Source organism: Stomoxys calcitrans, chromosome 5, assembly GCF_963082655.1.
Source record: "Stomoxys calcitrans chromosome 5, idStoCalc2.1, whole genome shotgun sequence".
In the NCBI taxonomy this organism is placed as follows: domain Eukaryota; kingdom Metazoa; phylum Arthropoda; class Insecta; order Diptera; family Muscidae; genus Stomoxys; species Stomoxys calcitrans.
This window is the reverse complement of record NC_081556.1, coordinates 52,747,105-52,891,283: the sequence shown is the minus strand read 5'-3', so window position 1 is coordinate 52,891,283 and position 144,179 is coordinate 52,747,105. Positions and strand designations below refer to the sequence as shown.

General features: G+C 39.7%; 4 protein-coding genes across 6 annotated transcripts in view; 3 read left to right on the top strand and 1 right to left on the bottom strand.

The window, feature by feature from the left end:
* Nucleotides 1-64,215, top strand: part of LOC106091627 (matrix metalloproteinase-2) — a 422,071-nt gene extending 357,856 nt beyond the window's left edge. Inside the window, exons 2-6 of the mRNA XM_059370227.1 lie at nt 20,721-20,861; nt 21,737-21,891; nt 62,394-63,106; nt 63,167-63,308; nt 63,381-64,215. Coding sequence (XP_059226210.1) covers nt 20,737-20,861; nt 21,737-21,891; nt 62,394-63,106; nt 63,167-63,308; nt 63,381-63,910 — 1,665 coding nt within the window. The 5' untranslated portion in view covers nt 20,721-20,736 and the 3' untranslated portion in view covers nt 63,911-64,215. The remainder of the gene's footprint in view (nt 1-20,720; nt 20,862-21,736; nt 21,892-62,393; nt 63,107-63,166; nt 63,309-63,380) is intronic.
* Nucleotides 64,216-81,407: 17,192 nt separating this feature from the next.
* On the top strand, nt 81,408-104,993 carry LOC106091629 (uncharacterized). Its single transcript, XM_013258211.2, has 5 exons — nt 81,408-81,676; nt 81,941-82,430; nt 82,488-82,844; nt 82,904-83,037; nt 104,684-104,993. Exons 1-5 carry the CDS (start codon nt 81,444-81,446, stop codon nt 104,919-104,921), a joined length of 1,452 nt encoding a protein of 483 aa, XP_013113665.1. The 5' UTR covers nt 81,408-81,443; the 3' UTR covers nt 104,922-104,993.
* Nucleotides 104,994-109,933: 4,940 nt separating this feature from the next.
* LOC106091630 (ubiquitin-like modifier-activating enzyme 1) lies at nt 109,934-140,948 on the bottom strand. 2 transcript variants are annotated; one of them, XM_013258212.2, is made up of 7 exons: nt 140,774-140,948; nt 139,491-140,479; nt 115,080-116,134; nt 114,338-115,001; nt 113,957-114,265; nt 110,996-111,363; nt 109,934-110,920 (listed from the first exon to the last, which is right to left on the bottom strand). In XM_013258212.2, the coding sequence occupies exons 2-7, from the start codon at nt 140,193-140,195 to the stop codon at nt 110,506-110,508; spliced, it is 3,516 nt and encodes a 1,171-aa protein (XP_013113666.2). In that variant the 5' UTR covers nt 140,196-140,479; nt 140,774-140,948; the 3' UTR covers nt 109,934-110,505. The 2 variants fall into 2 exon arrangements, with proteins under 2 accessions (XP_013113666.2, XP_013113667.2); XM_013258213.2 differs by lacking the exon at nt 140,774-140,948 and having other exon boundaries at nt 139,491-140,722.
* Nucleotides 122,731-126,004, top strand: LOC106091631 (BOS complex subunit NCLN). Of its 2 annotated transcripts, XM_013258214.2 has the most exons (7): nt 122,731-123,175; nt 123,641-123,719; nt 123,789-123,897; nt 123,967-124,512; nt 124,594-124,662; nt 124,932-125,375; nt 125,438-126,004. In XM_013258214.2, the coding sequence occupies exons 1-7, from the start codon at nt 123,001-123,003 to the stop codon at nt 125,804-125,806; spliced, it is 1,791 nt and encodes a 596-aa protein (XP_013113668.2). In that variant the 5' UTR covers nt 122,731-123,000; the 3' UTR covers nt 125,807-126,004. The 2 variants fall into 2 exon arrangements, with proteins under 2 accessions (XP_013113668.2, XP_013113669.1); XM_013258215.2 differs by lacking the exon at nt 124,594-124,662.
* Nucleotides 140,949-144,179: the final 3,231 nt, after the last annotated feature.

Here is a 144,179-nt window from a genome sequence, read left to right as displayed (position 1 = left end):
ATGAACATTTTCGTCAAGTGTCTTAACAATCATTATTAAGTCCTTGAAGCCAATTTTAGACTTAAACCCATTCCAATTGAGCCCAACTGCTGCCAATGTCCCAATGAAATACGTCTAATCTCTATAATCTTCTGAACTTGCAATCGCCTTACTGACGGGGATTTTATTCATCAAGGCAATTGTTCGAATGTCCCAAACACCAAAAGCACAGTCTTTTGTGGTAGACCACTAATGAATCATTTTGGGGGACCATAAAGCGCAATATCACCGGTATTATCTACCTAGCTGGTGTCCAAGGACCATGGTGTTATTTTTGTCTCCCAATCTGTATGTGTGTGTGTGTGTGACTCGTTCTTTTCCTGCTTTAGATAGACATGGCAATTGCAGCATACTCAGGCAAACGAGGAACATTTCTTCTCTAATATCCTTGATTATTGTGTCAATGAGGCATCAGATAAAATCCCAATTGCCTCCAAAGGACACATTCACACACACACACACACATAGATTTACTTTCTATGGCTGCTTCTGCTACTTTTCCTCTGCGTAATCTAGGCAATGAAATGCAATATTGAGTGTACATAACGTGATTTCGTTGAATTTCCACAAAAAGATTCATTTAGATGCAGAAGCAAGCAAGCTATGGCAAAACTCCTATTTGAATGTGACTGCCAAACGGCCAGCTAGCTAGCTAGCTAGCTACCCTGGTCATGGAAATGCAGCATAACAGGTCGCCGGGACGATTTCGGCACAGTACATACTAAGGACCATCTGCAGCAATGTGTTTGTAATGAGACTACAGTTCATTTAACAACATCCCAGGAACGTGCTCTATTCATTGTCATGTTTTACTTTGTTTGCATTTGAGTCGTGGTGGGCTCAGCTTAACATGTCCCAGTTGTCAACGACGCCAACAGTTAGCCAACCAACCAGTCAGCCAGCTAGAAAGCATCAGGTTCCAGCCTGTACTGCATCCACTTTGTTATTATGATCAGACAAACAATATGCACATCATAGGCTGCCACATTGTAGGCAACGCCATCGCCGTCGCCTTCGCCGTCAACATCATCACCATCATCATCGCCACCATTAATTTTGGGGACGGCAACATTCAACCGTGTTCCTCCATTCCATCCAGTCGTCTCCGGCTTCATCTTCATCAATTTGGCCTTTTGTTGCATTAGCCGGTCATTTGTCGCCAGTGGATGGATGGTGGGCCCTATTTCCCTTCCTCACGGACGGTTATTTACCTTATATTTGCATTGCAGTTGCACATCGTTTGGGCAAACAAACAAACAGGACGAATGAAATGAAATAAACACAGACAAATAAAGCAAGCAAATAAAACAGTCACCACTCAGCTCAAGGAGCTTGACCAGGGAGGCGCAAAGAGGGGTGACCAGGTGGTTTGTTGGGTTGCCTTGCAAAGGTATTTTTAGTTTTGTGGATGGCGTAGGTGTGGCAAATTGTAAATAACAGCACACATTTCAACAGATTTCAAAGTTTTCGAATCCGAAATTAACTGGATATCGGCCGTCCTTCTGCCCACGAGACAACTCCCTCCGTCCCAGAGTGCCACACTTATTTATCATCCTCAGCATGGCCGACAAACCAAGGGCAAACCCGCCTCAACAACTGGTGACACCTGCTGCTGCTGCTGGCTACAACTTTAGTCCTTAAAATTTATAAATTTCAGTAGCACAAGGATTTAATTTAAGTTTCTGCAACTGTTGATGTTGTAGCTTTTGTTCTACTTGTTGGCGTTGCTGCTGTTGTTGTCCTCTTATTTACAATCCCTTGAGATCCGTTAATAATGCACGCCAGGCACGTAGTTGTGCCACAAGTATAAAATAGCATCAGCAATAACATCAACATCAACGAGGACTGCAACATGTGAAGTTATCAATTGCTTTGGCAGCAACAGCAAGCGCGTATCTGTACAGCTACTCATCTCCATCATGTTGGTAACCTATCACCATGATGATGATGGCGATGATGATGATGATTTTGCTGTTGCGAATGGCATTGTAAATGGCAACACGAACAGTGTTAACCATGGCCATGTTGTATATTTCAATTCAATGAATCCTTATTTGCACTTTGCCACAGCAAACATCAACATCAACGTCATCAACTGCAACAGCAATTGCAAAATGCTCCCATAAATATCGAGGATGAAAGAGAGCAACAAATCGACCAGCACTTGCATGTGATCGACAGAATAAGTTGGTGATTTTGAATTCGAAAAAATCTTCTGTGGGAATACTTAAACAGGCTTAAGAGCTCTGCGAGAAGATGCGCGATGGGCTCTCTATCACAACACACGAATTTCAAATAAAAAATTAATTGGTTCAATCTTTCCTTTAAACAAAGCTTTAACAATTTCCAAGTAAAGTGCTTAATTAGAGGCTATTTTGTCCCCTACAATATAAAGCGAAGAAGATTTCAAAGACCCAAACGTCCCACATTTCGACAGATCTATAGCAATATCATGGCTGCCGGTTTTTCGTGCCGGACAAACTCCATGGAGTACTTAATCGGCTAACGTCTACCGCCTCAGTGCACAACACACTGCTACGACAACAACAACAATTCTATAGGGCAACCCCTACCCGAGAACCCCCGCGGCTGTAGTAATGGGACAACTATCTGCCTGTAGGGCTTTATAATCGAGAGACAGTCTTCACGACATACCGATATCAAATACTTTGGAGTAGAACCCCACTGCAGTCCCCAGCTCCATCTTGGAGCCACTGAGATGCCATCATCCTTAACAAGTCTCAGTGCCAGTTGCGCTGAAACCATCCCCAGCTTTTCGTTCGCATCCACAATATACAGAATGGAACTTTGGCCAAAACTATCATCTTTCAGCATGCCAGGTTCTCTTAACCCAAACGCAACCTTAGAAGCTCAGATACGAATGTTAACATTAAAAGGCTATATATTCAGCATCGGTTTCATACCTGATCAGACATTGAACCTTTTCGAACTCTCTGGTAGGTATCCTCCTATACACGGCCTTCCACCATACCAATTGTGCTCACGATCATCATGTTTTAATATAAGGATCTTTGCTTATCCTAGTCTTCCCAATATTGAGAAAGTCGGTAATGGTCAGCCGTCCGTAGTTAAGCAGTATTGAGTCTCCTGTCACTGCTTAATATGAGCATCCTTGCCTATCCTATTCTTACCAATCTTGTTCCTGTAGAACGCCAAGTCTTAACAAAAACTTATCACGGAGACTTGGTCAATGCCAACCCCAAGGAGATTTCCTGCCTCCTTCTCCTTCCTGTGGAGGCCACCGTAGCGCAGAGGTTAGCATGTACGCATATGACGCCGAACGGGTTCGAATCCTGACGAGACCATCATACAATTTTCAGCGGTGGCTATCCCCTCCTAAAGCTTGCGACATTTGTGAGGTACTATGCCATGTAAAAACTTCTCCTCAAAAGAGGTGTCGCACTGCGGCATGCCGTTAGGACTCGGCTATAAAAGTAGGCCCCTTATCATTGAGCTTAAATATGAATCGGACTGCACTCCTTAATGAAATGTTCATGGTCAAATTTGAATTCTTCTCTGCGACCAAACATTGGTTTTGCTTGCCCAAGAATCTCAACATGCGCTCTGTCGCAAATTTACCGCCCATCCATTGATGAAGACCGTCTCCTTTGTGAGCTGGGGGATGTCCATCTTTCTCACTAGGTTGAGCTTTGCACCCTCCCAGGTTGTGTGGATTCTTCCAACGATTTTTTTTACGGTATCAATATACCCTTCTATACTCGCAGCTCATCATTTGTATGGCTGAACCCTACCGCTCGTTAACCAGATCCTTCACTTGCGACCGATTATCTGGTGGAATACTACCGGATGCACTGTTGATATCGATGACTGCATACGTCAACTCGTCTCTGTTGTGCTTCCTTGCCCCTCTGGCGTAAGAGTGCGCCCCCTTGCCTGTGGCCTCCTTTCGGAAGTCACATTCCATAATGAAGACTCAGGGGTCGTGTGCGTTTCCTTCGATCCTGTTCCGAGATGACTCCCTTCGCGGAACAATCTCTGTAGTCCTCATTGAGAGAGGGCTGCCTTGGTCTTGCCAGAGAAAGCCGTGGGCTCTTTTTCAGCGTTTTAGCAGTGTTATGAGAGATCCGATTCTCTCTCCAAATTTCGTATAAGTGCTTGGAATGTCAGTTCTATGCCTCCCAGCATCCTGCACTTGCACCCGATTGCGCTGCCGGTGCATACTCCTCAGTCTCCTCGGCCTTGCTTAGCAAATCCATCTCTCACTACTGCGGAAATCCCGCTGACCTAATCCCTCTATTCGGCTGCGATAACTGTTTCATTGACACTGTCGCTGTGAATCTGAATCGAAGAAACCAGTTATTTTAAAAGCCGGGGACGAACTGCGCATCTCTTTGGTTTATTCGTCTCTCTCTAATCTGATGACTGGTAGTGCATTTGAATCATTCATCTCGACTACAGGTGCCAAAGCACTCACAGCATAGGAGGGGAGGACAACATGTTACGGCCTGATGACCTGTTGGATCCTTAGAGTTCATTTCGAACCTATCTTTCTTTGAGGAGCGAAAATAAACCACGTCCGCTACACTCGAATACTCAAAGATGTCGCCAGAATGCTAAGGGAAAACCATCATGGATTTGAACCCAGACGCTAACCGTCATAAGCGCACATTCTCATCATCTTTGTTTTAACTCCTCAATTTCCGGTCCTTTCAGAAACGAAAAACTAAAATCATATATATTATATTCCCAAGTAAAAAATTTCTGCTTCGTCTTCCTTGTCATTTATCAATGGGCTTCCATTATATTAATAATCGTCCAACAAAATTTGACTGGGACTACATTCCCGAAATCCATTACACTGATTTGTGTGAGGACCTTCTATAACTGTTCCGTACCGAGTTTGGTTCAGATGGGTCATTTTTCTATATAGCTGCAATGGATCCATAAATGGTTCATTTTTCACCGGATTTTTACGAAAAGTAGTGAATATATACATATCCGAGGGTGATGGGTATCCAAAGTTCGATCCTTAAGAACCCAATGTACTTTTACTTCTTTTTTAATATTTTTGGTTTAAGTTGAATAGAGGGTGCGGATATTAATCCGCCCCATCTACTGCGGACATACACCTAAGCCAGTAATCGGCATGTTGTCCGGTCTAGGTTAGGTTAATTTAGGTTAGGTTAAATTAGATTGGGTTTAAGTGGCAATCTGCCATCAGACTCACTTAGACACTTTCATCCATTGTGATACCATGGAAACAGGAGAAAGAAGATGCCTTTTACTTCTTTGCAAATGTTCACATCCGCTAAATCAGACAAGTTCTCAAAGAAATAAGAACCTAGAGTGGAACTTTTTTTGAATGCCTTTTTTACACACCGCAGATGTTCTACAGTGTGATGTTTGCAGTAGTCGTTACATGCTAGCTTCAGTCTGTCAGCATAGTTACCTATGTGTATTCCTTCACAACAAGATAACATAAGTGGCCGACTAGGTCGCGAAGGGATGTTTCAGTGGACTTGTCCTTACTATATGCACGCTGTTGCCGAGACAGGCAATCTCCAGGGGTCCCCTCTCTAAAATATGTTTCTATCAACCTCTCAAGAATCTTCAGCATAAAGGATGACAGCCTAGTCCTACAAAAATCCTTTACCTTCGTGTGGTAAGTTTTCCTGGGCTTAAAATGAAAATGACCTTTTTGACCCTCCATCCTACAGGTATATATGTACGACAGAGTATATCTCCTTACGCCAACGACAGTGTATCGGACACAGCTTGTGATTCCACCGGTGATACAACATTTAGGGGTGGCGACTTAAAGGAGTATCGCGGAAAAGGTGTATCAGCGAGTAGTTCTAGTGTTTCCTCACTTGACATTGTCCATAAATTCTCTGACTTGTGAATATATCCTACTGTAATGGTGTCAAAGACAGGATCTTCATTAGCCTAGAGGGGGTGCCCTTGTGGCTTTCACCCTGTTAATGAGCTTTCTGCAACCCTTCCTTAGACCAACCAATTCTGGGGTCCACCATGATGGTTGCTTGGTTTGTCTTAAGGAAATGCTGACAAAAGCGAGTCATTCAGGGTCTTTGTGATCCTGATGACCATTATATCTTCATCCTCCGCGGTTTCCACGATGATCAGAGTAGCTATGGTCATTCAACACTTCTCAGTCACATATCCTTCCGCTTATATTATCCTATACAAAGGTAGCGTCTAGTACCTCCTGCCTTTCCGGGTAACAAAAGTCAGTTTATTCCCTTTATTACAAATCGCCATATTGCAGCTTATAATATATTCGATGGGCATCAGTTTTTTGGGCATGGGATGCCATCCAAGTGACCGCAGCCTTTTGGCCGTTTCCGACTCTAGACCCGTTACCTTTAGGATAGCCTTTGCAGCGAATCTCTGAGCGTAATAAGGCGAGCCTCTCTCCTTATTGGCGAGAATTTTGGGATCATTCGCACCAAGCCTCTCAATAAACATGCGACAACAAAGCGGTAAACCTCTTCATGTTTAGGTTAAGCCAGCCTCTGTTCTACAATACCCTGGCATATCTCTGTGGCCCCGTATCCGTGATTACTTTAAATCCAGGAATACCTACTCCACGAACCATTCATCCACACATCCATGATTTCTGGATAAAAACCACATCAAATCCTCCTGCCATCAGAAGGACCTTTAGTGCCAACGAAGCGGCGTTACAATGGTGGAGATGTATCTGCAGAAACCGGACCATAGTCAGGATTCAGAATTTCTACCACCGTTGCATTAGAGTCAGACAAGTGTTCAGCAACAACTGCTGAGTCGTCTTCTGAGTCCCCAACCCCACCGCTTATATACACCTTCTGTTTTATATTGTTGAATGACTGGCCGTAATCCGAGGATAGTTCACTGGCTCTATAGAAAAGTGATTAGACCACTACTTACTAACGCCTGAGTAGTTTGGTGGACTGTGTTGAAGAAAAAGTCCAACGTTAGGACCATACAAAAAGTTCAGAGAACATCATGTCTAGGCATAGGCGGAGCGATTAGGACCACGTCCTCTAGAGCAATGGAGACTATTCCAGATATTCGACCCATTGACATACAGATTAAGTGTGAGGCAGCCACTGTGGCTATAAGACTTAAGGCGATGGGAGAGTGGATTGAGTATGAGAGCAGCTCCTACCATCGCGATATAATCGAGGCGACAATAGGAAACCAGGAAGGAAGGGAAGAGGTTTCCGATCGGATACTTGAGATGAACCTTGAGGTCGAGTGCACTGCTATCAGCTGCACAATCTTGGAATGATGGAACCCTAGTATTGTCGTATGGAAGATCATGTTACACGGATGGATCAAAGCTAGAGGACATAGTGGGCCTGGGGGTCTACATTTGGAACATAGGGATTGAGATCTGTTTTAGACTGCTTGACTATTATACGGTCCTGCAGGTGGAGATCCAGGCGATCATGAAATGCCTGAGGTGAAGTGGTACTAACGCGAGAACGTCGAGTGTGATCATCTTTACGGACAGTAAAATGGCCATAAGGGCAATAACAACCAGGAGGGTAGGGTCACGAACTGTCTTGTAGTGTAAGAAGGGGATTAACGCCTTCTCTGAGGATGGCAAAATGCGCATCGTTTGGGTGCCGGGCCATAACGGAGTAAGGGGAAATGAAAGGACAGACGATTTGGTGGCGAAGGCCAGAGGACTGCCGTCAATAAACCTGGTCAACCCGAATCTTTTCGGGTCGACGCAGTCTGAGTTAAGGGAGTGGGCGGCGAATGCGCATGTAGCATTGTGGAACAGCGGAACGGTCGGTAGGACGGCAAAAATCCTATGGGGGGATCCAGATCGTGAGAAGACGAGGCTATTACTGAAAGGAAGCAAGAAGGACGTCAGCATAGCTATTGGTATCATAACGGGACACATAGGACTACGAGCTCACTTATGTAAAATCGGTGCGGCAAGTGATAGCATATGTAGGGCATGCGGGGAAGATGATGAGACGTTGGAGCATTTCCTTTGTTTTTTCCCGGCTTTCGCGTCTAACAGATACCGGTACTTAGATGGAGACACAATACCAGACATGAACCACAGCACAACTGAAAGAGTGCGCAATTCTTATCCGATTGGAGTGAAATTTTGCACGACGTGTTTTGTTATGATATCCAACAACTTTGCCAAGTATGGTTCAAATCGGTCCATAGCCTAAAATATAGCTGCCATATAAACCGAACTTGGGTCTTGACTTCTTGAGCCTCTAGAGTGCGCAATTCTTATCCGATTAGAATGAAATTTTGCATGACGTATTTTATTATGACTTTCAACCACTGTGTCAAATAAGGTTAAAATCGGTTCATAACCTGATATAGCTGCCATATAAACCGATCTGGGATTTTGACCTCTTGAGCCTCTATAGGTCGCAATTATTATCCGATTTGCCTGAATTCTCTCATGACCATCAACATACGTGTTTCTTATGGTCTGAATCGGTCTATAGCCCGATACAGCTCCCATATAAATCGATCTCTCTATTTTACTTTTTTAGCCCCCAAAGGTCGCAATTCTTATTCGAATTGGCTGACATTTTAAACAGGTCTCCAACATATAATTTAATTGTGGTCCAAACCGGACCATATCTTGATATCGCTCTAATAGCAGAGCAAGGCTTTTCTTATATCCTATTTTACCTAAGAAGAGATGCCGGAAAAGAACTCAACAAATGCAATCCATGGTGGAGCGTTTATAAGATTCGGCCCTGCCGAACTTAGCACGCTTTTACTTGTTTGAGCTTCTAAGGACACAATTCTGAACTGATTATCCTGAAGGCTAGCATATGTCGCATGAATTTTGCACAACCTTTTAGCCAAAGCGACCCCTTGGCTCAAATAACGCCTACAAACTGTAGCCCGATTGCAACCGATAGGCGGTCAGATATACATATTGACATATTCATTATTTCAATGCCAAAATTAGAAAATATTCCCAAGCCTTAGTGGAAGGCATTAAAAATTTGCATCATGTGCCATGTTCAAGTCAAGAAATGGTGTACTTTTTTTCTTGCAATTTTCTTCATTCTCCACATTAAAGCTGTAGATAAGATTCAATATGAATTTCCCAAATTACCAATCAACACTTACTTTATTTACATATTTACACTTCAACGCACTCACACCAAACCCACTTAGAGGCAAACAACACTTGGGATGGCAGTTGTAAAAAAAGCTTTCGCCTGAGCATGTGTTAAAGCGAAAACCCTTGACTGATTTTCCTGAAACTCATTCACACTAAATGCATCGCTAGCACACAGCGCTGCAGATGAGTTTTTGATACCCTACACCCCAACTATGCCACAGGGTATTATAATTTAGTACCTTTGTTTACAACACAGAAGAAAGATAGTTGGTCTGAGAATGCCAACACTAGTGAGTAATAGCATAATTAATTGAACAGGGCCTGCTCTGCAGTGCATTTTTTTTAAATACGCGAAATAAAATTCTCCTTCACACATTTGTAAATAAACTTCAATAACTTTCACTAAAGAACGAATTTTAATACTTTTTCTACCTGTACTCCAGAAACTTTGGATGAGGGACACGAATTGGTTTGCTCAAGGAACCATAGTTTAATTTCGGATTTATGTTCTTATATGGTGCGGGTAGTACAGTCGTGTTGTGTGGGGCAAATATGTACTATGGGGATGGGTCTTGACTTGCATGTTAAAGATACCCAATATTAGTTAATTTAAAGCCTTATTTTCTTCAAGTGCGCCGAAACGAAACTCATGCACGTTGAATAAACATTGCACTACTGTGTGAAAAAGACAATAAACGTTATACTTCTTATGCATACCCGCACGAGCATACCGAATGGTTCGCCGCATTTGCCATATCTGCACTTTTCCGTTCTCTAGCATTTTTCTTATCTCTGCCTTCATTTGTGATGGTAGCTAGAAGGCGACTTCTCCGTCCTGGGGCTTTGCAAATGTTATCTTGGCAAAATGACATTGCATTTAAAATGACATTTTCTTCTTGCCACTGCTTCGAACATTTGCATTTTCTCCTTCTTCAGCCTCCAATTTGGGAAATGTAAATTGCATTTAGGGCAATGCATTGATACATGGAGATGTACCTTGAAAGTGAACACAAGGAGAAGTGCACATCCCTAAACGAAAATCTTCTCTTTGCGCCGTTTTGCGCGAACGCCGTTATAAAAACCAGTAGCCCAAAGGCATTGGAACCTAAATTGTTCTTGATTCGAAAGTAAATGGTGCGCTGGCAAATTATGGTTGATATTTATGAACAAGTAAGAGCGTGCTAAGTTCGACCGGGCCGAATCTTATATACCCTCCACCATGGATCGCATTTGTCTAGTTCTATGCGCGGTATCACTTTTTAGGCAAACCAAGAATATTGAATAAGAACTGTTATGCTATTGGAGCTACATCAAGTTATAATCCAATTCGGACCATAAATGAATACTGAACATCGTAGAAATTATTGTGTAATATTTCAGTTCATTCGGGTAAGAATTGCGCCTTGTAAGGGCTCAAGAAGCAAAATCGGGAGATAGGTTTATATGGGAGCTGTATCGGGCTATTGATCGATTCAGACCATATTAGACAACGTATGTTGAAGATCATGAGAGAAGCCTTTGTACAAAATTTCAGCCAAATCGGATGAGAATTGCGCCCTCTAGAGGCTCAAGAAGTCAAGATCCCAGATCAGTTTATATGGCAGCTATATTGAAACATGGAGCGATTTGAACCATACTTGGCGCAACACTACGTGCAAAATTACGGTTAAATCTAACTAGAATTGCGCCCTCTATAGGCTCAATAAATCAAGACCCAAGATCGGTTTATATGGCAGCTATATCAGGTTCTATACCGACTTGCGCCACACTATGCACAGTTATTGGAAGTCATAACAAAACACCTCATGCAAAATTTCAGCCAGATCGGATAAGAATTGCGCGCTCTATTGGCTCAATAAATCAAGACCCAAGATCGGTTTATATGACAGGTATATCAAAAGTTGGACCGATTTGAACCTTACTTCGCTTACTGATACCAAAACACTACGTGCAAAATTTCAGTTAAATCAGACGAGAATTGCGCCCTCTAGAGGCTCAGGAAGTCAAGACCCAAAATCGGTTTATATGGCAGCTATATCAAAACATGGACCGATTGGGCCCATTTATAATCCCAACCGACCTAGCTTTACTCCTTCGAAATTAGCGTGCTTTCGACAGACAGACGGACATGGCTAGATCGACTTAAAATGACATGACGATCAAGAATATATTGGGTTGCCCAAAAAGTAATTGCGGATTTTTCATATTGTCGGCGTTGACAAATTTTTTCACAGCTTGTGACTCTGTAATTGCATTCTTTCTTCTGTCAGTTATCAGCTGTTACTTTTAGCTTGCTTTAGATAAAAATTGTAAAAAAAGTATAGTTGATTAAAGTTCATTCTAAGTTTTATTAAAAATGCATTTACTTTCTTTTAAAAAATCCGCAATTACTTTTTGGGCAAATATACTTTATGGGGTCTCAGACGCATATTTCGTGGTGTTACAAACAGAATGACGAAATTAGTATACCCCCATCCTATGGTGGAGGGTATAAAAATAGAAATTTCGCCTTTACAGTTTTCATTACACCATTTGTTGAAGATACTGAAATGCAAAGAAAGTTGACAGATTCATAGTTACAGATAACACAAGCAAACTATAAACTATGACATTAAACGAAGAACAATTAAGGAATTATTAATAAAATCGGCCATCATTTTAAACAAGAAATTTGGAAAATTCATAGTAGGCTGAATTTGTCAAGACACACCACAAAATTATACGCAATCAGCTAAGATTACGATTTCATTTAAGAATGATAAAACACACCAGTAGTGCAATTAATCCACGACATCTTTTGGTAGGAACTTAGATCTAGATTCTCTGCAACTCGAGTGGATTGCCTTGTCTTTGCATTGGCTGTATACTGTGGTTGTCAGGCTTATAATGCTTTACAGTATTACAGTGTAGTCAGGTGGACGGAGCTTTAAATCCGCCTGTTGTTCAGTTCTGGTGCACTGAATTTAATGCTGCGCTTAATGGCTCTGCTACGAGAACTGCCGTGAGGTTAGGGGTCTTTCTTTTTGAACTAGCAGCAGCTACTACCAAATTGCAAATTTTGCCCATGAACATTCCACTAAGGAACAGGGGCAAACTTCTCATATATCTATGAGTGCAGTCCGATTCAAGTTTAAGCTCAATGATAAGGGCCCTCCTTTTTATCTTTGGAGAGCAGTTTTACATGGCATAGTACCCCACAAATGTTGCCAGCATTAGGAGGGGAAAACCACTGCTGAAAATTTTTTCTGATAGTCTCGCCAGGATTCGAACCCGCTACTACCGCTCTGTGTTATTACACAATGAGCAATATCCGAGGCAGTGTGCACTTCCTATTGTCTGAGCTGCTATATTATAAAAACTAAAACCAGATTCCAAACAGGACAATAACCAGATTTCAAACAGCACGAGCATTAAGCTTTGGGTGCATTCTGAAGAACTGGGACTGTGTATATCGATGAGGTGACCTGATCACTGTAGTGTATATCAAATGTAGATGCTTACAACTAAAGAAATTTTGGAACAGCTAAGGTGTAAGGTATTAAAGTATCTTCTCGCATAGCCAGGCAGCCATTAAATCTCTGAGTAACCGATTTCTGAATTAAAAAACAACTCTTGACTGTCGTAAAGAGATGACGGACAATTTTAATTAGCCGATTCTGGGTGCCAGGCCATAGACATATTCCAAGGAATTGCAGAGCAGAGGGGCTTGCTAAATAATAAATTAAAGTAGTTTCCACTCCAAGAGAACTGGGATCTGTGGGTAGGCCTCAAGGGACATATAATTAAATTCTTCATGAATTAGACTTGAAGAGGTATATCGCTTTGATGTCGACGGCAAGAATTCTTATTCCTCACTGATTGAAAAAAACATACTGAAATCGTTGCATGCGCCCTTTAGCAAGAAACTAAAAAGCCGGGGTAGAAACCGAAAGAAGTTTTGTCGAATAGAGGGCCGCCTCGTCAGCCATTCCAGCCCCTTACAGAGTCCAGTATGACTCGTGGGTCAAAAGACTGTAGTGAGCTCAGTAAAGACTAGAGGTATTCACCCATAATCCTACGTTTTCTCCCCGTCATCGCGTGCACTAGCACAGCAGATGCTCAACCGTCTCTACCTCCTTGTCATCCCCACAGACCCTGTAATGAATTTTCATCTTCCCGAGCCCATCGTCATATCAGAGACCTGACATTGCAGTAACCGGTCAGGACTCCCACCAATAATCCAAGGTCACGCTTCCCCAGCTCGAGAACCATCGACGTCCTCATTCCAGAGAACCTCGACTACATGGCCTAAGCAACTCTGGTGCCTTAAGCGCCGCCAGACTATCCACAAAAATCGTGACAGACTGCGACTCTGACTGAAACTCTGACTGAAATTCACTGTACCCATCCAGAAATCTAAGTGAGTCTCTAATTACACGTACAAGTGTAGAGCTCGGACCGCACCAGACACTCAAAGGTGAGGATCACCCGAAACACAGCCGTGTAAGTCCACCACACTGTACTCGGCCTCGGTTCAGTTATATAAATCGGTTTAATTATAGCCCTTTGAAGGTTGGAGGTTGAAGGGGAAAGTGGGCAACTTAGACACCTTGTATTTCACCCTGTACTAAAGATAAAGACCAACAATACCATTTTTTCTGAAAGCCTACCGCTCCGATCAACAGGTAAAAAGTTGGAAACTTATTTTCAATTTTTTTCGCCGTTTGGCGAAAAGGGGACCACTTTCACTCTTTCCTCCTCGATAGACCTGAGAATTCCATTGATAACCAAGAGCTACCAGAGGGGAAGCTATATCAGGTTATGAACCGATTTGGACCATACTTTTTCGTCCGTCTGTCTGTCAAAAGCACGCAAACTTTCGAAGAAGTAAAGCTAGGCGCTTGAAATTTTGCACAAATACTTCCTCATTTTGACATTTTGAGCCTCTAGACGTAGCAATTCATATCCGATTTGGATGAAATTTTGCATCAGGTGTTTTTAATTTCGGAAAACTTTCCCGAGTATGGTCTAAATCTAATATAGCTGCTATATAAACCAATTTCCCATTTTGAAAAGCTCAATGGCTAGAGTTGACTTTGACTTTGAGATGGCGCAATTATAATTCGATTCGTCTGAAATTTAGCATGATGAAATATAGACTAGTATGGTAAAAATCGGTTCATAACCTGCTATAGCTGCCATCTAAACTGATCTTCAGATTTGACTTCCGCAGTTCAACCCTATATTGCTAAGATTTTTCACGTGAGTTTAGCTTTGACTTCCAACAGCCATACCAAGTTTGATCTTAATCAGTTCCCATATAAACGAATCGTTCGATTTAATCCAACGAGCCTCTACTTTACTTTACTTTCGGCCCGGTCAAACTAAGCACATTTTATACCCTCCACCATGGGATGTTTTACCCTCCAACATAGGATGGGGTAAACTAATTTCGTCATTATGTTCGTAACACCTCGAAATAAGCGTCTAAGACCCCATAAAGTACATATATTCTTGATCGTCATGGCATTTCAAGTCGATCTAGCTTTGTCCGTCCGTCTGTCCGTCTGTCTATCGAAAGCACGCTAACTTTCTAAGGAGTAAAGCTAGGCGCTTGAAATTTTGCACAAAATACTTTTTAATAATGTAGGTCGGTTGGGATTGTAAATGGGCCAAATCGGTCCATGTTTTGATATAGCTGCCATATAAACCGATCTTGGGTCTTGACTTCTTGAGCCTCTAGAGGGCGCAATTCCTATCCGATTTTATTGAAATTTTGCATGTAGTGTTTTAGAAGCACTTCCAACAACTACACTAAGTATGGTTTAAATCGGTCCATAACCTGATATAGCTGCCATATAAACCGATCTTGGGTCTTGTCTTCTAGAGCCTCTAGAGGGCGCAATTCTCTTTCGATTTAACTGAAATTTTGCACGTAGTGTTTTACGCTAAGTATGGTTTTAATCGGTTCATGTTTTGATATAGCTGCCACATAAACCGATCTTGGGTCTTGACTTCTTGAGCCTCTAGAGGACGCAATTCTCATCTGATTTAACTGAAATTTTGCACGTAGTGTTTTGGTGTCACTTCCAACAACTGTGCTTAGTATGATTCAAATCGGTTCATAACCTGGTATAGCTGCCATGTAAACCGATCTATGATCTTGACTTCTTGAGCCAATAGAGCCAAATCGGTCCATATTTTCATATAGCTGCCATATAAGCCGATCTTGGGTCTTGAGCCTCTAGAGGGCGCAGTTCTTGTGCGATTTAACTGAAAATTTGCATGAGGTGTTTTGGTATCACTTCCAACAACTGTGCTTAGTATGATTCAAATCGGTTCATAACCTGGTATAGCTGCCATATAAACCGATCCTTGATCTTGACTTCTTGAACCGATGGAGGGCGCAATTCTCATTCGATTTGCCTGAAATATTGCACGAGGAGTTTTATTATAACTTCCAATAACTGTGCTAAGTGTGGCGCAAATGGGTACATAACCTGATATAGCTGCCATATAAACCGATCTGGTATTTTGACTTTTTGAACCTCTAGAGGGCGCAATTCTCATCCGATTTGGCTGAAATTTTGTACAATGGCTTCTCCCATGACCTTCAACATACGTGTCCAATATGGTTTGAATCGATCGATAGCTTGATAGAGCTCCCATATAAACCTATCTCCCGATTTTGCTTCTTGAACCCCTACAAGTCGCAGTTCTTATCCGAATGAACTGAAATATTACACATTGACTTCTACAATGTTCAGCATTCATTTATGGTCCGAATCGGAGTATAACTTTATATCGCTCCAATAGCAGTTCTTATTCAATATTCTTTGTTTGCCTAAAAAGAGATACCGCGCATAGAACTCGATAAATGCGATCCATGGTGGAGAGTATATATGATTCGGCCCGGCCGAACTTAGCACGCTCTTACTTGTTTATTTTACCTATTCCGCATGCCTTATTTAAATATATGTTCTTAATAATTTGTGTTAAATATATCTGAAAGCTTAACTCCCTGATGCGTAGGTTTAATGTTAAGCCGATTTTGATTTGCTCTCTGCGCATTTCCTACTCACAATGTACAAAACACTCTCAGGGGGGTAAGGTCTGTTACTAATTTAATTCGCCATTTTAGTTTGGAGCTAACCCTATTTGTGCATAATTTCTTCTAATTGGCTGTATTTGTGGTCCTAAGTCTATTAACAAATTGTGAATAGAAATAAAAATCCTATTTTCACTGACCCTTTTCCGACGGCTAATAAGGCTGTTGCAAACACATTCCAGCCTTTCAGGGCTTTGATTAAATTTTTTCAAATGAAACTGAGAGCATTTCGTTATGTTTTCAAGCAAACAAACGCTTTCACATATGCCAATGTATATGTATGTATATTTGTATGTGGCCATGTATGGGTTTGAGGGTGTTCGTTGCTGGACCATTTGTATCCATGCGGCATCTCGCTTCTAAACCCTCGTGTGGTGTGGTCTGACAAAAAGATTTGCTTCACATATTTAAATGGCATATTATTTTCATTTGCTAACCACCTGTTTTCCCTGGTTTGTCAATTTTTGCCACAATTTGTGTTGCACCTGGGCCCACACACACACACACACACATGTGCATTGGAATCGAAAGTCCCTGCTCGGCTATGGTAGTGTCCCTCTTTGACTTCCCTTGACTCCGTTGGGTTTTATTCTTCGTGGCTTTGAGTGAAACAAAGCACTGTGAAATGCTTGAATGTTCTCGAATTTTATGCAAATTAGTAGAACACCCATGTCCAGTGGTCATATCCAGCAGCAAAGGACGATGTGTTTTCCACTTCCGTTTCTTGGTCCATTTTGTGTTTTTTTTTTTTTTTTTTTTTTTTGTTTTGGTTTTTTTTACGTTTTGCTACTTTTCGTTTGTTGCAACTGTTATTGCTTATTTGCTTTTGTGCTTGTTGTTGTTGTTGTTGTTTTGGTTTGAAGCAGTTTAAAGTTTTTGCCATCTTTTTGGTTCTTTGACTTGTTTTTGTTTCTTTGGCTTTTGTGGTTAATTTGCTTTTCATTTACTCTCGGATTCAGGTGCTTAATACACTCATTGTGCCCTCCACAACCTTTACATCCATGGATATGGAGCATTTCTTTTCCTTTATGTGCCAACGTAGCAAGGTGGGAGTAGTATCTGTGGGAGCTTAATTATATTTTTGAAGCTCTCATTTCTTCTATGCTTCTGCGGTAGATTTGCAAGTTGGTCTGCTTATGCATGGCCAGTTTTACATCAATCCCCAGGTGTGGTTTGGCATTGCTCATAAAAACACAGCAGCAAACACATCCGGCTCACAATGTAGGACATGAACAAATCTGGGTGAATAAGTTTTCGTTTTTCTCTTTTCAATGCAAAAACCCTTTTGTGGTATATGAATGCGGAAAGCTTTTTAAATTTAATTTTTAAGTACATTTTATAGTAAGGTGGTTTAGTTAACATTTAAAGCGACACAAAATTTTGGATATTATTGTATGAAATTGCAGAAGAAACGATGAATACCAATTGCAATAGAAAACTAGAGGCTCAAAAATTCAAGATCCAAGATCCGTATATATGGCAGCTATATCAGGTTATGTACCGATTTGCGCCATACTTAGCACAGTTATTGAAAATTATAACAAAGCACCTCATTTCAGCCAAGTCGGATTGAGAGAATTGCGCGCTCTATTGGCTCAAGAAGTCAAATTCCATGATCGGTTTATATGACAGCTATACCAGATTATGAACCGATTTGAATCATACTAAACACAGTTGTTGGAAGTGATACCAAAACACTACGTGCAAAATTTCAGTCAAATCGGACGAGAATTGCGCGCTCTAGAGGCTCAAGAAGTCAAGAACCAAGATCCATATATATGGCACCTATATCAGGTTATGTACTGATTTGCGCCATACTTAGCACAGTTGTTGAAAGTGATACCAAAATACTAAGTGCAAAATTTCAGCCAAATCGGATGATAATTGAGCGCTATATTGGCTCAAGAAGTCAAGATCCAAGATCGGTTTATATGACAGCTATACCAGATTATGAACCGATTTGAATCATACTAAACACAGTTATTGGAAGTCATAACAAAACACCTCATGCAAAATTTCAGCCAAATCGGATGAGAATTGAGCGCTCTATTGGCTCAAGAAGTCAAGATCCATGATCGGTTTATATGGCAGCTATACCAGATTATGAACCGATTTGAATCATAATAAACACAGTTGCTGGAAGTGATACCAAAATACTACGTGCAAAATTTCAGTCAAACCGGACGAGAATTGCGCCCTCTAGAGGCTCAAGAAGTCAAGACCCCAGATCGGTTTAAATGGCAGCTATATCAAAATATGAACCGATTTGAACCATATTTGGGACAATTGTTGGATATCATAACAAAACACGTCGTGCAAAATTTCATTCCAATCCGATAAGAATTGCGCCCTCTAAAGGCTCAAGAAGTCAAGACCCAATATCGGTTTATATGGCAGGTATATCAAAACATGGACCGATTTTGCCCATTTACAATCCCACACGGACCTACACTAATAAAAAGTATTTGTGCAAAATTTCAATTACCAATTACCAGAAAATCGGATAAAAAATGCTCCTTTTATGAGCCCAAGACCCAGTGATCGGTATATATATGTTGTTTGTTTAATTGGCTATGGCAGAACATTTATTCCACCAGCCGAACGTAGAAAAGCGTTCCAAGCGATTCGATCTTCTGCGCTCATTCTAAAATCTGTGAGACCAAGTTTCGAGGTGTCTCCCACCACTTGATCCTTCCATCGGGCTTTTGGTCGTCCCGGTTTGCGTGTACAACCGTGTTTGCATTCAAAAGACTTCTTTGCTGGAGCTTCTTCATCCATTCTGACAACATAAACTAGCAAACGCAGCCGTTGTATTTTAATGCGTGTAACTATGCTATCGTCGTCCTACAGCTCGTGGTTCATACGACGCCTATATTCTCCATTAACCCAAAATGGTTCATATATTTTACGAAAAATCTTTCTCTCAAATACTCCAAGAACTTTCTCATCTGCTTTCACAAGTACCCATGTCTCAGAACCATATAACAGCACGGGTAGTGTCAGTGTCTTGTATAGTGTAATCATCGTCTTTCCAGAGGTGGCCTTGTTTCTTAACTGGTTACTTAATCCAAAGTAGCATCAGTTTGCCAGTATTATTCTTCGCTTCATCGCAACACCGGTGTCTTTCGTTTCGGTTACTGCGGTGCCGAGGTAGATAAAGTTGACTGACTATCTCAAAACTGTGGTTCCCAACTTTCTCCATTTGCTCGGTCGTACAACGCGTTTTGGGAGTTGAAACCATCCATTTCCTCTTATCTCCATTTACTGCCAGACCCATTTCCACTGACACTCTTTCGATTCTTTCAAAGGCTGCAGTTACTACTTCCGGTGATCGACCTATGATATCGATGTCGTCGGCATAGGCGAGTAGCATGTGTTCTCTTGTGATTAGTGTGCCATATCTATTCACATCTGCATCTCGTATAATCTTCTCCAGCAGGATATTAAAGAGATCACACGATAGGCTGTCTCCTTGTCTGAAACCTCGTTTGGTATTAAATGGTTCGGAGATATTCTTTCCTATTATTACTGAGTAACGGCAAGTGTCATCCTGCAGGGATACCAAACTCAGACATGGCTTGAAATACCTTTGAATGTGATGGGGTATCGAAAGCGGCTTTGTAGTCAACAAGAAGATGGAAGGTGTTGATATGTCCTTCTCGGATCTTTTCCAGGATTTTGCACAGTGTGACTATCTGGTCTAGGTCTAAGGCCGCATTGATGTGGTCCAATTACCTCAATGACTTTAGGTTTTAATCTGTCACACAGTACGCTCGAGTCTCTTGTATGCGATGGGGAGGAGACTTATTCCTCTGTAGTTGGCACATTCCGTCTTGCCTCCTTTCTTGTGTACGGGACATAGTATGCTGAGGTTCCAATCATTGGGTTTGCGTTCTTCTAGCCAGATTGAGCAAAAAATCTGATGCATACGCCTTATCAGTGTGTCGCCTTCGGTCTTAAATAGTTCAGCGGGTAAACCGTCGGCTCCTGCTGCCTTGTTGTTCACGCTTTAAAAATATTTAGATATTGTGTTAAAATTTTGTAAAGATTTTTTTTTTGTTTGTCCTTAAGCAGTTTAAATTCGAAGATGGTCTATTTCGGACTTTATCTTGGTATAGCCCCCCTATAGACCAATCTGCCGATTTAAGGTCTAAGGCCCTTAAAAGCCATATGTATTATCCGTTTTTGATGAAATTTGAGAAAGTGAGTTGAGTTGGTACAAATCGGACCATATTTGGATATAGCTGATATGGGTGTAAAAATAATGCACATTTGATTTTGATTTGCATATGATAATGACGAAGGAGCCGAGGAGTTGAGTATTAATGCCTTTTTATTTTTTTTTTTTTTTTTTTAGAAAACTAAACTTCACCTTTGCTACTAATGATTCTTGTATGAGATAATCGAAATGCATGACGTAGAATAAAAAAACAATGCTGTTTATTTAATACTAATCGACTTAACTTATTTTTAATATTTTCTTTGCAGTTTGGTTAACCAAACAATGCCCAATGCTGGTCTGGTACGCATGACCTTACGAAAGGCTTTGAATGTCTGGCAGAACAGTTCAAAGCTGACATTCCGTGAAGTATACAGTCCTGAGGCAGACATACAAGTCTTATTCGCCAAGTAAGTAGCACACATTAATCATATACAAAATCAAATACATGAGTCATATTGATAAACAAAGGACAATTTTCTTCGAGTCAAGTAAAATCCAAGGACTGATAACAGCGTATTTTGATCACGAAATCACAGCGTTTTTTTCCAGTGTTGGATTTTGTTTGAGTAATGTTTTTAAGAATTTCTAAGCATTTAATGACTTCAAAAGTGATTGATGTATGCAACATTTAGTTGCTTTGTTTGAGTGTTTCAGTTTTACAGGCATCTACTTCTTTAACACCATGATGTCATAAAAAAATTTATTAACTAAAATTTAATTTTCCCATTCTTTAATATGCAATAATTTTAGTTTCTTTCCATCTGAACGCCTCCACACAGGAAGAAAAAATCTCTTGATGACCGCGAACATGTTGAATCTGTAAATAGAATTGTGTCCTTGAGGCACATTTGTGAAAATATCCCAAAGTCGTGCTCATATGTATATTGTCAGTCAAAACTTTCTGCATTGGCAAACTTGTGCCACCACCCTCCGCGGTGACGTATGGGTTATAAAAACTTTGTGAGGAATTCCATCACTCATTCGCCACGGTTAAAACGTGACAGACATCAATAGCACATTTGGCACCACACTAAGCCACCGAAAAGCCCCCACATTCCCTCTACAAAATATTCTGATTTATTGCTCTAGATTTAGTCAATAAAATGAAGAGAAAGTTATTTAAACTTTTTTCCTTTTAGCACATTTTAAATGTTTTCACACACTTACACAATTTTAAAATTAATCTTTTGTTAGCGCCCCTGCCCCTCCTCCGCGCACAATCACCACAACCATTCCCGTTGCCGGGCCATTAATAATTTGAAATTTCTATGCGTATTTTCAGACGTGATCACGGCGATGGCTATAAATTTGATGGGCCTGGTTTAGTGTTGGCCCATGCCTTTTATCCAGGCGTGGGACGGGGTGGTGATGCCCATTTTGATGATGACGAAAATTGGTCTTACGATCCGCAGCCCAATTATGAAGATGCCGTTATTGGTAAGTAGATGCAAATTAATTACTTTGTAAGAAAATTTGGGGGGAGAAAGAGGAAATGCTTAAATTGATATAACCAGACAAATTAACCTTATGAGCCCATAAATATAAGGAAAGATTGATACTCCTCTTTAGAGTGGGATGAGTTGCCAAAATTTGTTACTAGAGTGGGTGTGTACATTCATATAGACCAAGAAAAACTTAAAAGGCATAAAGTTTGTCCCGGACGAGCTTTGAATGCCTATCACCTAGGATATAGAAAGAGGTAAGGACGTGCTAAGTTCAGTCGGATCAAATATTATATACCTTTTACAATGGATCGCATTTGTCGAGTTCTTTTCCCGGTATCTCTTCTTAGGCAAAAGATTTGCTCTGCTATTAAAGCGATATCAAGATATGGTCCGGTTTGGACCACAATTAAATTATATGTTGGAGACCTTTGTAAAATGCCAGAATTGCGCCCTTTGGGGGCTCAAGAATTAAAATAGAGAGATCGATTTATATGGGAGCTGTATCGGGCTATAGATCGAATCAGACCATAATAAACACGTATTTCAGGCAAATCGGATAATAATTGGGACCTCTAGAGGCTCAAGAAGTCAAGATCCCAGATCGGTTTATATGGCAGCTATATCAGGTTTAAACCGATTTGAACCTTATTTGAAACAGTTGTTGAAAGTAAGAATAAAATACGTCATGCAAAATTTCAACCAAATCGGATAGGAATTGCGCCCTCTAGAAGTTTATGGGGTCTCAGACGAATATTTCGAGTAGTTACAATCATAATGACGAAATTAGCATACCCCCCATCCTATGGTGGAGGGTATTAAAAAGGGTTATGTCTGGCGCCTTGTCTGGCCAAAATGTTCACAGAGTGCCTAGGACTTGCATATACTCCGAAAGCCTGGCAGGAGGCATGGGTGGCGTTTATACCCAAACCCGGCAAGGCAAGTTATGAGACACCAAAGGCCTACAGACCCATAAGCCGTACGTCCTTTCTATTCAAAACCATGGAACGTATTGTGGACACCATGATAAAGAGTATGACATCCAGCGAACTGCTCAAATACAAACAGCATGCCTATATTAAGGGAAGGTTGGTGGAGACTGCCCTGCACGAGGTTGTGCATAAAATAGAAGAATCCTTCGATGCCAAAACGTTCACCCTGGCGGTTTGCATTGACATCGAGGGGGCTTTTAACAATGTGCGGACCGACACACTGATCCAATCCTTAGACCAGTACCGGGTGGACCCAGTCCTTAGAAACTGGATAATATGCTAAGGAACAGGTGTATAAATTGTGTGTTCCATGGCATAAATATAAGGGAGAAAGTGGCACAGGGCACCCCACCCCACCCAGGGGGGCATTTTATCACCACCCCTATGGGTGACCACCTTAAATGACCTATTACGGATGCTGACTGAGGAGGGATTTGAAACCGTCTGCTACGCAAACGATGATATAATACTTCTAAGGGGTAAAGATCCGAACGAGCTATGCAGAAGCGCCGAAAGGGTCTTCCATATGGCATATGACTCTGCTAGACCCAGAGGTCTCAATGTTAACCCAAAGAAGACTAAAATATGCCGGTTCACGAGGAGGACGAAGGTGGGCCAATTAAACGCACCACGTTTCCTCAAGAAGTCGATTTCGATATCTAACAAGATGAAATACTAAGGTGTGATCTTGGACAGGAAACTGAATTGGAAGTGTCACATACAGGAGCGTACTGAAAAGGCTCACAGATGTTGGGCACTATGTAGACGGGCCGACTAACTAATACTTACTTACGCCTCAGTAGTTTGATGGACTGCTATGGAAAAAAAGTGCAACATAAGGACCATACAACAGGTTCACAGAACATGTTGTCTTGGCATAGGCGGAGCGATGATTACCACGCCCACTAGGGCACCGGAGACTATTCTAGATATCCCAGATATCCCATTGACAGATTAAGTGTGAGGCAGCCACTGCGGCTATGAGACTTAAGGCGATGGGAGAATGGATAGAGGATGGGAGCTGCTCATACCATCGCGGTATAATCGAGGCGAAGAAAGGAAACCTGGAAGGAAGGGAAGAGGTTTCTGATCGGATACCTGAGATGAACCTTGAAGTCGAGTGCGAGGCACTGCTGCCATCGCCACAGTTTTGGATTGACGGAACCCTAGTATTGCCTTCCGGATCATGTTACACGGATGGATCAAAGCTAGAGGTCAGAGTGGGCCTACGGGTTTACATTGAGAACCCAGAGATTGAGATCTGTTTTAGACTGCCTGACCATAAGACGGTCCTGCAGGCCGAGATCCGGGCGATCACGGAATGCGTGAAGTGGTGTGGTGCTCACGCGAGGAAGTCGAGTGTGAACATCTTTACCGACAGTAAAATTGCCATAAGGCCAATAACAACCAGGTGGGTAAGGTCACGAACAGTCTTGCAGTGTAAGAAGGAGATTAACGCCTTCTCTGAAGATGGCAAAATCCGCATCGTTTGGGAAAATGAAAGGGCAGACGATTTGGCGGTGAAGGCCAGAGGACTACCGTCAATAAACTTGGTTAACCCGAACCCTTTCGGGTCGACGCAGTCCGAGTTAAGGGAGTGGGCGACTAATGCGCACGCACCATTGTGGAACAGAGAAACGGTCGGTAGGACGGCGAAAATCCTATGGGGCGATCCAGATCGTGAGAAGACGAAGCTATTACTGAAAGGAAGCAAGAAGGAGGTCAGTATAGCTATTGGTATTATAACGCGACACATAGAACTACGAGCTCACTTATCGGTGCGGCAAGTGATAGCATGTATAGGGCATGCGACACAATACCAGACATGAACCAACTTAGGGGAGTGGTATTGAAAACAAATAAGGATTTTGTAAGTAGCGCGGAATTCCTAACTTGGATTCTCTTTTTCGATGTTGCTTTCTCTTGTATTTAGAGCGCACAACAACCCGATTACTGGCTTAGGTGTATGTCCATAGTGGCATGGGCGGATTAATATTTGCACCCTCTTTTCAACCTAACCTAACCTTCGGGCAAACAATTAGTCCTATGGATTTTTGTCATCATTTGGATGAGAATCGCTTCCTGTAGGAGCTTAAGAAATCTAATGTACCAGGTTATGAAACAATTCAGTTCATGCTCAGCATTAAGGTTGAAGGTCATAGAAGAACTCATTGTGCAAATATTCAGCCAAGGCGGTTAAGAATTGCGAAAGAACAAAAAAATATAATCGAGAAATCAGTTTATATAGAAGCTATAGCGCCAGTCGGGTGTAGGCGGTTATCGGGACCAAGACTGACTTTTTACCTATTATCCTTTTGACAACACAGGTTTAAAAAGCTCACTCACGTTTCGTGTTTTATTTCAACGTCGAAAATCTTCAGTTTGGTTTATAATTTAACCATGAATCGTCTTACAAACGAGCAACGCTTGCAAATTATTGAATTTTATTATCCAAATACAAGCTCTGTAAAGAAAGTTCAGCGCGCTTCTTCCATTTTTAAGACGAAGCTCATTTTTGGCTCAATGGGTATGTAAAAAAGCAGAATTGTCGATTGTGGAGAGATCAGCCAGAAGCATTGCAAGAGCTACCAATACATAAAGAAAAGTCACAGTTTCTTTTGAAAAAGTGGCATCATCGGACCGTACTTCTTTCAAAGATGAGGCGAATCATAACGTAACTGTGAATGGTGAGTGCTACCGTGATATGATATCCAACTTTTTTTGCCCAAAACTGAAGAGCTTGGCGTGCATGACATGTGGTTTCCAAAAGACGGTGCCACATGCCACACAGCACGCGTTGCAACGGACTTATTGCGAGGCGGGACCGGTCAATTGGCCGCCTAGATCGTGCGATTTAACGGCTTTGGACTATTTTTGTGGAGCTATATTAAAGCTCATGTCTATACAGACAAGCCCGCTTCAATTGACGCATTGGAAGACAACATTGAAACATTTATTCGTGAGATACCAGCTGAAATGTTGGAAAGAGTATGCCAAAATTGGTCTAAGCGTCCATTTGAGGCGCAGTAACGGTCAACACTTGCTTAAAATGATCTTCAAACATTAAATTATATGGACCGTACTATCGATTAAAATAAAGATTTCATGTAATTTTTTGAATTTTATGTGTTTTTTTTTGGAAAACATTCCTATATCTCTTAAAATATCACCCTTTACTTCTAAGGGAAACCCGAAAGGGTCTTGGAGATGACATACGACTGGGCTAGACCTAGGGGTCTCAATGTAAACCCAGAGAAGATTGAAATCTGCTTGTTCTCGACGCAGACGAAATTGGGCCAATTTGAAGCACCACGTTTCCTCAACAAAACAATGTCGATATCTGAAATGGTCAAAAACTTGGGAGTGATCTTTGACGAAAAATTTAATTGGAAATATCACACCCAGGAGCGCACCGAGCAAGCTCACAGATGATGGGAACTATATCCGAGGTTCTACAAGAGCATGATTAGACCAATACTTACTTATGTCTCAGTAGTTTGGTGTGCGATGGAGCAAAAGTGCAACGTAAGGAAAATACAACAGATTCAGAGAACATGTTGTCTTGGCATAGGCAAGGCCATGAGGACCACGCCCACTTTGGCACTGAGATCTTTTCTAGATATCCGACCCATAGCCGTACAGATTAAGTGTGAGGCAGCCACTGAGGCTATGAGAATGTAAAGAGGATAGGAGCACGACACATGAAAGTTCATGCTAATCGGATGGATCAAAGCTACAGGATAGGGTGGACTGCGGATCCACATTGAGAACCCAGGTACTGAGATCTGTTTTAGACTGCCTGACCATAATACAGTCCTGCAACACAGAGATCCAGGCGATCACAGAGTGTTTGCGGTGGTGTGTGTGTTAACGCAAGAACGTCGATTGTGAACAGACAGTATGCTGGTAGGGTCCCGAACATTTTTATACCCTCCACCATAGGATGGGGGTATACTAATTTTGTCATTCTGTTTGTAACTACTCGAAATATTCATAAAGTATATATATTCTTGATCGTCGTGACATTTTCGTCAGTCCGCCCGTCCGTCCGTACGTCTGTCTGTCAAAAGCAAGCTAACTATCGAAGGAGTAAAGCTAACCGCTTGAAATTTTGAACAAATACTTCCTATTAGTGTAGGTCGGTTGGGATTGTAAATGGGACTTATCGGTCCATGTTTTGATATAACTGCCATATTAACCGATCTTGTGTCTTGACTTCTTGAGCCTCTAGAGTGCGCAATTTTTATCCGATAGAAATAAAATTTTGGACGACGTGTTTTGTTATGATATCCAACAACTGTGCCAAGTATGGTTCAAATCGGTCCATAATTTTATATAGCTTCCCTATAAACCGACCTTGTGTCTTGACTTCTTGAGCCTCTAGAGAGCGCAATTCTTATCCGAATGGAATAAAATTTTGTACGACGTGTTTCGCTATTACTTCCAACATCTGCGATAAGTTAGCTTCAAATCGGTCAACAACCTGATATAGCTGCCATTTAAACCGATCTTGAATCTTGACTTCTTGAGCCACTAGAGGGCGTAATTCTTATCCGATTGGAATGAAAGATTGCAGGAAGTATTTTGTTGTGATATCCAACAACTGTGCCAAGCATGGTTTAAATCGGTTCATAACCTGAAATAGCTGCCATATAAACCGATCTTGAATAATGACTTCTTAAGCCACTAGAGGGCGCAATTCTTATCCGATTTGAATGAAATTTTGCAGGTAGTATTTCGTTATGATATCCAACAACTGTGCCATGAATGGTTCATACCGGTCAATAACCTGATATAGCTGTCATATAAACCCATCTGGAGACTTGACTTCTTGAGCTTCTAGATGGCGCAATTCCTATCCGATTTGGAAATGAAATTTTGCATGACGTATTTTATTATGACTCTCAACAACTGTGCCAAATAAGGTCCAAATCGGTTCATAACCAGATATAGCTGCCATATTAACCAATTTGGGATCTTGACTTCTTGAGCCTCTAGAGGTCGCAATTATTATCCGATTTGCCTGAAATTTTGTACGACGGATCCTCTCATGACCAACAACATACGTGTTTATTATGGTCTGAATCGGTCTATAGCCTGAAACAGCTCCCATATAAATCGATCTCTCTATTTTAGTTCTTGAGCCCCCAAAGAGCGCAAATCACATTCGAATTGGCTGACATCTCCAACATATAATCTAATTGTGGTCCGAACTGGTCCATATCTTGATATCGCTCTAATAGATAAGCAAATCTTTTCTAATATCCTTTTTTTTTTGTCTAGGAAGATATGCCGGGAAAAGAACTCGACAAATGCGATCCATGGTGGAGGGTATATAAGATTGGGCCCTGCCTAACTTAGCACGCTTTTACTTGTTGAAGTGTAAAAAAGAGATTAGCGCCTTCTATGAGGATGAGTACCGGGCCACAGCGAAGTAAGGGGGAATGAAGGAGCAGATGATTTGGCAGTTTAAATATTAAGGAATAGGGGCAAACTTCTTACATATCAACGAGTGCAGCCCGATTTAAGTTTAAGCTCAATGATAAGGGCCTCCTTTTTAAAGCCGAGTCCGAACGGAATGTTCATGGGCAACATTTGCATTTTGCCATACCAAATGGCACAGTACCTCCCAAATATCGCCAGCATTAGATATGTCGCCAGGATTCGAACCCAGGCGTTCAGCGCTATAGGCAGATATGCCAACCTCTGCGCTACGGTGGCCTTATATTTAAGTACTATCATATTAGTTGCTTCAGTAACTTCTAATTGAGACACAGAGTTGTCTAGTACTGTAATGTACTCGTAATGGTATGATGTCTCCTTTTAGCCGTTATTTCATTTCAAACAAACATCTCAATATGTCTCCTCTATGGCATGCATATATCGATGTCCATGCAAGTGAGTTTATCCTTGCTCACGTTCACTTTCTTAAATCAAAAGCAAACATTGCTTAAAACAAAAAGGGTGAGAAGAAAAAAGTTTGAGAGAGAAAGAGACTTACAAAGAGAAATTGGGCGGGAAAAGGGCCAGAAGACCCCAACATAAGTGTTACCATAGTAGCGGAAACTGTATCCTCTTTATGCCGAAGGAGATGATTTTTTGATTGATGACGATTTTCAGCTTCATTTCATTTCCTGTTTGTCTATCGTTTCTCCTACACGAGACTTTGTTGTTTTGTCTTGCTGTTACTGTTGCTGTTGCTATTGCTTTTCCCATACGAACTCAACCGGCACTTACTTAGCCATGACCCTTGTTTCGACTACCTCCTCTGCCATTTGGTTGATTAATACTTTGTATTGAACTTTTCCTACCATTCATCTCTGTGTGTCTGTTTTGGATCGCTTTTTGTCTTTTTTTTCAGCATCTTTGCGTTCTCCGCCTTCTCAGTTGATTTCAATTTGTCTTTGTTTGTTGACCATTTATAGACTTTGCCACATCCTCTATTCCTGTTACTTTTTCTTATATGACTTGGGACCTTTTTTCTGCTATTTTTTTTGTCACAATCCATGGTATTGACTTTTTTAAATCAATATTAATTAGGTTTTTTGCAGTAATTTTTCAATTTAATGTCCTCTTTTTTCTTTGCCTTATCTTGGGTTTTCACAAAGAAACAACTCATGCATTGTCCTTTGGCATTGTGACACATTTAAGCCACCATGAAATGCGTAGTACAATAAATTCGCCATTGCTTTGGTAATGCATCGAAATTTTGTTCTGAGACCTCACATAGTAAAGGGTGATTTTTTTGAGGTTAGGATTTTCATGCATTAGTATTTGACAGATCACGTGGGATTTCAGACATGGTGTCAAAGAGAAAGATGCTCAGTATGCTTTGACATTTCATCATGAATAGACTTACTAACGAGCAATGCTTGCAAATCATTGAATTTTATTACCAAAATCAGTGTTCGGTTCGAAATGTGTTCAAATTTTGACAAATTTTGTTAAGCGATGAGGCTCATTTCTGGTTGAATGGCTACGTAAATAAGCAAAATTGCCGCATTTGGAGTGAAGAGCAACCAGAAGCCGTTCAAGAACTGCCCATGCATCCCGAAAAATGCACTGTTTGGTGTGGTTTGTACGCTGGTGGAATCATTGGACCGTATTTTTTCAAAGATGCTATTGGACGCAACGTTACGGTGAATGAACACATTTCGAACCGAACACTGATTTTGGTAATAAAATTCAATGATTTGCAAGCGTTGCTCGTTAGTAAGTCTATTCATGATGAAATGTCAAAGCATACTGAGCATCTTTCTCTTTGACACCATGTCTGAAATCCCACGTGATCTGTCAAATACTAATGCATGAAAATCCTAACCTCAAAAAAATCACCCTTTAGTAAAACTTGATGGACATAGTGTTGGATTTGACACAGATTGTACTAAGTATCCTGAATATTGCTCTTCTCAAATATAGAGAATAGCAGCTATTGTCGATACAGATCGGTTGGTATTGGAGACTATAAAATATTGGTTGGATAACTTTAAACGGGGCCATACAGCTGTTGAGGTGTCCATGCCAGAAATGGTGAAATACAAGTAAAACCAGTAAGGAAGGGCAAAAGTCGGGCGGTGCCGACTGTATAATACCCTACACCTACCCTATAAGTACAATGTGGGACCTATATCCATTCTGAACCAATTTTGATGGACGTCGGCGAGCGAACTGTAAAAACTACGGTTGATAAATGACAACATTATGGCAATTATCCAAAATCTGACGAACGTATTTATTGGAGCTATATCTAATTCTGAACCGACTTTCATGAAATTCACCAATAATATTAAGAGTCAAGAGAAAATCCCTCCTGCCGAAATCGGTTAACAAAAGACTATTTTATTGCAATATTAGTGCAAATCGGACGATCATATATATGGGAGCCATATCTAAATCTGAACCGATTTTGACCAAACTCTATGTACAGGGTGGCTGATGAAAGCCGCTACCAAAAAAAAATGTAATAACTTTTTTTCTATTTAATAATAATAATTTAATAATTAATTTAATTAATTAATTAATTAATTTAATTAATAATAATTTAATAATTAATTTAATAATTTAATTTAACATGAATAAAAGAAAAATGTATTCCATACACCGAAAAAAAAATGTAGCAATATTCATCATTGTAGCAATATTCATCAGCCACCCTGTATATTGTGGTAGTCATCGAGGAAAGCGTTGTGCAATGTTTTGGCAAGATTGGTCAATAAATGTGCTTGCAGTGGTTCTAGAGTGAAAATCGGGCGATATATATATGAGAGCTATATCTAAATCTGAACCGATTGCCTTGAAATTCACCAGTAATATCGAGGGTCGTAAAAAAATCCTTTCTGGCAAATTTCATCTTTGTCCTAAAGATATGTTTCTATCAATCTCTCTTGAGTATTCAGCATAAAGGATGACAGACTAATAAGACGAAAATCTTTCGCCTTCGTGTGGTAAGGTTTTCCCGCTTTCGGAATGAAAATCTCCTTGTGTTCCTCCATCCCACACCTATATACGACATGCTGATACAAACAGAGTATATCGCCCTTAGCCAAGGAGCCAGACCATCTTACACAACTTGTAATTCAACCGGTGATACATCATCAGGGTCTGGTGACTTAAAGGAGTCAAAACTTTCTATCGCCCAAAGCATACGACGAATGCATACCTCTTCCGGCGCCTCATTGTCCGTCGGAGAGTTTCCCGGGAAATGCATATCAACGGGTAGTTCTAGTGTTTCCTCACTAGACATTGTCCATACATTCTCTGTCTTCTGAATGTATGCCACCGTAATAGATCTCTAGGACGGAATCTTCCTCAGCCTAGAGGCCCCAGATATACCCTCCACGGAGCTGAAGAATTCCAACAAGGATTTGATCTGAGCCTTTCTCAGCTCGCCCCTGCATTTGCTTAGCTCAACCTTGTAGACGTCCCAATCGTGTGGTGCCCTTGTGGCTTTCGCCCTGTTGAAGAATTTTCTGCAGTTTTCTGCTACTGGGGAGTGTTGGATGACCACAGATTCTCTGCTCATAGTTATATTAGTTTCAGCCTAGGAGAAAACACTGCAGAACTGTTCCCTCGGCTAAATAGAATAAAGACGGATTGAGATAAATTTCGGCACAGGTTCTGAACGTCTATCCCTTCTAGACCAGTATAAAAAAAAACCAACCTGCTCTGTGATCCACCATATCGGTCGCTGCTTGCCCCTTGGCTTGGTACTTGGACATGCTGACCCAAGCGAGTCATTCAGGGCCTTCGTAATCCGCTTGACCATTATGTCTATATACTCCACAGATTCCACTTTCTTTTCTGGTCTAGAAGGGATAGACGAGCAGAATCTGTGCCGAAATTTATCCCAATCCGCCTTTCTTCTATTTAGCCGAGGGACCACTTCTGCAGTATTTTTGCCAAGACTGAAACTGATGACCACAGAGATGCTGTGGTCATCCAATATTTCCCGGTCGCATATTCTCGCGCTTATATTTTCCAATACAAAGTAATGTCTAGTACCTCCTGCCGGTTCCTGGTAATTAAGTGAGGTTTATGCCCTTTATTACAAATCGCCAGATAGCAACTTATAATATATTCGATAAGCAGCTCACCCTTTCGTTGACATCCGAACTTTCCCATATTTGGAGATGTGGATTAGCATCACTTCAAACAATTTAAAACTTGGAGGCGGCACCTTCGAATCGTGTGTCATATACAGGGAAGCCAGTCAGTAGTGAGACTTATTAGTTTCAAGGACGGCTACTACTGAATTTTCAGTGCATAGCAACGAAAGAGCAAAATACATTTAGACTACTCTATGCAAGAATATAGGCTATGTATCTCCCATTCTCCGTACCCTTGAGTAGTTTAAATCCAGGAATTCTTAGTCCACGAATCATTTCTCCGCACACCCATGGCTCCTGGACAAGTACCACATCAAACCCTTCTACCATCAGAAGGACCTTCAGTATTTAACTGGCTGTGAAATTTGTGAGGCTAGTATCATCCTAGCATTTCATCGTTCATACTATGGAGTGTACGCTACCCTACCTAATGGAAAGGGGCCTCTCCGTCGGCAGGGGTTTGAAACGAAAAACATTCCAGGGGAACTGGAATCTTTGGATAGAAGCATGTAAGCTAATTCCTTCAGATAATGCCTATGGGACAACGGATGAAATATAATCTCAAATAAGGGGCTGCTCCAAAATTATGTGATCCAATCTAAACTTGAAAATGTCTTCCGTTTTGCTAACGTTGGCTTTAACCGAAGTCTCATACATCGCAAAACTTTTTTTGCGTTTTGCGAATTCGAAACAGGATTTAAGAAAGTACATACAGCAAGTAAATTTTTTGGCCTACAATCTATGCAAATTACTTTGCAAATTAAATCAATGGCGAGGGCTACAAAATATTCCACCCTACTTAACTTATCGACACACTTAGTAGCTTTTCTTTACATTCCTTACGATGACCATTAGTTTGCTTTAATTGTTTCGTGTACAAATGGCTTCGCATCAACGGGCATCTTTTGTGCAATTGTGGGATGTATATGACATTTATTTTCATTTGCCCCTTCCTGTTACTACTCATTTAATAGCGTACCCGGATTTCATTTTATTGTTACTTCCGCCATGATACGGGGGCTAAGGGAAATCAATTAACAAAGAATTACTCCTTACGTAACTATTCAAGGTTTTGTTTCTTTAACTTTCACATGGAAATAATTCACTTCACAAAGCTATCTGGCCTGAATTAAGCAGAGATGCACAGTTTCCAAAATAAATGATAATGATAAATGAGGGAAGGGGGCGAGTACGCCAAACGATTTTTCTTGAAATTTTACAAAGGCTATATTAACACTAATTCTAATGTCAAATTTAACTATAATTCTGTGCCACGCAAATGAGTGACTCGATTCACTCCAGCATTAGTTTCTTCATCCAAACAAAAGAAAATTGCTCAGTTTTAGCGACATGAAATGAAACTTTGGATACCCACCACCTCAGGTATATATGTAAACTATCTTTCGTCATAATCCGGTGAAAATGCATAATATATGCCCCCATCGCAGCTATATTGAAATATGGTCCGATTTGAACGAAATTCGACGCAGATATTGAGTGGCCTAATAAGTACAAGCCATTGTTCAATTTTGTAGAACAAAATACTGGCTTTTTTGGTAAAAATATCCAAATATAGACCGATCTAAACCCTATACGACACAGATGTCGAAAAGCCTAACGGAAGTCATTGTGTCAAATTCTGGGTCATATTGCAGAAAGATGTCGAGGAGCCTTGCACAACTCACTGTCCCAAATTTCGGCGAAATCGCTCAATGAATGCGTCTTTTATGGCCTAAAACCTTAAATCGAGAGATCCTATATTACAACTATATCCAAATCTGGACCGATCTGAGCGAATTATTGTATGTTGAAGGGCCTAACACAACTCACTGTCCCAAATTTCGGCGAAATTAGACAATAAATGCTCCTTTTATTGGCCCAAGATCTTTAATCGAGAGATGAGTCTCTATGGCGGCTATATCCGAATCTAGACCGATCTGGGTCGTATTGCAGAAAGATGTCGAGGGGCCTTACACAACTCACTGTCCCAAATTTCGGCGAAATCGCTCAATGAATGCGTCTTTTATGGCCTAAAACCTTAAATCGAGAGATCCTATATTACAACTATATCCAAATCTGGACCGATCTGAGCGAATTATTGTATGTTGAAGGGCCTAACACAACTCACTGTCCCAAATTTCGGCGAAATTAGACAATAAATGCTCCTTTTATTGGCCCAAGATCTTTAATCGAGAGATGAGTCTTTATGGCGGCTATATCCGAATCTAGACCGATCTGGGTCGTATTGCAGAAAGATGTCGAGGGGCCTTACACAACTCACTGTCCCAAATTTCGGCGAAATTGGACAATAAATGCGTCTTTTATGGGTCCAAGACCTTAAATCGAGAGATCGGTCTATATAGCAGCTATATCCAAATCTGAAGCGATCTGGGTCATATTGTGGAAAGAGGTCGAGGTGCCTTACACAACTCACTGTCCCAAATTTCGGCAAATTTAGATAATAAACGCGCCTCTTATGGGCCCAAAACCTTAAATCGAGAGATCGGTCTATATGGGCTAAATTAAAAAAATGTTGTCGAAGGCCCAACTCATTTCACTGTCCCAAGTTTCGGCGAAATCCGACAATAAATGCGCCTCTTATGGGCCCAAGACCTTAAATCGAGAGATTGGTCTATATGACAGCTACATCCAAATCTGGACCGATCTGCGCCATATTGCAGAAAGACGTTGAGGGGTATAACACAACTCACTTTCCCAAATTTCAGCAAAATCAGATAATAAATGTGGCTTTTATGGACTTACGATGCTATATCGGCGGATCGGTCTATATGGCGGCTATATCAAGTTATAGTCCGATATAGTCCATCTTCAAACTTAACTTAACCTTATTAACAAAAAAAGTATCTGTGCAAAGTTTCAGCTCAATTTTAAAGACTTTAGTGTGATTTCAACAGACAGACGGAAAGACAGACGGGGGATCCAGATCGTGAGAAGACGCGGCTATTACTGAAAGAAAGTAAGAAGGAGGTTAATATAGCTATTGGCATCATGACGGGACACATAGGACTACGAGCTCACTTATGTAAATTCGGAAAGATGATAAGACGTGGGAGCATTTCCTTTGGTATTGCCCGGCTTTCGCGTCTAACGGACACAGACACTTAGGTGGAGACACTATACCAGACATGAACCAGCTAAGGTGAGTGGCATGGAAAACAATTAAGGATTTTGTAAGTAGCACGGAAATCCTGACAGAAAACTGTATTGGAAGTGTCACATTCAGGTGCATATCGCGAAGGCGCATAGATGTTGAGCACTAGATGGATGGGCCGAGGTCTCGAAATGGGGCCGTATTCAAAGGTAGTCCACTGGCTCTACAGAAGCGTGATTAGACCAATACTTACTTATGCCTCATCGCGGTATAGTCGAGGCTACGATAGGAAACCTGGAAGGAATGGAAAAGGTTTCCGGCCAGATACCTCAGACGACACTTGACAACAATGTGCTGCCAGCGGCACAGCTGAGTCCGAACGGCATGCTGCAGTGCGACACTTCAATGGAGAGAAGTTTTTACATGGCATGGTACCTTACAAATGTTACCAGCATTAGGAGTGTAAGACCACCGCCGAAAAAAAAAAACTTTTTTTCGTTTGTTTCTCTCTCGAGACGAGCTCAGTGATCGGAGATTTTTCTCTGCAATGGAAAAGGAAATCCAATGATTAACACACACATCAACCACGCGTCCCATGTTTAGTCATTTGGTTAGAATAACTAAAATTAGGCGTGAGAGCTTCCTGGGCCGTACATTGGTATGCTGTACTTATAGCGTCTTTATTGCTATACAACTCTATGATATAAATACCAGATTACCCACGCTCGACAACATTGTCTTCTAGCTATTCCTTTCCCAATGCATGTGTTTGTGTAATGGCAAATGTTTTGTCCACACAATTACACTACTCATGATTCTGTGCATCTTTTTGGAAGTTCTAATGATGGCTTCGAACGCTAGACAACGGCTCTCGCTGTCGCTCCGTGTTTGAATCTCGACCGGGCTCTGCCGAATTTTTCATTTTTAAGGTTTTTTGCCTGTTAGAGCGAAGATCGTTTTAATTTTAAAATTTTTATTTGTTTCTCTCTCGAGACGAGCTCAATGTCCTGAGATTTTTCTTTGCATTGAAAAAGGTGTTCAGCTTCGTAGGTGGACATGCTAACCTCTGATCTACGGTGGCGCAGGCAATTAGCAATTTTGTTAGTAGCACAGAACTGCTGACCAATGTTGCCACTCAAGAAAATAGTTTCCTACCTAAAATTTTTATGCCCTTCACCATAGGATGGGGGTATACTAATTTCGTCATTCTGTTTGTAACTACACGAAATATTCGTCTGAGACCCCATAAAGTATACATATTCGTGATCGTCGCGACATTTTTTTTGTCGATCTAGCCATGTCCGTCCGTCCGCCCGTCTGTCTGTCGAAAGCACTCTAACTTCCGAAGGAGTAAAGCTAGCCGCTTGAAATTTTGCACAAATACTTCTTATTTGTATAGGTACGTTGGGATTGTAAATGGGCTATATCGGTCCACGTTTTGATATAGCTGCCATATAAACCGATCTGGGGTCTTGACATCGTGAGCCTGTAGAGAGCGCAATTATTATCCGATTGGTATGAATTTTTGCACGACGTGTTTTGTTATGATATCCAATAACTGTGCCAAGTATGGTTCAAATCGGTTCATAACCTGATATAGCAGCCATATAAACCGATCTTGGGTCTTGACTTCTTGAGCCTCTAGAGGGCGCAATTATTATCCGATTTGCCTGAAATTTTGTACGACGGATCCTCTCATGACCATCAACATATGTGTTTATTATGGTCTAAATCGGTCTATAGCCTGATACAGCTCCCATATAAATCTATCTCTCTATTTTGCTTCTTGTTTTGCCTAAGAAGAGATGCCGGGAAAAGTCTCGACAAATGCGATCTATGGTGGAGGGTATATAAGATTCGGCCCGGCCGAACTTTGCACACTTTTACTTGTCAGTCTTACAAAGTATGCAAACTAAATCGTCGTGATAATAAGTTACATACATATATCTATACCATATATACCATTTAGCCATTTGTCCATCTGTATGTTGAAATAACTCTACAGGCTATAGTTCAAAGATGACCTGTATCTTGACGCCTTTTATACCGATCTCCCGATAGGAATTCTTGAATGCATAAAAATCGTATTTTGCCCCGATTGAGAACATTTGTAAATGCGCATTTACTGTCCATTTTCGCCGTAACAGCGAGTTGCATGGACCCCTCAAAATCTGAATATGGATCAGATCCGACTAGATTTGTATTTTGGTGCCATATAGCCTTGTTTTTCGATTGAAGACAATGAACGCACAGAAGTGGCATTTTTACCCAACATTTACGAAATTTGAAAGTGATCCCTTGACACTTGTACCAGAAAACAGCAGCAAGTTAACTTAAAAATAAGTGCACATGGAAGACATGGCAAGCCCACACCTTATACCAGCATTCTTTGTTTACGCTTATGACTCTCAACAACCAAATCATAAAATACTCCTTTAAATTCGTTGAGCTATTGTAAGTGTTTTTGCTGGTGAGCATAAAATGATTGCTGACCGTATTTTACATTTTGAGCAATACTCACGAGGGCTCACAATGACCGTATCTGGATAGAAGACATACACACAGCTACCGTTCAAAGTTATGAGAGCTAAAATTACTTTGCATGCTTTACAATGGCTTGGGTAAAGAAAAAAGTGAAAGTCTGTCTGTCCACTTTGAACGAAGACAGACAGACAGCACATACGTCACTGATGAAAGCAATTCTGATCCAAAAATAAAAAACGCAAGTGCAAAAGAAACAACGGAGTCTATCTATGCCGCTCAACAAAACTTGATGTCTCATTCCTCTGCTTGCTTTGGCTTTATATGGCACTAATCTGAGTGGTTTTCATTTGTAAACAACAAACGGTGTCCGTCGACCGAATTGAAAATTGCCTCCACTAATCGATTACTGAAACGTTCGCGCATCTTTCACTCTATTGTATTTGTGCGTGTGTTTCAAGCTAACTTTGTTTTTATGTGGCATGCGATACAGACAATTGCTTTGGTCGAAATGGCTATTGAGTGTCAAATTTTTGGTCTCATGCAGTTCTCTGACTCGTACCAGTTATTCTCAATATTAAAACTTTATCATTTCTGACATCAGAACTTTTCTCTGAGATTTGAAACTGTGAGACTGCTTGCAAAAGTATAAGGCCCCTCAATATCCATGGTTTTATTTTGCACTATAAACGAATAAACAGTGGCGACAAAAAGTGAAATAAATTGAAGTTATCCTCAACAATTTTTTCAGTAATTGACTTGCAAAAACCAAAATATGAGGTCAGCTTACCAACCTACCAAGAGAATAAAAACCTACCAATTTTGGTAGAAACTTACCAAAAACTACCGACCGTTTCGCTGGGTTAAGTACTTTATGTAACAAATTTTTGCAAAAAGTAAGGCTTCAAAGGGCTGAAGAAGTCAGAGCGAAGGACCACTTTATATGGGAGCTATATCCATTGCCATTTGCAATTCTCTAAGACCTACATCTATGAGAAGTATCTGTGCAAAATTTCAAGCGGATATCTTTTTTCATTCGACCACTATCGTTATTTCGAAAGATGAACGGATATGACTAGATGGAGCGATGAATGCCAATGCGATCAAGAATATCTATACTTTATGTGATCGCGAAGAGAGAGAATGGCAAAATCCGCATCGTTGGGTGCCGGGCCATAATGGAGTAAGGGGAAACGAAAGGGCAGACGATTTAGCGGTGAAGGCCAAAGGACTACCGTCAATAAACTTGGTTAACCCGAAGCCTTTCGGGTCGAATGCACATGCAACATCGTGAAACAGCGAAACGGTCGGTAGGACGGCGATAATCCTATGGGGGGATCCAGGTCGTGAGAAGATGAGGCTATTACTGAAAGGAAGCAAGAAGGAGGTCAGTACAGTATTGGTCTCATAACGGGACCCATAGGACAACGAGCTCACTTATGTAAAATCGGTGCGGCAAGTGTTAGCACGTGTAGGTCATGCGAGGAAGATGATGAGGCGTTGGAGCATTTCCTTCGTCATTGCCCGGTTTTCGCGTCTAATAGATACCGGCACTTAGGTGTAGACACAATACCAGACATGAACCAACTTAGGGGAGTGGTATTGAAAACAATTAAGGATTTTGTAAGTAGCACGGAATTCCTAACTTAATATAACTATAAAGTAACCTTTTTAGAGGTTACTTTATAGTATTTAGAGCGCACAACAAGCCGATTACTGGCTTAGGTGTATCCATAGTGGCATGGGTCGGATTAATATCTGCGCCCTCTTTTCAACCTAACCTAACCATGTGATCGCAGATCAATATTTCGAGGTCTTACAAACTGAATGACTATATTAGTATGCCCCGTATCCTGTAGTGATGGGTATAAAAATTATTCAGAGAACTTGACAAACGGGATCCACCATGAAGGGTATATTATTAAGTAATTATTGCGTTTTGACACTTTTTTCTCAGCTTTCTCGGATTGGATTTTTAACCAAAAGTTATTGACTGTGTCTTAATTGTTTTGTCCCTAATTGCGACACATCTTTATTTACATTTACCCCTTTATTTTGTGGATTTTTTGGTCAGCTCTGATTTTACATTATCAGCTTTCGATATTATCGCGTGTATTCTAGCTTTCACTTGCCCTTTCACTCCTTGGAAAAAATTGTTTTTGTCACATTATGGTTGGTTCTATGTTCGCTTTTCTCGACTAATGGGCATTTCAGTTCAAAGCTTTCTTCCTAGATTTATTGCCAGAAGGCTTAGATATTAAATTTGACCTCCCCTTTTAACTCTTTAAAAATTTTAGTTACTCTTTGAAAGAGACTCCTCTTTCTTTATAGTTCAGATGGAAGAGGTGTTGCCTTTATTTAGTTACCTCCACTCAATTAAAGCAACGCCCCACAACTTGAAGTTTCTTTGTTGAAAATCCATCAATTATAATCTTTCCATCAATTTCTAGTCATTCTTGTTTTCAACCAACCCCACCTCCCCCTGCCACGCTAAAAATAATCAACAGCCAAACAACTGATGGTCGTCGCCCCCTTCGAACATTATCGGCGTGCTTGTGCATGACTTAACCAGTTTGGAGTAATTAATTACATTAGTACTAAATGCAACATGATAATGCGGTTTTGGCACTGAATGAACTGCGGTTGGCCGCACAACTGGGTGCGAGAATGAAATTATATCGCAAAATATTATAAACCCCGCAGTAAAACAAACATGAGGTCCGACCAAAGAGAAAATGATTAAAAAACCAAACACAATCACACGCAAGCTTGGTCCCGCATACACATGCGGACACACTCACACATACAGTTGTGCCAATTTTATAAAATTGTGTAAATGTGGCGCTAGAAATCAGTGGCGTAGATGATAAACACACTCATAGGTATAGATATGTGGGTAAGGCAGTACGAAGGCCTTAAATAATTGGCAACGAAAGCTTCAAGCATGCCTCTGGTTTTGGCAAGTTTCTATATTGGGTGACGAATGTGAAATGCATTAACACTCTCGAACTGCATTCTGTATTCACGAATCTACACTCAAAATATATTCATCTCGAGGCATAACTTAGGGTGTTAACCAAAGAAGTTCTACACAGGACAGATGAGGTTTTATTTTCTTTAAATGCTCAGTGAAAGCTGAGGAGCCTGTTTTCAAGGGGGCATCAATCCCAGCCCAATAGGAATAGAAGTGGATGTATCTGCCGGGACATACATATGTAGTTGAGCCAGAATCACTCTAGTTTTTCGGGGGTTAGAAAAAAAATTCATGTTTGTCTTCGCCTGAGAAGGACCTATGATCGTTGGACAACACGCCGCAGTTCGTGGAAAAGCATACTGGCAGCTCTGGATCCATTGCGTGTGGCTCATCTGGCAAATCTACACTGGCGCTGCAAAGTTTGCCACTGATCAGCCAATTGTCTTATATCTAGTCAACAACAATTCTTTGTGAATACCAAAAAGTGACTTGAGGACCTTGATCTCCGCCTTCATCAGAAATTTCAGTAGCACCCGCAGTGGACCTGTTTACTGCTGTCAAATATGACTTCAAATGTTTTGGAATAGTTGGAGGTTTTAATCGTTGCGTCATCAACTCCTACAATCCGGATATCTGCGGTGAGGTTAGGTTAAGTTGAATGGGTCACCCACCAAAGATGAGTTCACTCGGGGGAAAGGGAAAAAAATAAAATGTGAGACCTCGTACTAGAGGTTATACACGAATAAATAGAAAAAGGCAGGAGGAGTGGAGAAACCCGAGCGGGAGGTGAAGAACCGCTCTACGCAAGCACGGACCTACCTACGCCGGAGCCTGTGTAACCCCTCCCAGTCGGAACCATCCTCTTCCCTCAACAAATCTCAGGAGATATACCAGAGGTACGTTCACAAGTTCACCCAGATCACAGAAAAACGGCTTCCCAGAAAGGAGAGCCTACGTCTCTGCAGACCCGAACAGGAACAAAGCATGTGCTCAATAGTCTCTTCCTCATCCTCATCGAGGCAACTCCTACAGAAGTCATTGTACAGTATCGCCAAGCGCGCCGCCATGCGGCCTATGGCACAGTGTCCGGTTATGACCCCTGTCAAAGTACTTATCAACCTCTTATCCAACGCCTGCAACTCCCTCGTCCGCCCCCGGTCGATGACCGGCCATAGCGCCTTCGCAGTCCGGCAACCATCTACCGTGTCCCACCACGCCACCGTCGTCGCCCTGGCCATTCCCTCTACTGTGTTCAGTAGCTCGACAAATGGCACGTAGGCAAGGCCGATGACTGGTCCGCCCGGCGCAAACGAACCCCTGCGCCGGGCGGACCAGTGGCGCACTCGTCCGCTCTCTCATTTCCTGGAATCCCCTCATGCCCAGGAACCCATGTCAGCGTCACACCGTGGGCCCGGAGCCTATATAGGGATTCCAAACAGTCCGTCACGCATCTCGACCTCACCATCCTTCGGTGAGGTAGACGCATATATTCTCGATCCTCAAAAGGATGCGATGGCTAATCACATCGAAAGTCTCCGATAAGTTGAAAGCGTGGCTTGATTTGTTTGAGACGGTGATACTGTACAAGACCTTAATAGTGTGTATTTCTCTTATCCACACAGGGCGTTGCACGGTATCAGTGGCTTTACCGCGATTTGGTCTGAAAGAGAAATTTTATATATGCAGTTTTTTTTTGGATAATAAGCGAATTTGCATACAAGAAGTGGATGTGGACTATATGGGAAGCATAGGGTTTATATTTGTTTTGTAGGAAATTGGTTTTATTGTCATGGTTAGGTTAGGTTACGTTAGGCTTAAGTGGTAGTCAAAGTCCACCTAGTTTGGAACCATCCGTATAGAAGTCTATGTAACTTCTATTATCAAGGATATCGTAGTTCCAATCGGTTCTATCAGGAATAGGGATACAAAAAGCGGCTCAGGTAGGGTGTAATCAATACCGCCTGGAACATCGGACATTGTATCAAGGACACTGTGTTGTCCGTAGCCGCCACATGACCAAAGGCTAGGCTCCCTTAGCCACACGGCAGCAGCAATTTGTCTAGCCCAAAGTTCAAAGGCATAGGATGTAGCATCAAATTGAGTGCATCAGATGGTGTCGTCCTCAGTGCGGTTGTGACGCATAAACAAGCCATCCTTTGGATCCGGTAGACTATTGAACAGTAGGTGAACTTTTGAAGCGCCATCCACCAGACCACAACACCATATAGCCTTATAGATCTGACAAATGCTGTTTATACCCAGTGCATTACACGCTCTCTCTTGCAGATGTATAAGGCAAGAGTTGCCTTTCTTACTCTTTCCAAAATGTTGGATTTGAAGTTCAATTTTCTGTCTAGAAAAACACCCAGCTATTTTGGGCATTCCGTAAATGGAACATTCTCTCCTCCCAAGGAGAGAGGTTCCACTGGAATTGATCCTCACCCTCACAAGATTCCTTATATCTTGTCATGATGTGCTTCCGTACGCATCCAGGGGCAGTTGAGAAAGCACTCAACACTCGACACTTGCCTTGTGGACGATACCTCCTTAGATGCTTCTTGCGGAGCGAAGTAGCAAAACGTCCGCTCCACTCAACGCTTCAAACAAGAATCAGTATCATCATGTCCGTTAGTAAATAGAAAATGAAATTTAAAGATAGCATATTTATTTTGAAATTTTAGTCCTTTGGCTCATTTTCATTACTAAAATCCTGATAATAAGGAAAAATCTTAAATTTTAGACCAACATTTTTTTCAGAGTGGATTCTCATTTATGTTCCCCTTTTTGTATTTGAAATAAAGCTTGAAATAGTCTCTATGTTGAAACCGAAATAGGCCATCACATTTTATTACACATGTGTAAAAAAAATTTCATTCAAAGATATCCGGTTTAAGTTTTGCTTAGATACTTCTTATTGATGTGGGTCCTTGGGGATAGGTACTTGTACTCAAATGGGTACTTGACAACTTTGACTTAACTTTGCGAACGCACTCTTACACTAATCTTCGCTACTTTAAGAGCCTTAACTCCATTTTTTTATGCCCTCCACCATAGGAAGGGGGTATACTAATTTCGTCAATATGTTTGTAACACCTCGAAATATGCATCTAAGATCCCATAAAGTCTATATATTCTTGATCGTCATGACATTTTAAGTCGATTTAGCCATGTCCGTCCGCCCGTCTGTCGAATGCACTCTTACTTTCGAAGGAGTTAAGCTAGGTGCTTGAAATTTTGCACAAATACTTCCTGTAAGTGTAGGTCAGTTGGGATTGTAAATGGGACATATCGGTTAATGTTTTGATATAGCTGCCATATAAACCGATCTTGGGTCTTGAGTCCTTGAGCTTCTGGAGGGCGCAATTCTTATCCGATTTGGCTGAAGTTTTGCATTAGGTGTTCTAGTATGACTCCCAACAACTGTGCTTAGCATGGTTGAAATTGGCCCATAACCTGATATAGCTCTCATATAAACCGATCCTGGGTCTAGATATCTTGAGCCTTTAGAGGGCGCAATTCCTATTTGACTTAGTTTAAATTTTCCATGACGTGTTTCGATATGACCTTCAACAACTGTGCTAAGTATGGTTTAAATCGATCTATAATCTGATATATCTACCGTATTAACCGATCTTGAATCTTAACTTCTTGAACCTATAGAGGGCGCAATGGTTGTCCAATTTGGCTAAAATTTAGCATGACGTGTTTTGTTATGATTTCCAACAACTGTGTCAAATATGGTTTAAATAGGTCCATAACCTGGCATAGTTGCCATATAAACCGATCTGAAATCATGACTTCTTGAGCCTCTAGAGGACGCAATTATCATTCGATTTGGCTGAAATTTTGCATCTCGTGTTTCTTTACGACTTCCAACAACTGAGCTAATTATGGTTCATATCGGCCGATAATCTGATATAGCTGCCATATAACCCGATCTTAGGTCTTAACTTCTTGAGCTTCTAGAGAGCGCAATTCTTATCCAATTTGGCCGAAATTTTGCATGAAGTGTTTTATTTTGACTTCCAACCTCTAGAGGACGTTTTTTTTTATGCGATTTGTTTGAAATTCAGCATGACGTGTTTCGTTTCAACAACTGAGCTAAGTATGGTCCAAATAGCCGCCATATAAATCTTCTTAAGCTTCTAGAGGGTGCAATTCTTATCCAATATGGTTGAAATTTTGATTTAGATATAGCTGCTATATAAACCGATCTCCCAGTTTGACTTTTTGAGTCTCTAGAGGGCGCAAATATTACTTGATTTGGTTGAAATTTTGGAGGTGGAGTTTTTCTATGACTTTTTGAGCCTCTAGAGGGCGCAATTATTACTCGATTTGCATGAAATTTTTAAAGTGGAGTTTTTCTATGGCTGGTATTTTTCTATTTGAAAAAGTCATTCACTGGACAAATGCGATCCATAATGGAGGGTATATAAGATTCGGCCTGGCCGAACTTAGCACACCTTTTCTTTGTTGCAATCAAAATCTTTCTCAGTGTATAAAGAGCATCACCTAAAGAACAAAAACAATCAAACAAATGTGGTCCGAGTTCATAATTGAGAAGTGCATTATTACACAATTAAAAATTATCAAAACTTAGAAATGTACATTCGTGCCAAAATGTGCGAAGTCTAACGCAAATATTTAGTATAGGCCGCCTGGGTTCAACCATAACTGGAAGTGGCTGCGAAAAATGTTCTCGTCCTTAACCGAATACCAATAACAAGAGTGTGTTAACTAACTTCTAGGTGTATAACAACCTACTTGTCATTTATTAGTGTGGGATAAAATATTACAACACCGCTGCCGTGTAACATATGCTGGCAATCAAGGCGTGCATCCTACTGCCAGCCGAACTGTTGAGGCGACAAATGTGCGGGTTGGTGGTCATTGGGTTAGTCCACCACAATATGTGTTGCTAAATTTATGACATCCCTATGGATTGGGGATGCTTTATGTGGTCACATTTCCACATGCATTTCCGTTTGAATTCATATTTTATTGCATGCTGTTACGAGTAGTTTTCAAATTTGGCCAAATGTTTAGTTTTACATACAAAGGGGATTTTGCTCTGCTTAACCATCGTATGTGGCATTTGTGCATTTTAATTAGATTTGGTGGCAAACGATTTTGTATATTTATAGATTTCAAATAAATTTATTATGTTTAAGTTCACGAACACAAAGGTTAAATTGCAAATTTTAAAGCTTGGCCATATACATAGAAGGGAGTGAAGCGAAATGATAACAAGCTATCCTGAATTAATCGGGCACATCTATAGAAAAAGGGAAAATTTTTACACTAGCAAGGTTTGGTTTAGGTAAAGTCTAAGGTTTTAATCAGACTCCCTTAGGCAAATTGTGCTGTTTGTTCTATAATGCTAGCAACACACAGCCTCTGGTGGTGAATCCGACCGAAGTTTACAAAACAAGTAAAATTTTGCTAAGTTCGGCCGACCCGAATCTTGGGTACTCACCACCATGGATTCCGCTAAAACTGTACCTTAATAACTGAGTTTGTATTTGAAATATTTTGTAGCGGTAATAAACAAATTTCATCCAAATCGGATGAAAACTGAGTCTTCTAGGGGCTCTGGAAGTCAAATCCGGGGATGAGTTTGTATGGGTCTATATAAGCTTATTTTGAAAGTCATAACACTAGCCTTTGTGCCAAATTTCAGCCAAATCTGATGAAAATTGAGTCTTCTAGTGGCTCAAGAAGTCAAAATCGGGGATCAGTTTATATGGAGGCTATATCTGTTTATGGTCTTATTCGGACCATACTTGCCATGGATGCTGGAAGTCATCACACAAGTCTTTGTTCCAAAGTTCAGACAAATCGGATGGAAATTGAGGCTCCTAGGAGCTCAAGTAGGCAAATCGGTAGATCGGTTTATATGGGAGCTATATCCAAATCTGAACCGATGTGAACCATTTGCAATCCCCAACGACCTACATTATAAAGAAGTATCTGTGCAAAATTTCAATCAGCTAGCTTTACGTGTTTCATCGCTATCATGATTTCGACAGATGGACGGACGGACGGACATGGCAAGATCGACTCAGAATGTTGAGACGATCCAGAATATGTATACCTTATGGGGTCACAGATCAATATTTCGAGGTGTTACAAACGAAATGACTCAATTAGTACATCCCCATCCTATGGCGTTGGGTATAACAAGTTTGAAAAGGCAAAATCGGACGGTGCCGACTTTATATTAACCTAACAAACTTAAAGCAATCACATGAGCATATCAAATGGAGGTATATAGGGAAGCAATATCTAAATCGAGTTTCCACACCTACTTAGAATTAGAAAAGAATATCTAGTGCAAATTTAGTTAACATCACACCAAATTTGTAGCTACTGCAGGTATAAAATTGCTTATGGGATAAAGTATATAAAGGATTTTCCATTAAGAGGTGTTATTTAGGTATTCAAAGAAAAACTCAATTTTTTTAAATAAACGATCGGATGTTTATTTCTTAATAAAGTGGATGGTATGCCGTTAATAATGAGAAAGAATATCAGCCAAATAGCCACCACGACCACGCTTACAGTCAGACTTTTCATGAAATTTTCCATAACCATAATTTTCCTCGATAGCCTCACGAACTCTATTTGTAACACCTCGAAATATTGATCTATCTATATATATATATTCTGCATATCTCGACATTCTAAGTCGTCCATCCATGTCCGTCCGTCCGTCTGTCTAAATGAATATAGCTATCGAACGCATAAAGCTAGCCGCCTAAAAATTTTCACAGATACTTATCATTGGTGTAGGTTGTTGGTGATTGTAAATGGGTCATCACGGTCCTGATTTGATATAGCCCCGTATAAACCGATCCCCCGATTTGATTTCTTTAACCCCGATTTGACTGAAATTTGAAACAAAGACTTGCATTATGACCAATATCCATGCCAAGTATGATCCGAATCGGAGATCGCAAGATATAGCCCCCATATAAACCGATCCCTAGTTTTTTAATCCCCTAGAAGCCTGAATTTTCAGCCGATTTGGTTAAAATTTGACCCAAAAACCCATCTTATGACTTTTATAATCGGCCAATAAAGTGATATAGGCCCCCATAAATATCGATATCTCGATATGGGTTCTTGAGACCATTGAAGCCTCAATCAATTCCTGATTTGATTGCTACAAAATAATTCAAATACAAACTCAGTTGATAAGAGATAAATTTTTAGCGGAAACCATGATTCGGCCCTGCCGAGCTTAGCACGTGTTTGCTTTTTAATTTCTTCTATTTAACCGAGGGATCACTTCTGCAGTATTTTCGCCAAAGCTGAAACCAATAAAACGATGATCAGAGAAACTGTGGTCATCCAACACTTTCCAGTCACATATATAATCAAGACAGCTAGTAATGAGACTTATGAACTTCAAGGCTGGCTTTTCCATATCTGGTAATGTGCATTAGTCTCAATTTTTCCCTGCAGAAGCGGCTACAACAGGCAACTTAAGGTATAAAGGCGGCATCTCTGAGTCGTGTGCCATATATAGGGAAGCCAGCCAGTAATGAAACATTTATTCCAAGGCTGGCTGCTATTAAATCTATAGTGATTAGCGACGGACACCCATTTCTTGTAGTACTAAATCCAGGAATTTTTAATCCACGAACCACAACTAAGTTAAATACTCCTGCATTACAATGGTGGACATTTCTATGCAGATAATGGAGCATCGTTAGGATTCAGAATTAACAGCACTGTTGATTAGCAAGATTCGTAAGATATTGTCATGATGAGTTTCCTTACGCATCAAAGGGTAGTTGACAAGGAGTGGAAACACTTTACCTCAGGACACTGGACACTTGAGGTGTGGGCAATTCCTCTTTAGATGCTTCACTAGCTGCTGATTTTGACGTACCTTCGGCGCACACCTCTAGCCCCACCAGATGACCCATCCACGGGTCGGGTCCCATTTTGACGTTATCCCCTTCTCTTTTGATCGTGGCGGGGGGAGTTTTCAGTGTGCTGCAATCCCACAGACTTTAGAGATGTGGTTGATAGTTCATCAATATGGTCCGGATTTTTATGCAAAATCGAAATTTTGGGATCTAGTATATGCAAACTGTGTAGATAATTTCAAGTAAAATTTAATCTTATAAACATGTAATGGCTTGGGAACTTCGAAAAGCAAAATTTTATTGCACAATATCACCGTATTTGGCAAATAATATGTGGCAAACTTTGAATTTTGCATAAAAATCCGGACTCTATTCATCAGACAAGTGTTCACCAACAACTGCTGAGTGGTTTCCAGATTACCCAACCCGACCGCTTCTATAGACCTTCAGTTTCAACTTGTTGAATCCGTAAGATACAACTCCTTCAGATTTGTAGAGGTCTGCGAGGCAGCCGGAGTTTAGTACAAATATTACATGTCTCCGACCGCCATCAGCCTCATCCTCATCAGTCATCGCCATCAGCCTCATCTACCAAACTTCCAGTCGGTGGTTGAATGATTGCGATTACAATCCCTTATTCTCCCAAGCATGCGTTCAGGATCTGAGGGAATCCTTGCTATCCAAGCGTGTGCCATTGGCCGAGAAGGAATATCTTCTGTCTTAACAAAATCCTGTGCTGCACCTGGCCAGATCTCACCAATTTTTTAGGGCGCAATATCAGCCTGCTTCGTCATAGACTGGAGGAGATTAATGCAATTCTGCAAGGACGTCGGAGTATACAGATGACAGTCCATAGACTATCCCACTCCAATTATTCCTAGGTATACAGCCCTGTTCTTCTGCCTTGTCGACAACTACCATCACCTAGCTGTCCTTAGCGATATTAGCAAAGGTTATTGGCCCCATATTTGGGGATGGGGCACCCTTTAGGTGACCGCAGCCCTTTAGCTGACCGATGTGGCTTTTCCGAATCTAGAAGTTATCTTGGTAATCTGCCGCTCCAGTGGAAACGTACACAGATCATCAACCTCCTAATGGATAACACCTTCACAACCATCCTCAAGTGACTTAAAATATTTTTTCCGAAAATAACTACCTACTAGGAGTTGCAGAATATTCTTGCAGAGCGAAATAACAAAACGACCGCTCCACTCAACGGTTCAAACAAGAATCAGATTGGTAAACATGCTGACAGACCGAAGGTTCAAGTAACGACTTTTGCCGAAGCTGTGTTTCACATTAGGTTCTCATTTCTTTGAGAATTGGTTTGATTTAACGGATGTAAACATTAGCAAGAGGCCACCATAGCGCAGAGGTTAGCTGATCCGTCTATGACGCTGAACGCCTGGGTTCGATTCCTGGCGAGACCATCAGATGAAATTTTCAGCGGTGGTTTTTTTCTCCTAATGCTGGCAACATTTGCGAGGTACTATGCCATATAAAACTTCTCTCCAAAGCGATGTCGCACTGCGGCACGCCGTTCAGACTCGGCTATAAAACGGAGGCCCCTTATCATTGAGCTTAAACTTGAATCGAACTGCACTCATTGATACGTGAGAAGTTTGCCCCTGTTCCTTAGAGGAATGTTCATGGGCAAAATTTGCAAATCTTCAAAAAACATTCCCAAGTGGTTCGGTTTTATAAAGCGATCAGGATGGTTCAAAGGTAGGATCTAGAATTCATCTTCCTTCTCCTATTCTTGTTGTGTGGCAAAACTGCTACATAAACATAACCTAGCAAGAAGACATCAACTTCGGCATGAGTACTGAAAACATGAGTGAAAACTCGTGAGTTATCTGTACTACAAATGTCAATTCAAAAAGAATTTAGCAGCCTTTAAATGGTTGTTGAATATTTTTAGGGGGATGCTTAATGTATCCAAATTATTGTGTATAAATTTTAGGTTCATAAAAATATCTTACAGCACTTAAACTATGAATGGCTCATAAAGCACACGCTGCCATTTTCCATTTATTTCCCTTATTTGAAAAATGCTCATACATCTCAGGCAAATGACACCGCAGATTCAGAACATAAAATTCCTAAGCACACCCCAATCTCGGATGGTAAAAATGAAGCATAATTCCTCTCAAAATTATGCGGTTATTTATTTGCACTAAAGCTTTAGCATAAAATGGCAAAAACGGAAATTACAAATACAAGACCAAAAAAAAAAAAAGAAAAGGGTAACAAAATGCACATTGCTCCCCAAGAAATATTTCAAAAAGTCATGAACAATGCAAATAGACCATGTCAATAAGTATTCGCACATACACATACAGCTAGCTCTCCAACAGCAAATACTCGCAGGATGGGTGGGTGATGATAAAGGAGAAATAAAACCAGATCACAGTGTAGAACTTTAAGAAGCTTATAAAATTTACAGCAACTTACTACGAATTTCTCTTTATTATCAAGTCGTTATGTCGTTCCCGTACTTCTGGCAACCAGTCAAAGTCCATGGCAACGCACAGTTTCTACATTTCCTCCCCCCCACTCCCAGCAGCTCTTCCATGTAGAGCAGAAAGAGAAGTTCACTTCCTTAACTATCAATTCATGGGAAATAGAAAAGCATAAAAATCCTTTTGATTGCTATTTTGTTGACTTTACTGCTTAATAGAGATGTGAATGGCATGAATGGCTATGTAATAGCAGTTGGCATCATTATATTAAGGTGATATAACCACACTTGTATAAGTTGAGAAATTCCAAAGAAATTCATACATAATGTCACGTTGATACCTACAAATGATAATGGCTTTATTTAAGTGTGGCAGCAACTATTTAAGAGGGGCGATTGTTTAAAACACTCTTCACATTTCAAATAGCAAAAAGAACAAGTTAAAAGGCATTACATTCAGTCGGGCCGAATATTTATGTATATGAACCACCTTTCGTCCTAATCCTGCGAAGAATGTATCAACCCATAGGTTAGGTTAGGTTGTAAACAGATATTAATCCTCCCCATGCCACTATGGACATACACCTAAGCCAGTAATCGGCTTGTTGTGCGCTCTAAAAACTATAAAGTAAAGAAAATTTTAAGTTAAGAATTCCGTGCTACTTACAAAATCCTTAATTGTTTTCAATACCACTCCCCGAAGTTGGTTCATGTCTGGTATTGTGTCTCCACCTAAGTACCGGTATCTGTAAGACGCGAAAGGCGGGCAATGACAAAGGAAATGCTCCAACGTATCATCATCTTCGCCGCATGCCCTACATATGCTGTCACTAGCCGCACCGATTTTACATAAGTGAGCTAGTAGTCCCAAGTTTCGGATTATGATACCCAGAGCTATATTGAACTCCTTCTTATTTCCTTTCAGTAATAGCCTCGTCCTCTCATGATCTGGATCCCCCCCATATGTTGCATGCGCATTCGTCGCCCACTCCCTTAACTCGGACTGCGTCGACCCGAAAGGCTTCGGGTTAACCAAGTTTATTGACTATAGTCCTCTGGCCTTCACCGCCAAATCGTCTGCCTTTTCATTTCCCCTTACTCCGTTATGGCCCGGCACCCAAACGATGCGGATTTTCCCATCTTCAGAGAAGGCGTTAATTTCCTTCTTACACTGCAAGACTGTACGTGACCTTACCTTCCTTGTTGTTATTGCCCTTATGGCAATTTTACTGACGGTAAAGATGTTCACACTCGACGTCCTCGCGTGAGCACCACACCATTTCACGCATTCCGTGATCGACCGGATCTCCGTCTGCAGGACCGTATTATGGTCAGGTGGTCTAAAGCAGATCTCAGTCCCTGGGTTTTCAATGTAAACCCCCAGGTCCACTCTGTCCTCTAGCTTTGATCCATCCGTGTAACATGATCTTCCGGAAGGCAATACTAGGGTTCCGTCAATCCAAGACTGTGCCGATGGCAGCAGTGCCTCGCACTCGACTTCAAGGTTCATCTCAGGTATCCGATCGGAAACCTCTTCCCTTCTTTCCAGGTTTCCTACCGTCGCCTCGATTATACCGCGATGGTATGAGCTGCTCCCATCCTCAATCCCTAGCAGTCCACCAAAGTACTGAGGCGTTAGTAATTATTGGTCTAATCACGCTCCTGTAGAGCCAGTGGACTATCCTAAGATTCTGGCCCCATTTCGAGCCTACGGCCGTCTACATAGTGCCCAATATCTTGAGCCTTCTCAGTACGCTCTTGAATGTGACACTTCCAATTCAGTTTCCTGTCCAAGATCACACCTAAGTATTTGACCTTGTCAGATGTCGAAATCGTCTTATTAAGGAAACGTGGTGCGTTAAATTCGCCCACCTTCGTCTTCCTTGTGAACAGGCATATTTCATTCTTCTCTGGATTAACATTAACATCAGTCAGCATCCGTAATAGGTCATTTAAGGTGGTCACCCATAGGAGTGGCGATAAAATGCCCCCTGTGGCGTGCCCTGTGCCACTTTCTCCCTTATATTTATGCCATTGGACACACAATTTATCCCCTGTTCCTTAGCATATGATTTATCCAGTCTCTAAGAACCGCTTCCACCCGCTTAATAGAATACCTTTTTATTGAAAACCAGTAAGAAAACGAAAAGTCAGGCGGTGCCAAGTTTCTATATATACATACGAAAGCTATGTCTTAATACGCATCGATTTCTATGAAATTCATCAGTAATATCAAGAGTCATAAGTGAAATCTACGTACGAACTTTCGTGAGTTAAAGGTTGACAACTGACGATGTTTTTGCAATATTTCTCAAAATGGGACGAAGATATATATGGGAGCTATATCCAAATCTGAGCCGATATTTTCCAAATTCAATAGTATTCGTCTCTACGCCAAAACAATGTATGTGCCAAATTTGAAGATGATCGAAGGAAAATTTGGACATGTACTTTGTACACAAATTAACGTGGGCAGACGGACATTGCTAAATCGTATCAAAAAGTGATTCTGAGTCGATCAGTATGCTTGCCAATGGGACTATCTCTCTTCCTTCTGAGTGTTACAAACAAATGCACTAAGTTATAATACCCTGTACTACAATGGTGGTGTATGGTATAAAAAATCCTTGCGCTAATTGATTTTGAGGTTTTTTTAACCAGGGATTCGGAAAGGTTCTCTTTTCCCACTCCACCCCCGCTCCGACAAGCATTTTTCCGCTCTGCAACTTTTTTTTTTTCCTCCTCTCCTGCTCCTTCGCTATTAATTTTTAAATATTTTTATACCCACCATCGTTGTATAGGGTGTATATTCATGAAGTCATTCCGTTTGCAACACAGCGAAATATCAATTTCCGACCCTACAAGTTATATATATTTCGGAACGTCGTAAAATTCTAAGACGATTTAACGATGTCCGTGTGTCTGTCCGTCCATCCGTCTGTCCGTCCGTCTGTTGTAATCATTGTAGAGCCTACAAAAATTGAGATATTGAGCTGAAATTTGGCACAGATACGTCTTTTTGATGCACGCTGGCTAAGTTCTTGAACGGGCCAAATCGGACCATATTTGGATATAGCTGCTGTATAGGCCGATTTTTCGATAAAGGGTCTAATGCCCATAACAACTTTATTTTTCATCCGATTTTGCTGAAATTTGAAACAGTGAGTAGTTTAAGGCTTCCCGACAACTGACCCGAATATGGTACAGATCGGACTATATTTAGATATAGCTACCATATAGACGGATCTCCCGATAAAGGGTCTGAAGACCATAAAAGCTTAATTTTTTATCCGATTTATATAAAGCCTCCCGACATCTGACCTAAATATGGATTAGATCGGTCCATAATTAGGTATAGCTGTCATATAGAAAGATCTCCCGATAAAGGGCTTGAAGCCCATAAAAGCTTTATTTATTACCCGATTTCGCTGAAATTTAAAACAATGGATTACTTTATGCCTCCCGACATCTAACCCAAATATGGTTCAGATCGGACTATATTCAAATATAGCTACCATATAGACGGATCTCCCGATAAAGGGTCTGAAGACCATAAAAGCTTTATTTTTTATAGTGGGTAGTTTTAGGCCACCCGCCTTCCGACCCAAATATGGTAAAGACTGTATTTAGATATAGCTCTCATATAGACCGATATACCGGTTAAGAGTCTGAAGCTCATAAAAGCTTTATACAAAATTCAACAGTGACTAATTTTTATTCGACCACTTATTGTCCGTGCCGAATTTGTGTGCATAAGTTATCCAATTTTCACCAGTTTGTGGCGAAAGGGGGTTTACATATACACCCGAGGTGGTGGGTATCCAAAGTTCGGCTCGGCCGAACCTAATGCCTTTTTACTTGTTGAAAAAAAGTTCCTCAGTGATATTTTGAATTATTAATATTAAGTATAAACGTGTAAAAGTGGACTTCAAATTTAAGACGATCAAGAATAAATGCAGGTGCACAGAGAGGTCTACATACCCCACTCAAAATATGCGTCTTTTAAAAAGAAATTTATATACGCCAAATATCGAATGTTGCTAAAATCGTTCTCCATGGCCACCACTGTTATTATTACCAAAAATGTATGGAATTATATTACATCCAAAATATGTGATTCTCAGTCTACGAAGATGCCATCTACGAAAAGGTATGTAGACTATTCTGTGTTACTGTATATATTCTTTATGACGTATCTGACCAATATTTCGAGTTGTTACCAACGAAATAATGAAGTATAAAAACAGTCGAATCCTATAGAATTTCTCGAATCAAGTGGTTACCTCATATCAAATAGTGCTGCCCCATGACCATGGCCATTACCACGGCCAGCCGCAGAACAAAACCAATTACAAACAAAAATGTCACATGTCTCAAAATTATCTAATGTCGCCAGCTAGCATTGACAAGTGAAAGTTTGCTCAATAAAACCCGACTAATGATTGAATATGAACCCATGTATTATATACTGACTTATTTGCCCAAAACGGAATCCATGTTTCCATGACCGAACACAGTAAATTGCTCAAAGTACCTCAGTCTCTTGAGCTCTTTTTCAAAGTGACGCCGCAATTTATGCATCGTCTATAGTAACTCCTCCATATATTTCCTATAATCTCTCTTCTTATGGTTAGGAAGGCTCCTACCCTTGTCTAACCCAGAATTCAGTGGTGCTACCCTACTTATTTATCAAATTGTTTGATTTTGTAGTGCGAATCCTTTGGATTGGCGCATAACAAAATTATTGTCATTTTTGCCCATTTTCAGGCGCCCCATCAATCATTATTTGTATGGTATTGTTGATGCTGTCGAAATTATGTTTTTGATCACCCTATTCCATTTGATTCTTGCAATCCCAGTTCCGACGCCATCACGTCATATTTTACATAATCACATTGGCCGACCGACTGAGCGACCCAACCCCGACCATTGCCACCGCTATCATTTGCATCATCAATCAATTTCATACAAATCATCCATCCATTCATTCATGCATTGTCCTCGGTATGGATGGCAGCAACACTTTTCCTGAAAAATAATGCCCTCTACAAATGCCAAACGTTTCCGGAGTTTTTGTTTTGCGTTTCAGTGGTTTTTCTTCCTCGTTGACCCCATTGCATTCGTGGCCCACACAGAAAATGGGGTTCTAAGCGAACTAGACATGGGGAGGAGGGATTATTAGATTGGTCTTTGTATGTGCTGGAGGAGCAGGAGGAGAGAATCCTTCTGCCTTAATTACGTACCAAAAAAGTCCTCTATCGATTTGCTCTGCTACTCTACTGTTTTTCCTTCTTTACGAAGAACATGAAGTTATGGTGTAAACCTCTCAATATGAGTGATGTTTTGGAAATTTGGACACTAAAGTGTTTGCTCTGTTCGCGGAATTTACCAATCGACAATTACCAATCATAAAAGTGTTTGAAATTACAATCGCCACGTTAATGAGGTCTTCTTCGTTCTGCCATAGCTATTACGGGGAATGGTTTGCATTCACACTTCATAGTGGCAAATTTTCCTTTTTGATTGGTCAATTACAGATATTTCAGAGCAGAGGTGCGTTTATTAGGTGGATAAATGTAATTCTATCATAAGATTGATGTATGACACTCAATACCGAATGTGGAAAAACGCTTGGTGAACAAGTATAATCTATTTGTAACTCATCGCAATATTTATCACCGAACACTGTTAGGTTCATGCAAAATGAAAATTTCAAATTTGCCCATGAACATTCCATTAAGGAACGGGGGTACATTTCTCACATATCAATGAGTGCTGTCCGATTCAAGTTTAAGCTCAACAATAAGAGACCTCCTTTTTATAGCCGAATCCGAACGGCTTGGCGGAGAGTGACATCGCTTTGGAGAGAAGTTTTTTACCAGGCAAAGTACCTCACAAATGTCGCCAGCATTAGATGGGGATAACCACCGCTGAAAATTCTTTTCTGATGTTCTCAGGCGTTCAGCGTCAAAGGCGGACATGATAAACTCTGCTCTACATTGGCCATGATCTGGGAGAAATTTCAAGTTAGGGTGATGGTATAAGGTCTGTGAAGCAATCCAAACTTTTCTTATGATTCTTGGCACATAAACATAACCGAAGGCAAAGAGTTCCCAATATTTGCAATATATCCGAAATTTTTCAGAGTTGGTTGGACCGATTTATGCAAATTTTTAAGTATAATCAGGTTATGGATCGAGCCATACTTGATATGTATGATTTGCAGGAGATCGTAGCGGAAATCACTATATCAAATTAGATATGAATCGTGTCCTCTAGTAGTTCAAGGAGATTTGTTATATGAGAGCTATATCAGGTTATTAATCAGATAAAAATTGCGCTCTCCATTGGCTCAAGAATTTAAATCAGGAGATCGGTTTATATTCTTTATCGGTTTTATATTCTTCCAATGATTCCCATATTTGGTTATTTGTTCAGAAATCATTGTGCAAAAGTTCAGGCAAATTGGTCTAGAGGATACAAAAGTAAGATTGGGAGATGGATTTAATTAGGGGATATATCTCAACATGGACTGAGTTGGTTAAATCACAATCCCAATCAACCTACTTCAATTAGAAGTCTTTTCAAGCGTTTACTCATTAGGTTGAAGACAATTCCAAGGAATAACGACCTAGTGCTTCTTTCTTGTAGATATAAGATATGGGTTTTTTGACTGGGACGGCATCACTCTGCAATTGTCAAAATGTTATACGGAGCAAAAACGTAAAGCACTTGATGCTTAGTACTCCCTGCAGGAGGGTATTCGGTAGGATATGGTCTTAAGACCTTATTAGGGCACTGGGGTGAAAGTCTGCTGGTCGAAGAAATCGTAGTTGAGAGCTCGATATGATGCAAAAACTAGCGTGCGTTGGATTTACGGGAACATAAAGGTCCACTACGCAGGCAGTTTTGGAAGCAATGTGGAATATGCCGACTATTGAGGTCTTTTTAGGAAAAGTTCCACCAAGGTTGCACTTGAACATTGGGAATGCCATGTTCCCAATAATAAAACTTAGAATGAACTTTAGTCAAATATACTTTTTTTACACTTTTTTTCTAAAGCAAGCTAAAAGTAACAGCTGATAGTCACAAGCTGTGAAAAAATTTGTCAACGCCGACTATATGAAAAATCCGCAATTACTTTTTGGGCAACCCAATAGATGGAATGGAAGACTGAGAAAAGTTTCCGATTGCCTAGTAGCTCCCATATGTATGTTAGTCCGATTTGGACTTATATTGCAATAAAATGCTCATTTGTTAACCAATTCTCTTGAAACTTGGCAGGAAAGACTTTCTTAAAATCGGTTCAGATTAAGATATAGCTGCCATATATGTTTATCGCCCGATTTTCTGTTCTAAAGCCACTGCAAGCGCATTTATTGACCAATCTTGCTAAAATTTTGCACAACGCTTTCCTGGACGACTACCACAATATCGAAGAAGTTTGGTCGAAATCGATTCAGATTTAAATATTGCTTCCATATAAGTAGGTAGAGCATCTGACAATCCTTGGGAATTTTTGGTTGAAGCTTACACACATTAAATATATTGAATAGCCCTTCCTAGAATTTATACTTATTACCGCTACCTATTTCATGTTTCTGACACAGAAAATAACTAAAAAACAATCGTAATTAAGAAATTTCTGGGATTATGTTCTATTCACACTATTCTAACAAAAGAAATTGGGTACTTTGGAAGCAAATACCTAAAACTTTTTTCACAGAACTAAGATTGCAGGTCCCGTAATCATTTACCGCACGCTTTTGTGACTATATTTTTCTTATTCTGTTTTAATTTATCTCTTATCTACAAAACTCAGTAAAAAAAGAATGTGAAATTCAAAAATAATTTTTCATTCTTTTATCACAGAACAATGTCTTGATCAATTTTCCAAATTTTTTTCAAAAAATTCTCGATTGAGAATTCTCGATCCTTGTACTATTTGTCTCATAAAATAATTAAAAGTCAATAATTTTTAGCATTTGTTTTGATTTTTATTATTTACTAGCCGAACCAGGCCCGCTCCGCTGCGCCTTCTTTAACTCTCTAATATATTTTTAGCGTGGGGACACTTCGCCCTAAATATGGATATCGAATTCGTGCCATTGTAGCCTATGACGGTGAGCGCGTTCGAATCCCGGCGAGAACATCGGACAAAGCGGTGTTTATCCCCTCTTAATGTTGGCAACATTTGCGAGGTACAATGCCATGCATGGTCATTTAAAAAATGTTCCCCAAAGAGGTGTCGCACTGCGGGACGCCGTTCGGACTCGGCTATAAAAAAGGTCCTTTATCATTGAGTTTAGACTTTAATCGGAAAGCACTCATTGATGTGTGAGAATTTGCCCCTTCTCGGTTCCTGGTGGTAATGTTCTTCCTGAGGGTAATGTTCTCATTATGGGAGGGATGGCACCTCAGACATTTCGACTCAAATTTGGATAACGAATTCGTGCTACACTTCCAAATTCTTTTAATTGAACTCCATATTGCCATGACAGGTTAATATGAACCGTTTGGAGGGTGTTTTGGGGCTGGGGCGGCCACCGGCACTTTGCACTGAAAATTGGTATCAAATTCGTTATTTATTCCCAACGGAAATGATGTACAGTTTAGGGGGTGCTTTAGGGCGTACCCCTTAAACACTTGGCTCCAAAATTGGATATCAAATTCGTTTTCTACCCTCAAATACCTTTCATTTGAGTCTCATATTGCCATAATGGGTCAAATAACCCATTTGACGTAACTTTAGGAGAAAAAGCTCTACCGAGACTTGAACGCAAATTTAAATGTCATATTCGTAATATACACCCTAATACCTTTCATTTGAGTCCCATATGGGCATGGTCGGCTAATATCCCCTTTTAGGGGTATTTGGGGTTGGGCGACCTCCCATTACTTGGACCTAATGTTTTATGGAATATATGAAATCTACTGCCCAATACTTTTCATTTGAGCCCCATATTGACATGAACTTCGAATAAATCTGTTTAGAGGAGTTTTGGGGTTAGGGGGTACTTGGACCCAAATTTGTATGCGATATTAGTTTTTTGTGCCCATCGGACCACTTTCGGATATGGGCGGCGTTTTTGGGGTAAGGGGGAGGGTCCGCCTCCACCCAATATCTAAAAATTATGTAGCCTATGTTTCCTTCAAACGTACACAACCTATGAAAATTGTTAGAAAATCGGTTCAGCCAAGTACCATTTAGTCATAATGGGTCGGTTCTGCCGTTTTTCAGTCTATACGGAACAAACAAACCGAGTCCCATATATCCGTGATTGGCTAATGTACCCATTTTGGGCGTTTCTGTGGGGGTGGGGTGATCCCCTATACTACGCTTTTGACTTTGGGTGGTGTTTCTGGGGTAACGGTGGAGGGTCCGCACCCTGCTGTTATTAATAAATTATAAAGCCTATTCCCACTACCTGAGCATATTCGTAATCCACTCCCGAATACCTTTCATTTGAGTCCCATGTTGTCATGATCGCCAAATAAACCTATTTTAAAGGGGTTTTGAGGCTGGGGCGGTCGCCAGGTACTTGGACCAACTTTTATTATGAAATTCGTACTCTAATCTTGAATACCTTTCATTTGAATCCCATATTGTTCCAATCGGTCCACTTTTGTTTTTGGGTAGTACTTTTGGGGTAAGAGAGAGGGTCCGCCTCCTCCTGATATCAAAAAATTATATAGCCTATGGTTCCTTCCTGACCAACCTACACAATCTGTGAACATTTCGAGGAAATCGTTTCAGCCGTTTTCGAGTCTATACGGAATAAACAAACAAACTGACAAACATGAGACACTTTCATTTGCTTTGCTATTAGAGTGATATCAAGATATGGTCCGGTTCGGACCACAATTAACTTATATGTTGGAGACCTGTGTAAAATGTCAGCCAATTCGAATAAGAATTGCGCCCTTTGGGGGCTCAAGAAGTAAAACACAGAGATAGGTTTATATAGGAGCTGTATCAGGCTATAGACCGATTCAGACCATAATAAACCCATTTGTTGATGGTCATGAGAGGATCCGTCGTACAAAATTTCAGACAAATCGGATAATAGTTGCGACCTCTAGAGACTCAAAAAATCAAGATCCCAGATCGCTTTATATGGCAGCTATATCAGGTTATGGACTGAAGTGAAGCATACTTAGCACAGTTGTTGGAAGTCGTAGCAAAACACGTCATGCAAAATTTCAGGAAAATCGGATAAGAATTGCGCGCTCTATTGACTCAAGAAGTCAAGATTCAAGATCGGTTTATATGGCAGCTATATTAGGTTATTAACCGATTTAAACCATACTTGGCACAGTTATTGGAAGTCACAGCAAAACACGTTGTGCGCCCTCTAGTGGCTGCAGAAGTCAAGATCCAAGATAGCTTTATATGGCAGCTTTATCAAAACATGGACCGATATGGCTTATGTGAAATCCCAACCGACCCACAAAATTTCAAGCGGCAATATTTCAAGCGGCTAGCTTTTCTCCTTCGAAAGTTAGCGTGCTTTTGACAGACAGACGGACGGACAGACATACGGATGGCAAGACTTAAAATGTCATGACGATTACGAATATATATACCTTATAGGGTCTTTGTCGAATATTTAGAGGCGTTACAAACAGATTGACGAAATTAGTATACCCCCATCCTATGGTGGAGGGTATAAAAACCTCACACTGTGCGCAGGTTGACTCAGCACACCTGTTTGTGATTTTAGCATTCTCAAGTTTCGTTTAATCAAAAAAGACACTTGAAAATTATCATTTGGATGCTATTTAATATATTGTACATTAGGGTGAAGACTTTTATACAACTTAGTTTCCCTGCATTATACTTTGATGAGTTTTTATTTAAGATTAGATACAATCGTACATTAAAGGTGATTCGTTAAAAAAATTTCGTGGAACAGGAAATAATTTTTGCAAAATAAACTCGCCCTAATATACAAACATTAATCACTGCCTTTCATTTTTCTAACTTTCTTATAGGCACAGATTTTCTTGGTGTTGCCGTTCATGAGTTTGGCCATTCTCTGGGACTTGGTCATTCTTCGGATCAAAGCGCCATTATGTTCCCTTGGTATCAGGGCTATACGGTGGGGGGGGAATTGCCCAACGACGATCGTACTGCCATACAGGAGTTATATGGAGCCAAAGTGAAGACATGGGGCTCTTATCGGCCACCATCCAGACCTACTACTACTACTACTACTACAACTACCACCACTACAACTACCACAACGACTACTCCAAGAACATATTATAATCCAGTTCGATACAATGCAAACAACAATCCCTATTCACCACAGCGTCCCACACAGGAAGTTCTACACTCGTATACCGAAAATCCACGTTATGATCAACGTTACGATCGGCGCTATGAGCCCCGTCAAGATCCACGTTATAATCAGCGTCAAGAACCTCGCTATAATCCACGGTATGATCATACCTCAAAATCTTACTATCCAGATTACAGAACACCGGCTACCACAACAACACGTAGACCATATGTACCAACAACAACTACAACGACGACACCGCGCCCTAGAATACAACCTACACAACGTTATCCATCACAAAGAACGCCCGAAAAACCTCATCATCGACCTTCAAAACCACGCAAACCTAAGCCCGATAACTGTTTAACACATTACGATGCCATATCAATGATACGGGGAGAATTGTTTATTTTCCGTGGACATGTAAGTTACCCGCTGACCTTTTCACATGGTTCAAAAATACTAACACACATTTCTTTTTAGTATCTTTGGCGTATTGGCGAGCGAGGTCTTTATCCTGGTTACCCCACCGAAACAAGACGTCTATGGACTACACTGCCTTCAAACTTCAACAAAATCGATGCTGTATATGAAAATCATCAACGCCACATTGTGTTCTTTATTGGTAGGTTCACTTCTAAACATAGATTTTTCGACTGGTAAATATTTATAATTTCCACCCCACCTTCCCTTATAGGCCGTAAATTCTATGAATTTGATTCTGTAACCCTTATAAGGGAAAACTCTTTAACGGCCCTCGGACTGCCGGGCTCACTGTCGCACATTGATGCTGCCTTTATTTGGGGACACAACAATCGTACATATCTCTTCAGTGGCACCTTGTACTGGAGTTTGGATCGTGACACAGGTCTGGTTGAACTGGACTATCCGCGTGATCTCTCCATATGGGCTGGCATTGGCTACAACATCGATGCCGCCTTCCAGTACACCAATCGCAAGACATACTTCTTCAAAGGGCACTCCTATTGGGAATTCAATGACGACATCATGCGAGTGGCACATCCCACGCCACGGTCTTCGGCCCGAGACTGGATGAAATGTTCACGCAATGTAAACGAAGTAGACGATGAACAAAGGACAGCACCACTGATCTCTGAGGTTAACACAAGTTCCATAACTGCCAAACGAGAGTCTCCATTCGCAGTGATTTTTGCTGGTTTTCTAGCGCTTGCCTGGTTGAATCGAACGCTTAGAAGTAGGTGGTGAGCTATTAAGCCAAGTGTCGACCAAGGATTCAAATCCAAAAACCAAATTCATCTACATAGACATCTAATATATATGCATATACATACATAAGGGTGGGTCACTTATATTGTTTGCGATAATCGCAATTAGCGATTATCAAAATCGTAATCTATTACGAGTTCTAAGAATCTTTGCCCAAAAACAACTGAAGGTCTAAAACCAAAATCAAAGTCTATCCGTTACTAATTTACCTTCTTCGCTCAGACCAGGTTCTTTGGATTAGTCTCAATGTTGTGTTGTGTTCGAAAAAAAGATGAACTTCGTGGCAAAATCCGTACTTAATCCCGTCCCACTGATATTAATCCAACTGATACAACCGGATTTCTACAAATTTAGAATTTTTCTAGAAACATTTAAATGTTATTCAAAAATATATTTTATAAATCCTGGATCTTTTGGAGTACGAAATATAGTACTCCAGCCTTATAGTATGCATTACCGTACACTCGTCCCATTCCACGCCATTGGTATATTTCAAAGTTCTGGTTTCATTAATACAATTTAGGTACTATTTAAATAATTAGTACCCCATATCGCACCCGAAAAGTACGATTTTCAAAAAGTTTTTGCACAACATTTAATTATTTTAAGGATAATGGCACATACACGATTCCAGAATCCCAGCTCTATGAGTTAACTTATCTCTGATGGAATGATATTTAGTACCTTTCGTACTTCTAGAACTTTACCACCACTTGTGACCCTCATACAAAGTCTAAAGGCCGAAACAGAATCAGCGCGTTGAGCTTTGTTTTTGAGCGTCGCGAAAATGCAACTCTGCACACAAATCCTACAAAAGCAAAGCGGAAACTTATAAAATGTTCAATTTTGGCGCTTGAAAGCGAGCGTCATTCGATGGGTTTATAGTCGTCAAAGTTTAAAATTGTTTAACATATGTTTGCAGAGTTGCATTTATCAGCGCAACGCTCCTCAAAGCGCTCATTCTGTTTAGGCCTTCAAGGTTGAGTTACATTCTAGGCGGGCCCAACTGCAGCGTTCTTTAATGGTTGTAATCAAATTTTCAATCAGCTAGGTTTGTATGGTGTGAGTTATACAATAAACGCACGCACGCATCTGACGGAATAAGTTTGCCAGCTCTAAGGGCTCAAAACATATGTTTTGGATTTGTTAAGGCGCTATTACACGGCATGTAGATGTCTCATGACATGTCACTTTTTTGTATTCACATGTAATTGAAAATGTTTGTCAAAATTTTCAATTCACATACGATTCATCATTTTTGCTATCCGTCTGTATGTTATTTTCTTATGACATAACCTAAAAATTTGAGCAAAAGCTGACTTTTTATACGTTAAAATGTTTAAAGTTATGAGTAAGCATTATAAATTTGTGAAGACAATTTAATTTGGGGATGCTTTCATTCGACTGACAACAAAAACAGCTGATTGCTTGATGTTTTTGTCAGAAGTAATAGAGCACGCTCTAATCGAAAAAAATTACATGTGCTATTTTGAAAAGTAATTTTTATACACTCCACCATAGAATGGAGGTATACTAATTTCGCCATTCTGTTTGTAACACCTCCAAAAATGCGTCTGAGACCGTCATTTTTGATCGTCATGTCATTTTAAGGCTATCTAGCGAAGTCCGTCCGTCTGTCTGTCGAAAGCACGCTAACCTTCGAAGGAGTAAAGCTAGCGGCTTGATATTTTGCACAAACACTTTATATTAGTGTAGGTCAGTTGGGATTGTAAATGGGCCAAATCGGTCCATGTTTTGATATAGCTGCCATTTCTTGAGCCCCTAGAGGGCGCATTTTTCGTCCGATTTGACTGAAATTTTGCACACGGTGTTTTGATATTACTCCAACATATGCGCTAAGTATGGTTCAAATCGGTCCATGGTTTGATATAGCTGCCATATAAACCGATCTTGGGTCTTGGCTTCTTCAGCCTCTAGAGGGCGCAATTCTCGTCCGATTTGACTGAAATTTTACACGTAGTGTTTTGTTATGACTTCCAATCACTTTACTAAGTAAGGCACAAATTGGTACATAACCTGATAAAGCTGCCATATAAACCGATCTGTGATCTTGACTTCTTCAGCCTCTAGTGGGCGCAATTCTCATCCGATTTGGAGGAAATTTTGTACAACAGCTTCTCTCATGACCTTCAACATACGTGTCTAATATGGTCTGAATCGATCAATAGCTTGATACTGCTCCTATATAAAGCGATCTAACAAATTTGCTTCTTGATCCCCTACAATGCGCAATTCTTATCAGAATGAACTGAAATATTACACAATGACTTCATCAAAGTTCAGCATTCATTTACGGTCCGAATCGAACTATAACATGATATAAAGAGATACCGCGCATAGAACTCGACAAATGCGATCCATGGTGGAGGGTATATAAGCTTCGGCCCGGCCGAACCTAGCACGCTCTTACTTGTTACATGTTAGTTTCGTTTGTATCACACGACATGTATAACTCAACATGTACTAATTATGACATGTCATAAGACAACTACATGCCGTGTAATAGAGCCTTCAACTGCTCACAGATTGTTATGCAGTCCGTAAATTAGAGAAATTATTTTATTAAAATCATATTCAACAACATTATTGACAATTTCAATTAAAATTAACGTTGAAAACCAAAGAACCCATGTGGATGCATTTGATCGCTTAAGTACTTCACCTTAAGCGTTTCATCCGTTTTGTCTGGGATTTGATGATAAGTTAGCTATTCCCGACTGAGCTCTTTCAAGGCACTAAGAAAATTTTGTTATTAAAAACCGGGAGTTCGATTTTGGTTTTAGATGCACGATTTTTTGGGCAAAAAGTCTTTAAATCCATCATAGATTTCGATTTATTGACAAAATATTTGAAACACCCTAATATGCATACAAGACTTGCAAGGATTTTTTTTATCGTTTAAGCTAAGCAGTTAAAGCACATACACAGCCACACATATAAATACACGAACTATGCCTTTAAAATAAGCCTCTCGAATAAAATATATTTCTTATCTAGTTTAATTTGTAAGCCAATTTATCTTTTATTCTATATGTGTTGTATGTATTTGGTATACATTAGTCACCTTAAGATATTAGTTTAATTTTTTGTGTTTTATTTTAGCCGCTAATCATTTTCCATAACCACTCACTGTTCTAAGAGAAATATACAACATATACATATGTGAAAAATAACACAAAATCATTAAAAACCACTCTTCATAAAAGCTGTACCACTACTGTGATACAGGGTATTATAACTAAGTGCATTTGTTTGCAACACCCAAAAGGAAGAGAGATAGACCCATTGATAAGTATACCGATCGACTCAGAATCACTTTCTGATTCGATTTAGCTATGTCCGTCTGTCTGTCCGTCCGTCTGTCCGCCCGTCTGTCCATGTTAATTTGTGTACAAACTACAGGTCGCAGTTTTCATCCGACCGTCTTCAGATTTGGTATGGACATGTTTTTCAGCCTACAGATGAAGCCCATTGAAATTGGAAAAAATCGGTTCAGATTTGGATATAGCTAACATGTATATGTTCGTCCGATTTGTAGAAATACAGCAATAAAATGTTCATTTGTTAAGCAATGCTCTCGAAATTTGGCAGGATTTTCTTATGACTCTCGATATTACTTGTGAATTTTATAGAAATCGGTTCAGCTTTGGATATAGCTCCCATATATATGTTCGTCCGATTTGCAGTAAAACAGCAATAAAATGGTCGTTTGTTTACCGATTCTCTCGAAATTAAGCCGGAAGGATTTCTTTATGACTCTCGATATTACTGGTGAATTTCATAGAAATCGGTTCAGATTTACATATAGCTCCCATATATATGTTCGTCCGATTTGCAATAATACAGCAATAAAATGGTCATTTGTTAACCGATTCTCTTGAAATTTTGCAGGAAGGATTTTCCTATAACTTTCGATATTACTGGTAAATTTCATAGAAATCGGTTCGGATTTAGGTATAGCTCTCATATATATATATATATATATATATATATATATATATATATCGCCCGATTTTCACTCCTAGACCCGCTGCAGCGCATTTATTGACCAATCTTCCGAAAATTCTGTTCAACGCTTTCCTCGACGACTTCCACAGCATTCATAAAGTTTGATTGAAATCGGTTCAAATTTAGATATAGCTCCCATCATTTGTCAACCATAGTTATTACATTTTGAACATATTTACTTTGCTTAATTTGATAGAGTAATTTTAATAACTTATCTGAATACATCCGCCGAGGTCCATCAAAATTGGTTCAGAATTAGATATAATCCCCCTTTTGTATTTATAGGGTAGGTGTAGGGTGTTATAAAGTCGGCGCCGCCCGACTTTTGCCTTTCCTTACTGGTTTTCTATATGAGTTTAGGTGGGTCTTGAATGCAAGGTTTGCACGATTACCACCAATATGCCAATTCGACATACACTAACTGAAAAAGATTCGGTTTCGAGCGATTATTGTTTGTTCGTCTGTACTATTGTTTGACATCCACAAACAGGCTGTTAATCTATTGAGCTGGAACTTAGATTTTGCCAATAGGCAGGTTATTTTTATACCATTCACCATAGGAACACATTTGTAACACATCGAAATATTGATCTGAGACCCAACAAAGTATATATATTCATGATCGCCTTGACATTCTAAGTCGATTTAGCCATGTCCAATCGTCTGTCAAATGCACTCTTACATTGGAAGGAATATAGCCAGACGCTTGAATTTTTGCAAAAATACTTGCTATTAGTGTGAGTCGGTTGGGATTGTAAATGGGCTATATCGATCCATGTTTTGATATAGCTGCCATATAAACTGCTCCTGGATCTTGAGCCCCTAGAGTGCACAATTATTATCCGACTTTTGTGAAATTTTGCATAAAGCGTTTTGGTTTGACCACCAACAAATGTAGCAAGTATGGTCTTAATCGGTTCGTAATCTGATATAGCTCCCATATAAATCAAAAAGTGCGTACAAGCTTGTTTGTATCATTCGCCAATGGGAGCTAGACCCGCTTTAGAATACAATACACCTTCGTCCCTCTTCGTTGTACCTAACTGGATCCACACAAATAACCAGAATACCCTGGTGTTTACTCTCGTAGAACAAGACGAATTTTGAAGAAGGCTCAATCTGGCCACTGATTGATTCTTATTTTACTTCATAGATGACTGTCCCATAATAATTTCTTCTTAACCTAAAAAAATTAAACATTTAAAGACGCTCCTTTTTGAAAGGCTATTTGGCGTCGTTAACTACGCTTCACTGCTGTCTTGTCCCAAGGTCACTTTTCCAACTTTCAACGATTTTCTGACCTTCATTTAAGTTTTTTGTCTTAATACCAAGACGCAAAATTAAGGATTTTTTTAACCTACCATTTGAAAAAATCCTTAATATGAAGAAATTATTTTTCACCAAAGGAAATGTTTCCTTAAAAACTTGAAACATTTATTATCTTTCAGTTAAGTTTGCTAATCTTTGGCCCGAATCTTTAAAATTAGAACAAATATTTTCGACAACTTGGGAATTTGCACATCCGCTAATTCAGACAAGTCCTTAAAGAAGTGAAAACCAAAAAAAAAAAAAAAAATATTGCAAAATCATGCACCAATTTTGTCATTATGATGAGCAGGTGCTGTTGAAAATATTGTCAACATGCGGGGATGGTTTCGTGAACTCGCGTTGTTGATTTCATGCACCGACCGTTTTAAACATCATCCCTATAAAATGTGCATGTATACCAACCTAAAGTTGATGGGCCTTATTCACAAAACTTAATGTAGTTTTGAAATAGGTTTATTTGACATATATTTCCTTTATAGTACTGTCAAATAAACCTATTTTGAGGCTTCATTAAGTTTTGTGAAAAGACCTTAAATTACTCTAAAACATTATATGTACGTACGTAGCCGGCAGAAATGGAATATGGTAAAGTATATATAAAGAGACTATCATGAGATGGTTGAAACACACATTTCTCAGAACCGCACAAAAACTTATTGCAATTAAAAAAATTGTCAATAGACGTTGTCAGAATGTGAACGGCTGCGGACACTTTCTAACGTTTCGTTGTTGATTTCTGATCACTTGTGTTTGATCGAGGACATCTGTATGTTGATTCACTTTTATCAACCAATGGGGTCAATTTGACAACGCTGTGCTTGATTTTTCTATGAGTGTATGATTTCCTCTTCCTTGTCCGTGTTAGCACATATCTTAACCCCTCTTTTCCATTCCATCTACTACAAGAGCTTATAACAGCAGCGAAAAGACCTCTCCCCGAGGTGTTGCGGCTTGCGGCACACCTCCTTACAAAAGTTTTCGCGCTGGTATTGGTTTTTCTACTTAATGGGCTACCTCAAAGCTGTCTCCTTGACAGATAATTGAACACTCTGGGAAGCTCCTTCAATATCTAAAATGAGAACAATCTTCATTTTTGTTATCCAAAGGCTTCTTCAATCTTTCTCCCCACACGTCTAACATCACTACGCCTAAGTAAAGAAAAGCATTCGCATATTCGACGGCTATTTTTATACCCACCACCGATTTCGCCGAAATTTGGGACATTGAGTTATATTAGGCCTTTCGACATCCCTTTAAATTTAGTCCAGATAGATTCAGATTTGGATATAGCTGCCATATTGACCGATCTCCCAATTTAAAGTCTTGGCCCCATAAAAGGCGTATTTATTGTCAGATTTCGCCGAAATTTGGGACATTGAGTTATATTAGGCCCTTCGACATCCCTATAAATTTAGTCCAGATCGATTCCAATCTGGATATAGCTGCCATATAGACCGATCTCTCGATTTAAAGTCTTGGCTCCATAAAAGGAGCATTTATTGTCCAATTTCGCTGACATTTAACACAGTGTCTTTATTTAGGCTTTTCGACATCCGAGTCCTATATGATTCAGATCGGTCAACATTTGAAAAAAAGCTGTCAAAAAGCCAATATTGAACCAAAATTGAACAGTGACTTGTATTTATTGGACCACTCAATGTCTGTGCCAAATTTGCAAAAATAATGCATTTTTTTACCGGATTATTACGAAAGGTGGTTTACATATGAACCCGAGGTCAGGGCGAACTTAATACCTTTTTACTTGTTCTTATACCCTCCACCATAGGATGGGGGTATACTAATTTCATCATTCTGTTTGTAACTCTTCGAAATATTCGTCTCAGACCCCATAAAGTGTATATATTCTTGATCGTCATGACATTTTATGTCGATCTAGCCATATCCGTCCGTCTGTCCGTCCATCTGTCTTTCGAAAGCACGCAAATTTTGGAAGGAGTAAAGCTAGCCGCTTGAAATTTTGCACAAATAATTCTTAAAGGTGTGGGTCGGTTGTAAATGTAAATGTATACAATGTCGGTCCATGTTTTCCTATAGCTGCCATATAAACCGATCTTGGATCTTATCTTCTTGAGCCACTACAGGGCCCAATTTTTATACGATTTGGCTAAAATTTTGCAAGAGGTGTTTTTTTCAACAACTGTGCTAAGTATGGTTCAAATCGGTGCCTAACCTGATATAGCTATCTTATAAACCGATCTGGGGTCTAGACTTCGTGAGCCTCTAGAAGGCCCAATTATTATCTGATTTGAGTGAAATTTTGTACAACGGCTTCTACCATGATCTTCAACATACGTGTCAAATATGGTTTGAATTGGTCTATAACCTAATACAGCTCCCCTATAAAACGATCACCCTATTTTACTTTAAGCCCCAAAAGCGCGAAATCGTTATTCGATTTGGCTGAAATTGTACACAATGACTTATACTGTGGTCTCCATCCATTCATTCCATTATGGTTCGAATCGGACCATAACTTGATATAGCTCCAAGAGCATAGCAATTCTTTTCTTTTATCCTTTCCTTTGTTTGCCTTAAAAGAGACACCGGGAAAAGAACTCGACAAATGCGTTCCATGGTGGAGGGTATATAAGATTCGGCCCGGCCGAACTTAGCACGCTTTTACTTGTAGGGGATGTCCCCTTCATATACATTGCATTGCGTCGGCGAATGGAAAATCAGGAATAGGAGGAGGTAAAGAGGGAGTATTGTTTTTCACATTTTTAAATTTCTGGAGGTCTCAAATAGTGGGAAAGATATTTGTGGGAAGTCGATGCTATATTCGTGGCGTTCGGGCGAAAAAGGAGTTTTCCCAGTAATCGATCACAAGTTGATGTGCGTTCCTAAAAAATCTTGTGTCCCTGCTTACTTCAGGCATAAGAAGCCGTATCTTGGAGTAGCAAACATCGATAAAACACTATCACGTTGCCCACATTCCGACGGTGTTCAAGTCGTCGATCAACACCATCGCTCTCTTCTGGACCCTGTCAAGTGGCCCAAGGAGGATTTTGGAGGCGCCGCTCAGACTTGTCGATTTTGTGAGTTTTTCTAAGGTTAACTTTCGCCATTTTATTACTTGTGCAATTTATACAGCAATGTTCTATTCGAGACCAGCACAACAGCTTATGGCTGGTACCATCAGCCTCTAACATACAACCTTCCAGCATCTAACCTCATAAATATCAAATCATTTTAGTTTTCATTTTAGATTTCATATTCCCTAATTCAGAAATTCAAATTCAAATTGCCAAAACTGTTGCAACAACATATTAAACAATTTTTCTACAAACCAATATGTATTGAAACACTGCCAGCAAGATATCAACTCTATAAAAACGTACACATATACAACAGTACACTTTTTGTATATTTTTCTATATAATTTAAAACAAAAAAATCTAAAATTTTCATTAATTATGTTTTATTCAAAAATCAGTGCCTCGTTATAATCATTCTTCTAAAAGAATAATTAAAATGATACAAGCCCAAATTAAATCACTTCTAAAACATAGTTGTATAAGTATTCCTCAAATTCAAACTAATAGTTTTTATATTGATGCAACTTAATCATTTTCTATATTTCTTATGTAGCTTATAACTTTTCATAGTTTAATTTTTAGTTTTATATGGGGTTTTAATGTTATTATGTCCTAAAATTAAAAGGAATTTGATACGAATTTTTGTGGTCACTTCTTAACTTTTAAATCATAATTTTCCCCCTACCATACACACCATTTTCCAAATCACTTTTTTGGGTTTTTCAAAGATTTTTTTTATTTTACTTTTATTTGTAATGATATATTTAGTTAAATTGCAATATCCACATATACGTATATATAGTAAACGGAATGTCTCCCATCATATATTTATGCATTACATAAGAATGTGATATTATTTTAAAGTAAATTAATAATGACATCACAAACATTATAACATATATATATATATTACCATCATTTTCAACAACAATGCTACAAAGTTATAAAACAAAAGCTTTTATAAAATGCCTTAGCATTTGTCGCTTCGACCGTCAGCCACCATTTCGCAAAGAATAAACAATTTATCTTATTTTAATTATATATACAATACAATTTATGCATATTCGTACATAAATACATATACATACATATATTAAGTAGTTTTTTAGGTGTGATCTCTTCGATCTTTACGAAACATCAATGCTATTGCTATCATACTCTAAATTTTGTTCTGGCCCATACGAAAAGCACTCAATCACTAATCAGTTGTTCAAATGTTATAACCAATATTGCCTTAACTCAAATGACGACGACAAATTTATTATATATACCACAATAAAAACAAATCATAAAGTATATATGCTACAATGTAATCAATCTATACGATTTATTATAAGTGACATTCATAAATAAAAGTAACTGATATCATATATGGAGGAATAACTAATAAAATATTATAATAAAAAAAACCCAAAAGCGAGCAAAAACAAATTGTTTTATTCAATACAAGGGTCATATTTACTTCAAACCAGTAAGGAAGGGCAAAAGTCCGGCGGTGTCGACCCTACACCTACCCTATAAGTAAAATATGAGAGCTACATCCAATTCTGAACCAATTTTGATGGACCTCGGCGAGCAAATATGTTTAAACTGTACTGGTTGATAAATGACAAAATTGTTGAAAATTACCCAAAATCTTACGAACATATATATGGGAGCTATATCTAATTCTGAGCCGATTTCGAGCAAAGTTCTCAAATATTGTGGTAGTTGTCGAGAAAAGCGTTGTGCAAAATTTTGGCAAGATTGTTCAAACTATGCGCTTGCAGTGGCTCTTGGGTTGAAAATCTGGCGATATACATATATGACAGCTATATCTAAATCTGGGCCGATTTCTATGAAATTCACCAGTAATATCGAGCATGAAAAGAAAATCCTTCCTGCACAAATGAGCACTTCATTGCAATATTTCTCAAAATCGGACGAACATATATATGGGAGCTATATCTAATTCTGAGCCGTTTTCTAGCAAACTTCTCAGATACTGTGACAGTCGTCCAGAAAAGCGTTGTGCAAAATTTTGGCAAGATTGTTCAAACAATGCGCTTGCAGTGGCTCTTAGGGTGAAAATCCGGCGATATAAATATATGACAGCCATGTCTAAATCTGGGCCGATTTTTATAAAATTCACCAGTAATATCGAGAATTAAATGATAATCCTTCCTGCAAAATTTCGAGAGAATCGGTTTAAAAATAAGCACGTTCTTGCAATATTTCTCAAAATCGGACGAATATATATGTGGGAGCTATATCTAATTCTGAGCCGATTTCTAGCAAACTTCTCAGATACTGTGTCAATCGTCGAGGAAAGCGTTTTGCTAAATTTTTGCCAAGATGGGTCTATAAATGCGTTTGCTGTGACTCTAGAAGTTAAAATCGGGATGTATACATATATGACAGGTATATCGAAATCTAAACCGATTTTTATAAAATGCCTGTATAATGTCGAAAAGCAAGAGAAAATCCTTCCTGCCAAATTTCGAGAGAATCGATTAACAAATGATCATTTAATTGCAATATTACTGCAAATCGGACGGACATATAAATGAGAGCTATATTTAAATCTGAACCGATTTCGAGCAAACTTTATAGACTTGTGGAAGTCGAGGAAAGCGTTGTACAAAATTTTGGGAAGATTCGTCAATAAATGCGATTGCAGTGGCTCTAGGAGTGAAAATTGGGATATATATATATATATATATATATATATATATATATATATATATATATATATATATATATGAGAGCTATATCTTAATCAGAACACATTTCCATGAAATTCGACAGTAATGTCGAGAGTCATCAGAAAATCCTTCCTGCAAAATTTCGAGAGAATCGGGTAACAAATGACCATTTTATTGCTGTATTACTGCAAACATATATACAGCGGTCAAAAAAAGTATTCATCATTCAATGTTTTTTTTTTAATAAGTCTACAAAAGACAATTGGAATAAAAACATATTAAACAAATGATGCAGTAGTGCTTGTGTGATATATATGTACACAATTTCATTGTTTTTAAAGAAAAAAATAGTATTTATTGGAACAAAAAGGGCCATTTTACAGCTGAACACAAAAAATTAAACAAAAAAAGTATTCATCATTGCAAAAAAACAAAAAAATAAATAACATAATATAAAAAAATTAATACTTTGTTATTCGACCACCGCGTCTTATAACTTCTTTTAAACGGTTTGACATCGATTGGACTAATTTAGCGGTTATATTTTGGTCTATATTAGTCCATTCCTCCATTATCACCTGTTGCATTTGACTCTTGCTCGAAAAATTGCGCGTTCTCAATTTGCGTTCGAGATGTTCCCAAAGATGTTCAATTGGGTTCAAGTCGGGACTTTGAGGAGGAGTTTTAATGACTTTGGGGCAGTTATACAGCATCCACATCTTGGTATTTAAAGCAGAATGTTTGGGGTCATTATCTTGATAATATTGAAAGTTATTACCAAGCCCAAGTTTTACAGCACTATCTTTTAAATTCCTCTTTAAAATGTCAATGTAATACTTATGATCCATTACTCCATTAATAATTTCAAGATTTCCCGCTCCTGAAGCCGCCATACACCCCCAAACCATTAAACCACCTCCACCATGTTTTACAGTAGCAACTGTGTTTCGTTCTTCAAGCTCTGTATTTGGTTTTCTGTACACTATGACCTTTCCATCGCACCCAAAAAGATTAAACTTGCTCTCGTCTGCAAAAATGACTGTTTTCCAAAATGATTCGGGCTGTTTTACATACATTTTTGCGAAGTTTAGCCTTTTCACTCGGTTTATTTTATTTATAAAGGGCTTCTTACGTGCAGTTCTTCCTCTGTAACTATGCCTTTTGAGTGTATTTCGAATTGTTTGTGTAGTAACTTCCTTCCCTAAATATTCCATAGTGTTTTTACGAAGAATGGTCGCATTTGTCTTCGGAGTTTTCTGAACTTACCGCACTAGCCAACGCACATCTCCAACTGAAAGTGCTTTTGGTCGACCAGATCTTGGTTTATTGTCAACAGTTTTCGTTTCTGTCCACTTTCTGATGATGGATTGTATAGTAGATCGTGGTCTATTTAATATTTCACAGATAGTTTTTTGAGTTAAACCATTCCTGTGGTGTTTTATTATCAAAACTTTTACCTCATCAGAAACCTCGTTTTGCTTACGACCCATTTTGACAAAAACTATATTTTCAATGAAATTAAATATTTGCTGTCAAGGGCAAAGCCTCCTTTACTAAATAAAACAGAAAAGGGGGATTCCCAAATAATATTTGAATTTGACTTTGATGATAGCACATCAATGATGAATACTTTTTTTGTTCTGTTTTTGGTGTTATTATATAAAATTGCATTTTTTGCGCTAATTAAATTTATTTTTTGAATTTATTTTAAAACATATTACGAAAAATAAGCTATTGCATAAAACTGCATTATTTGTTTACTTTAAATTTTCTTCAATTACCCAAAATAAGTGAATTTATTATCAATTTTGCTAATGATGAATACTTTTTTTGACCGCTGTACATAACATAATTTAAAAAAATTAATACTTTGTTATTCGACCACCGCGTCTTATAACTTCTTTTAAACGGTTTGACATCGATTGGACTAATTTAGCGGTTATATTTTGGTCTATATTAGTCCATTCCTCCATTATCACCTGTTGCATTTGACTCTTGCTCGAAAAATTGCGCGTTCTCAATTTGCGTTCGAGATGTTCCCAAAGATGTTCAATTGGGTTCAAGTCGGGACTTTGAGGAGGAGTTTTAATGACTTTGGGGCAGTTATACAGCATCCACATCTTGGTATTTAAAGCAGAATGTTTGGGGTCATTATCTTGATAATATTGAAAGTTATTACCAAGCCCAAGTTTTACAGCACTATCTTTTAAATTCCTCTTTAAAATGTCAATGTAATACTTATGATCCATTACTTCATTAATAATTTCAAGATTTCCCGCTCCTGAAGCCGCCATACACCCCCAAACCATTAAACCACCTCCACCATGTTTTACAGTAGCAACTGTGTTTCGTTCTTCAAGCTCTGTATTTGGTTTTCTGTACACTATGACCTTTCCATCGCACCCAAAAAGATTAAACTTGCTCTCGTCTGCAAAAATGACTGTTTTCCAAAATGATTCGGGCTGTTTTACATACATTTTTGCGAAGTTTAGCCTTTTCACTCGGTTTATTTTATTTATAAAGGGCTTCTTACGTGCAGTTCTTCCTCTGTAACTATGCCTTTTGAGTGTATTTCGAATTGTTTGTGTAGTAACTTCCTTCCCTAAATATTCCATAGTGTTTTTACGAAGAATGGTCGCATTTGTCTTCGGAGTTTTCTGAACTTGTCGCACTAGCCAACGCACATCTCCAACTGAAAGTGCTTTTGGTCGACCAGATCTTGGTTTATTGTCAACAGTTTTCGTTTCTGTCCACTTTCTGATGATGGATTGTATAGTAGATCGTGGTCTATTTTATATTTCACTGAAAGTTTTTTGAGTTAAACCATTCCTGTGGTGTTTTATTATCAAAACTTTTACCTCATCAGAAACCTCGTTTTGCTTACGACCCATTTTGACAAAAACTATATTTTCAATGAAATTAAATATTTGCTGTCAAGGGCAAAGCCTCCTTTACTAAATAAAACAGAAAAGGGGGATTCCCAAATAATATTTGAATTTGACTTTGATGATAGCACATCAATGATGAATACTTTTTTTGTTCTGTTTTTGGTGTTATTATATAAAATTGCATTTTTTGCGCTAATTAAATTTATTTTTTGAATTTATTTTAAAACATATTACGAAAAATAAACTATTGCATAAAACTGCATTATTTGTTTACTTTAAATTTTCTTCAATTACCCAAAATAAGTGAATTTATTATCAATTTTGCTAATGATGAATACTTTTTTTGACCGCTGTACATATCCAAATCTGAACCGATTTCTATGAAAATTACCTGTAATGTCGGGAGTTATAAGAAAATCCTTCCTGCAAATCGGAAGAACATATATATAGGAGCTATATCCAAATCAGAACCGATTTCTATGAAATTCACCTGTAGGCGTTATAAGAAAATCCTTCCTGCCAAATTTCAACAAAATCAGTTAACAAATTACCATTTTTTTTGCAGTATTACTGCAAATCGGACGAACGTATATATGGGAACCGATCTGAACCGAAATATCAATTTCCGACCCTACAAAGTATTGGGTTGCCAAAAAAGTAATTGCGGATTTTTTAAAAGAAAGTAAATGCATTTTTAATAAAACTTAGAATGAACTTTAATCAAATATACTTTTTTACACTTTTTTTCTAAAGCAAGCTAAAAGTAACAGCTGATAACTGACAGAAGAAAGAATGCAATTACAGAGTCACAAGCTGTAAAAAAATTTGTCAACGCCGACTATATGAAAAATCCGCTATTACTTTTTGGGCATCTTTTTGATGCACGCTGGTTAAGTTCTTGAACGGGCCAAATCGGACCATATTTAGATATAGCTGCTATATAGACCGATTTTCCGATAAAGGGTCTAATCCCCATAAATGCTTTATTTTTATCCGATTTCGTTGAAATTTAATTAACAGTGAGTAGTTCAGGTCTTACCGACATCTGACCCAAATATGGTTCACATATTTAGATATAGCTGCCATAGACCGATCTCCCGATAAAGGGCCTGAAGCCCATAAATGCTCTATTTATTACCCGATTTCGCTGGAATTTGAAAAAAGTGGGTTATTTTAAGCCTACCGACATCTGACTTAATAATGGTTCAGAACGTGCTATGTTTACAAATAGCTGTCATATAGACCGAGCTGCCGACAAAAGGTCTGAATCCCATAAAAGCTTTATTTATTACCCGATTTCGCTGGAATTTAAAAAAGTGGGCTATTTTAAGCCTACCGACATCTGACTTAAATAGGGTTCAGATCGGGTTATATTTAGATATAGCTGCCATAAAGACCGATCTGCCGATAAGGCGTCTGAAGTCCATAAAAATTTTATATTTTAACCGGTTTTGCTGACCTAAATATGTTTCTGATCAGACTATATTTGGATATAGCTGCCATATCGACCGATTTGCCGATAAATGGTCTGAAGCCCATAATAGCTTTACTTTTTATCCGATTTCAAAGAAATTTTAAAAAGTCAGTCATTTTAAGCCTACAGTCATCCGCCCCAACTTTGTTTCAGATCAAACTATATTTAAATATAACTGCCATATAGACCGATCTGCCGTTTAAGGGTCTGAAATCCATAAAAGCTGCATTTATTACCCAATTTCGCTGCAATTTAAATCGGTGAGTTGTTTTAAACCACCTGACATCTGAACCAAATATAGTAAATATCGGGATGTATTTAAAAATAGCTATCGTATAGACCGATATGCCGATTAAGGGTCTGAAGCTCATAAAAGCTATATTTATTCCCCGATTTCGTCAAAATTTGAAATAGTAGGTTGGTTTAAGCCTCCCGACGTCCGACTCATACATGAGTCAGATCAGACTATATAGATATAGCTGTCATATAGACCGATCTTTCAATTTAGGGTCTTAATCCAACTAAAGGTAGATTTATTGTCTGAAAATGTTACTTGTATTTGATTTCTCGGGACCTGAATAAAATATGATAGAGACCAGCCACTATTAAGATCAAACAACGTATATAGTAGTGGAGTTACAATAAAATAGGATGATTATTATATCATTGTTCAGATCGGTCCAGATTTGGTTATAGGAGGCATATAGAACGATCTCTCGATTAACAGTCTTGGCCCTATAAAAGGCGCATTTATTATCCAATTTCGTTGAAATTTGACGCAGTGACTTATAAGAGGCTTTTCGACATCCGTGTCCTATATGGTTCACATCGGTTTATATTTGGATATAGCTGCCAAAAAGACCAAATTTTGTTCTACAAAATTGAATATTATTGAATTACCCGGAACTAAGTTATTCTAATTCTGAACCGATTTCGAGCAAACTGCGTTGTGCAAATTTTTGGCAAGATTGGTCAAACCATGCGCTTCCAGTCGCTCTTGGGGTGAAAATCTGGCGATATACATATATGACAGCTATATCTAAATCTGGGTCGATTTCTATGAAATTCGCCAGTAATATCAAGAATTATAAGAAAATCCTTCCTTCAAAATTTCGAGAGAATCGGTTACTAAATGAGCACTTTGTTGGGATATTTCTCAAAATATATATATGGGAGCTATACCTAAATCTGAACAGATTTCGAGCAAACTCCTCAGATACTGTGACAGTCGTCGAGGAAAGCGTTTTGGAAAATTTTGGCAAGATGGGTCAATGAATGCGCTGGCTGTGACTCTAGAAGTTAAAATCGGGCGATATATATATATATATATATATATATATGACTCTAGAAGTTAAAATCGGGCGATATATATATATATATATATATATATAGATATATATATATATGAGAGCTATATCTGAACCGATTTCCATTAAATTTACCAGTAATATTCAGAATCGGTTAACAAAAGACTATTTTATTGCAATATTACTGCAAATCGGACGAACATATGTATGGGAGCTATATCTAAATCTGAACTGATTTTGACCAAACTCGATATATATTGCGGTAGTCGTCGAGGGAAGCGTTGTGCAATATTTTGGCAAGATTGGTCTATAAATATGCTTGCTGTGGCTCTAGGAGTGAAAATCGGGCAATGTATATATATAAGAGAGTTTAATCTAAATCTGAACCAATTTTTTTTTTCAATTTCGTCAAATTCGTCTCTAGGCCGAAAAACATCCCTGTACCAAATTTGAAGACGATCGGATGAAAACTGCGACCTGTACTTTGTACACAAATTAACGTGGACAGACGGACATAGCTAAATCAAACCAGAAAGTGATTCTGAGCCGATCGGTATACTTATCAATGGGTCCATCTCTCTTCCTTCTGGGTGTTACAAAATACGTTAAAATACCCTGTACGACAGTAGGTGTAGAGCATAAAATGTTCTATACATTCAGTCAATTGCCGAAGCGACATAAATTTAACAGAGAAATATAAACAAAAGCAATTCAAAATTTCTTTGAGAACCATCTTCATCTCAATATGGCCGAATTTGGAGCACAAGCTATACCACAGCTGGAGATATCTCCGGACACTACAAGTGAAGGGGATAACGCAGCCACAGGATCATCGAGTAGTGCTTTCGACATAAAAGATAGTAATGGTCAATCTAAGATACCCAAAATATCTCGCTCTATCAAAGGAACATATCAAAAAATGAAACCACGCAAATCTAATATCAAGCGTTTGGGAAATAAGACTCCTTCAAATACATGGTACTTTAAGTTGTCTTTCTTTGCCAGCAAAACCAGATGTCATAAAAACCCCACATACATATATATGTATATATGTATATGGTTTGGTTTGTATATACATACACATATAATTTTGAAGTCTCGAAAAATTCTCAGTTTCTCAGTTATTTTTTTTGCCTTTGTTTCACATTTTCTTTAAAAATACTTCAAAATTATTCATTTCCGTTCGCGAGCATCCTGAATTCAAATATTGCCAACGTTCTTTTAACTATCATTCCTCTACAGTTTCGAAAACAAGTCCAAAATACCCAAGCCATTGCTATTAGGATCATCTTCATTGACGACACCATTAAATATACCAGGCAGCTCTCTCTCCCCACCATCTTCGTGCGCAGCTGGCAGGACTATAGCTACAAAAGAGCAAGAGATTACAGCTGTATTGCAACGTCCACAAACAAACATAATTTTGGCATATCGCAAGAGAAAATCAATTTCTCAAATGAATTTCAAGCAATTTCAGCGCCTTGGCCAAAGTCCAAACAAAGCAGGCACCCTTAACGCTGCTGTTCATGAACAATCTTTGGTAGTGAGCAATAATTTCGAGGATTGTAACTATGCAATTTCCAGCCATCTATCTTCTCCGATGGTCCACGCTGAGCCACGCCCACGTTTTGCCGAAATGAAAATATTTTCGATAATCATGCTAAATGCTTGGCGCAAAAGACGAAATGAGGTCAAACACTTATCGGAAGAACTGGCTGAGCTCAAAAAGGGGGTAAGTGCCGTCAGTAAGTGGTGACATGTCAGTACTTCTTTAATCTCTAATCCGCAGGCCATAAAGACTCGAAATCAGTTGCATGTCTTCAACACACTTTTCCGTGTGGAACAAAAACGAAACGATGAACTTAGTTGCCAACTAAAGCACTCTCTGCAGGACATCAACAAAACCAAGTCTTCATGCGAAAGCCTAACCACCTCGTTGATGAGTCTGCAGGCAGATAAGATGCTACTTGAGCAACAACATCAGACCAAAGACCAAGAAATCGAAAATCTTACCAATCTTCTTTCTCAAACAAAGTCCGATGTGTTCAAACTTTTAGCTGTACAACGCGAATTGCATGCCAACTTGGCGAAAGAGAGAAGAGAAGTTCAAGTACTTAAGGATGAAAAAACTGATCTCCTGAGTGAAGTGAGCTTTCTAAGTGAAACCAAAAATACTAACATTTAAACAATTCATAACCCTATTAGATCTGCCAACTGAAGTTTACTATAGAACAAATGGCACAGCAGCAAAGCGCAGAACTTCTGGCAAAAGTCGAAAAGATCAAATCTTGTGAACAAGAAATTGAAAATTTGGAAAGACAAGTCATGGGCAAAAATTGGTAGGTTTATTTTAGGTTTGAATTTTTTTACGGAAACAAAAAAACCAGTAAGGAAGGGAAAAAGTCGGGCGGTGCCGCTGTATTATACCCTACACCTACCCTATAAGTAAAATGTGGGAGCTAAAGGGTGATTTTTTTGAGGTTAGGATTTTCATGCATTAGTATTTGACAGATCACGTGGGATTTCAGACATGGTGTCAAAGAGAAAGATGTTCAGTATGCTTTGACATTTCATCATGAATAGACTTACTAACGAGCAACGCTTGCAAATCATTGAATTTTATTACCAAAATCAGTGTTCGGTTCGAAATGTGTTCAAATTTTGACAAATTTTGTTCAGCGATGAGGCTCATTTCTGGTTGAATGGCTACGTAAATAAGCAAAAAAACCGATTTCGAGCAAACTTCTCAGATACTGTGACAATCGTCGAGGAGAGCGTTCTGCAATATTTTGGCAAGATTGATCAATAAATGTGCTTGCAGTGGCTCTAGCAGTGAAAATCGGACGAACATATATATGGGAGCTATATCCAAATCTGAACTAGAAATCGGTTTAGATTTGGAAAAAAATTCAGCAATAATATCGACAGACGGACAGACAAACGGACAGACAGACGGACAGACAGACGGACATATCTAAACTGAATCAGGGATTCATTCTGAGTCGATCGGTATACTTAGTGCACTGTTTGGTGTGGTTTGTACGCTGGTGGAATCATTGGACCGTATTTTTTCAAAGATGCTGTTGGACGCAACGTTACGGTGAATGAACACATTTCGAACCGAACACTGATTTTGGTAATAAAATTCAATGATTTGCAAGCGTTGCTCGTTAGTAAGTCTATTCATGATGAAATGTCAAAGCATACTGAGCATCTTTCTCTTTGACACCATGTCTGAAATCCCACGTGATCTGTCAAATACTAATGCATGAAAATCCTAACCTCAAAAAAATCACCCTTTATATCCAATTCTGAACTAATTTTAATGGACCTCGGCGAGCAAATATGTTCAAACTGTAAAAACTGTGGTTGACAAATGACAACATTAAGGCAAATTACCCAAATCTGACGAACGTATATATGGGAGCTATATCTAATTCTGAACCGATTTCGAGCAAACTTCTCAGTCGTCAAGAAAGCGTTGTACAAAATTTTGGCAAGATTGGTCAAACAATGCGATTGCGGTTGCTCTTCCGGCGATGAAAATCTGGCGATATACATCTATGACAGCTATATCTAAATCTGGGCCGATTTCTATGAAATTCACCAGTTATATCGAGAGTCATCGAGAGAATCAGACGAACATATGTGGGACCGATTTCGAGCAAACTTCTCAGATACTGTGGCAGTCGTTGAGGAGAGCGTTCTGCAAAAATTTGGCAAGGTGGGTCAATAAATGCGCTTGCTGTAGAAGTTAAAATCGGGCGATATATACATATGAGAGCTATATCTAAATCTGAACCGATTTCCATGATTTTCCATTTCACCAGTAATGGCGAGAGTCATAAAAAAATCCTTCCTGCCAAATTCCGAGAGAATCGGTTAACAAAAGACCATTTTATTGCAATATTACTGCAAATTGGACGAACATATATATGGGAGCTATATCTAAATCTGAACCGATTTCGAGCAAACTTCTCAGATACTGTGACAATCGTCGAGGAGAGCGTTCTGCAATATTTTGGCAAGATTGATCAATAAATGTGCTTGCAGTGGCTCTAGCAGTGAAAATCGGACGAACATATATATGGGAGCTATATCCAAATCTGAACTAGAAATCGGTTTAGATTTGGAAAAAAATTCAGCAATAATATCGACAGACGGACAGACGGACAGACAAACGGACAGACAGACGGACAGACAGACGGACAGACAGACAGACGGACATATCTAAACTGAATCAGGGATTCATTCTGAGTCGATCGGTATACTTAGTGGGTCTATTTCTCTTTCTTCTGGGTATTACAAACAAATTCAGTAAGTTCTAATACCCTGTACAACAGTAGTGGTGTAGGGTATAAAAAGTATGGTATAACGACACAAAATTCTCCGAAAAGGTGATATTACCAACACAGAGCCAATTTCATTTCAAATGCTATACTCTGCCATCTTTTCTGCTAAAGATTCTAAAAATTTTCATAGATACATATCTGCGGGCGAATATGTCTCAACAGCATGCCTATAGCAAGCGCAGCATTAAGAGTTTCTCTATGCTAAGGAATATACAAGGTGGCATATCTGAGCTGGAAACTTTGGGCTATCTTAGGTTAGGTGGAAAAGAGGGTACTCATATTAATCCGCCCCATGCCGCTATGGACATACACTGATTGTGTGGAATGGGAGCGTAGTCTCTGGAGTAAGAATTGAAATCTCGATGAGCCAAAGTCAGAACAAAGACAAAATTATGGAGAATTTTGTCTGCCTTGTTCCTCCAGTTGGGTTTATGATTGCAAACCCCAGGTGAAATAGAAAAGGAAAACAAAACACCGAATTAGGATTGTTGGAACAAAAATGGATTTTTATTTTGGGTGCTGATAGACGATCTTACCAGTGCCAAGGTTGGATTTGAACAAGAAGGAGCTTAAGTCAAGTCTATCGGAAGTTGTATCTTCGACATGATTGGTAATTTCGTTAAATCGATATGCTATCTGCAATGATAGCATGAGTAGGGAAAGAAAGTAATTGGGGATTTCTTTAGAAAGTATAGGGATCGCGAATTGAGGTTGAGATCTGCGGGATTCTAGTTCGGCGTTAATAATTGTGTTTCAGCGTAAACATTGCCGCCCGCCTTGCAGTACGGCTGCAATAAATGCATTCCAATCATATCGACTATACAAGATCCAAATATAATTTAAATGTCTGAATGGTGTGTATGATTAGGATAAAGAAATGTAATTTAAATCAAGTTATTTCAAAATTTTAATACATATTATCAATTCATTCATATATTCCAATTATGTTTGAAATTAATTCAGCAGAAAATAAAAAATCAATTATGCCATTAAAAGGATAGACAAATTAGCTATACATATAAGTAAAAAATTCTTAAAATCGAATGAGGGTCTGTAGCTAGTTTACATATAATTCTTTGCAATTCAGTTGCTAGTGCGAAAATGGTTTCAATTATTTTGTTGGAAATCTGATTGCGCTCTAAATTATTGAGTTACTTCGAACAAAGCCCATAAAGGGACCACCCAAATATAGTGTTTTGAGCAGTGGGAAGCCCATATTTGTTCAGGATCCCTTCCCGGATTACCCGAGCGTAAATATCGATGCCCAGAATTATGTCAACGGAACGCGACTTAAAGAATTCTGTGTCCGCTAACAGGATGTTGCGAAAGTTTTTTCGGAAAGACGCTGGAATTGATTCGCTAGGAGTAAGCATGGATATGCGATTTTTTACTTTAAGGATTGTTTGTAATTGGACGTTGTGATCGTGGATAGAGATCATAGTAAGTGGACAAATGGTTTCGTCTTCTAGTGCCAAAGTGGCCAAATGTAATTTTTCCACAATGCGGGAGGTTATGCAACTTGAGCGAGAGCCGGAGTCAAGAAGGCACCTAACAACGTTATCTTCGGATTGGCAGCAAATCTTAACCAGGATTGTAGGCAGCAACGTTATAGCGTTTTGCTTTAGAAGAGCAGAGAGCGAAGTGTGATCTAAGTTGGAGTATGATCTCATCGGAGGTGTAGAAAGCTCTTCCTTCTTTGCGGTTTCAACTGTTTTAGAACGGTCCCCCGATTGCCTGGGAGGTGAGCTGCTAGTTTGACATCTGGGATGGGAATGAAGAAGGGTATGGTGTTTCTGGTGACATATTTTACATCCTGTTTTTGTGAAACATGAACCTTCGGAATGGTTGTGAGCTAAACAATTGACGCAGTATCCGTAGGTTTTCACAATACTTTCCCTTTGGGTTATGTTCATATCCAAAAAACGGCTGCATTTTCTTAGTGCATGTGGGTGTCGACATATTCTACAAACATAAGGCAAATCTCCCTTCGATTTCCTAGGATCGTTTTTGTTGTGGCGCATAGTTAACTAGTAAATACAAGAAACAGGACAATTTTTCAGATCTATGTACGAATTCCGGTTATATGTGGAGCAGAGTGGTTCATGCTGTTTCGTTTGGCAAAATTACTAATTTGGTTATTGGTCTAGTAATGGTTCCTTTGGCAGTCATAACGTCACACAGTGGGCCAAATGGCAAAAAAATTGGAAATAAGTCTACAACTTTTTATCTGTTGATTTTAGCCATACAAAATGTTCTAGACATTTGTAGAGGAGGACATAGGCTTTCAGAAAAGTGCTGTTGTTGGTCCATATCTTTAATACAGGGTGAGCTACAGGGTGTGAAAGTTGACCACTTTTGACTTCTCCAAGCTTCTGGGGGCCATAACTTTTGATCTACTCAACCGATTTACATGATTTAGGACTCTAGAGAAAGAGCTTGACAAGATCTAAAAAACTTATGCATAAAGTACCATGCCATCGTGTACTGTTAAGGAGTTATGAATTGTTTAATTTTAAAATATGAAAATTTGGCCTTGGTTTTTTTCAGTGTTTTTTTAATAACTCCGTCAATTTTAAAGCTATAAACTTCATACTTCACACAAATTATGCCAGCATATGTGTGCATAAAATACAAAAGGAATCACGTGAATATCTTTGGCGGTTTAAAAATGGCATCGTTTTCAATATGAAAAATATTTTTTTTGTCAAAAAATTGCAAAATTTTTCAAAAAAGATACTCCCATTTCCTTTAAGTTTTCGCAAACTTTGGCCGTCAAAGCATTATCATTTCTTTCCATTTTCACAAAGTCGAGGTATTAAGAAAAGTTTTAAGTGCTAATTTGGCTAATTTCGATATCAAACAACACCGTTATCTTAAGACCAAAATGGCCAATTTTTTTACTAAACTTCAAAAGTTTCTCACTGGAAAAAAAGTTCCACGGGGATTTTTTCGCTTTTTTTGAACTTAAATGAAAGCTTAAAATGTTCCCAACATTTTAAGGTATGTCTCGCCATATCCTAGCCATAAATGAGATCGTAGCGATCAAAATACTGAAAAAAGTCAATTTTCAAGTAGTGCTATATTCATTGCTAAAAAACAAGTATTACGTCACATTTTATTGCAAAGATGTTAAATAAACTTTTATTTGGTAACACTTCTTCTACAAAACACAAAAAGAATCATGGAAATATCTCTATTCTATTCCATTTTATGGAACCGGCAATAAAAAAGTCAATTTTTCAAAAAAGTCGAATTTCCCAAATTTTGTTTTTGTTGTCCTAATTGCACATGACACACTATAGCCATATTTACGCAACATACCTTATCGTAAAGGAAATTTTCATACCTTTCCAACGATGTATAAAACATTTCTCAACTCGGATTCTATCTACTCTAAAATTCATTTACACTTCATTAAACTCTATATAAAAATGTCTATTTGTGAAATGGAACCTTATATGGGGCCTACACTAAAACATTGATAGATTTGCCCAGGGTTTACAATACAAATGTGTTAGAATAAAAAAAGGTCTCCTGCCAAAGTTTAAAAAAATTGGAATAAAAATATGTGTTTTAGAGCGAAAACACTTCGCATCGGCGTGCGTTTATATGTATATTAGCTACTCCCAAAATAAAAAAGCATTTTAGTTTTGTATTATTTGATTTTATTCTCTACCAAATAATCTAAGGTATCAAAATTTAAAAGCTCTTTAATTTGAATGGCATCGGGATCGTCCTTATCTATATCGTCACATATTTTTGGTAGCCATTTAGTTCTGATGCTGTATAGTACCGGATCAGACGATAACAATAAATATTGAAGTAAATCATAATTTTGGTTAAATTTGGTGCTCTTTCGGGTATTGAAAAGCCGGAACTGTTTAACATCTCTATTACGGGATTCCTGAGCTTCTTCTGTAAGTTCTCCTAACGGAAGTATGTTGTATTCCACAATTTCCTTGCCATGATGTAAGACTTTATGTACTGTCGGTGTTAAAGCTTTCCACGAATATAAATCAGATAAAATGTTTTTTGTGTCATTACTATAAGCTTCAAATTTGGTTGAATTTATCATCTTTTTGCTATTGATTACAGCCAAAATCACTTTGAATCGTCTTAGCAAGTGTTCATCAAGACCGGTTATTTTAGATGTCGATACGGGGTCCTCAAAAAACCGCCTTGCCGAGTTGCCATCATTTGTGCTTCCGTATCCGTAAAGAGGTTTATCTATTATAAGTCCCTTTTGTTTGTTTTAAATTTTGATACCTTAGATTATTTGGTAGAGAATAAAATCAAATAATACAAAACTAAAATGCTTTTTTATTTTGGGAGTAGCTAATATACATATAAACGCACGCCGATGCGAAGTGTTTTCGCTCTAAAACACATATTTTTATTCCAATTTTTTTAAACTTTGGCAGGAGACCTTTTTTTATTCTAACACATTTGTATTGTAAACCCTGGGCAAATCTATCAATGTTTTAGTGTAGGCCCCATATAAGGTTCCATTTCACAAATAGACATTTTTATATAGAGTTTAATGAAGTGTAAATGAATTTTAGAGTAGATAGAATCCGAGTTGAGAAATGTTTTATACATCGTTGGAAAGGTATGAAAATTTCCTTTACGATAAGGTATGTTGCGTAAATATGGCTATAGTGTGTCATGTGCAATTAGGACAACAAAAACAAAATTTGGGAAATTCGACTTTTTTGAAAAATTGACTTTTTTATTGCCGGTTCCATAAAATGGAATAGAATAGAGATATTTCCATGATTCTTTTTGTGTTTTGTAGAAGAAGTGTTACCAAATAAAAGTTTATTTAACATCTTTGCAATAAAATGTGACGTAATACTTGTATTTTAGCAATGAATATAGCACTACTTGAAAATTGACTTTTTTCAGTATTTTGATCGCTACGATCTCATTTATGGCTAGGATATGGCGAGACATACCTTAAAATGTTGGGAACATTTTAAGCTTTCATTTAAGTTCAAAAAAAGCGAAAAAATCCCCGTGGAACTTTTTTTCCAGTGAGAAACTTTTGAAGTTTAGTAAAAAAATTGGCCATTTTGGTCTTAAGATAACGGTGTTGTTTGATATCGAAATTAGCCAAATTAGCACTTAAAACTTTTCTTAATACCTCGACTTTGTGAAAATGGAAAGAAATGATAATGCTTTGACGGCCAAAGTTTGCGAAAACTTAAAGGAAATGGGAGTATCTTTTTTGAAAAATTTTGCAATTTTTTGACAAAAAAAATATTTTTCATATTGAAAACGATGCCATTTTTAAACCGCCAAAGATATTCACGTGATTCCTTTTGTATTTTATGCACACATATGCTGGCATAATTTGTGTGAAGTATGAAGTTTATAGCTTTAAAATTGACGGAGTTATTAAAAAAACACTGAAAAAAACCAAGGCCAAATTTTCATATTTTAAAATTAAACAATTCATAACTCCTTAACAGTACACGATGGCATGGTACTTTATGCATAAGTTTTTTAGATCTTGTCAAGCTCTTTCTCTAGAGTCCTAAATCATGTAAATCGGTTGAGTAGATCAAAAGTTATGGCCCCCAGAAGCTTGGAGAAGTCAAAAGTGGTCAACTTTCACACCCTGTAGCTCACCCTGTATTAAAGATATGGACCAACAACAGCACTTTTCTGAAAGCCTATGTCCTCCTCTACAAATGTCTAGAACATTTTGTATGGCTAAAATCAACAGATAAAAAGTTGTAGACTTATTTCCAATTTTTTTGCCATTTGGCCCACTGTGCGTCAGCGACTCGAATTCTGCCATCACTGCCTGAATACACCTTTGAAACACGGCCAAGTCGCCAGGAATTGGGTGGGAGATTTTCGTCTCGGATTACTACCAACATATCTTGTTTCAAGTTCTCCGTAGCTCGTTGCCACTTATGGCGTTTATGAAGTTCCTTGAGATACTCATCTTTCCAGCGAATACAGAAATGCTGATGGATTGCCTTGAGTCGTTGCCAACGATTAACAATGGATATGGGAGTCTCTCGAATGTCTGGATCGATGGGAGCTAGAATTGGCGAACCGATGAGAAAGTGCCCAGGAGTAAGGGCATCGAGGTCGGATGGATTTTGGGACATGGGAGAAATTGGACGGGAGTTCAAACAGGATTCGATTCTGGATAATAATGTTTGCAACTCTTCGAAAGTGTACTTGGAGTTACCTGCAACTTTGCGGAAGTGGAGCTTGAAACTCTTTACACCCGCTTCCCAGAGGCCTCCCATATGAGGTGCCCCAGGTGGGATGAAGTGCCAGGATATATTTTGGTGTGAATAATTGGAAAGGATCGCTTGGTGCGAAGTTTGAATAAAATCTTTGGCGAGGGTTCTGGAAGCGCCTACAAAAGTTGTCCCATTGTCCGAATGGATATGCAATGGGCAACCTCGGCGAGAAATGAATCTACTAAATGCCGCTAAAAAAGTGGAAGTGGAAAGATCGGATGTGGCTTCGAGGTGTATTGCCTTCGTAGAAAAGCACACGAATACACACACGTAGCCTTTCGTAATCAAACAAGCCCGTCCAGTGTAATTTTTTACATCAAATGGTCCCGCGAAGTCCAAACCAGTGTGGAAAAATGGGCGAGAAATCTCAACTCTCTCTGGGGGTAGTGCCGCCATTAGTTGGACCTGACATTTGTGCTTGTATAAAATACATGGCTTGCATTTGTTTATAGTGGCTTTTATTAGAGTTTTTACCTTCGGAATCCAGAATTTCATTCGAAGCAGCCTGAGAACTAATTGATTTCCTCCATGCAAGGATATTACGTGGATGAATCGAACCAATAACCGGGAAAGCGGACAATTATATGGCAATATAATGGGATGCTTCTCATTGTACGTCAACGTTGACGAAGATGCTAGCCTACCACAACTACGGATAATCCCATCTGAATCGCAGAATGGATTAAGACTTAATATTGTACTGGATTTTGATATTATCTTTTTAGAAGATAATGAAGAGTATTCGTTCGGATAATAAGCCTTTTGACACAACAATATTAACAGGTTCTCAGTTCGAACGAATTCCGAAGACGAAATAGTTCTAGAATATGTCTGACCATTTGACCGAAATTTAGAATGTGTCCTGAAGTAGAAGCGATAAACGTATGCCATGACACGAATGGCCCTCGGGAAGGATGAAAACCGATCAAGAACGTCCTCAAAGTTTTCGAAATAATTAAAATTGACTTTGATACTTTTCTGCTCTATTTCTACGATGTCAGTGGGAAGACGGTTCGGTCTAGGCCAGTCAACAGAATCATATTTTAACCAAGATGGTCCTCTCCACCATAGATCATTGTCAACAATCTCTTGTGGACATATTCCGCGGCTAGCCATGTCGGCAGGATTGGACTCTGATGGAACATGGGCCCATTTGGATGGATGAATAACTTCGCTAATCTTTGACACTCTATTTGCGACAAATGTGGTCCAATAGCATGGAGGTTTAGCTAACCAAGAAAGCACAATGGTGGAATCGGTCCAACAGTGCACAGTGTAGGCAGGCACATTCATCTGAGGAATAATGTTATCTATCATTTCGGCTAACAGAGCAGCGCCACATAATTCTAAACGTGGAATGGAGAGCGTTTTTATGGGCGCCACTCTGGTTTTGGATGATATAAGAGTTGTGAGAATGGAGTTGGATGCCTTCACACGAATATATAAGGCGGCCGCGTATGCCTTTTCGGACGCATCACAGAACCCATGGAACTGCACCTCACAATCCGGAGAATAGTGGATCCAACGAGGAATCCTAACGGAATTTACAATTGGATAGTTCGTCTGAAAAGATCTCCATTGAGATAATGTCTGTGGAGAAATATCATCATCCCAATCCATTTTCTCCATCCAGATGCTTTGCATTATTATTTTTGCAACAACAATGCAAGGAGAAAGCCACCCGGCAGGATCAAATAGCTTTGAAATCTCGGAGAGCACCTTTCTTTTGGAAAAGGTCGTGGACTCAGAGAATGGTTGTATAGAGAAGAAAAAACAATCAGACATTGCATTCCAGCGAATGCCCAAAGCCTTTGCAGTACTGCTATCATCAAATTTAAGGAAGTCCTCACGAAGTAGATCTTCTTGGGGTATGTCGGACAGAATTTCCCTACAATTCGCGGTCCATTTTCTCATGGTAAATCCAGCAGATTTGAGAGCCTTAACTAGCTGACCCTTCGCCTCCTTGGCATCAGAAACTGTGTGGGCCCCCACCAATGCATCATCCACATACATATAATTACGCAGAATATCACTCGCCAAAGGATATTGCGTTCTTACATCTTCCGCTAATTGACAAAGTGTGCGAATAGCCAAATATGGCGCACAGTTCACCCCAAAAGTGACGGTCTTCAATTCATAATCTTGGATTGGACAATTAGGACTTCTCCGGAAAAGGATTCGTTGAAATGGAGTATGTTTCTCATCCACCAGAATTTGACGATACATTTTTGTTATATCGCCATTGAAAACGAATTGAAAAAACCTCCATTTCAAAATAAGGATCGTAAGATCATTTTGTAAGACCGGCCCGATGTGCAACACGTCGTTAAGACTGGTCCCATTGGACGTAGATGACGAAGCATTAAACACAACTCTGACTTTAGTAGTTGTGCTTTCGGGTTTTATAACTGCGTGGTGTGGCAGATAATAGCAATGGCTGAAATCTGTAGGATTAGAAGAAGAAACCACACGCATGTGCCCCAGACTGATATACTCCTCGAGGACATCATCATATTCTCGCTTAAAATCGGGGGTTCGTAAAAGTCGTGATTCATTTTTAAGAAATTGAGCCATTGAGCTTCTCCTAGACTCGCCCAAATTAATCTCCCCAGGAAATTCTCGCCGGAATGGAAGGGACACTATATATCTCCCAGTAGAATCTCGCGTGGTAGAGCGGGTAAATAAGTCCTCACACAATTGATCAGCAGGGGACATAAATCGTCTCCGTGGAGGCTCTTCCACCTCCCAGAAGCGTGAAATCTGTTTCTCTAATGAGATTTCACAAAAATTCGAAACAATTGTGGTAAATGAGCTAGTGGTTTGGATAGGTATGGGGCCCGTAAGGATCCAGCCAAATACTGTTTCCTGGGCTAGTAGCGATCCACAAATTGGATTTTGTATACCGGAAAGCATGACAAACGGAATTATGTCTGCGCCTATAAGAACATCTATTTGGGAGCTCTGAAAGAAGTTTGGATCGGCCAGAGGAATATTAGGAAGCTCTGAAAGAAGAGCAGGATCAATAGTCCTTGATGGAAGGCTGCCAGATAAATGAGGTACCACCAAGGCAGATGTTGAAATGTCTATGCTACTATCCGAGCAAGACCCCAGTGAAAAGGTGCATTCTTTCCGAACCGATGCAGAAACGGATTGGTTCAAGCCCGAAATCGTGGCTGAAGTCCGCTTAAATGGGAGTTTCATAACGTTAAACAGTCTCTCCGATATAAAGGTACCTTCGGACCCTGAATCCACCAAAGCCCTTGCTCTATAAGTCAGCCCATTGTGACTTACTTTTACAAGAGCTGTACCCAAAAGGACACCCTTTGAATTCGTTGCGAAATAAGTCTGAACTACACCACCCTGAGACGAACTAGTGGACTGTATAGGGTTAGCATGAAATGGTGCAGAGTTTGGATCGAGGCTAGAAGTAGAAGGTGATGGTGCCGATGGAGATGATGGACTGTTCGAATCGTCTTTATGGAGGAGGGTGTTGTGTTTTTTGTTACACTTATAGCAAGAAAACTTGCTAGAACAATTCTTGACAGTATGAACTTTCGAAAAGCAGTTAATACAAAGACTGTTTTTCTTGATCTCGGAGAATCTTTGTGCCTGCGTCATCTTCAGGAATTTCGGACATTTCCGGATTATATGGTTCTCCTTAGGACACAAGTGACAAACGGGTTCAGTCACTTTGTTTTGAAAGGCACGAATGTTGTTGGATGGGAATTTCGGATTGGACTTTTGACATGTCTTCGAACCCGGCTTGGAACTAGAGCTAGGAGTATCAACAGGTTTCCTAATCTCAGATACGGATTCCAGAGTCCTATGCCTGTTGGTCAGAAAGCTGTCCAACTTTGACCACTTAGGAATACATGATTTGTCAGACAATGTCTGTTCCCACAATGTCAGGGTCACATTTGGAAGGCAGTTGGAACAAACGAATACAAAGATGGGGTCCCAGCTATCCACATCAACCTCGTACAGTTTCAGCAAAGAGATACATGAGTTAATATCTCGTTGAAGAATCTTAATGTTCGAAGCAGATTCGTTGGTAATTGCGGAAAGTCCAAAAAGCTTCTTCAGCTGAATGTTAATGAGTACCCTTTTGTTCTCATATCTTGAACAAAGACTGGCCCAAGCTACCTGAAAATTTTCGCCAGTAAGGGGAAGTCTCCTGACAATATCGTTTGCCTCACCCTTGGTCTTCTGGTGCAGGTGGAAAAGCTTCTCCACTGAACTGAGTCTCGTATTTCGTATACAGACTGCCTCAAACATATCCCTAAATGTGGGCCAGGCTGAATAGTCGCCCTCAAAGAATGGAATCTCGCATGGCGGTAGCTTGAAACCAAAACTAGCTTGTCCGGACTTCGGAACAGTCGCGGAAGCAGAGAGCTCCTGGATAAGCTCGCGAATCCTAGTATTACATCGGCAATATGTAACATATGCACTCGAATATTTGTGCGTAACTGTGGTAATCTCCACCCGTTCTTCCGCTCCGTCATCTCCCGAGAGCTCACCCTCAATATCGGCCAGGCATCTCTCATATGACTCCTTTAACTTTCCCCAGATCGAGGCCAACTCCTCCTGGTGGACCTCAAGAGAGAAAACCGAGGACATAGGAAAATCCTTATCGTTCAAACTGGCCTCGAACACGACCAAATGATCGGATTGGCGGATGAACTTTTCTAGGGACATAGTGAGATCGTTCAGTCTCGAGAAAGAAACCAAAAGTGTAACGAGTGAAAGGACGGAAGGATCGAAAGAATGAAATCGGAATATTGTCACTGATAGCAAGTAATGGAGGATAATGTATATAATGGATAAGAAAATCAGAAAAAATCCAATTCAAATTCAGAAAATCGCAGTCAATGACTTCCTTTCTTTTCATCTGGTCATGAAATCCATAATGAGTTTACTAAAGGATAAGACTCTGAGAAAGTCGAAAAAAAACCCTGTCCTAACGACAAACAAACTAAAAAAAAAATTGGATTTATTTCTATTGAAATGTACGACGTTGAACGAATATTTAATGTGGTAGATCTATATAAAAACGAAATTTGAATGAAACTTTTTTTTTCATGGGAATCCGATTTAACAAAACAAAATCAAGTCTCAAAGAAATTCTGTACCAATAATTTTCAAAATTAGTCACTACGGATATTGGCCTTGGATCCAAAATCTTACAAAACAAAGCGCAATTACTTTCTAAGAAGAACAAATTAGTCGACAATTTTTTTCCAAACCTTTAGCTAGTTTCTTTTCTTTTTTATTTTATTATTTTTTTCCTAAATCGAATTTTGACACTATCTTAAGTATTTATTAAATATTTATCATGTAGGCTATATAAAAAAAAACATGAAAAAACCGACCTATTAAATGATCTCCTTGGTCCCAAAATAACCAAAGGGATACATCTCATATAAAATAGAGTAAAATAAAAAGATATTATATCTTTATCGCAGCCAAGACAGCGACAATAACTAGAAAACAACAGCTGTTCGAAAGTCAATGTCTTTCTTCCTCTCGCTTTGATACATGGATTAGAGGAACACATGGAACTACGGGCCAAATGACAAATGTGGAGTTCATTAACCTTTCCCTTTATTTCTTCACTAGAATCGTAAATAGAGGACGAATGGAATTGCGAAACAGAAAGAATGCAAATTACAGCAGCAACCAAACACCCACGAATCAACGTATCACAATGGACGTTTGTAACAAAGTGGGGGAGGTGTGAATTGCGGCTCACCAAAAGCAAGAGTAGGAATGATCAAAACAGAACCGTCTGTGTCGACTGCTCACTACTCTGCCAACGGCGCTTTGTCAGTGAGCACGAAAGAGGGTTTGTAAATGTCTCCACAAGAGAGTGGAGCGGTTCCAACCAGAGAGTGGAGTGGCTCCAGCCAAAGTGGGCTGATGTTAGAGAATGGATAAAACGTAAACACTCAGAATAAAAATATAATAGAGAGGAGATCTCTGGATGATATTTGAGTGTGGCGGGAATTTAACTCCAATTACCAAACAATAAAGGCAAAATGTGGGAGGCAAGAACATGTAAATAAAAAACTATCGCGTGCGATATATGGCATCCAAATATCATTTGGAGCAAGATATAGCTGAAATAAATGTTGGCATTCATAAGCACATGGGTGCTTGCATTCAGAAATACATTGATGTTGATAACAGCGCTATAAATTCACAAATAGCGTGGCTTTGATAAAAAAAAAAACAGCATACGTAACATGAGGTGGCCAATCTGTTATATATAAGAACCTGGATTCCACGTGTTTTCCGTCTACAATATTCTTATGAAAAACTCACCAGCGTATGTTTTTTTTCAGATTTCGTTCAATATATTCTCATATAGCTAAGATTCCTTACATATGTTCCATAATTTTTAATATCCTTTGCCTTTCTCGGTCTGTTCGGCTTTCAGGTAGTTTTTGCGGGAAATCTTCTATAATGGTTTTTCTTTTTCGGCTTTTAGGAACCCTTTCTTATTTCTTTTCAATCCCGTATAAAACAATTTTATTTCCTTTTAATTTTTGGCGATATTTTCCATGCGTTTAACCGCATGACCACTCATTTTCGCACTATGATACAACTAACCAATTTACAAAGAAAAAAATGCAAACTAACCTGCTTCAGTGTTTGTCACAATGGAGAGACAAAGTCACAAGATGAACTCTCTCGAGTATTTCCCAATATAAGTCTCCAAATAAACGCAGCAATCCGGTTCGAAGGACCAAAATGATTGTGTGGAATGGGAGCGTAGTCTCTGGAGTAAGAATTGAAATCTCGATGAGCCAAAGTCAGAACAAAGACAAAATTATGGAGAATTTTGTCTGCCTTGTTCCTCCAGTTGGGTTTATGATTGCAAACCCCAGGTGAAATAGAAAAGGAAAACAAAACACCGAATTAGGATTGTTGGAACAAAAATGGATTTTTATTTTGGGTGCTGATAGACGATCTTACCAGTGCCAAGGTTGGATTTGAACAAGAAGGAGCTTAAGTCAAGTCTATCGGAAGTTGTATCTTCGACATGATTGGTAATTTCGTTAAATCGATATGCTATCTGCAATGATAGCATGAGTAGGGAAAGAAAGTAATTGGGGATTTCTTTAGAAAGTATAGGGATCGCGAATTGAGGTTGAGATCTGCGGGATTCTAGTTCGGCGTTAATAATTGTGTTTCAGCGTAAACATACACCTAAGCCAGTTATCAGCTTCTTGTGTGATCTAAATACTAAAAAGTAACCTCGAGAAAGCAAATCTGTAATTGATATTCAAACTATGCCCCTATGTGGGTTCACATCTAATATTGTATACCCACCCGGCGCACAGCGTTGCCCCGGTGGATAAAAATTCAAAAATCGAAAATGAAAATTGTTATGAAATTTTTTACTAATCATAAAAAAAACAAGTAAAAGCGTGTTAAGTTCGGTCGGGGCGAATCTTATATACCCTTCACCATGGATTGCATTTGTCGAGTTCTTTTTCCGATGTCTCTTTTTAGGCTAACAAAGTTTAGGAAAGGAGAAAAGAAAATAATTGCTATACTATTGGAGCTCTATCAAACTAAGGTCAGATTCGGACCATAATAGAATGAATATTGGAGACCATAGTAGAAGTCATTTCAGCCAAATCGAATAAGAATTGCGCCCTTTAGGGTCTCAAAAAGTAAAATAGGGAGACCGTTTTATAGGGGAGCTGTATTAGGCCATAGACCGATTCAGACCATATTTGACACGCATGTTGAAGGTCATGTTGTACAAATTTCACCCAAATCAAATAATAATTGCGCCCTATAGAGGCTCAAGAATTCAAGATCCCAGATCGGTTGATATGGCAGCTATATCAGGTAATGAAACGATTTGAACCATACTTTGCACAGTTGTTAAAAGTCATAACAAAACACGTCATGCAAAATTTCAGACAAATCGGATAAGAATTGCGTCCTCTAGTGACTCAAGAAATCAAAATTCAAGATAGGTTTATATGGCAGCTATTTCAGGTTATGGACCGATTCAAATCATACTTGGCGCAGTTGTTGGAAGTTGTGACGAAACACGTTGTGCAAAATGTCAGCCAAATCGGATAAGAATTGCGTCCTCTAGTAGCTCAAGAAGTCAAGACCCCAGATCGGCTTATATGACAGCTATATCAGGTTATTGACCGATTTGATTTGAACCATACTTAGCATAGTTGTTGGAAGTGATATCAAAACTCCAAGTGCCAAAATTTCAGTCATATCGAACTAAAATTGCGCCCTCTAGAGGCTCAAGAAGTCAAGACCCAAGATCGGCATATATGGCAGCTATATCAAAACATGGACCAATTTTGCCCATTTACAATCCCAACCGACCTACACCTATAAGAAGTATTTGTGCAAATTTTCAAGCGTCTAGCTTTATTCCTTCGAAAGTTAGCGTGCTCTCGACAGACAGACGGACGGACGGACATGGCTAGATCGACATAAAATGTCATGACGATGAAGAATATGTATACTTTATGGGGTCTAAGACGAATATATCGAGGAGTTACAAACAGAATGACGAAATTAGTATACCCCCATCCTATGGTTGAGGGTGTAAAAACACACTTCAAATAAGAAGATTTAAAACAAGTAAAAAGGCATTAAGTTCGGCCGGGCCGAACTTTGGATACTCACCACCCCGGGTATATGTGTAACACCTCGGGTATATATGTAAACCCGGTGAATATTGGAAAACTTATGCACCGATATTCGGCACGGAATCATAAAGGACATGGATGTCGACAAACCTAACATAAGTCACTTCGTCAAATTTCAACAAAATTGGATAATAAATGCGCTTTTTATTGGGCCAAGACTTTACATCGAGAGTTACTTCTATATTTGTCTCCCTCAAAAGGCTTAAAAAAATTCACTGCTTCAAATTTTAAGCGAAATCGGGTAATAAATAAAGCCTTTATGGGCAACATACGCTTTATCGGGAGATCGGTCTATAGGGCAGCTATATCTAAATATAGTCCGATCTGAACAATATTTAAGTCAGATGTCAGGAGGCTTAAAATAGCCCACTGTTTCAAATCTCAGCGAAATCGGATAAAAAATAAAGCTTTATTGGGCTTCAGACCCTATGTCGGGAGATCAGTCTATATAGCAGCAATATCCAAATATGGTCCGATTTGGCTCGTTCAAGAACTTAACCAGTGTACATCAAAAATCTGTGCCAAATTTCAGCTTAATATCTCAATTTTTGAAACCTGAAGAGTGATTACAACAAACGGACGGATAGACACACGGACATCGTTAAATCGTCTTAGAATTTTACGACGATCCGAAATATACATACTTTGTGTCATCCAGTTGGCCTGGGCTCAAAGCGCGCGCCAGCGAGGAAGCACGGTAGTCAAAAAGTGCTTCGATAGCAGCAGCTAGTGAAGCAACTAAGGAGGAATCGTCCACACCACAAGTCTCAAGTATCCTGAGGAAGAGTGGTTCCACAGCTTTCTCATCTGCTCTGGATGCGTACGGAAGCTCATTATGAAAAAATCTAACGAATCTTGTGAAGATGAACTCCTGGTGAAATCAGTAGACGAGGCTAACACAACAGTGGTGGAAGTTCAGAACCCTGATTATGGTCCGGTTTCTACAAATAAATCTCCACCATTGTAAGGCCGCTTCGGCGGCACTAAAGGTCCACCTGATGGCAGGGGGATTTGACGTGCTTCTTATCCAGGAACCATGGGTGTGTGGAGGAATGGTTTGTGAACTAAGAATTCCGGAATTTAAACTACTCAAAGGAATGGGAGACACATAGCCTGTATTCTTGCAAAGGATACTCTTAATGTTTTTCTTCTTTCGTCGCTAAGCACTGAAGATTCAGTAGTAGCCAGCCATAAAATTAATAGGCCCCATAACTGACTGGCTTCCCTATATATGACACACGACTCAGAGATGCCGCCTTCTAACCTTAAGTCGCTGGTTGAAGCCGCTTTTGCTGGGAAGAAAAGCCTCATTGATGAAAGTGATGCTAATGCACATCACTAGATATGGGGAAGTTCGGATGTCAACGAAAGGGGTGAACTTACCTTAATTACCGACCTTAATTACCAGGAACAGGCAGGAGGTACTAGATATTACCTTTGTATCGGAAGATATAAGTGGATGAATATGCGACTGGGATGTGTTAGATGACCACAGCTTCTCCGATCATAGTTATATTATTGTAGTTTCATCCTAGGAGATAACTCTGCAGAAGTGGTCCCTCGGCTTAACAGAAGAAAGGCGGATTGGGATAAATATTGGCACTAATTCTGCACGTCTATCCCAAAAAAGGAGATGGAAACTGCGGAGGATGTAGACATAGTGGTCAAGCGGATCACGAAGGCCCTGAATGACTCGCTTGTGTCAGCAGGTCCTAGTGCCAAGGGGCAAACAGTGACCGCCATGGTGGACCCCAGAGCTGGTTGTTCTAAGGAAGGACTGCAGAAATCTTTTCAACAGAGCAAAAGCCACAAGAGCACCATACGATTGGGACATCTATAGGGCTGATCTAAGAAAATATAAGGGCGAGCTGAGAAAGGTTCAGAAAAAATTCTGGGTAGAATTCTGCAGCTCCGTGGAGGATAAATCTGAGGCTTCTAGGCTAAGGAAGATCCTCGAGACCTATTACGGTGGAATATATTTAGAAATCAGAGAATGTGTGGACAATGTCTAGTGAGGAAACACTAGAACTACTCGTTGAAACGCATTTCCCGGGAAACTCTCCAACGAACAACGTGGCGCCAGAAGAGATTGTCACTGGTATGCATTCGTCGGAGGTTATTAGGGAATTGTGAAAATCCTTTGGGCGATAAGAAGTTTCGACTCCTTTAAGTCGCCAGGTCCTCTTGATATATCACCGGTTGAATTACAACCTATGTCTGATAGACTGGTTCCTTGGCTTAGGGAGATATACTCTGCTTGTATCAGAATGTCATATATACCTGTGGGATGGAGGGACACGAAGGTCATTTTCAATCCGAAAGCAGGAAAACCCTCCCACACGAAGGCGAAAGATTTTAGTCCTATTAGTCTGTCATCCTTTATGCTGAAAAAGATGTTGATAGAAACATATCTTAGGACAAAGATCCCTGAAGATTGACTGTCACGGCAGCAGCATGCATATAGTAAAGGCAAACCCACTGAAATAGCCCTTCACGACCTAGTTGGTTACATAGAGGGTTCTATCGCTGTCAAGAAATATACAATAGTAGCATTTCTTGACATTCAAGGTGCTTTCAGTAATGTAAAACCGACGTCAATCATGAAGGAGTTGGAGTTTCTAGGCATCAACTCTACCGTAAGAAAGTTTATTAATAACTCACCTACTAAAAGATGCATTACGACAGGCTTGGGATCTGTGGATCTAAAAAGATGGATCAGCAGCGGAATTCCTCAAGGAGGTGTACTGTCTCCTCTACTTTGGAATATAGTCATTAACAATATATTATTGTCTCTGGAAGAAAAAGCGTAAAAGTGGTTGCGTATGCAGATGACGTGGCAATTGCGGTTAGGAGAAAGTTTCCCAGCTCTCTAAGAGACATACTTCAGGAAGCTCTACGTGCAATAGCAAAGTGGGCTACCGAAAGTGGTCTGAGTATAAATCCTTGCAAGACAGAAGTAGTTCTTTTCAGCAGGAGATACAAGTTGCCTACAGTAGAACCTGTCTCCTTGAGAGGAGAGAATTTTCCATTAATAGAAAGACAGAAAGTGCAAAATACCTGGATGTTTTGCTGGACAGGAAATTAAAATTAAAATTCAATATTTTGGAAAGAGCAAATAATGCTACTTTTGCCCTATACAACTGCAAAAGAGCCTTTGGCAAAAGTTGGGGTTTAGACCGCGTGTCATGCTTTGGGTATGGCAGTTGTCAGACCTATAATGCTAAATGGTGTTGTAGTCTGGTGGATGACACTTCAAAAGTCCACCTACTGCTCAATACTTAACCGGATCCAAAGGATGGCTTGTTTGTGCATCATAGCCGCCCTGAGGACGACACCGTCTGATGCACTGAATTTAATGCTATATCTTGCTGCGACCACTGCCGTGAGGTTAAGGGAGCTTTCTCATTGGTCATGTGGCAGCTACGGACGCTGATACAATATCCAATGTTCGAAGCAGTGTGGATCACACTCTAGCTGATCCGCTGTTTGATAAAAAGTACTGTACCACTATTCCTGATAGAACCGATTGAAATTACGACATCTCTGGTAACAGAAGTTATATAGACTTCTATATGGATGGTTCCAAACTAAGATATAATGTCATTACGACGATTGGCATAAATATCTTCTCAGGCAGCAATTAAATCTCTGGAGAACGTATTTCTGAACGCAAAAACCGTTTTCGACTGTAGCAGATCTCTCAACGAGATGGCTGAACAGTTCAAAATTCACCTGTTCTGGGTGCCGGCACACAGATATATCCCAGGGTATTGTAAAGCGGACGAGCTTGCGAGACTAGGAACTACCTTACACATTCCAGGGAAACTGGAATCTGTGGGTATGCCTCTCGCAACATGTAAGCTAAGTTTTCAGTACCAGGCCCGAAGGACAACGAATGATAGATGTACACAATGTGAGGAATGTGAGCATTCCCAAACTATGTGGCCTAATCTAGACTTGAAGAGTTCTACCGCTTTGCTGTCACTGGCTAGAATAGACGTCTCAGTCATTGTGTCCGTCGTAGCAGCTCACTGTCTAATCGGAAAACATGCTGACAGACTGAAGGTTGCGAAGAAGAAGAGACTATAGAACACTTACTGAGTGTGTGTCCCACACTGGCAGTCAGAAGGAGTTCCACTTTAGGTTCTCATTTCTTTGAGAACCTGTCTGGTTTAGCGGATGTGAACATTCGCAAGTTGTTGGGCTTTTTAAAGCGATCTGGATGATTCAATGGCAATAACTACCATCCCTTCTTCTGTTCCTGTGGTACCATAATGGACGAATACATCTAAGTGAGTCTGATGACAGACCGCCAATTAAGCCTAACCTATAACTATGGTAATATGAGGCTCAGATGAAACGTACATAGTTGGGAGTAGAGCACGAATTTGGTATCCATCTTGGTGGTCCAATGTCTAAGGGACCATTCCACATCCAAAAATGACTTATATACCGAGCAAGGGAACATAGAGCCCAAATAATAGGTATTAGAGAGTGTTAGAAAGCGGTGCGGCCCCTATTAGAAAGCGGTGCGGCCCCTATAAATATCTCACAACCCAGCCCTTTGTTTTCGTAGTTGTTATGCTTACAAATTAAACTCAGCACAAGTAATTGTCGACATTGATGGCCAACTTTGGGTTTGGCTCCTAACCATACATTTTTTTTTTCTTTAAATAGTGTCCAACAACCGCAAGCAATAGAAACCATGGAAACTGCTAAGTTCCCGAATGACAGCCTGAAGGGGACTGTAGCTAATCGCTTGAAGAAGTGCTGGAACAATTCCATGGCTTACTCCAAGACCAGACTTAACATTTTCCATTGGTTGGTTTATTTCTTGTTGCCTGCTGCTCCACCACCATGTCGAAAAACATTTCCATTTGGTCCCAAATTAGGAAAATGTTTCAATATTGCATAACTTCAGCCCTATTTTATTAATTTATGTTAATTTTTATGTATATTCAATGATATGTATAAATGTATAAATTTTTGTGCTTTGTTTTATTTGGTCTCAAAACATCGACACAAATTGTCAAATGAATTAAAACCTAGCGACAGTCGTGGAGTGATAATGAATTTGAAATATTGCTCCTAAAGATTACCTCTTTTGTCGGTCAATATCCTTTTGAGTTTTAAAACAAGTAAAAAGGCGTTACCCGGCCGATACGGGATAACTATGGGCACCACACAGGCTGGAACTTTGAACTCCGACTTGTGTGGTGTCCATCGTTATCACGGGCAGCTTAGCTGGAAGCTACCGGGCGCGTCCACTGGTTGCGTATGGTGGAAAGCTCCGTTTTTATGCGGAGTAGCTGCAAATGCGGCCGCGGGCAGTCAGCGATTTTCGAGAGGAGAGTCTCAGTGAGGAGTCAGGTGGCACTGGCTCTTAATAAAATACTGAGTGCCAATGATACTCGAGATGACAAGGCGAGTTATTGGCGCCTTTAAATAACCAATGGCCAACATCAGCGTCTGTTCCCAGGTTAGAACTGGAGGCGAGCATCGGATCTTGGAGCAAGTAGCTCGCCACAACGAGGGATACATGTGCAATCCCAAAGAAAACCCATGCGGTTGAGGCGCTTGGCCTATAACCCGCCCCCGAAAACTACGTCGAACTTTGGATACCCACCACCTCGGATATATATGTAAACCACCTTTCGTCAAAATCCGGTGCAAAACTCATACCTTATGCCCCACAGCAGCTATATTAATATATGTTCCGATTTGGACCAAATACTAATAAGTAAAAGTCATTGTTCAATTGTATATAACAAAATATTGGTCTTTTTAGTAGCTATATCTTAAAATAAACCGATCTGAACTATATACGACACGGATGTCGAAAAGCCTAACACAAGTCAGTGTGTCAAATTTCAGTGCAATCGGATTAAAAAGCGCCTTTTATGGGGCCAAGACTTTAAATCGAGAGATCGGTCCATATGGCAGCTATATGCAAATATTGATCGATCTAGACCAAATTGCAGAAATATGTGGAGGGGCTTAACTTAGCTCTTTGTCCCAAATTTCGGCATCATCGGACAATAAATGCGCCTTTTATGGCCCCAAAACCTAAAACCGAGAGATCGGTCTATATGGCAGCTATATCCAAATCTGGACCGATCTGGGCCAAATTGACGAAGGACGTTGAAGTGCCTAACACAACTCACAGTCCCAAATTTCAGCAAAATCGGATAATAAATGTGGCTGTTATGGGCCTAAGACCCTAAATCGGAGGATCGGTCTATATGGCAGCTATATCCAAATGTGGACCGATCTGAGCCAAATTGGCGGAGGATGTCGAAGGGCCTAAAACAACTCACTGTCCCAAATTTCAGCGAAATCGGATAATAAATGTGGCTTTTATTGGCATAAGACCCTAAATCGGAGGATCGGTCTATATGGCAGTTATATCCAAATGTGAACCGATCTGAGCCAAATTGGCGGAGGATGTCGAAGGGCCTAAGACAACTCACTGTCCCAAATTTCAGCAAAGTCGGATAATAAATGTGGCTTTTATTGGCCTAAGACCCTAAATCGGCGGATCGGTCTATATGGGGGCTATATCAAGATATAGTCCGATATAGCCCATCTTCGAACTTAACCTGCTTATGGACAAAAAAAGAATCTGTGCAAAGTTTCAGCTCAATATCTCTATTTTTGAAGACTGTAGCGTGATTTCAACAGACAGACGGACAGAGGGACGGACATGTCTAGATCGTCTTAGATTTTTACGCTGATCAAGAATATATATACTTTATAGGGTCGGAAATGGATATTTCGATGTGTTGCAAACGGAATGACAAAATGAATATACCCCCATCCGTCGGTGGTGGGTATAAAAACGGACCCCCCAACGTTGACGACCCACGCAAACGAAAAAAGGACCATGATTTGCGCATCTGCACCTGAAATGTCCGCACTCTTTATAGAGAAGGTGCAGTATACGCACTGGCGGATGTATTAAAGAAGTACAAGGCAGATATTACCGCCTTGCGAGAAGTGCGATGGACTGGGAATGGCGTCACTACCACACCAAACGGTGACGAACTGCCATAACACGAGGCATGAATTTGGCTGTGGATTTGTGGTTAGTCGGAGACTGAAACACCTTGTCTCCAACTTTATTCCGGTGGATGAGAGGCTAGTCACAATCCGCATAAAAGCCAGATTCTTCAACATCAGCCTTATATGTGCCCATGCTCCGACGGAAGACAAAAACGAGCAGACCAAGGATATTTTCTACGAGCGCCTAGAGAGAGAATATGACCGTTCCCCCGCCCATAATATTAAAATCGTTCTGGGAGATTTTAATGCGAAGATTGGGAAGGAAGACATTTTTGGTCCAACAGTCGGAAAGTTTAGCCGCCACGAGATAACGTCCAATAAAGGGTTGAAGCTGATAGATTTCGCCGCGACAAAAAACATGGTAGTTAGTAGCACCAGATTTCAACATAAAAATATTCACAAAGCCACATGGCTGTCACCCGATCAAAACACGAGGAATCAAATTGATCACGTTGTGATAGAAGGAAGGCATTCATCTAGCGTGTTAGATATACAATCGATCCGTGGAGCGAATATAGATTCGGATCATTACCTTGTTGCAGCAAAGATTCGCACCCGTTTGAACATGGCAAGGAAAGTACGATCTGACACTGCACGGAAGCTGGACATTGAAAAGCTGCAAACACAACTGATGGCAGCGTCATACTCCACTCGAGTGACCCAACTGCTTCATAAAAGCACTCCTTGTTCCGATGATATAATAGCGCAGTGGCAAACTATTGCCCACTCCATGGAAAATGCCGCGAAATCCGTACATAGGTACCGGAAGCCTTCTCCAAGAAACCCATGGTACTACCAAGAGTGTCGAGATGCTACTGAAGCCAAGAATACGGCATATAGAGCAACCCTGCTATCAGTAGCAACGCGCCAGATGAAGGAGAGGTAACGGGAGAAAAGGAGAGAGGAGAAACGTCTATTCCGCAGAAAGAAAAAGGAAATGGAAAGACGTGAGTGTGAGGGAATTGAGATGCACAGGAGTCAGAATGAAGTCCGGAAATTCTACCAAAGAATTAAACATCAAGCCGACGGCTTTGGTGCAGGCATATCCTCCTGCAGAGACAAAGAAGGAAATCTGGTAACTGACACAGATAACATGCTAAGGATATGGAAAGAACATTTTACCCAACTGCTTGTGTCCGACGTTGACGGCGAAGAGGGTACCGCAGAACCAATCTCTGATGATGGTAAAGAATGTTTACCTCCTAGTCAGAATGGGGTCCAAGTAGCAGTGACCCGACTAAGGAACAACAAGGCAGCAGGAACCGACGGGTTACCCGCTGAACTATTTAAGACCGGAGGCGACACGCTGATAAGGCGTATGCATCAGCTTTTCTGCGCAATCTGGCTAGAAGATCGCATACCCGATGATTGGAACCTCAGCATACTATGTCCCGTACACAAGAAAGGAGACAAGGCGGAATGTGCCAACAACAGAGGAATAAGTCTCCTCCCCACCGCATACAAGATACTCTCGAGCGTACTTTGTGAAAAATTAAAACCTAAAGTCAATGAGATAATTGGGCTCTATCAATGCGGCTTTAGACCTGGTAAATCCACCCTGCACCAGATATTCACACTGCGCCAAATCCTGGAAAAGAGGAGGACACTTATTGACACACGTCCCTCAATAATAATAGGAAAGAATCTCTCCGAATCATTAAATACCAAACGAGGTTTCAGACAAGGAGACAGCTTATAGTGTGAACTCTTTTAGCCAACAGCTGCGTTGGCTAGGTCATGTTGTCAGAATGGATGAAGAAGCTCCAGCAAAGAAGTCTTTTGAAGGCAAACATGGTGCTACACGCAAACCAAAAGACCGATGGAAAGATCAGGAGGTGGGAGGCACCTCGAAACTTGGTGTCAGAGATTTTAGAATGAGCGCAGAAGATCGAGGCTCGGGGAACGCTATTCTACGTTCGGCTAGTGGATCAAATATTCTGTCAAAGCAAATTAAAGTAAAGTAAGCCTTTCTTCTGTTTAGTCGAGGGAGCACTTCATCAGAATTTGTTTCAAAGCTGAAACTAATAGTACGATGATCAGAGAAGCTGTGGTCATCCAAGACTTCCTAGTTGCATATTCTTGCGCTTATATCTTTCGACACAAAGGTAATATCTAGTACCTCCTGCCTGTTCCTGCAAATAAAGGTCGGTTTATCCCCTTTATTATAAATCGCCAGATTGCAACTTATATTCGATAGGCAGCTCACCTCTTTCGTTGGCATCGGAACTTACACATATATGGTTGTTGTTGTTGCAGCCACATTTTCATGTGGAGGTGGCGATCCTCGTCAAGCTCCTGTAGGTCAGCAAACTCGTTCCGGTCCAAAGGACCAATCGCCGCGGGAACATTTTTGCCATTGGTTATTTTAAGGCGTCAATAACTCGCCTTGTCATATCAAGCATCATGGTCACTCAGTATTTGTGCAAGAGCCGGTGCCGCCCGGCCTCTCACTGAGACTCCCTGCTCGATACCATTGATTGCCCGCGAATTACAGCTACTCCGTATGGAGCATTCGACAACGCCTTCGACACTCTGAATAAGGGTTATTGGCGCTTTTAAATAACAAATTGCCGCCACGTTTCCGATCCCATGGGAGCCGGTTGCACGTACGGGATTGTACCATTCCGCAGCGATCTGTACCATGGACAGTAACGAACTTGCTCACCCTTAGAAGCTTGGAGAGGATCGCTACATCCGCATGCAAATGCGTCTTTTTGGCTATCAAAGTTCTATTACAGGAGAGTCAAGGGCGAAAACTTTACGGAATACTACGAAATATGAAATTCGTCTCAACTGCGAGCTGCGAGCTGTCGAGTTTCGCCTTCGACAACCGGAATGAGGGTGAATAAAAATACGCGTGTTGGATGCTTTTGGTAATTTCGTTTTTTTATTGTTTTTGCTTTTGTTTTTCTTTTTAAATAATTCCATAGAAAAATTAAATTTTTAATTTAATTTGCCATACAATACATAAGTAAGTGTGGGTGTGTATGTGGATTTGTGGCTTAGGGCTTTAGATCGTGTATGCAGATAGTATGTAGATCCGCACTTGAATTTGTAATGCGATTATTTTCAACTTGACAAAACGATTATATATATATATAAACTAAAATACTTTTAAAATCCTGGGTATACTCGTATATTATTCGCACAGTGTTTATATATTTATATACGTATTTGAAAGGGAACTTAGCCAACCAATGAAAGGGATAAAAGAGTTTTGCTTATCGTTTTGTATACATATATATATATATATTTTTTTTTGTTATATTTAAACGCAAAGATTTGTTTTGTTGTTTTGCTTCGCTTTCCATGCTAAGTTAGTAGATTTCATTTCATTGATTATAAAATAAAATGTTCAGTTAAACTGCCAATAAACTGGGGAGGGGGAAATTGTTGCGGCTTTTCTTCTTCTTCTCCTTTTTTGAAATGAAATGTCTTTAGGGCAGGGTATACCGCACATATGGTACTTCAACGTCTTCGCCTTCTTCGTCATTGCAGCAGATTTCAAAGACCAGAGAGCGCTCATGCGGCTCAATACGTTTCTTGGACACGCGGCGCACTACTTCGGACATGGGTAGAGGCATACGTTCGGCACACTTAGCCTTGGGCATAAAGAATGAATAGAGCATCGATACACCCTGAGACAACATTGTGATCTTAAGTCTTTCTTTCTTCTCAAAGTATTCCAAGAACTCTTGCAATGTCAATTCTCCGGGCACCTCAAACCGATCCCACAGAGTCCATTCTTTGCCGTAGAACGTTTGTTTAGTAGCCGGCACTGGTTCTGAGAAAGCCACGAGTGGTAAAGCAATGTTGGCAAAGCCGTTCTTGAATTTGGACATTTCCTTGTGTCTGCAAAGAAGTATTTTTTTGGTTAGTTAGACTAAACTCACGATTGTATTGTATTAAGAATCCTGATAAACTTACCCCATAATAAGTTTAATGATTTCCAAAACAGCCCATCCCGAAATCAATGAGGTTGTAGTAGCAATAGCTGGCATAATTTTACCAGCAATCAGTTTGGATTTGTGACGATCTGCAGGTGTGATCTTATAGTTGGTCGCTCTCAGATTGGAGGCAGCAACTATAAAGTCCATGTGTAAGTTATTGTCATCGTCCTTCTCGAATTGCAGCGGTGTGATGGTAAAATTCAATTTTCCCAATGATTGCAATTCCGTGAGTATTCTATTTACACGATCCTGATCCACTTCCGATGAGTCATGATTATTGGCTTCGGCAGCAGCAGCTTCGTTGGTTTCAATTTTGACGCCTGAGCGTGGTTTGAATTCGGGTACCTACGGAGAATAAATATAGTCCATTAAAGCAACTCAAAAAATTAAAACATCGACGGGGTAGGTAGGTAAGCTTTGAATTTAAGTAGCTGGAAAAACTAAAGCAACATTGACGCTTTCTGAATTAGGTGCTAAGAGACCATTTGTATTCCAGCTACATACGCTGAGGTCGGGACGACTCAATAGGCAAAATGGAAAACCTATTCATGCTGTGGAGATGACTAACAATGCTATGACGCGTTCTCTAACATTAGTGGGGTCGACAAACAATCATAGAACAACAAAGCGATCAGAAACTGGAGACTTTGTACTCCCGCAATAGAGAAAGGTATACAAGCTTCCACTAGATAAGGGCATGATGAAGGAATCTGTCCGATTAGGAGCTAGATTTCACTCACTTTTATCCCAGCTGCATACGGTAGTCAGTAGGACTCAATAGGCTAGGTGGAAAACCTCTACATCTGTGGCGATAGCTAACATGCTATGACGTATTCTCGGCAAACAGCCATGTTGTTGTTGTTGTAGCCACATTTGGAGGTGGTGATCCTCGGAACGAGCGAGCAAGCTCGTTCCGTTCCATAACAATCGATCGCCGCGGGAATATGTTGGGCATTGGTTATTTAAAGGCGCCAATAACTCGTCTGCCATATCGAGCATCATAGGCACTCAGTATTTAAGCAGGGACTGGTGCCATTCGGCCTCTAACTGAGACTCTCCAGAGGGATCTGCGTCTCAGACGAGTGGGTCTGGCTGGGCAGTTAAACTGGTAATGTGTGTCGTGTGGTCACAGTCGGGACACACATAGTGCACGTTGGCATCAATCGTTGCTCTGTAGAAGTTGAAGCGGCTGCATCTCTCGGATCGTAATTGAGCCAGAACTACCCTGGTTTGACGGGGGAGGTCAATTTCTTCAGGTGCAATGGAAGGCGGTCGTACAACAACATCAACCGATGGCTATTCACCATATCTGCTACCGTGTCTGCATAAATACTGTCCAGACCCGCAGCTTGATCGAGAGGTTCTCGCTTAAGCTCATGAAGATCCACCTTTAGGCTTATGGCGGTGGATAGACAAGATGATGATTTGGATGGTGCCTGCGATAACAGTCCAGAAGGTATTACTTAGGCAGCATGTAGTTATATCTTCGCACTGGTAGGATCTTTGCCTCCTGATGGAGGTGAAATCGAAATCCATGCTGATGCTCGAAGCATGGAAATTCTCCAACGGGACTCGGGAGGAGTAGTCCCTCAACTGAATTGGCTACTGGTGGAAAAAGAGAGATCGGTCTGTACAACTCTTCTTTCCTCGGGTCCTTTTTAGGCTTCTGTAGCGGTATCCCTCTGCCCATCTTCCAGACATTGGGTACTATAAGAGCGTTAAAACAGAGATTGAAGACAGTCGTAAGGTACTCGACTCCAGGTAGATCCAAAGTCTTTAGCATTAATGTAGAAATACCTTCGGGGCCCAACATCTTGGCGCCACTGATGGTATTCGTAACTTCGTCCACGGTAAATTGTTATGGCTCCATCGGCTTGGAGACCACGACGAACTGCTTTGCTCCGCTTATGTTCGTTGACTACCCTGTTTATTTCCAGATTCAGCTCACTGATTCTGGGGTTAGTGGGGTTCGTGCAACGAATCCCATCACGCTCGTCTGCGAGTATTCGACAGGCTGGTATAAAGCGAGCGGCTGCTGCGTTAATGATATTCCGGAATTTCTTCTCGGCAACTAGCCCATTGTCCTTTGTATGGAGGCAATGACAATAGTCTAAAGCTGACAAAAACCTTTCGAAGCCCCTTAACTTAGCTGTGTAACTTAGTGCCCTAATAGCAGGCTTGGTAGCGAGCTCGGCTTACCATCACAAAAGTCGTGGATTCAATACCCGCAAGAGGCTTTAGTCTGCTCATAATCTTCTCCACATGTCCTACACACGCTAACACTAGCCGCACCTATTCTGTATGAGTGGGCCCGCAGTTTTATGTGCCCCATAATGATACCGAAAGCTATACTTATCTCATGTATACTTCCTTTCAGTATTAGCCTCGTCTTCTGACTATTCGGATCTTCTATTACCTAACCTAACCTCACCTAGGTGGTTGTTGTTGTAGCCACATTTGCATGTGGGGGTGGTGATCCTCGTCAAGCCCCTGTTGATGGATAAGCTCGTTCCGGTCCAAAGGACCGACCGCCGCGGAAACATTTTTGCCATTGGTTATTTAAAGGCGCCAACAACTCGCCTTCATATATCGAGCATCATAGGCACTCAGTATTTATGTAAGAGCCGGTGCCGCCCGGCCTCTCACTGAGACTCTCCGCTCGATATCGCTGATCGTCCGCCACTGCAGTTGCAGCTACTCCGTATGGAGCATTTCACTATCTGTAACCTGTGGACGCACCCGGTAGCTCGCAGCGAAGCTTCTCGTACACAGATTGGACCTCAAAAATCCAACCTGTGTGGTGCTCACAGCTATGCCGTGCCGTGCACTTAGGTGGTGGTACTTGTTGGCTACATTGTACTTTTTCGAAGCATTCACTATAGCATTTCAATGCTTCCGTTTAGTCGCATTTTTTTAATATAAGCCGCATATCACTCACCTGAACTTGTTGAACCATAGCAATAATGGCATCACGATCACGAACTTGTGGTAATCCATATACTTCGGCACGCAAATTTGCAGCAGCGTAAACATAATCAACGTGCATTGGATCATTGATATCAAACACTAAAGGTTCAGGACAACGTTTGGGCCCTGACCAAAAAGGTTGACCGCTAGAGGTAATTTGATTAGGAGGGAAATTGTAGAGTAATTGTTTGATTTGATTGGCATAGGATTCTTCCCAGTAGAGACGAGCCCATTTAACGCAATCAGCAAAGTCTTTAGGCTTGTCATCAATCAATGCAACCTAAAAATAAAAACACAAAACAAACAAATAATAATTTACTTTGCACCTGCTAAGGTCGTTGTCGTCACAAACCTTAACTGACTCCAGAGTTTCCAAGGGCTGGATTCCGGTTAGTTTCAATGTGCGCTCAATAAAATTGGGATCAGAGGCATACAAGGCTGCGTTTTCAGCTTGCTGTGTGAATATGCCCTCAAAACAGTCTCTGGCCCATTGCAGTGTGTGTTCAATGGCGTTGGGGAAATTCTTCAATGTACAAATAGGTATGCTCTTCTCTGGAGGATCTTGTGACGAGCTGTACGATTCGGTCAAGAATGGCACAATAACCTGAACATTGCCCATGGTGCTGAGAGTACCAGACTCCACCAGGGGAATGCGATTAAAAACACATTTGCGATCCATGTAAATGCGGGCATCGATGTTATCCAAAGCATTTGCCACGCCATCTAATTGGCTGTAGAATTCCTCAGAGAATACTTTCTCGGTTTCCGCACCGACACGCAATTCATAAGCTGTAACCTTGACATCGGGATTCATTTGTTTGATGGCAGCCACTGCCGTTTGGGCTTTAGGTTTTTGCACATCTTTCGGTCGGAAAAGGAACTGGCGATTTAAATTCGATTTTTCAATGAGATCCATGTCAGTGATGAAGAGTTGACCATTGCGAACACCAGCACCGATCATAGCAAAATTCTTAATCAGTTCACAACCAATGGCGCCGGCACCAACAATAAAGTATCTAAATAAGCAAAAAGGAGTGTCACAAAAACATTAAAAACTTTCCAATTGCAACATTCAAAGCGCCAAATCTACTTACTTAACATCGCCCAGTTTGTCCTGGAACTTCTTACCAAATATGGCAATTTGAGTATCATATCTGGAGCCGATTGGTTGGGCATCGGCCTCTTCCACTCCACCTTCGGGCAAACACTCGATAGCATCAAAGTAAAACCATTGATAGATGGGGGTGAATTTGCCACTGCAAGCTTTCAAAACTTCCTGAGCCACCATGCCACCCATAGCAGCGTCAATGGGGCAGGTGTTGCCCGAACAGATTTTTGCAAAGGTGAGCACCACATCGTCGGACACATTCTCGTCCATTGATTTGCATAGCTGCAAGAATTTCTGAGCATCTTCTTCATTCCATGGACGAGGTGGTTTACCGCCATTCTCCTCGCGATATTTATGAAGGGCTTTGAAAGCCACATGTAAGCTTGAAGGGTATTCAAATTTAGCAAAATCCGATATCAGGAATTCCGGTTCTTTTTCGGCCAACTCCAAGGGTTTGAAACTGATTGTTTTGGGCATTTTTACCTGTGTCACAATACCACCGGTCTTGTATTCGCTGAAATTACTGGTGTCGCCAATGCTGAAGGTATATGGACCCAAAACACTGATTTTCAGTGGAGCACAACCATTCAATTCAGTCATGCCCTGGACTTCTGAGAATGTTACATAGTCACCGTCATTCAAACCATGACGAGTTTCATCCAAGCATGTAACCACGCCTTGTGCATCATGGGTCACACTAGCAATCATGGTGGAAATGTTTTGGGCACCATCCTGATCGTAGATGGTAAAGTTTTCTCCAAAGTCACAAAACACCTTGGCATATAGGCCGCGAGTTTCGGCAATGATCAGGGCAATATTGTTGTCATGGGCAAATTTAGCAATGCGATGTTGCTCAGCATCGCTAGCATTGGTCAAGACAATAACACGGAATTGACGAAGAAAATCCTCGTTCAACTCACCGGAATATGACGAAGTGCGCACATAGTTGTTAAGCTCAGCTAATTTATTGCAAGAAGCTTCAGCACGATTTCTACCAATATCGGCTTCCGATAGATAAAATTGGGATGACAAATCTTGAAGCTGAAAGAAAAAAAAAGAATATTATTTAAAATTTTAGAAAATAGCAATAAAAAAAATCGATGCTGGACTGGGCCAATTGTCTTACAAGCTTTAATAAACATATGTACAGCGGTCAAAAAAAGTATTCATCATTCAATGTTTTTTTTTTAATAAGTCTACAAAAGACAATTGGAATAAAAACATATTAAACTAATGATGCAGTAGTGCTTGTGTGATATATATGTACACAATTTCATTGTTTTTAAAGAAAAAAATAGTATTTATTGGAACAAAAAGGGCCATTTTACAGCTGAACACAAAAAATTAAACAAAAAAAGTATTCATCATTGCAAAAAAACAAAAAAATAAATAACATAATTTAAAAAAATTAATACTTTGTTATTCGACCACCGCGTCTTATAACTTCTTTTAAACGGTTTGACATCGATTGGACTAATTTAGCGGTTATATTTTGGTCTATATTAGTCCATTCCTCCATTATCACCTGTTGCATTTGACTCTTGCTCGAAAAATTGCGCGTTCTCAATTTGCGTTCGAGATGTTCCCAAAGATGTTCAATTGGGTTCAAGTCGGGACTTTGAGGAGGAGTTTTAATGACTTTGGGGCAGTTATACAGCATCCACATCTTGGTATTTAAAGCAGAATGTTTGGGGTCATTATCTTGATAATATTGAAAGTTATTACCAAGCCCAAGTTTTACAGCACTATCTTTTGAATTCCTCTTTAAAATGTCAATGTAATACTTATGATCCATTACTCCATTAATAATTTCAAGATTTCCCGCTCCTGAAGCCGCCATACACCCCCAAACCATTAAACCACCTCCACCATGTTTTACAGTAGCAACTGTGTTTCGTTCTTCAAGCTCTGTATTTGGTTTTCTGTACACTATGACCTTTCCATCGCACCCAAAAAGATTAAACTTGCTCTCGTCTGCAAAAATGACTGTTTTCCAAAATGATTCGGGCTGTTTTACATACATTTTTGCGAAGTTTAGCCTTTTCACTCGGTTTATTTTATTTATAAAGGGCTTCTTACGTGCAGTTCTTCCTCTGTAACTATGCCTTTTGAGTGTATTTCGAATTGTTTGTGTAGTAACTTCCTTCCCTAAATATTCCATAGTGTTTTTACGAAGAATGGTCGCATTTGTCTTCGGAGTTTTCTGAACTTGCCGCACTAGCCAACGCACATCTCCAACTGAAAGTGCTTTTGGTCGACCAGATCTTGGTTTATTGTCAACAGTTTTCGTTTCTGTCCACTTTCTGATGATGGATTGTATAGTAGATCGTGGTCTATTTAATATTTCACTGACAGTTTTTTGAGTTAAACCATTCCTGTGGTGTTTTATTATCAAAACTTTTACCTCATCAGAAACCTCGTTTTGCTTACGACCCATTTTGACAAAAACTATATTTCAATGAAATTAAATATTTGCTGTCAAGGGCAAAGCCTCCTTTACTAAATAAAACAGAAAAGGGGGATTCCCAAATAATATTTGAATTTGACTTTGATGATAGCACATCAATGATGAATACTTTTTTTGTTCTGTTTTTGGTGTTATTATATAAAATTGCATTTTTTGCGCTAATTAAATTTATTTTTTGAATTTATTTTAAAACATATTACGAAAAATAAACTATTGCATAAAACTGCATTATTTGTTTACTTTAGATTTTCTTCAATTACCCAAAATAAGTGAATTTATTATCAATTTTGCTAATGATGAATACTTTTTTTGACCGCTGTACATATATTTTTATAACAACACATTTTAGTATATGAATGTGATTATCTCGTTTATGAAAGTACAGGCTAGCTGGCACAAAGTGTTGCCAAGTTCACACTGGTATATCTGTCAAACAAGATATAATATTTGTTTCATTCATTATATTGTTTACAAGCCACCAAAAGCATTTTTTTCAGAGTTTAATTGAAGAGAAACTTGTTCGTGTTGGATTTCAAGCGTAATAATGTGAAATCTTTAATTGTTCCGCGAGCGGAATTTGACAGTTATTTAATTTATAAAAAGAAAAAAACAAGACAATGAAACAAATAAAGCAAAAATGATGCCGACAATGATGTCAAGCGTTGCCTCACTATGAACAGAGTACTTCTTTTTCACCTATTTTCCTCCAGCGTTTCGTCGACGTTTTTTTTTTATATGGAGTTTGACAGCATTCCGCCTAAAAAGCTAAACAGAATGAATCAGTTTTACGTACAATAAACTCAATCGGCAAACTTCTAATTGTAACTAAGTGTTTGCTAGTGTTAGTGATGTTTTATTTTTATTTTATGTATTTACTAGGAGTCAGGATTCAGTGAATCCTGACTAGGAGTGGAAAAAAATATTATTTGTGGATACATAAACAAACTATTTGTATAAAAATATAAATAAATTTACTTCTAAAATAAATAATAAATAAATGTTTCTTTCATAACAAGCTTTTGCAGTAAATCTGTTCGAAGTAATAATGATTTTGAAAGTGTTGTGCTTTTGATTTTGCTAATACAACAACATTATACAAGTGAAAGATGCAGGGAACGGCTTTTGGAAAGTTGTGCTTATTTAACTAATACCAACGAAAATACTACAAAATCTAGTTATTTTTACAAATAAAAGCTGAATTTGTTCCTTTTTAAATAGTATTGTGTTTCATTATTTATTAATTTCGAAGGGGTAGGTTTTGGTTGAAATTGCAACAACAACATGTATGAATTTGAGTACGGTCCACACACTCGCATTTGTATGTAAACATGTACGTACGCAGCTGATAAATCGGTTGGTGCCATATTAATTTTTATATGTAAATGGCAACATTTTGGCCAAAGAAACACAAAAAAATCAAATGTGGTAACCTCGTCAAACCACTGAAAAAACGATTTAAGGAAATTTTTTTCCCCCCAAAAATACGTAGTACCACCCTTTAGCCAAAAATTGTTTAAAAAAAAGCATGTTGCACACATGACTTCGTTCATATAGTGGCTGTCCATTTCGCCAGATGCCAATCCGAAGGATCTTTCTATTTGGGACAGGGTAAGGACTAAAAAATATGCCAGTATGAATGCGCTGAAGAAACATTTTTGTGGGAATGGTCCGAAATACCGGCATATTACATTCGTGCAGCTTGCAACTAGTTTTTGACCGACTCCATGTTCCACCGACGCCATGTTTGTGGATAAAAATAAAATAAAATGTGCGTGGAATTCACAGGTGGAAGAAATGGATAAAGAATGGTTTTCTATATTTTGGAAACTTTTTAAATGTTGGCCCAGGTTGAAAAATGTTCATTTGAGCGACACAGCCTTAGTGAGTTTGACTGTTAATCTACGACAGGGCAATCGCTAAAACTTCTGTGCTTACTGAATAGTCGTGTGCTTGGAAACGAAATTGTGGGCGAACTGATACATGGGCTGGGTTGATAAACAGTTTAAGCTATAAACTGTTCACGAATCATAAGAAAGTTACGAGTATATAGGCGAGCGGACATCGAACATTAGGGAGAAAAGGAAGAATATAAGTTTTATGACTGTAACTTTTGGTTCAAGTCTGGATTTTTATGCAGAATCGAATGGTATATTGTATTTATACTTGCGGAATTGAAATTTTTAAAAATAATAGACGATTTTGCATGAATGTACGGACTCTACTTATGGTATAGGCTATAAAAATTTGTCTTTGAAAATCCCACTACATACTTGTGTAGTTCCTGCTTCATTTCAATCATTACCGTTACTACTATTGATAACGTATCTGAATGGTATACGGTTTTTTATCAATCTGGCAATGCGATTTTAAAAACGGACACATATGTAAGTACCAACTTATGTTCACAATGTTTATACAAGCAAGGGGATTGGATTGGGATAGAAAAAAAAATGCTTACATTAAATTGCCCTTACTTTGAGACAATTTATTCGCCTTGCGATGCCATAACTAATACTAAAGTTTACATAGTGGAAAAATTGTAGCCGCTATTTATCAGCAACTTTTCTACTATAGGCTGTATAATTTTTGTTCAATTTTCACAACATTGCAAGATTATAAATCCTAAATTCTTATTCCATCGAAAACAAAGTTATCATATTTTAAAGCTTATTAAAATAAAGCGACCAACCACCGCATGCAATTTATGTATCTATTTCAATGAAATAAAGATTTCGCATCCGTCACATGAGTGGTTATTTGGTTACTTTTTTTATTGAGGTTAAGAAAGTATGAACAAAGTTGCCATATAATAAAATTTTGCGGATTCTAGTGGGAAATTCTTAGTCGTATTATAAATGAAGCTTTAAAAACTGATAAATTTCAAGTTAGACCGAAAGGGCATTTTTAAACTATTATAAGACTGATACATCCTGAATACACGTTTTTTAAAGTGTAAAATATTTATTGTAGGCGTTTCTGTATTTGAACTATTTAATTAAGGCCACTGTTAGGTAGATGTTAGCAAGACCGCCTGTGACGATGGACGCCGGTGGTTATTATCCCCTCCTACTCCTTTCGACATTTGGGAGGTACTATCCTATGCATAGAAACAAAAAAACTTGCTGATTTCATTCTATAGGACATTCCCTTATATTACTTATGGTAAAATATAAAAATGTTTTTTTTTATCATTGTTATTTGCGTAGTGTTTCAAACAATTAATAGCGAAAAACAAGGGGTTTCAACGGTGAAAAACGAGCCTAGTACCGGCTAATAAAAAGTTTTTACAAAATCAAAACTAACAAAGTGAAAAAAATTATACTAAGCCGGCCGCATGATTCTACCTTATGGATGTACAAGGGATTTAAAAGTAATAGTAATATTTGTAATGACCTCAACTTATTAAATTTTACCTTTGTTGTATATTTTCAGCCATATTCACAAAAAATTATGGAGGTTTTATAAATTACTAATGGGCATTTGCACCAAAAACAGTATTCACAAACCTTTAATAGCCTGTTAAGGGTTTAAAAAAGCTTTGTTCAGTGAGAAAAGTTATTGTAAGCCCTGACTTCCTTTAACCCTATATGTAATAACCTCATTTAGGGCTGGTATTCTATTATGCTTTCGGAATAGCCACTGAAATTTTTATTTCGCATTCGAAATTTGACAGCAATCAAATGATTTTGTTTCCATACCAAAACACGTTTCTTTATCTGCACTTTTTATTTTCTCTATTTTATATATATTTTCTCAAATAAATAAAAACGATTCATTTTTCTTACTATAAGCGGAGTACTACTTTTCCGCCTATTTTTAGCCAACGTTTCGCCGACGTTATTTTATATGAAGTTTGACAGCATTCCACTCCAAAAGCTAAACAGAATACTCAGTTTTATTGATAATCTGCATACGCTTGCAAAATAATATTATCCAATATCGTGTACGTGTTCTAAAACAATATTTCGTTAAAAATGTTTAAAAAAAACAAAGAGAACTTTGGAAAAAGATCTCCTAACGAAATTTTAAAAAATTTGACAAAAACAATTTCTTTATGTGCCTAATTCAAATAACCGAAATTAGGAGCGGACATAGCCATGAAAGTCCTAAATAGCAAAAGCAAAAAATAAAAATTTTTTATTGGTGTCTACAATTGTTTTTGACAGTGTGAATCAGCTGATTGCAAATCTATTGCAATATATTGAATTCATTAAAAAAGTTGTTCTTGAGATGCGATGGTTATAATGCATTGCAATTTAAGATGTTCGGGTGGCTATTTGTGCAAATTTTGTGATTTTGTAATAAAATAGCCGTACTCTATTTTAGTGATGCAAACTAAATAAAACAAACCAAACATCAGACTCTGCACCGGTCTATAAAAATAATAGATAATTTTATGTTTAAAATTGCCTGCTTATTATCACAGTTGCTTGTGGCAAGAACAATGCATTTGTTTATAGTGAATTGCCTCTTTTTTTGATAATTGTTAAACAATTAAGTTTGATAATATCTGGAACCTACTGTCACAAAACCGAAGCAATAACCATTTTTTCGGCACTATAGGCTGGTACTATATTCGCTTTTCGCGATATTTCTTGCTGGATTTTCTTTTAGATAATAGATTTTAAAGCAGAAAATTTTGCCGATTTCATTCAGTTGGACGGACGTTCCCTCATTACTTATGGCAATATTTTAACAAAATTGTTATTTTTTCATTGTTTTTTTTTCGTAACGTTTCAAAGTAATCGTGAAAAAGGGGGTGAAAAACGAACATAGTACCAACAATAACACTAAAAAGGCATAGGGTTGCCAAAGCAAAATAAATAATCGCACTTTATGTATTCAGCTGCTATTGTAGGTTTTTGAATACGAAATGCTAAAGTGGGTTTATTTTACAATAGTCGTTTAATAACTATTGTTCACTTTAATGCATCATTAGTAAATTTTTGTGAACGGTTGTTTATGTTCAAACAACTCAGACTATGCGAAAAGCGTTCCCCACTTTGTCATAGCATTAAATTGGTAACATCTACCATAATGTGTCAAGTCAGTCAGTTTCACACATTAACACGCAAAAGCATCCGGCAACACCATTGAATGACTAAGCTACTGCTGGCAAATTAGGGCAACCATGAATGAGTGAATGAATAACTCGTGTACTCGAGTACCCATTTAGTAGCCCTAACGTGCAGACCGGTGAAAGAACAAGAAGAGAAAAATATCCACACCTGCATAATATTTCATAGGCTGACAAGAAACATTTAATTAAATTAATAATCATCAATGAAAGTGTCAGCAAAGTGGGGCAAACAGAACAGACAGTAGACAAGATAGATTTATAATTTACTCGACGCAAGAACCACAAGAAATTGCTATCGAGCCAAGATTGTCTGCTTTGGTAGTACTGCAGCACACTGCCATACCATAGACGGAAAAAAAGATGGCCCTTTTTGAAGATGCAGACAATTTTGCGGATATCTTCCGAGGTGGATTGCCCTACTATTTGCTATTGGCACTACCAATATTAATCATTTGCTCAGCTAATCCTGTCCTTGCCTCCAGTGAATTTACGGTTCAACGTATGTCCCAATTCGATGTGAATGGCGTATCTTATGGTAAGTTTTGGTCTGCCAAGGCGATGGAAGTGGTGACCTAAAGTGGTCAACGCGCGTTTATTTTTAGTGTTTTAAGAGGGGTTGTAGTGGTGGTGCTCTGCCTTTGGTTGTGTAAAATGCGGTGAGCAATATCCACACACTTTTGCATGCGTTCGAGTGTGCGTTTGTTGGTCTCTAATTAATGAAATTAGCCCGCACGATGCAAGACTGACATTCTAGCATACATGTCACATACCATTGGAAGAAGACTAAGTTCGGCGATGGTTACGTATGTATCCAATACAAAAGTTTGAATGTATTAGTTGTTGAAAGAGTTATTAACGTTATCGAGATGGAAAAAAATGATTAAAGTTTAAGATAAGCCCTCACCATAAATAAACACCTCTCACACAAGACACCGAAGCTTTGGCCCCATTTCCCGCCTATATTTATTTTGTAATTTACAATTCTGGTCATTCTGTCTAGGTTGTAGAGCTTCTGCTCTATCCTTGGAGGCAAAATCCTTATACACTTGGAGCACGTCCAGGCATTGTGTGGTTGCCAAGTAAGTGTTGCTGCTAAATACCTACAAAAAAATCAATGTTTACTACATTGGACCCAATTACAATTTTAGATTCCAAGATGTGACCATTGACCAGTTCAAGGAGATAAGACAAAAAGCTGGAGGTTTGGTCTTGCTTTTGCCACAAAACATTTCTTCTATGAACAGTGAGGACAAAGAGGTTAGTTTGTTGTCAGAAAGTATGTTTTCCTCAATGGAGATTATATTGAATTCATGTTCTATCTTTTAGCATCTCAATTTGCTGGAACAAGCCATGATGTCTCAATCTATTTCTGTGCCCGTGTACTTTTCCGAGCACAACAATGAATTGGAGAAAATCGTTAACGATATAAGTCGAAATGCTGCATCCTCGAATAAGCAGAAAAATGCTCGCAGCGATTCGGCGCTGAATGAAGTATTCAATTCAATTTCGGCCAATGGATATCAAATCATTGTAACTGGTGCTAGTCATGCCAACAACAAAAACAGCAAAATCTCCATAGTACAAGGAGAGTTGGCCCCAACAAAATTAAACAAGGCCAACGAAGAGCAATTGAACAGCAAATTGCCTCTGATAATCGTTGCAGGTCATCTAAACACATTTGGCCTTTACAATGAGTCTCCTCTGAATGCTGATGCGGCCGTCCTTATGGCGTTGGCTGATTTATTTAGCAAAATGCACAATACTCCTAATGCTGCACCGAAATACCGTCTCTTGTTCTTATTATCCGAGTCAGGGCCTTTGCTAAATTTCCAAGGGGTGAAAAAATGGCTGGACGAAAATGTCCAATTACAGGTATGTAGACTAAACAAATCTAAGTGTGTAAATACCAAAATGTAATCTGTCTGTTGACTAACGTTTGTTGTTGCTTTAAAGTACGATGATATTTTTTCGATAACCGGTTCTATTATTATTCGAGGAAATCACACTGACATATTGGAAGAGGTTTGATTCATTTCTCAAAGTAAAAAATTATCCAATTGTTGGCTAGAGAGCGATATGCGATATAGAGTTGAAATTTTCAACTTTTTAGACCAAAGCCTTTTCATTTACAGTAGATTATGGAATATATGCTCGCAAACTCAAACTTTTGTATGGCATTTATATTTTGTTGTACGCTTAACAACTTTCTCCATTTCCCCCCCCCCAGTTACTTTGGCATTTCTAATTATTCACACGATTTTTCCATTTTGCTTTTTTTACCTTCAAAACAGAATGTGGACTTTGTTTTGTGTTTAGATACTGTGACACAAGCTTTGAACGCCGACGAAGATCATCAGCTATTTATGCACGTTTCTAAACCACCTAAAGAAAATACTCCAACGAATGCATTCTTCAAACATTTAAAAAAGGCTGGACAAAAATATCGCAATGTCACCATTGAAGGTGTACACAAAAAAATCAATTTAGCCGATCAACAATTGGCTTGGCAACACGAACGCTTCAGCATCAAGCGTTTATCAGCATTCACCTTATCCTCATTGAAATCGCCAAAACACCCCACACGTACCACCATTTTCAAAGACAACGAAGAGGAGATATTAGAGCGTGCTCAACTTAAGGCCAAAATTATTGCTGAAGCCCTGGCTAGGTATATATATGGTGATAATGCCAATGCAGAAGGCAGTGATGACTTAGAGGTGTTCGCAGGTACCATGGTATGTACTCACTCACGTCATACTGCTAAGATGGTCTTTCGTAAAATGTTTCTTTCTTTCAGCAAATTTCTCCTAAACTTATCAAGTCGTACTTAAATCTACAATCGGCCCTGAACAATAATGACCTTAAGAACGCATTTGAAAAGTACCTTAAGAACGTCAAACTTATCTATGAGAAGCCAGATGCCCGCGAACCCGATTTTATGCTTTACGAAGGCGCTTATGCCACTCTAAATGTGTATCGAGTAAAGCCTGCTGTATTTGATTTATTCTTAACGATCTTAATCTGCGCCTACTTATTCTCAGTTTACTTTGTTATCCAATATTTCCCAAATATGTATCAGGTATTTTGTAAATTGTCTCTGCAAACCCCTGAATCATCTCCCACTCATTACAACCATATAGAACGTAATAAAAGTAAGACTAACTAATCAAGCCAATGGGCGGCAACAAAGTTTAGGCCCACAGCCGCCATGTAATAAAATATACATAATTGCAATTGTTTTTTTGATGACATCTAGCGTTTATAGTTTAGAGAATTTTGTGCAAGTGCGAAAGGAAAATTTAATGTATTTTAAAGTAAAAGAAAATGAAATTATAAATAAATGAAGTTGGAGAGTAATATTAAATTGTCGTTTACTTTTTGGAGGGTAAAGTGGAATAGAAGATTGGAATATAGGAAGGGAGACAAAAACACATAAATCTCCATTTTGCTATGGCTAAATTTTGACTAACGACGACGAGGAAACGACAGAATCAATCTCTGATGAGGGAAGAGAATTAACATATATTGCATAGTCAACGTAACAGTTACTTGCCTAAAGAATAACAAGGCAATAGGAGCCGATAGGTTAACAAAGTTTAGATTATAAACACGATAAGTGGCGATCCCATGGCAGCCGGTTGTACGTGCCGGATTGACCCGATGGAATCCTTCATCGGCAAGGGCTGCCATCTCGGTGTAAAACACCAAACTGCTACAACAACAACACGATAATTGGAACTCATTGTCAAGAAAGTATACCAGCACGACATGACTATGAGTACCACACGGGCAATTTCATGGCAACCGGTTGTACGCACCGGATTGACACAATGGATTCTTTTATCAACAAGGGCTGTCGCCTCAGTTTGCAACTCACTGCCACCACTACAACAACTACACGGGTTGAAACTTTGAGCTTCGAATTGTGTGCTGTTCATCGTCATCACGAGAAAATCAGCCGAGAGCTAACGGGTGCATCCAGAAGTTGCGAATAGGGGAATGATTCATATATGGAGTACCTGTAACTACAGACGCGGGTAATCAATCCGGCATAGGATGGAGATGAACATCAAATGGGTTGGAACTCTGAGCTCCGATTTGTGTAGTGTTCATCGTTTTGTTGTTGTGGCAGTGTGTTATACACTGAAGCGGCAGCCCTTGCCGATGAAGAACTCCATCGGGCCAATCCGGTACGTACAACCGGCTGCCATGAGATTGAGTGTTCAACGTCATCAGGAGAAGCTCAGCTTAGAGCTACCGAGCGCGTCCACAAGTTGCGGATAGTGGAATGCTTCGTATACGGAGTAGCTGCAACTGTAGTCGCGGTCAATCAGCGTTATCGAATGGATAGTCTCAAAAAGAGGCCGGTCGGCACATGCTCTTCCTTAAATACTGAGTGCTTGTAATACTCCACAGGACAAGGCGAGTTATTGGCGCCTTTAAATAACCAATGGCCCTGTTCTCGCAGCGATCAGTCCTTTGGACCGGAATGATCTTGCTCGCCTACAGGAGATTGACGAGGAAAGCCACGTCTACATGAAAATGTGGCTAAAACAAAAATTGTTTTGCAGTCCATGAATTATAAGTGCAAAAAATGTTGCGGCTTTACATCCTTGTTTTAACTTCATTCAATGTACCTTTACTCTTAATTTCTGTGGAAGTTTAAAATTTCCATAGAAAATATATATATTCAGCCCAATTTTGAAAACTCCCTGGGAATAAACTCCAGGGAATTAATTTCTCCCTCGAATAAAATCCTCCTATTCTGATTGAATGGGAAGTGGGAATTTCGAAAACAGCTGTCTGCTTCAGCTATTTTATTGTGGCTAAACAATTGAGTATTATTTTTTGGAAAAAAGAACATAACATGGAAAAATAAGCAAAAAGAAGTTATTAAGGTTGCTAAAAAAAGTTTACAAACATGTTTAGTGGGGCTTTTGTAATGTTTGTTTTAATTTTTGTATTTGAATGGTGCACAATTATGGCCTACAGCTTGTCACCAGCTTGTCTGTGTTGTGATAACAACTTTCCGTCTTCATCCAACAATCGTTGGCAAAATTAGATGCTTCCAGAGTGATCTGGTGGACAGGTAAATAGATTGTGTTGTGTAGTCCCTGGTTGCATGCGGGGCACACATCCTGCATGTTGGCGCTTTCCCTTGCCAAAAAGAGTTAAGGTGGCTGAATCGTAATATAGAGGTTTGCTTCTCCTTCGTCGTCATAAATGCCGTGGTGGGTTGCCTGATAGGTCGCTTTATCTAAAGGCCTACTTTTATGGTGCTAGAACTTGAAGATCTAATCGATATTTCCGGGCTGCGGCCGCTTCTCTTGGACGGCCGCCAAATATCTTTGAATAATTGCCCACGAACATTTCAATCCCATGGCAGCCGGTTGTACGCACTGGATTGACCCGATGGAATCCTCGTCGGCAAGGCCGCCTCCGTGTACGTGTTCGTCTTTTTTCGTCATGGGAGAGGCACATCCCGGAGTGCCTTCTTCGCACGCTTCTGGTCCGTGCCGGGATTGAAAAGAACCCCGGACCCTGGTTCTGTTCCGTTTGCCAGAACCGCCTTTATCATCGGACGGTGTCGGTGTGGTGTAACCGGTGCATGGAGTGGGTACATTTCCGTTCTTGCTCTGGCCTAACTTCACTACGGGAGTACAGTCATACTGGTTATGTCGCAAGGTGCTGTGCGAACATAGCCAGCAGTGGGTCACAAGCGTCGTCGTCGTCGCCTTCGGCGTCCTCGTCGTCGGACTATGTGACCCCCCCGACCTCTCCCGTAAGGCAATTTATGCAACGACAGCATCCTAGACCTACTATTGCCAGGCCAGTGCCGGAAAGTGTATCGTTCTTGCAGTTAAACTGCAACGGACTGCGTGGCAAGATCGATGAGATCGCAGCGATCCAGGAGACAAAGCTGACCAACACCTGCAGCTTGCACAGTTGTCACGGTTACAATGTGCTACGTAAGGATCGCTCAAGGAATGGAGGTGGGGGATTGGCCTTCGTTATACACCATTCCGTGCAGTATAGACCTATCTCGCCTGGGCTTGACGCTAATGACCCCTACATGGAATGTATGAGGGTAGCAGTCAGGTCTGGTACTGCCGAGATAGAGATATACAACGTGTATATACCGCCGGTTGGTAGCTGTGTCCCGATTAATGGCCAGGCTTACAACCCCGACATAAGTGGGTTGCTATCTGGCCATAATCGTCTGGTTCTGGGGGATTTTAATGCGCATCACACGTCATGGCATTCTCCCCTAAGTAACGACCAGCGTGGCATAGCTTTAACAAAGCAGATAGATAGCTTCACGTTTTGAACGGTGAATTAGGATGCCCCACTAGGATTACGAGGAGGTGCAGCAGCTCGCCAGACATCTTAACTGCATCCCCTGATCTCCTGAGTGACGTATCCTGGCAAGCCGTCATCTCTTTGGGGTCAGACCACCTCCCCATAATTCTCACCATCGACCGACCACCCGACTTCATAACCTCTGAGCGCCGGACGTTTATCAATTATAAGAAGGTCGATTGGACTGGCTTCAGAGAGTATACCAATCGCCGCTTCAGTGAACTGCCACCCCCCTCTGATGTGCTTGTGGCCGAGAGCAAATTCCGAGACATCATTAACGCAGCAGCCGCTCGCTTTATACCAGCCGGTCGAATACCCCAAGTGCGACCCAATATCCCGGCGCAAGCAGTGGTACTCGCAGACGAGCGTGATGAGATTCGTGCTATGGACCCCGCTGACCCCAGAATCAGCGAGCTGAATCTGGAAATAAACAGGGTAGTCAACGAACATAAGGGGAATTTGTGGCTGGAACACTTGGAGCAATGTAACTTAGGCACCGGTGTAGGCAAACTGTGGGCACTGTTAAGTCACTCTCGAACCCCGGTAGACGGGACGACAGGACCTCAGTCACTTTTGGCGAGATAACCGTGACTGATCCGAAGAGATGCGCCAGGTTGTTCAACCGTCAATTTATTGTGCATCCCGAGAGAGACAGAGCAAGGAGGAGAGCCATTCGCCGTATTCGTGGTCTCCGAGCCGATGAACAGCCATCACAATTTGCCGTGGGCGAAGTTACGAATGTCATCCGTGGCGCCAAATCCTCCAAGGCGTTGGGCCCCGACGGAATCTCTGCTTTGATGCCGAAGAATCTGGATTCACCTGGAGTTGAGTACCTTACCACTGTCCTCAACCTGTCATTGAACACTCTTATAGTTCCCGATGTCTGGAAAATGGGCAGAGTGATCCCGCTACTGAAGCCTGGAAAAGACCCGAGTTTGGGGGAGTCGTACAGACCGATCTCCCTTCTCTCACCAGTGGCAAAGACGCTTGAGGCATTACTCCTCCCGAGCCTCGTAGGGGAATTTCCATTCGCCGAGCATCAACATGGATTTCGGAGACTGCACAGCACAACAACAGCTTTGCATGCCATCACCACACACATTTGCCGTGGCTTCAATCAACCCAGGCCATGTGATAGGACGGTCCTCGTGGCACTGGACCTATCGAAGCCAACCATGCCAAATTATTTGAGGACATCGCCAACACGTCCCTCCAGCCAGGCCTGAAACGATGGGTCGCGAATTATCTGTGTGGTCGCCAGTCATTTGTGGAATTTAGGGATAAGAAGTACACCAACACCAACACCAACACCGTAGATTGAAACAGGGAGTTCCCCAAGGTGAGGTGATATCTCCGGCACTGTTTAACCTCTACCTATCCTCCATTCCACCCCCTCCAGACGGCATAGAGATCGTATCATATGCGGACGATTGTACGATCATGGCATCAGGCCCCCACCCATTGATGACATCTGCGATAGGTTGAACGTCTACCTCAACGAGCTTGCCTCATATTTCGCTGCAAGAAATCTGAAGATATCTGCCAGCAAATCTTCAGCCACACTGTTCACTACAAATACGCGTGAGGTGAATACTGAGCTGACTGTGATGGTCGATGGAGAAATGATTCCGACCATCAAGTGTCCCAAAATACTTGGCGTCACATTTGACAGCTCCTACACTTTCTCCCCACATGCCACAGCAATCTGCAATAAAGTCAAAAGTAGAAACAAGGTCCCCAAGTCACTCCCTGGCAGCACTTGGGGTGCAGACAAAGAAACCTTGTTGACCACGTACAAAGCAATTGGCCGGTCTGTGGTAAGTTATGCAGCGCCAGTGTGGTCACGTCAACTTTGTGACACGCAGTGGAATAATATTCAGATCTGTCAGAATGCCGCCCTCCGAACTGCGACGGGCTGTCTCCTCAGTTCTCATGTGGACCACCTCCATCAGGACACTAAGATCCTACCAGTGCGAAGACATAACTACATGCTGTCTAAGCAATACCTTTTGGGCTGTTATCGCAGAAACCATCCAAATCATCATGCTGAACAAAATTCATGCAGACACGGTAGCAGAGGCGGTAATTGGCTACCGGGTGAATGTAGTCCGACCGCTCGGCAAACCAGAGTGGTTCTGGCTCAATTACGTTCCGGCAGATGTAGCCGCCTCAATTCTCACAGAACTAGGATTGATGCCGACGTGCAAGATGTATGTCCCGCACGATACACGTCACCTGTTTAACTGCCCGACCAGACCCACTCGACTCAGACTCAGATCCCTGTGAACGAACCCCATCTGCTACAACAACAACATTCTATTAAGGAACAGGCAGAAGACTTCTTGCACATCATAGAGTGCCGCCCGATTATACTTTAAGGTCAATGATAAGGGACCTCCTTTTAGTTTCCGACTCGGAACGGAGTGCTAATAAAATTGAAAAACTTAGGAAAATCTTCTATGGTGGATACATGACATATTTAAACCGGGAGAACCTAACAAAATGTATACTTGATTTTAATGAAAAAATTAAAAAATAATTTCCATACATTTCAAATTGTTCATAAAACAAACCATCGACAACTAGCAGCTATTGCAAACAGAAGTTGGAGACAAATATAATACGAATTGGATCTATCTGCTTCCATACAATATATCCAGCAAATATGTTGGTATTTTATACCAAATCAAGGTTCCAACACTTCTATAACTCAGCGCCATAAAGACATACGAATTTTGATTGCTGAAAAATACAAATTTTGGGGGGAAGAATTCGATTTGTATAATTTGGTGACGGAATAGACTTCAATATTGATGGATCCGATGGTCATCACAAATATTGGAGGGGATTCTCGGCACCCTCGATAAGAGTGCTGCAACCAAAAACCATGGGCACGGATCTCTTTTTGTATTTGGTGCATTTGGAACACTTGGAAAGTTACAAATATGCATTGTTCAAACCAAAATGAATGCAGAATTATATAAAAAATTGCTAAACAAAAACATAATGGAATTATGTGGACTTTTTCATAAAACAATAGATGCCTCCATGATGAAAGGTTGAAAATGCATATTTTAGATTAAGAAACGTATCTTTACAATACTGACCCGCCACGGACCCCGCTTTGAATCACTTTGAAGATCTCTGGAGTATACTATCTGTAAAGGTTTTTGCAAACTACAAGCCATACCAGGAACTTGAAACATGCGATAATGACGAAATAGTACAAAATTCACATGGCAACCCTAACAAATTGGGTGGATTCTATGTCACGAATACTTTAAAATGACCTCTTACACAAGGACAAATCAATGTCATACTAAATATTTAATTTAACACAAACATTCATACCCATATATTATGAAAAATAAAAAATTTTAGTTATGAAACGAATGTTGACATAACAATTTTTCAAAGGCGTATTTATCAGATGACCGCATCAATCAATTTTTGAATTCGCCTTACAAACATATAAACCTCAAAATAAAAACTTTATAAGAATATTTTTGAGTTAGCTGCTGTTAGGTTCTTAAGCTGAGGTTATAAAACTTCACTCAGGAAACTTAGGTCCATTGTGTCGCCACCGAAAAAGATTAAAAAATCGGAGAAGAACACATATTATTTACTGTAGTTCAATGCCAGACATTAGAATGAAGAAGATAAGTAGTCGACATCCATGACAATAATGGGGGCCTGGTGAACTGGAAAAGTTCCCTCCAATCTGTCATTTCAAGCCTCTATAGTAGTGAAAAGTTGGAAGATAATTTAGAAAGGAAAAAGGTTTTCGTTTAGCCATAATCCTGCGCCTACCTCTGTAATTTCAAGGTAGTGCCACAATAGGTGATCAACCGTCTCATACCCACAAATCTTGTGTAAGTCCGACTCTCCATGTGTGCAGCGTGACGCCAAAGTCCTGATATTGCAATGGTTTTTCAGAATCCTTGTCAGTAGATTGAACGGCACCTCCACTCCATCTAGGAAATGTCACCTTAACAAACCAAGATACCTCATATTGGTGAATAGCGCCAACATTATCTTTCGGGGGTTTAGGTCAAGTGCAGTGTCCAATCTTTGCCGCACACCATATGCCATTTAAACGACCACACACCATAATGACATCGTCATCCGTCTTCGTAGTCAATAAACTTTAAACCCTTAATTTTCAAATGATCAGAAAATCCCAGATATTAAAAAGTTTTAAAAAGGAGTACAAACCCCCTCCTTCTGGTGATTGATCAATCTTTCTATTTGAGCCCTTTGCTTGTGGTACGCTAACTACCCTGCCCATCAACATATTATGAACTTAAATCAGGGGGTCCTTCTGGTTGCAAACGAGACACACGTCTAGGAAGTTGGAATCTATCCCAGCCCATTGAAATTGAGCCAGAACTAACCTGGTCTGTCGTGGTAGGTTAAAGGCATTCACTCAGCTATTTACCGCTTCCATATCCCAGTAAAACCTATTTAAACCTGCCATCTTGGTGGGTTTGTGCGTTAAGCCTTTAGAGCTATGGGAGTTTTGTACATTTTTAAAACTCTGACACTCTGATTGGTCGAATCAAATTTGAAATGTCACGGCAAATATTTAAAATGTTCTTCTCCTTGTTTACAAATTTTGGGATATCGAGTTCCCAAAGCTGCTTTGATGTAGCAATTCGCCAGTGCGGCCACCTTATTAATACGCCTTGCTTCAAAATGAAAATTTTATAAATTTAGTTTTTTTGATTGCTGCTGTGGTGGGTGGATTGAATGGCATGCGTCTAGCAACCTCAATCGCTACCCAATGCCCAAGATGCACTTATAAAGTGAGGTCATGCGAACAGTTTAGTACAATTTTTTTATTTTTGTTTTGATTTTGCTACTATTTCAATGGCAGGTTAAGACCCCTATCTTTAGTGAGAGCGGTAGCTCTACCCTTTCCAGGACAACTCCCCTGAACAAACCGAGTTGATGAACAGTATCAGCTGAGTATTTCTGGTTTTAAGCCAAGCACATTAGCCACATCCAATATTGACAACATCATATATGCATAATGAAACATGTCTGTAATACTATAAGGACATCAGCCACCCACAAAGATAACACCATCCTTGCAGGCACCAACTTTCGCCCTCTGCTCTTCAAAACATTCGAAAATTCCATTAATAAACAAGAGCCTTAAAGTAGGAGATAAAGCCCCTCTTTTTGGTGTTCTTCTAGTCATAATCTTCCTGTTTGAGGCCTTTGGTGTACTAAATACCCTGCCCTTCAATATCATATAAACCCAGTTCATGGGGCAATCCCATGGCAGCCGGTTGTACGTACCGGATTGACCCGATGAATTCCTTCATCGGCAATGGCTGCCGCCTCAGTGTACAACACACTGCTACAACAACAACAACCATTTCATTTGGAGAGCAGGATTTCTCTTATCCACCCGAGAATCATGAACGATTCATTTATTCATGCAACTACTCTTGTGTGCCGTGGGAGATATCGTCTTTACCTTTACTTACCCTATCCTCGTGATATAAACCCGCCTCATGCAAATTGTAATGCAAATTTTGCCCATGAAAATTCCGCTAAGGAACAGGGGCAAACTTCTCACATATCAATGAGTGCAGTCCGATTCAAGTTTTAAGCTTAAGAGGCCACCTTTTTATAGCCGAGTCCGAACGGCGTGCCGCAGTGCGACACCTCTTTGGAGAGAAGTTTTACATGGCATAGTACCTCACAAATGTTGCCAGCGTTAGGAGGGGAAAACCACCGCTGAAACATTTTTTTCTGATGGTCTCGCCAGGATTCGAACCCAGGCGTTCAGCGTCATAGGCGTCATGAACTACTTATTCCTGATTCCTAAACTTTTGATTTCCTTATAGTTTTTGGTAGTTTTTCGACTTGCGTTTGCTTTGCGTCTGCATGTTATTGTAACTTGTACTTAATATATTTTTAAAAAAAAATGTGTCAAACATGGCGAAATATCTGACAGTATAATTTTTAAAAATGTGGGATGAATTGAGTCCAAGCCAACCCCATTAGACTTTACAGATAAAAAGCATTATGAAGACAACATTAATTGAATCCGCTAGGGCAAACAAAACAGACCAAATATTGACTACAGTACCATCAGCGGAAGTTTTAAAATTAAACAAAAAATGTCACAACTTTAGAACATTCAAATTCGTCTGGAGATTTTATACTAAAGTACTTGTTTGTATGTATATAGGCCTGATACCCATAAGGCAATGAACAATACTTGCAAAGAAAATCTTCCTGTTATTTGGATTTATATACACAATACAATTCAATTCAACCAATAAAATTGCTTCCTTAACTTGTGTTGCCGTTTCTGGTAGGTTACTACCAAAATTGGTAGATTTTTCTCTTGGTAGGTTGGTAGTATCTCAAATTTTGGTAGGTTTTTCCAACTGTTTTTCCCATTATTTCACTTCATGTCATTTCTGTGTATTCGTAAGAAGTGCAGTATAAAAACATTTTTTTTATGAAAGTACCAATTTGACCTTGGGCTTAAAGATCGTGTTATATGTCAGCTACAAACAAAAATATAGTCAGATAGATTTGATCCATACTCGTGTTTTGGAGGGGTATTATGCGACTCATTGTAAATTCGAAATCGGGTAGTAAAGGGCTCAATACCTTAAATCGGGAGATAGCTGTATGCAAACTCTGTTGTTCATCGGCATCAATTCAAAAATACGACCTTTATGAGCACAGGAATTTTTAATCTGTATATATGATATAGGCCATCTTTGAACTATGCCCGTTTTATTTATAAGCTGTAGAGTGATTTCAACAGCGTTGTTTGTAGGGTTGAAAATATAGGCCTAATTTTTTATAGACTGCAGTGATTTCAACGGGGTTGTTTGTAGAGTTGAATATGTATGCATAAATCGACGTCTTGCAAATGGAATGACAAAATAACCAATTATTCGATGGTACAAATTTGGTACTTTACTGTCGGAACTGAATTTGGTTCACATATACGATGCACGAAAAAAAAAATCAAAAGAGGTACATACATAGGTACTCAAAAGTACAAAACTCTTTTGCTTTTTTATAACTCTTTTGCTGATGGTTAATTTTTTTCTCCTTGTTCTATTCTTACATCGGATTTTCAAAGCTGCACTATTTTTAAATATAGCTGCGCTTTTTTTTAATTCTTGTGCACTTTGTTGGACCACTTTCTATTTATCGCTCTCTTCCATTTGGATTTCTTTTATATTCTTTATTTTTAATGGCTGGGGAGCCAAATATTAGGTAAATATAATAAAGTACCTCATTATGTTAAGAAATGAATTTAATTATCTGTTATACTCAGGTTACTGAAATGTTTGTATGTAATTATTTTATGGGCCTTATTGGCTTTATATTACATATTTGGTTAATAAATGAAATGAAAATGAAATGAAATAGTGCCCGGCACGGGATAACTATAAGCACCACACAGCCTGAAACTTTGATCTCCAATCTATGTGGTGTAGGTGGTGAAGGAATTCATCGGGTCAATCCGGTACATACAACCGGCTGCCATGGGATTGAAGTGGTGTTCTTCGTTGTCATGAGTAGCTTAGCTGGTAGCTACTGGGCTCGTCCAAAGGTTGCGGATAGTGATATGCTTCGTACGAAGTAGCGGACAATCTGCGAGGGAGAGTCTCAGTGAAAGGCCGGGCGGCACCGACTCTTGCTTAAATACTGAGTCTCTGTGATGCTCAATATGACAAGCCGAGTTATCATGTTCCCGCGGCGATCGGTCGTAAACACAGGAGCTAGCTTGCTCTCCTATAAGAACTTGATAAGGATCGCCATTTCCACATACGTACAGGAACTGTATGTAAGAGATTGCTAACCGCATGTAAGAGAGTGTTAGAATTATAAAATTTAGCGCAAACGGTTACCGTCTTTGAAAAAGAGATTTAAAGGAATGAAATCGTACCAGAAGTGGTAGAAAAAATTCGGTGTTACACTTGGTACTATTGGGTTCTTGTTTTACGAGTCGGTCTATAGCTTTGGAAAGTATGCTTAGAGTAATGAATTTGATGCCCACCTATCTGCTACGATGGCCTCCACAGCAAATTTCCATTCTAGAACAAAAATGGTTATATTTGACAATAAAAATTCACCAGTTGCCATGGCGATGGACTTTTCTATTTTAGAGAGCAAGGTAAGGACTAGATAAAAAATATTATGCCATTGCATGGGAATGGCCCAAAATACCAGACTATTATATTCGTCCAGCTTGCAATTAGTTTTTTTTTGAACGACTCACAATAATGGTCAAGGCATAATATTTGGATTCTGAATACTAGATTAATTTCACACATTTTTTTCATTGGGGGTCAATAAAAAATATTTTCATACAAGATACAAATGTGGTGCTTTGTATTGGTAACAATTCGTGTCGGCTAGCTTGTAGTGCTGGACCATCAGCTAAGAGGTCGGACCAAACTACCCACAAAAGTCGAAGCTAGATTAGCGTACAACTGCTTTGGAAGCCATCACAGCAAATCTCATCCCGTAGCTCTTGATATCTATCATAACCTTTCAATTTAACCAGCCAATGCAACGCTATTTGAGGACATCGCCGTAACCTCTCTTTGGCTACTAGATGTAGCCGTTCGTTTGCGAATTTTTTTGTCCGCTAGTCCTCTCTGGCATTTACGGATGAAAAGTCAAAACCCTGTACACTGTTTAACCACTGCCCACCATATATTTCACACCCGTAAACTGCCTCAAGATCGTATCATATGGGGACAATGGTTCGATCGTGGTTTCAGGCCAATACGTTGTCGACATCTGCGATATGTTAAACGTCTGCCTTATCGATCTTGCTGCCTATTTCGCCAATATTAAGAACATTGTTCACTGTAATGACTGCGGTATTACACTGGCTGCTGAATGTGAGAGTTGATAGCACAACGACTCCGACTAAAATCTTAACCCCAGCGCCAACATGCATTGGAATAATTGAGACTTGAAGAAGTAAGCTTAGTATTTTCTATTTTTTTCTAGAATTGATAAATGTTGAATAGGATATTAATGTTCGAGAGCAAATTGCATATTTACCCATAACCATTGCGTTAAGGAACAGGAGCAAACTTCTCACTTATCAATGAGTGCCGTCCGATTCAACTCTTAAGGGTTCTTCTTTTATAGCCGAGTCCGAACGGCGTGCTGCAGGAGAGAAGTTTGCCCCTGTTCCCAAATGTAATGTTCATGAGCAAATTTTCAATTGAACAAAACCTAGCAAACATGTAAATCATGAAGACACAACAAACTATTTTAAAGACAACAAGAATTGTGCCCACTAAAGAGTCAAGAAGTCAGCTTTAATTCAATTCAGAACGCAAAAAAGCACCTAATTCGGCCGGGCCAGATCTTCTATGCCCTCCATCGTAGACGCTTTGCAAAGTTCAGTGAAATATTTTTTCAAAAACAAATTAGGCGGTTTATACGGGATTTCTATCAGGTTATGACCCGAATTGCATTAAATATGAAATGCAGCTGTGCTATGCAGTAGGCTCCCAAGACTGTATGTAAAAGAAAAATACAAATATTAAAAAATATGCCTTTATATACATTTCATAATTTGATGAAATTGCTCCAGTAAACATCGACAAACAAGTGTCAATGTACTTGTTATTTGCAATTAGAGGTACTACCATCATGTCGTTATATCTCCTTTCGAGCAATGAAAAAAAAAAAAAATACATGAGTCACCCATCTTGGTGAGTTTTATTCGATTTATACGATTGAAACATTTTCTTTATGATTTTATAAATACAATGACTTGGTGATTGGTGTTTCCCCATACAAAGAGCAAGTCAAAGAAACAGCCTTACCATACCGCCGCGCTGATCAACCGAAATTCGGCCAATAAGAACTGAACGAAATACAAACTCATAAATATGGCAACATTTGATGGCACGCAGCAAACAAGAGAAAACCTCAACTCCATTTCACAAATCCATGGAAAATGAAAACACACATCTACACAAACTCATACATTCATTTTGTAATGCAAAAAAAATGGGGGGAAACAAGACGAAGAAAAGTATATATATGTACATGAGTGTGTGGGGAATACAATGACACAACAACAATTGGTACTTTTTTTCTTCTTAATATGGCCTGTTTACTTCCTGATTAAAATATTCATAAATTTTAGATAAAAATCTTCACCATCTACGCCTAAGGGCCCGTTTATAAACAATATTTGCATCGTCCTTTCACCTATTGGGGAAACAAAGTGTACTTCACAGATAATTACCCATGACAAATGGGAGGGAGAAAAAAAAAACCTAACCAAACAATTTTTTTCCTATTCTCTACTAATTGAGCACACACAGGAAAAATCGATTTTTCCAAATATTTTCACTGACGAAATGAAAACACAACTTCTCACAAGTAAGGACAACGGTCCGTCCATCAAATTCCAGGTGTGAACTAAATGTAGTATGTTACCATTGGACGAAATAGAGACGAGTACTTACCGTGCAATTGTCGGTGTCATGTAGAGTAATAGATTTTACACCACCCAGAATGACGTTTTTGGCTATTTCCAGGCCCAAGCCATTTAGGCCGGAGAGTAAGATGTCCGAGCTGGCCATGCGACGCATTGCATCATGTCCCAGCACATATAATTGGCGCGAGTACAAAGATTCATCGATGTCACCGCCAGTGGATGAGCCACCACCAGAAATAGAAGCCATTCCCGACGAGTTGTTATTGCTGGTCGTAGAAGAGACTATAGAGTTGCTGTTGTTGGTGCTGTTGGAGTTTGTTTGTTGTTTTGCTGATTTGGAGTCCACTACCGCTGGGGAGGAATTTCTCTGGTCACCACTTTTTATAACTTTGCTTTCTTTATTCACTGCTGACGATGTACTAATGCCGCCGCTGCTACTACTCTCGCCCGTTGTTGAAACGATTGAGCCGGCTGCGTTTTCGCAACTTAACGAAACACCAGAGCAGGACGATGAAACGAACGTCTCAGCACCCGTCTCTTTTACTCTTCCGGCTGTTGTACCAACAGCGTTGCCGTCACCACCGCTGCCACTAATGTTGTTGTTATTGAGGGGGCTGCTGGAGGAGGAGGTTGGTGAGGAATTTGATGCAAGCTTCCGTTTCTTGGCTGCTGGCTGCTCAAGAGTGGAGGAGGAGGAAGCTGCTTGCTCGACAACTTGGGGGCTAGAAGACATCTGTTGTTACCAAAATGAACTTGACGTTCAACTATGAACTATTATCATGAAATCTCCTTCTCTGCTGGCAAAAAGGAGCTAAGGTACCACAAGCAACCGGTCGGTCGTTACGCGTATGCCGTTTCTTACACTTTGTTGTTTTTTGTTGTCGTTGCAGTTTTCCACGCACAACACAACCCTGCTGAAACACCACTATTCTCTGCTATGATTGTATTTACACTCACGTTTCTTTCTGTTTTATTGCTACGAACTTTTCAAACAAAGACGTTTATCTTTTTTTCAAACTAGTGTGGAAGAAAAAGATGTAGAAAAATCGATTAATAATATGTCTATTTTTAAATGATGTCCCAAGCGTTTGGGATCTTAGCAATAGACAATTGGTCACAACTACTCGAATATTTCACAATTTGTGATTTGCGTTTCTTAGTTCGTTTCTGTCACTGTTTCGCACTAAAACATTTGTTGTGCTTCTTCTTTCCCCACAAAGAATACTGTCTGCTGCTCACAAACTATTTTCTACAAACTTTTCGTTATTGGTGGAAATTGTGCACTTTAGATGAACCTCAAGACGGTATTACCTTTCGGGTGTTACGTTTCTTTATATCTTGACAAAATGCTTTGCTCAACGTTTATAAATTCACTTTATTAAAAGCACATTTATTTGGTGATTGCTTACTTGCTTCAGAATAAAATCAAGCAAGCACAGAACAGAATTCACTTCTCTTTCCTCGTGTCGCCGGCGTTGTGCGTTGTTAATGGCAGAATTAAACGCTGATTCGTTAAGTTGTTGTTATATGTTGTCTTTTTGCACAAAACAAAATGCAAAAGGAAACAACAACAAAATACACCTAGGTGTAAGCGAGACAAACTGCTCATTACAACGTATTGTTATCGCATCAACTAAGTCAAAATGGAAGAACTAATGTTGCCACACTGCAATACAATAAGCAGACGCCAGCAAAGTGGCAAATAAAAAAAACGGAATAAGCGGTTTTACTCGCTTCTGGTTCTTCGAAAGAATTTTAATATTTTCTGCAAGGAAATTTATCTACAAATTAAAATATTTTGGATTCCTACTTTAAAGTTAAGTTGAGGTAGCTACAAATTGCAGGAAAAGTGAACACAACACCAAAATTTTAAAGTAACCATTCGTTTTTGATTTCATACCAAAAGACTAATTTATCTGTACTTATTGTTTTATATTTCTTTTGCAAATAAATAAAATACAAAAGAAAAAACGAATGCATCACTTATGATAACGAAAATTTCGCCAGAGGTGCATACTACGTTTCAGCTAAAAACATGTGAAATAAATGTCTATCGCTTTTCGCGATATTTTTCGCCGATTACTTTTTTAGATAATAGATTTTAAAGCAGAAAAACTTGCTTGTTTCATTCAGTAGGGCATTCTCTCATCACTTATAGCAAAAATTTAATAAAATTGTTATTTTATCGTTGTTTTTTCGTAATGTTTCAAAAAAGTAGTCGTGAAAAAAGGGTTTCGACGGTGAAAAATTAACATATTACCAGCCATTAAAAGGAGCACTTAAAAATAATTAATGCTGGTTTTTGTAAATTGAGTTATTGCAAAAAAATTCTTGTTATTTTATTTAAAAAACTATGATATTTTGTTTAAGTTGTTCGCAACAATTCCGAAAGCTCAACAGAATACTCTGCTTTACTTATGATAAAAGCTGTGTTCGGGTCTAGCTGCGCAGTTAAACAAGTGACGCACAGTTGGATTGGAAAAAATAGTGCAAATTAGTCTGCCAAATGTGAACGGATACAGATATCTTCAATGATAACAAAGTGTCTGTAGCCGCCACATGACCAAATAGAAAACTCCCTTAGCCTCACATCAGTGGTCGTAGCAATTTATCTAGCCACAATATCCAAAAGCTTTAGATGGTTAATCCAAGGTATCTTTGTCAGCACAACAAGTGTACTTTTGTATACGGTGATGGCATGTTAAGCAGTTGTAGTCCTATGCAGCATTCGAAATGCATGCTGCTGCTCGGCAAATGGAAATTGTCCAACGAGAGGAGCGGGAGGAGTAGTCCATCATGCGTCTTGGCTACTGATGCGAGAAGGGAGATCGGTCTGCACGACTCCCCCTTGCTCGTTTCCTTTTCAGGTTTCAGAAGCGGGACCAGACTGCCCATCTTCCAGATAGGCTGAGGACAGTTGTAAGGTAATCGACTCGAGACAGATCAAGGTTCTTCAGCATCCGTGTAGAGATTTAGTTTGGAACCAGCGCTTTGCGCGACTTGGCACAACATTCGTAGCTTCGTGCACGGTTGTTGTTTTTTTTTTTGTAGCAGTGTGTTGTACACTGAAAGACTCCATCGGGCCAATGAAAGACGTAATCAGGCCAATGCGGTACGTACAACCGGCTGCCATCGGATTGCACGGCAATTTGTGATCGCTGTCCAGCGGAACGGAGATAACAGACATACGAATGGCTCCCCTTCTAGCCTTTTCACTCTCGGGTCAATAAATTAACGTTTATCTAAGGAAAATATCTCACAAGTATCGCCAGCATTTTTTGTTTTAAAAAAATGTTTTCCAAACAAATAAAAACAATAATCAGCTGTTGTTTTGCAAATTTTTCACAGGAAGTCGTTCGCGTACTTTTGCTTGCCAATTTTGTAAAGAGAGTAAAATGGCTCTTAATCTCCTGCAAGTTTTTACTGGGAAATTTTTACGGGAAAAGTACGCGAACAGACCTAAAATTATATTGTAAACGATGCTGCAAACCAAGATACATTCATTTACAGGTAGTGGCAGTTGCCAAACAACAAAATATTTGGTGCACTATCTGTCAAAATCAGTGATAAGTGCAACTCTGATTTTATGTAGCGTGCCTCACACAACTTTGTGGCAATTTTTTTACAATAATTGGGAAAAATGTTTTTTTTTTATTCGAATGTATTTTAAATCCCTTAATTCAATATCAGGCCTGTTCCGGTTTTCGAAAACGCAAAACGAAAAAAAAAGTTGTGCCTATATTTTCGAAGTCTTCTACTTACATGGTTTGTTATCAGTTGAGGTTCCTCTTAAATAGATATGACAAGGTTTGCAAGATATGAGGCAAACAAAATCTTTCGTTGTGCGTTTCGAATAAAATGCGTCCTCCTATGACGCTGAATGTCTGTGTTCGAATACTAGTAAGATCATCATTGGTGGTTTTTCCCTCCTAATGATGGTAAAATTTGTGAGGTACTATGCTATGTAAAACTTCTCTCCAAAGTGGTGTCGCACTGCGGCACGCCGTTCGGACTCGGCTATAAAAAGGAGGTCCCTTATCATTGAGCTTTAACTTGAATCGGACTGCACTCATTGATATGTGAGAAGTTTGCCTCTGTTCCTTAGTGGATTGTTCATGGGCAATATTTGTATTTGTATTGTAAAAAAATGGTCACAAAGTTGTGTGACGCTCGATACATAAAAGTAGCGTCGCGTTGAAAAATGCAACTCTGCAAACAAATGTTAAAAAAGCAATTCGCAAAAGTAAAACAATTTTTAAATTTGACGACCAAAAACGTGTTGCAACATAGAACGACGCTCGCTTTCAAGCGTCAAAGTTGAACATTTTTTTAACTTTTAACGCGTTGGTTTTTTTTTGGAATTTGTGTACAGAGTTGAATTTTTGCAACGCGACGCCCATAACCAAATATCAACTCATTTTTAAGGTAATGTACCATTTGGTATAGCACTTATTCTGTTTTGGCCTTTAGGAGGGGATAACCACCGCTGAAAATGTTTTTCGTTTTTGTCGTTATGATCCCAACCCAGGCGTTTAGCGTAATAGGCAGCGTTCTAACCTCTGCGCTACGGTGGCCTCGATACACAAAAAAAATTAAAAACCAATATATATTTATTTACAGGTGGTGTTAGTTGCCCAACAACAAAATATAGAGTGCACTATCTGTCAAAATTAGTGATTAGTGCAACTCTGATTTTCAGTATGTTACTACAATAGCT

Excerpts from the sequence above, each read along its gene's own strand:
- LOC106091630 (XM_013258212.2), bottom strand. The coding sequence starts at position 140,195 with ATGTCTTCTAGCCCCCAAGTTGTCGAGCAAGCAGCTTCCTCCTCCTCC. Across the intron at positions 114,266-114,337 it reads AAACTCTGGAGTCAGTTAAG|GTTGCATTGATTGATGACAA; the intron begins GTTTGTGACGAC and ends TTTTATTTTTAG. Across the intron at positions 110,921-110,995 it reads ATCATTAAACTTATTATGGG|ACACAAGGAAATGTCCAAAT; the intron begins GTAAGTTTATCA and ends ACTTCTTTGCAG.
- LOC106091631 (XM_013258214.2), top strand. The coding sequence starts at position 123,001 with ATGGCCCTTTTTGAAGATGCAGACAATTTTGCGGATATCTTCCGAGGT. Across the intron at positions 123,176-123,640 it reads TGTGAATGGCGTATCTTATG|GTTGTAGAGCTTCTGCTCTA; the intron begins GTAAGTTTTGGT and ends CATTCTGTCTAG. Across the intron at positions 125,376-125,437 it reads AGGTGTTCGCAGGTACCATG|CAAATTTCTCCTAAACTTAT; the intron begins GTATGTACTCAC and ends TCTTTCTTTCAG.
- LOC106091629 (XM_013258211.2), top strand. The coding sequence starts at position 81,444 with ATGGCCGAATTTGGAGCACAAGCTATACCACAGCTGGAGATATCTCCG. Across the intron at positions 81,677-81,940 it reads AAGACTCCTTCAAATACATG|TTTCGAAAACAAGTCCAAAA; the intron begins GTACTTTAAGTT and ends ATTCCTCTACAG. Across the intron at positions 83,038-104,683 it reads CAAGTCATGGGCAAAAATTG|TGTCCAACAACCGCAAGCAA; the intron begins GTAGGTTTATTT and ends TTCTTTAAATAG.